This window comes from Dipodomys merriami, unplaced genomic scaffold, assembly GCF_024711535.1.
Source record: "Dipodomys merriami isolate MVZ:Mamm:240054 unplaced genomic scaffold, mDipMer1.0.p SCAF_3, whole genome shotgun sequence".
NCBI lineage: Eukaryota > Metazoa > Chordata > Mammalia > Rodentia > Heteromyidae > Dipodomys > Dipodomys merriami.
Window position 1 is genome coordinate 1,021,758 of NW_027204492.1, and position 121,896 is coordinate 1,143,653.

General features: G+C 50.1%; 7 protein-coding genes, 1 long non-coding RNA gene and 1 pseudogene across 11 annotated transcripts; 5 read left to right on the forward strand and 4 right to left on the reverse strand.

The window, feature by feature from the left end:
- Positions 1-8,430: 8,430 nt before the first annotated feature.
- Positions 8,431-37,233, reverse strand: Ikbkg (inhibitor of nuclear factor kappa B kinase regulatory subunit gamma). Of its 2 annotated transcripts, none has more exons than XM_070039459.1 (10): positions 36,841-37,233; positions 31,418-31,619; positions 29,368-29,579; positions 24,213-24,331; positions 18,582-18,734; positions 17,269-17,344; positions 14,028-14,171; positions 12,836-12,978; positions 12,590-12,651; positions 8,431-12,242 (listed from the first exon to the last, which is right to left on the reverse strand). In XM_070039459.1, the coding sequence occupies exons 2-10, from the start codon at positions 31,602-31,604 to the stop codon at positions 12,106-12,108; spliced, it is 1,233 nt and encodes a 410-aa protein (XP_069895560.1). In that variant the 5' UTR covers positions 31,605-31,619; positions 36,841-37,233; the 3' UTR covers positions 8,431-12,105. The 2 variants fall into 2 exon arrangements, with proteins under 2 accessions (XP_069895560.1, XP_069895559.1); XM_070039458.1 differs by having other exon boundaries at positions 17,248-17,344.
- A 196-nt stretch (positions 37,234-37,429) lies between these two features.
- Positions 37,430-55,730, forward strand: G6pd (glucose-6-phosphate dehydrogenase). Its single transcript, XM_070039457.1, has 13 exons — positions 37,430-37,740; positions 38,418-38,545; positions 50,144-50,181; positions 50,265-50,373; positions 51,160-51,377; positions 53,162-53,320; positions 53,412-53,537; positions 53,757-53,850; positions 53,948-54,134; positions 54,262-54,497; positions 54,608-54,684; positions 54,813-54,905; positions 55,008-55,730. The coding sequence occupies exons 1-13, from the start codon at positions 37,659-37,661 to the stop codon at positions 55,096-55,098; spliced, it is 1,638 nt and encodes a 545-aa protein (XP_069895558.1). The 5' UTR covers positions 37,430-37,658; the 3' UTR covers positions 55,099-55,730.
- On the reverse strand, positions 54,395-67,425 carry LOC138839959 (uncharacterized). The gene is made up of 4 exons (XR_011376024.1): positions 67,361-67,425; positions 58,186-58,312; positions 56,560-56,651; positions 54,395-54,478 (listed from the first exon to the last, which is right to left on the reverse strand). It is a non-coding gene; the product is annotated as an uncharacterized lncRNA (long non-coding RNA).
- Positions 67,426-67,981: 556 nt separating this feature from the next.
- Positions 67,982-77,653, forward strand: Fam3a (FAM3 metabolism regulating signaling molecule A). The gene is made up of 9 exons (XM_070039460.1): positions 67,982-68,086; positions 69,934-70,047; positions 70,577-70,600; positions 74,876-74,999; positions 75,091-75,149; positions 75,238-75,288; positions 75,643-75,727; positions 75,811-75,937; positions 76,749-77,653. The coding sequence occupies exons 1-9, from the start codon at positions 68,074-68,076 to the stop codon at positions 76,842-76,844; spliced, it is 693 nt and encodes a 230-aa protein (XP_069895561.1). The 5' UTR covers positions 67,982-68,073; the 3' UTR covers positions 76,845-77,653.
- A 5,285-nt stretch (positions 77,654-82,938) lies between these two features.
- Slc10a3 (solute carrier family 10 member 3) lies at positions 82,939-86,499 on the forward strand. The gene is made up of 2 exons (XM_070038858.1): positions 82,939-83,019; positions 84,725-86,499. Exon 2 carries the CDS (start codon positions 84,869-84,871, stop codon positions 86,270-86,272), a length of 1,404 nt encoding a protein of 467 aa, XP_069894959.1. The 5' UTR covers positions 82,939-83,019; positions 84,725-84,868; the 3' UTR covers positions 86,273-86,499.
- Positions 86,500-87,256: 757 nt separating this feature from the next.
- Ubl4a (ubiquitin like 4A) lies at positions 87,257-88,473 on the forward strand. Its single transcript, XM_070039462.1, has 4 exons — positions 87,257-87,475; positions 87,608-87,713; positions 87,958-88,166; positions 88,288-88,473. Exons 1-4 carry the CDS (start codon positions 87,428-87,430, stop codon positions 88,396-88,398), a joined length of 474 nt encoding a protein of 157 aa, XP_069895563.1. The 5' UTR covers positions 87,257-87,427; the 3' UTR covers positions 88,399-88,473.
- An 8,059-nt stretch (positions 88,474-96,532) lies between these two features.
- On the forward strand, positions 96,533-98,488 carry Lage3 (L antigen family member 3). Its single transcript, XM_070038859.1, has 3 exons — positions 96,533-96,787; positions 97,058-97,186; positions 97,352-98,488. The coding sequence occupies exons 1-3, from the start codon at positions 96,579-96,581 to the stop codon at positions 97,464-97,466; spliced, it is 453 nt and encodes a 150-aa protein (XP_069894960.1). The 5' UTR covers positions 96,533-96,578; the 3' UTR covers positions 97,467-98,488.
- Positions 98,489-102,138: 3,650 nt separating this feature from the next.
- On the reverse strand, positions 102,139-102,258 carry LOC138840599 (5S ribosomal RNA; annotated as a pseudogene).
- A 95-nt stretch (positions 102,259-102,353) lies between these two features.
- Plxna3 (plexin A3) lies at positions 102,354-119,013 on the reverse strand. Of its 3 annotated transcripts, XM_070039464.1 has the most exons (33): positions 118,391-119,013; positions 117,469-118,008; positions 116,517-116,699; positions 116,054-116,182; positions 115,883-115,983; positions 115,408-115,531; positions 115,171-115,327; positions 114,990-115,089; positions 114,147-114,261; positions 113,810-114,010; positions 112,346-112,442; positions 112,015-112,205; positions 111,780-111,925; positions 111,583-111,703; positions 111,348-111,484; positions 111,083-111,253; positions 110,391-110,484; positions 110,069-110,308; positions 109,838-109,981; positions 109,518-109,752; positions 109,296-109,438; positions 108,942-109,198; positions 108,770-108,836; positions 108,530-108,676; positions 108,281-108,440; positions 108,035-108,138; positions 107,709-107,805; positions 107,306-107,496; positions 106,943-107,112; positions 106,351-106,563; positions 106,043-106,193; positions 103,288-103,397; positions 102,354-102,870 (listed from the first exon to the last, which is right to left on the reverse strand). In XM_070039464.1, the coding sequence occupies exons 1-32, from the start codon at positions 118,985-118,987 to the stop codon at positions 103,302-103,304; spliced, it is 5,619 nt and encodes a 1,872-aa protein (XP_069895565.1). In that variant the 5' UTR covers positions 118,988-119,013; the 3' UTR covers positions 102,354-102,870; positions 103,288-103,301. The 3 variants fall into 3 exon arrangements, with proteins under 3 accessions (XP_069895565.1, XP_069895564.1, XP_069895566.1); XM_070039463.1 differs by having other exon boundaries at positions 102,354-103,397; XM_070039465.1 differs by having other exon boundaries at positions 102,354-103,397; positions 118,387-118,478.
- Positions 119,014-121,896: the final 2,883 nt, after the last annotated feature.

Sequence of the window (121,896 nt, forward strand, 5' to 3'; positions counted from 1 at the left end):
TTATGTTCCTTTGTCCTTGTGTCAGAGGGAAGGGTCTGAAATTCAAATGCTGGAGTAGTATCCAAGAAGAGAAATCAGTATTTGTGTATATTTACAGTTTTATTCTTGAAACTGAAGCTGAAACTCAGCCTGAGGCTGGAACTCAGGGCTTGGGTGGTTATCCCTGAACTCTTTTTTTTTCCCCTGAACTTTTTTTGTTCAAGGCTAGTACTCTACCACTTGAGCCACAGTTGTATTTCTGATTTTTTGATGGTTAACTGGAGATAAGAGTCTCACAGACTTTCCTGCCAATCTGGCTTTGAACCATGATCCTCAGATCTCAGCTTCCTCAGCAGCCAGAATTACAGATGTGACCACTGGAACCCAGCTCTTAATTGTTTTTAATTAACAAATGGGCTACTTTTTTAAAGATTGTTAAAAAATGGAAACTCAATAAATGTGGACATTAATTATAATGTAATTGTTCAACAGTTTCCCTATTATAAGTCAGAGTTCATGGAATTCTGTGTCTTTGGTTCCCTAGTTACTTCATCAAACTAGATTGTACAAAATATAACTAGTGAGTTCAATATTTACTTTTCTATTCATTTTTTGTGCTTGTCTTGGGGCTTGAACTCAGGGCGTGGGCACTGTCCCTGAGGTATTTTGATCAAGGTTAGCACACTACCACTTGGGTAATAGTTTCAGCATTTTTTGTGGTTCTTAATTGGATATAAGAGTCTCAGGGCCAGGTGCCAGTGGCTCAAGCCTGTAATTCTAGGATGCTGAGATCTGAGGATCATGGTTCAAAGCTGTCCCTGGCAAGAAATCCATAAGACTCTTATATTCAATTAATTACCAGAAAAAGCCAGAAGCAGAGGTGTGGCTCAAGTCGTTGAGCACTAGCCTTGAGCATGAAAGCTCGGGGACAGTGCCCAAGTTCTTAGTTCAAGCCCCAGGACCAGCACAAAAATAAAAGAGAGAATCTCATGGACTCCCCTGCCAGGACTGGCTTCAAACTGCAATCCTCAGAACTCACCCTCCTGACTAGCTAAGATTACAAGTGTGCTGCACCAGTGCTCAGCTTTTCTATTCATTTTAAAGCTGTAATACAACAGCATACAATTGCTGTTCAAAAAGTGTGCCCTCCCCAAAAGTGTCATTTTTCTACATCCTGTGTGCAAAATCCCTGGATCATCAGACAAGAGACCAGGGACCAAGCCAGACATTTGGTTGGAAAACAAAAGCAAAAGACAGAATCAGAGACCATGGGAAAACTGAACTTAAAGGACAGTATGTAAAGAAGAAAGGGTTGCCTGTCTGCCAGTGGCTCACGCCTGTAATCTGAGCTACTCAGGAGGCTAAGATCTGAGGATCACAATTCCAAGCCAGCCAGGGCAGAAAACTCTCTGAGACTCTTACCTCCAATAAACTACTCAGAAAAAAAGCCAAGAGCAGAGAGCTAGTCGTGAGCACAAAGAAGCTCTGGGACAGCACCTAGATCCTGAGTCCAAGCTGTACGACTAGGGGGGAAAAAGAAGAAAAACAAGGGGTTGCCGGTTACCATTGCTCATGCCTGTAACCCTAGCTATGAGGAGGCTGATAACAGAAGGATAACAGTTTTGTTTTGTTTTGTTTTTAGTCCAGTCATGGGGCCTGAACTCTGGGCCTGGGCGCTGTCCCTCAGCTCTTCAGCTCAAGGCTAGCGCTCTACCACTTGAGCCACAGTGCCACTTCCGGCTTTTTTCTTTTTGCTTATGTGGTGCTGAGGAATCGAACCCAGGGCCTCATGCATGCAAGGCAAACGCTCTACCACTGAGCCACCTTCCCAGCCCAGGATAACAGTTTTTAAGGCCAATCTAGGATGAAAAGTTCAAGAAACTCTTAAACATAATCACTTAAAAAAAAAATCAATGGGGCTGGGAAGGTGGCTCAGTGGTAGAGCACTTGCCTTGCATGCTCGAGGCCCTGGGTTCAATTCTTCAGCACCACATAAGAAAAAAGCCGGAAGTGGCGCTGTGGCTCAGGTGGTGGAGTGCTAGCCTTGAGCTGAAGAGCTGAGGGACAGCGCCCAGGCCCAGAGTTCAGGCCCCATGACTGGACCCAAAAAAAAAAAAAAAAATCAATGCCAAAGCCATGGTTCAAGTAAGTGACAGAGCACCAAGATACCAAATGCAAGGCCCTGGGTTCAATCTGCAGTAAAAATAATTTTTTTAAGTTTGAATGAAAATAAAGCAGAAACTCCCCCTTGTTTTGACAGCACAATAAAGGTTTAAATGGGAAATGAGAGCATAAAATTAAATAGCTTATTGTTAAAAACAGGAAATATGGCTGTGAAATCAGGCCTCTCTGACTGTCTCACCGAGATGCCAACATTTGAAAAGGTTGGATTGCCTTCAGGAGTTCTATTCATGCATTACATGTGTATCTATAACACAGAACACATAATTTTTGAAGGACTAATATTACATTTGGGCTTAACATGCTCTTTGCCCATTCTAACAATTGTTCAAAAACATGTTATCATACTATATGATTGTTTCTTGTGTACATTCTTCCTCCTATGACATATCCCCTGTTGTTACTGCATCTGATTTTGGTACCCTGGTATTGTCTATACATTTATTTGAGTTAGGGAAGGGAAGGGGAACAACAGAATGGTGAGACAAAGGACAAGAAGGGAACCAATGAAACAGAGATTGGTACAATTTGGGGGGGATTGGGGAGGAGGGAAAGTAGGAGAAAATTGAGGGAAGGGGCAACACATTTGAAACCCCTCTGTACATCACTTTGACAAAAAAAATGTTATTGAGCAGAGCAATGGTGGCTTGCACCTGTAATCTTGTGCAGAGGATAGAGATCTGAGAATGAAAGCGAGCCTGGGCAGGAAAGTCCATGAGACTGTTATCTCCAATTGACCACCCAAAATCTGGAAGTAGAAGTATGGCTCAAGTGGAAAGCACTAACCCTGGGCAAAATGCTCAGGGATAGCACACAGCCTGTGAGTTCGAGCATCATGACCAACACATACACACACACACACACACACACACACACACACGCACACGCACACACACACACACACACACAGTGGTAGCAAAAAGATACACACAAATCACACTCTTTTAAAGGCTTTTTGTTTGGTTGGACTTTTTTTTTTTTTTTGTCGGTCATGGGGCTTGCACTCTGGGCCTGGATGCTGTCCCTCAGTTCTTCAGCTCAAGGCTAGCGCTCTACCACTTGAGCTACAGCGCCACTTCCAGTTTTCTAGTGCTTTATTGGAGATAGGAGTCTCACGGTCTTTTCTGCCTGGGCTGGCTTCAAACTGTGATCCTCAGATCTCAGCCTCCTGAGTAGCTAGGATTATAGGCGTGAGCCACCGGCACCCGGCTTGATTGGACTTTTTTAACTTTTTTTTTCTTTTCTTTTTAGGGGATCCAACCCATAACACTGTACTTGCTAGGCTAGTGTCTGAGTTACATCCCAGCCCCAAATCACACTTTGCAATGCACTTTGTTGAACATTTATTTTCCCATTCTAAAAACCCATAGGGTAGATGGGATTCTTGTATATACTTGCTTTGCAGAAAATGAGCCCAACTACCTGAATGCTGGTTTTCCTTAGCACTGCTGAGTATTTGCTACTGAAACCAAATAACAGCAAGAAAAACTCATGCATACACAACAGGGCTTTTTGTATATGAGAACAAGCTACCCAGAAACACCAAGATAAAGGTTCGGTAGCTTACTTGCCTTGTGAGGGAAAGTGCCGGGGGAACCAGGGAAAATGTTTAGGGAAGGAGTTAGCTCTCTAAGATAAAGTACAGTGCACAGCGTTTTGCAGCTTTGCTCTGTGCAGTCTAGAAACATTTGTTTAGATGCCATGGGATTTCCTCTAAGTATGATAGTGTTTTCTCAGAGTAAAGGCAGGCGTGACTCTTCCACTCAATGTCTTCCCGTGATTGCTTTCTCTCCCCAATATGGGTTGTATTTTCCTCCTTGCTTGTATCCATAGTACTGCACAGGAAGGACATTAGACTCTGCAAGTTCCAGTCAAGCACTCTTCCATTGAGATGAGTTTCATGGCCTTTCCTGCCCAGGCTGGCTTTAAACATTGATCCTCAGATCCCAGACTCCTGAGGATTATAGTTATGAGCCGTCAGTGCCCAGCTAAGAAATGTAATCTTGTTTTGTATTTTATTTTATTGTAAGGGTGATTTCAGTGGGGCTACAGTTACATAAGTAAGGTAATGAGTATTCTTTATCTGGCCTATGTAACTGTAACCTCTCCGTACATGGCCTTTACAATAACAATTTTAAAATGCCAAAAAGAAAAAGAAGGGGAGGACAGCCAGTATGCCCTCCCCCCCAACCCCCGCGCCCCATAGCCAGGCAACCCCTGGAGGCGTGCATGGGGCAGCCCCGAGCCCAGTAGCCACGTGGGGGAAAGCGCGGTGGGCGTGCTCGCCATCCCCAGTCCGCGGGGCGAGCGGGCACCCCCTGCTCCAGCCGCCAGTGGAGATGCCGCCACCTCGTTCCTAAGGCCTGGAAGCCGACTCCTGGAGTTGTATCCTTCCCACAGGGCGCGAGGCGGGGGAGGGCTCGAGGCTGGGCAGAGAAGGCCAGGGAAGGCTGCTGCGGGTGCGCAGAGGAAGTTGAGCACAGCCCGAGAAGGAACCGAGGGCAGTGGCGGGTGAAGCCCGTGGGCAAAGGCACGACCAGAGCGGGCATCGCGGAAGGCAGGGGTGGTCTGTGGCTGACACGACTGCAGGGCGCTGGAGAAGGCCTGGAGCCCTGGGGAGGTGGCTGGGGGGCTCAGGGTGGCCGCAGGGCGGTGCGTTCCAGGCCAGGCCTCTGAAAGGGAAGGGGTCGAGGGCAGGAGCAGAGTGAGCAGTGCGTGGTGCCTTAAGTCTGTCTTCCTCCAGCTCTCTCACCGTGCCCTTTGGATCCCCTCTGGAGGCAGACATGGCCCGCAGGTCCCTGGTCACCTATGCCCAACGTCAGCAAGAGATGGTCCACAAGGAGCTCACAGTGACTGGCAGTGTCTTGACTGTGTCAGTTCTAGGAGCAGCTGGAGTGGGGTGGCCGGGGTAGTGGGAGGCAGTCTGCACTCTCGTTGTAATGGGGTGCTGGTTGGGTTCGGTGTTAGCAGATTGGGGTGAGATGCCCTGCATCTCCAGGCTTCTCATCTTTTATCCAATGGTTTCTCCTTGTTTTTAGTAGGTGGACGACTGAAGACCCAATTCTCTTCAGAAATTCAGTCAACAGTTTTCTTGACCAGCTTTCCGTGGTGATGAGGAACTTTTAGTCCCTGAAACCCTGAGCTTTAGTACCCAAGGCTAGTATTCTACTACTTGAGCCACAGCTCCACTTCCAGGTTTTTGGTAGTTAACTGGAGATAAGAATCTATGGACTTTCTTGCTCAAGCTGTCTTTGACCCATGAGTCACAGATCTCAGCCTCCTCATTAGCTAGAATTAAAGGCATGAGCTACTGGTGCCTAGCTCCATTGTGACATTTTCATAGATACATAGAATATATTTATCTTTACTATTATCCTTACCACCCATTTGTTTCCTGAGAGACCCCCATCTATTTTAAATACCTTTTTTTAAGTATATTGTATGCTTGATCAATACTGTTTCTGATGCTATATTGGAAATATTTTTGTCTTAATTTAATTTTCAGATTTTCATTGCTGGTATATAGAAAACCAACTGAGGCTTGAGGGTTTGTTTTGGTTTTGGTGGTAATGGGAGGTTTGAACTCAGGGCCTTGTACTTCCTGGGCAGGCACTACCACTGGAGCCATGCCCCTAGTCCTTTCTGTGTTTGTTGCTTTTCAAATAGGTTCTTACTTTTTCTCCAGGCTAGCTTGCATCACCACTTCCAGCTTTTGTTTTGAATTGGTACAGGAGTCTGGAGAACGTTTTGCCTGGGCTGGTCTTGAATCATGATCCTCCTTGATCTTTGCCTCCCAAGTAACTAGGGTAGCAGGCATGAGTCACTATACCTGGCCAGGGCTCCTGATTTCTTACCCAGTGGCAATTTCACTCGGTAGCTGTATCTTACTAACAGACCTCTATGGTCTTTGATAATTCACCTATTTTTATGTTGTGTACCTCCTGCCTCATAGCTGAAATAAGCCATTCTCCAGGGAGCTGATCCTTTCAATGGCACATTTCAAGGGCACATCTTAGTGCACTTGTTACTAGGTTGTCAGTACTTCCAGGCCATTTCAGGAGAAGAGAAAGGAAATATGGATTTTTTAAGAGATTCAATCAAGTTCATACTGATATTTCCAATTCATATTTACAGATCTTCTATTCTCTCTCCTCTCCCCCCCCCCCCTTTGAGAGAGTGCACGGGAAGAAGTAACATTCTCAAAAAAGAAATGTACTCTTTGCCTGACTTATATAATTATAATCCCTCTGCACATCACCTTTATAATCAAAATTAATTTTAAAGTCACTTTCTAATGTCACATTCCTTGCAAATAGATGTTCCAAACTTTTTTTTTTGCTTTACACATTTTTAAGGTAAACAGATTATGTTTATTTGAAAAGTGAAAGAAAGTGTTTAAGGAAAGTAGTGAAGCTCTCCCTCAGGCAAGAGCTCCAAAGAGAAATTCCTGTTTTAAATATTTTAAGTTCAGTTGTCCAGCCTTCAATGTCTTATAGCTCTAGCATCTCAAGTCTTTGTCTCACGGATCCTTTCCTGCTATGGGCACCTTGCTCTTTCTGTGCTTAGTGCTTCATTCACTTGGTTGGTTTTTCTATGTATGACTTGTTCAGTGATGCTTTTTACCCTGCCTATCACTTGCTGGTGGGTACAAGAAGCTTATTTGCAAGTATAGCAGATATTTGGCTACTTACCATGGCTCTGTCAGACTGATTTCTCAGATCCATGCCCTTCCGCCGGCCAGAACACTCAGAACCAAGGGAATTATAGGAAAGTCACTATCTCTGAGTCTCCTTGCTTCCACACTGGTCAGCACCCACCACGCTCACCCACCTATCCTTTGGAGATGCAGTGGTACCCACAAGTCACCCACCCACTTCCAGCACATGCACACTCCCTTCAAAGGCTTGGTTGTATAATGACAGAGAAAGCAGCCTCAGTCCAGTAAAAGAGCCACTGCTAGTCTTCTGGTTTGTTCCAACCCTGGGTCTCTGGGAAAAGGACAAAATAGGAGCACTCTGCTTCATCAGAAAAAAAAAACAAAAAACCTCACCCACTCTTCGCTTCAAAGCTTCTGCCCTTCTAGTTAATGAAACAACATCAAGAGCCTATTAATAGGCCATCTATCAAACCAGGCTTGGGAGAAGATATAAATGTTCATCATTTTTATGTATTCATTTACATTTTCACAAAGGCTTACAGAAAGCTACACAGGATGTAGATAACTTTTTTTTTTCCAATTCTAAGGTACTGGGGTTTGAACTCAAGGCCTTGTGCTTACTAGGTAGGTGTTCTATCATCACTTGAGCCATACTACCAGCTCTGGATAAAAAAATTTTGTCAGTCGTGGGTCTTGAACTCTGGGCCTGGGCACTGTCCCTCAGCTCTTCAGCTCAAGGCTAGCACTCTACCACTTGAGCCACAACGCCACTTCTGACTTTTTCTGCTTATGTGGTGCTGAGGAATCGAACCCAGGGCCTCATGCATGCAAGGCACCTGAGCCACCTTCCCAGCCCCCTGGATAATATTTTTAATACAAGCTTTACTGAGGTTTAATCCACATATTATACAAATATACCCATCTAAAGTATATCATGCAATGGCTGTGACACACTTATAGATGTGTGTGACTGTCACCATGACTAATTCAAAAACATTCTCATTACCCCAGGAAACCCAGTACCCATTAGCAGGTACTCCCTTCCCGCCAACTCTAGCCCTAGGCCATTACCAGTTGACAGCCTTCAGTCTCACATGAAACCAGTAAGGAAGTCACCAAAAAAAACGGGCTAAAGGTGTGGCCCAAGGGATACGCCATCTGCCTGGGAAACACAAAGCCCAGAGTCCAAACCCCAGTACCACCAAAAACAAAATAATGAAACTCAAGAAACGATAAAGGCTCTAGCTGGGTGCTGGGGGCTCATGCCTGTAATCCTAGCTACTCAGGAGGCTGAGATCGTGGTTCAAAGCCAACAAGGGCAGGAAAAGCCGTGAAACTCTTATCTCCACCAGAAAACCAAAAATGGCGCTGTGGCTCAAGTGGTAGAGCTCTTGCCTTGCACTGAAGAGCTGAGGGACAGCACCCAGGCCCAGAGTTCAACCCCCACAACCAAAAAAAAAAAAATTGAGTTCTCCTGTGCCACTGGCAGAGAATCCTCACAGCTACATGGAACAACAGGCCAACTTTGTAGTGACACATTTTGTATCAAAGTAATGCTTTCAAATTATAGGCATAGAGAAGATACCTAAATACAAAAGAAAAACTTTTCATTACTGACAATTCCATCACATCAATCCAAATGAAAGTAGAGTGTGCACTTGCAGCTTTTATTTCACACTTTACACACAAGTTTTTCCCCTGGCTTTTTCATACCAACATGCTACAAAGCCATGTTCCTTATAAAAGGATGTCCAAATGGTGAGTGGACAGGTCCATGTTATCAACTACACAGCCTCTTATTTAATTTACCACAGCCTTCTGACAGTGATACATGACAATGTCACTGTGTACCCAATTAAAGGGAAGAGAGCAGAGGACGTCCCCAAGTGTTTGCCATATCTCTCCAAATAGCCCCTTACATCCAAAGGGGTGACTCTAGGTCAAGCCTATGTCAGCACCCTGCCAGCAAGGCACCATACACAGGGATGCATTTGTTGCTATTGGTTTTTGTGGTAGTTGTTACCAGTGCAGGTGAACTCTTCGGGTACTGTGCCAGCTGAATTCTCCTTGGGTGATCACTGGCAGGAGGGGTGCATAAAAGCACAACAGGAAACAGGATCAGCAGTGGATGTTTTTCTAGCTGTCTGTATCCAGGAACCACAACTAACAAGGCAGATAGGCTGATTTTCACATGAGTGGAACTCAAGCACTTGTTCCAGAAGCTTGGCTTAAGTAAATCCAGAAAAGAAAGCAGAATACCCCATGTCTGAGAAAATGGTAAGACATTAAAATCCTTGGGGGGCTGGGAAGGTGGCTCAGTGGTAGAGCACTTGCCTTGCATGCATGAGGCCCTGGGTTCAATTACTCAGCACCACACAAGCAGAAAAAAGCCAGAAGTGGTGCTGTGGCTCAAGTGGTAGAGCGCTAGCCTTGAGCTGAAGAGCTGAGGGACAGCGCCCAGGCCCAGAGTTCAGCCCCCACAACTGACAAAAAATAATAATAATAATACTAAAATAAAATCCTTGGTGTCTAATGTGTGGTTATCCCTACACAGTGCTATGGAGGAAGCAGGTCAGCAAGGGTGCCCAGCTACTCCAGAGGGTAGTTGCTTTCAACCAATGCCTTGGCCTACCACCAGATTCTCACTCAACTGGTGCAAGGGGCCTAGGCCAGAGCATTTTCCAAAATCCCAATAATTCAGCTGTGTAACCCCCATGGAAAACAACTGTCTCTTGCATGGTCCTGGGCTGCACCCTCTTGCTTTCTAAGCTCCTTTCAGAAGAGGGTGCTGGTCAGAGAGGGACACTTACCAATGGTCATCCTCTTAAGAAGCACAAAATCCATCTTTACACAGCCAGAGGCTGCCACCTAGGGCACAGAGAGCCTAACAGCTCTCTCCTACTGCAGCCTACTGACCTCTTCCACCCATAGCCACTCACCCCAGCAGCAGACCATCTATAGACAAGATTTCCGACACCAAACTCTATAGCCGAACGGGCATCATCAACCTGTAGATCAAATGCCTTTAGCAGAGCTTCAGGTCCTGAAAAGCCCAGGTCTTCAGCCTGCATTTGCCCTCTACGGGCTCTCAAAACATTCCCATACTAGGCTGAACGGTGGTATCAAAATAAAAATACATGCAGGTCTGAACTCCCCAGAACTTGTGAACATGACCTTGATATGTGAAGATCATTCTAGATTATCCAGTTGGACCCCACAATCAATATCTGATGTCCTTGTAAAAGACAAAAGAGAAGGCACAGAGGAAGAGACCATGTGACCACCTAAGCCAAGGGACACCAAGGACTCCAGAAACCACAAAAAGCAAGGAAGCAGACAGAGATTCTCAGAGCCTCCAGAAGCAGCAACTTGACTTCAGCCATCTGGTTTCCAAAACGTGAAAGAATTCAGTGTGTTCTTTTCAACTGCACCAAATTTACTGTAAGTTTTCACAGCCACCACGGGCAAATCACGTACCATCACAAAGCAAAACAGTGCTCATGTAGACAAATTACACAAGATTGAAATTCAGTACTTGAGAGCAGAGAACTTGTCTGTGTCTTTAACATTTCCCTCCAAAGTACTGTGTGGTGGACACCTGGACTTTAGGATATGGAAAATCTACTCCCCACCCTGCAGATGCTGAGGTAGCCCCTGCTCAGGCTTGGGGTATTTTTGTTTGTTTGTTTGTTTGTTTTTGGTCGGTCGTGGGGCTTGAACTCTGGGCTTGGGTGCTGTCCCTGTGCTCTTCAGCTCAAGGTGAGCGCTCTACCGCTTGAGCCACAGTGCCACTTCCAGTTTTCTAGTGGTTTATTGGAGATAAGAGTCTCATGGACTCTCCTGCCCGGGCTGGCTTTGAACCGTGATCCTCAGAGCTCAGCCTCCTGAGTAGCTAGGATTACAGGCATAAGCCATCGGCGCCTGGCTTCAGGCTTTTTTTTTTTTAAGACTTTATATTCTAACTGTAGTCAAAGGGAAAAAACCAGAGACATATTCACAGCATTCCATTTGTTATCAGGGAAGCGTGGAGGGGGAAGGACAGGCCTGAGGAGTCAAGTTGTCTATGTGTGTTGTAGTTTCTCAACTTCAGCTTTCTTTCTGTTACTACAATTGCAGGGTTGAAACCCACGGCTGTGATATACAAGAAAATATCCAGAACCTTGCAAAACTAGTGAAAACTCTCCTTGTTCCTAATGTGCCGGTCATTGTCAACTGGCTTTCGTTTACAAGGCCAGAGCATTTGGGACTGGGTAGGATATGGCATTGCACACCTGTGAAATGCGAGAAACCATGGCCATCACCATTCACCCTGGAGAGTAACACACTTAGCTAAGACAAGAGACTACTTCAGTGTTAGGGAAAAAAAAAGAGTATACATGTATGAAGCATCCTGTCAGAGAACAAAGCGTTTGTAACACAAACGTTTGTAACCCAAAGCAGTGAAAAGAAAAAAATGGATAAATGTGACTACCTAAAGAGAAAAAGATAATAAAACCAAAATTGGACACCATATGTGCTAATCATAATAATGACTAAAGAGCTCCTAAAAACCCAGAAACAAAAGATAATGGCTAGAGAGAGAAATTGGTAAGAAATATCAACAGCCTGCACATGGCAGGGAACTGAGTAGCCCAGTTCCCTCAGAATGATGCTCAAGGTCACTTCATACCTAGTGGACGGCAGAAACCCAGAAATCTATCTGCCCACCTCCTCCTGGAAAGACTGCAGTACCACTTCTAAGCATTCCAAAGACACACATGATGGGTGTGAAAGCATCTTCACCAAATCATTAATGGTAGCAAAAATACTAGGGGAGAAAAAGCAAATGGCCATTAATGGCACTGGTTAAACATACCATGGTATGGCAACAAAGTAGCGTGTCATGTGGCCCAGGTGGAAAGACTGCAGCTCAAGGGCTCAGGGTAGGCAAATCAACAGCCAGAGAGAAGTCAAGCTACACCCAGGTGTGATTAGGGAAGTGGTTTTCCTTGAGTGCCCCTGGCCTCCATTCTAGAGGGGCAGAGACAAGATTTGCCACCAGAAGTGTATAGTTGAGGCAGACAGAACAGAAGGAAAAGAGAAAAACATGAGACCTTACTGGAGCTCCAGTTACCCCAAAAGAAGTGGACTAGCAGACAAAAACACTGAAGGAAGGGCCCTGCAGTTACTTCCTGGGGTCGGCTTTTTGGCACTAAGTCCTTAGTTCTGGTCTAAGCAGGCAGGAGAGGCAAGCATAGATTGCTTTGTCCTGAGCATAGCATATGCTGGTGTCGTTGGAGCAGCCAGCCCTACTCAATGCACTCCATCACATGGATTTGTAGAGTGTCCATATCAGGAGCCTGATACTGGCACTTGGGACAACAGAAGTCGGGTGGCTCCTCAGGGGGGCTTCTCCTCTGGTTGGGCGGGTGAAAGGAGTGATGAACTGAGAAGAGAAAACAGACACTAGATGGGTGGGCTGCATGCACAACCCGGGTAGAAACTGAAGGGAAGGGGAGGATGGCAATGTGTTAAGACCTGATGGTACTTCCATATCTGACCACAAGTGTCACCACCCACATGTGACCAGGAGCCAGGACAACCACCCAGGACTACCAGGGGCTCTCAAGGAGAACCTCTTCCCCACACCTCAGGGGTAGGGGTGGGGCTACAGATGGGGGGGGCAGCCAACATATGTTGCTCACTCTTAGGGAGGCCAACACATCCCTCTGCATGCAACCCTGCCTCTCTGCCCACCCTACTTGTAGCCCATGTGGATGCTCACCCACTCACCTGGGGCAGGGGGCAAAGGGGGCTGGGAGGTCTCTACATGCCGCTTCCTCATATCCTCAATCCTTTGAAAATAGAAACCATCTGATCAAAACATGCATTTCAGTGAAACTCCTGGCTGGACCAGTGTGGAAGGTCACTAGGACAGGTCAAGGGCAAAAGATGCCTAACCCAAAAGCCAGTAGCTATCAGTCTCCTGAACTTACTAGTCACCACCCAGTTTCATACCACTCTTAATAAAGGGCCCACCTGGCTGACTCCTGGCAACTGGCCTTCAGCTTGCTGTATTCCCGCTGTAGCTGCTCCAGCTGCTCCTGCAGAAGCTCCTTCTTCTCAGCCAGCTTCTCACGGGCCTGCCTCTCAGCCTGGAAGTCTGCCTTGTAAATATCCGCCTAGCAAATCCAAGAGAGGGATATGCCTACCACCTATCACCTGCCCATCACCCACTCATGCCATACCCCAGGGGAATAAAGCCCTCTGGGATCCTGGCCCAACATAGGAAAACAGATATGGCATCAAGAGATCCTATGGCACTGAGAGATCAAGGAACAGAGCATGACACGCAGAAAGCCTAAGAGAGGCCGGGCACCAGTGGCTCATACCTGTAATCCTAGCTACTCAGGAGGCTGAGATTTGAGAATCTCAGTTCAAAGCCAGCCTAGGCAGGAAAGTCCGGGAGACTCTTATCTCCAATTGACCACCAGAAAACCGGAAGTGGTGCTGTGGCTCAAGTGACAGAGTGCTCACCTTGAGCTCAACAGCTGAGGGACAGTGCCCAGGCCCAGAGTTCAAGCCCCATGACCGACAAAAACAAGAAAGAAAGCCTAAGAGAGGACACCATAAAATGACACCAAAGAGCTGGGCATTGGTGGTTCAAGCCTGTAATCTTAGCTACTCAGGATACTGAGATCTGAGGATTGTGATTCAAAGCCAGCCCAGGCAAGAAAATTCCTGAGACTCTTTTTTTTTTTTTTTTTTTTTGTCAGTCATGGGGCTTGAACTCTGGGCCTGGGCGCTGTCCCTCAGCTCTTCAGCTCAAGGCGAGCGCTCTACCACTTGAGCTACAGCGCCACTTCCGGTTTTCTGGTGGTTTATTGGAGATAGGAGTCTCACGGATTCTCCTGCCCGGGCTGGCTTTGAACCGCGATCCTCAGATCTCAGCCTCCTGAGTAGCTAGGATTACAGGCGTGAGCCACCAGCGCCCGGCCCTGAGACTCTTATCTCCAATTAATCTCAGAAAAAGCTGGAAATGGTGCTGTGGCTCAAAGTGATAAGAGTGTTAGACTGGAGCAAAAGGAGCCCAGGGACAGTGCCAAGGGCCAGAGTTCAAGCCTCAGGACTGGCAAAAAAAAAAAAAAGAGAGACTAAAGAAACATGGTGGGACCAAGTTCTAGAGTAAGCCACGGTGCTCACAGAATACAGGCCAGAGGAGATACCTCACCTGGGCCTTGAGAACTGGCACCGTCTCCATCACAGTCTTGTGCTGCTCAGCCTCCTCCTTCAGCTTGTCAATCACTTCCTGCTTAGCCACCAGGGCCTCCTCAGCCTGCTGGAGCTGCTGCCTGAGGTCTTCCAGTTGCATTCCCTAGAGATAGGCAAAGAGCACTGGTAGAGCCTCCCAAACCAAAGCAAGCCCAAGCACCTCCCAAGCAGACCACTACTCAGAGTGAGAGCTAACAGAGACAAAAGAAGCCCCCTAGCTCACCAAAATCTGTGACAATGCTGGCCTCATCCCATGAACTTCAGGACACATGACAAGATCTTAGCACATATAGAATAAAGGCTACATCCTGTCACAGCCCCAGGGGGGACAGAAAAAATGGTGAAGATGTAAGGCTATCAGGAGTTATGGGCTCTCTGTGATCATCTAGCACTGCCTCCCACCTGGGAGCTGATCCATTCCCAAATCCTCAGCTCAACAGCCCTTCTCTGACTGTCCCACTTGATCTGTCTACACCAAAGGAAGTAGGTCCCAAGCACTAACATGCCACTGACCACAGGCCCTTCCCACACCACTAAGCTCCAATAGATGGGGTTTTCCACTCTTCCACCTGGTCTGCCAACACACACACACACACACACACACCACTCTTAACACACACACACACACACACACACACACACACACACACACACACACACACACACACACACACACACACACACACACACACACACACACACACACACACACACACACACACACACACACACACACACACACACACACACACACACACACACACACACACACTACTCTTCTCACCAAGACTTCTCTCCAGAGATGTGGCCATTTTTTTTTCAGTCGGTCGTGGGGCCTGAACTCTGGGCCTAGGCACTGTCCCTCAGCTCTTCAGCTCAAGGCTAGTGCTCTACCACTTGAGCCAAGTACCACTTCTGGCTTTTTTCTGCTTATGTGGTGCTGAGGAATAGAACTCAGGGCCTCATGCATGCGAGGCAAGTGCTCTACCATTGAGCCAACTTCCCAGCCCAGATGTGGCCATTTTTAATAAGTAACTCTTCCTCAGGTCACGTGAAAAGAGTTAGTTACAAAAGAAACTCATAAAAATTATATAATACTTATAAATCTCCTCTGGGGACGATCATGGCTGACAATATCCTTCTTAAAACATGAATACAACAGAAATGGAGGGACAAAGGTAAACAAATGCAGCAATGGTACTCACTAGACATTATATTGAAAATGAACTATACAACTTGTAGGGGGAATGGGAGGGAAAAACTAGGAGTAAGAGAAGGGAAGAAATTGTCTAAAAAGATATACCTATGCCAGGTGCTAGTGGCTCACACCTATAATTCTAGCTACTCAAGAGGCTGAGACCTGAGGATCATGGTTCCAAGCCAGTCTGGACACAAAAGTCCCCATGAGACTCTGACCTCCAATTAACCACTCAAAATCCAGAAGTAGAGCTGTGATAGAAGGATAGCTTTGAGAATAAGAGCTCTGGGAAAGCACCCACGTCCTGAGTACAAGCCCCATGACTTACAAAAAAAAAAAAAAAAAAAAAGAAATTCACTTGTTACCTGAGTTATCTAACTGTAACCTCTATGTACATCACCTTTAAAATAACAATAAGCCGGGCACTGGTGGCTCACACCTGTAATTCTAGCTACTCAGAAGGCTGAGATCTGAGGATCATGGCTCAAATCCAGCCTGGGCAGGAAAATCCATGAGACTCTCATCTCCAAATAACCACCAGAAAACCGGAAGTGGCGCTGTGACTCAAGTGGTAGAGCGCTCACCTTAAACTGAAAAGCTCAGGGACAGCAACTAGGGCCAGAGTTCAAGCCCCAGGACTGACAAAAATAAATAAATAAAATAATTTAAAAAATTTAAATGTGAGTGCAAGCCAACTTATTGCTTTCACAAGTAGTCACATACACAACCCAGGCATGTTGATTAATCCTTTAAAAATGAAGATTTAGCCAGGTCGTGTGGCTCACTCCTGTAATCCTAGCTACTTAGGAGGCTAGAACTGAGGATCATGGCTCAAAGCCAGCCTAGGCAGCAAAGTCTGTGAGACTCTTATCTCCAATTAACCACAAGAAAACCGGAAGTGGCACTGTGGCTCAAAGTGGTAGAGCACTAGCTTTGAGCACAAAAGCTCAAGGACAGCACCAAGGCCCTGAGTTCAAGCCCCACAACTGAAAAAAAATGAAGATATTCAGGCAGGCACCACTGGCTCATGCCTGTAATCCTAACTACTGAGGAGGCTGAGATTTGATGATCATAGTTTGAAGCTAGCCCAGGCAGGAAAGTCCGTAAGACTCATCTCCAATTCACCAGTAAAAAGCTGGAAGTAGAACTGTGGCTCAAGTGGGACTGTACCCAGGCCCTAGTTCAAGCCCTTGTACTGGTACCAATTTTTTTTTTAAGAGAAGACGTTGGCCAAGCATTGGTGCCTCACACCTATAATCCTAGCTACTCAAGAGGCTGAGATCTGAGGATCATGGTTCAAAGCCAGCCCCGGCAGGAAAGGCAGGAAAGTCCGTGAGACTCTATCTCCAATAAACCACTCAGAAAACCGGAAGTGGCACAGTGGCTCAAGTGGTACAGCACTCGCCTTGAGCTGAAGAGCTGAGGGACAGCGCCCAGGCCCAGAGTTCAAGCCCCATGACCAACAAAAAGAAAAAGAAAAAAAGTATGAGACAGCAGCAAGGCTCTGATAAGAGTTCAAGCCCCATATCTGCACAAAAAAAAGTGATTGCTAGAAACTGCACTCAGTTTAGGTCTGATGAGGACAAACTAGAAAAAAGTTCCCATCTGCCTTTCCAGTGGGCATAGAATGTTAATGGATCTTATTCTAGCTCTGGGCTACAAGCTGCACTGTTAATGGCTACCAGGAGGACATGACCACATAGACAATTGTGCCTCAGCCCCACAATGAGCATGTCAAGGTCCCAGCCCAGCCTTAGGGCACCAAGAGGTGCCCTACTGATGTGCTCCCTCTCCTTGAGGGCTTTCCCTGAATGGATGTAGCTGCAACCTTGATACAGATCTAGAGTAAGTTGAGTATACGGCCAAAAAGCCAATTCTGTCAGGTCTCAAGGGTCATGTTCATCTCTGTCCCTAGGAACAAAGGGAGAGGCAGAGGAAGAGAAGGAAGAAGAGGGGGCTGCTCCAGCCTGGTCATACTCACTCGCTTACGTTCACTGCTCACCATGCTACTCTTGATGTGGTTGTCGTAGTCTTGGAAGAGCTGGTGATAAGCCATCTGCAACTGGGCCAGCTTCCGCCTATAAAAAAAAGAGATGTCTCTGGAGAGACCACCTTGTCCTAGCCTACCTAGAGCTTGCCTAGACAAGCTCTACCTTCTGGCTTCTTGTTCCATAACAGAACTAGAATAGGGGCCTCTAGGGGTACCGAAATTATGAGACAGGCTTTGAATTACTGCAACTGACTAGGTTGCTAAATTGTTCCTGTCGTTTTTTCCTTAACCCTAACCTTTTAAAATGTTTAGAAGGGCTGAGGTATAACTCAGTAGTAGAATATTTGCCTAGAGCATGCACAAGGCATGCACAAAGCCCTGGGCCCACGTATATAATCATGTGGAAGTATCCTGTACTCTTCAAAAATGTCAACTACAGCTGAAGGCATGGCTCCACAGGAGATCCCCTTCCTTGCAAGCATGAGGACCAGAACTCAAACCCCAAATACCGCCAAAAAGAAAAGCACAAAGGCAAGAAAATTGTTCTGGATTAAAGGAAACTCAAAAGACATGCCAAGAAAAGAAATTTGGACTGCTGGTAGCTCACACCTGTAATCTTAACTACTAAGAAGGCTGTGATCTTCGGATCCTGGTTTAAAAAACAGCACAGGAAGGAAAGTTCATGAGACTCTTTTTTTGTTTTTTTAATTTTATTTTATTTTATTTGAGAACATACTGTACAGAGGGGCTACAATTACATGGGCAGGATAATGCATACATTTCTTACCAAGCATTGCAGCCTCCTCCTTTGTTTACCCTTCACCTCCCTTCCCAGCCTCCCCCCTCCCCCCAAGTTCATGAGACTCTTATCTCCTATTAACCACTTAAAAGCTGGAAGTGGAGCTGTGGCTCAAGTTTTAAAGCACAAGACTTGCACACAAAATCTCAGCGACAGAGCCCAGGTCCTGAATTCAATCCCCGTAAGCATGTGACTTCTAACATGTTACTTAACCTCAATGTAAATTAAGCACTTACACAGTGAATAAGGACATAATGGGCCAAAAGCTTGGTGCTCTATGACCTGCTTTGAAAATAAAGTATCTTGAAATAGGGCAGAAAAGAATATGTGCAGGATATCTAGTGAGCTGTGAAGGTAGACTAGATCATAAATAGTACTCTCATCTCAAAGATAAACGGTTTGAATACAATAACAGTCAACTCTATCATTAGCAACACTAAAGCCCTCACCCACAGCCAGTCCCTACAAGGATTTGAAAAACCATGGGCCCTTTGGTATCTCCCAGTCACCCTTCCCATAGACTCACTTCTCCTCTGAGGCAGCCTGGCGCTCCATTCGCAGGGCAGCCTCCATGCTCTGGCTCTGCATCCGCAGCTGGTCCACCTGTACGCTGTGCTGCTGCTGCAGAGCCTCCCGCTCGCTCTCCAGCTGCCTGGCCTGCTCGCTGGCTGCCCGCGCCCTGGTACGGGAGGAAGAACACACTGAGGGGACTACAAGCAGGGTAGCACAGGCTAAGGGGTCAGGTTATGAACATCTGTGACTACAAGCTGAGCTCAGGTGACAGAGCGGAGGCAGGGAGCCAGCTGGAAGACGGCAGATAAGGAGTTCCACCTAAAATGTTTTTGCTTCAGTGGGGCTCATCAGGCAATGGAAGATAGACAGTAAGAAAACCTGAAAATCATGGGGAAAAAGAGCCAAGAAGAGGGTGAGGAGCCTGCCCTCTGAGCTGCTTGCTGGAATTAGGTGAAAAGAGACACAGGGAATGCCGAAGCCGGAAGCAAGAACAGTCTCAGTGGAGGGATGAGGAGAGAGACTTGTAGGAGCAGGCTTGTAGAACGGGGCTAGTACTGAGTTCAAGGGTGGACTAAGGTTTGACCCCAGCTCACAGCTCAGCTGGAGTCCTTGGCACTTTTGTGGAAGCCCACTTTGCACGGTTGGGTAATAGGGACTTGAGGGGCAGGACATGCCTTGGCAGGGAATACTGTCACTGTAAAAGCACAAGTTATTTCACCATGATCACCCCCTCCCGCCAAAATCTCCTGACTAGCCCATTGCTCCCTATGGCTCCCTTAGTCTCCAATTTCCAGAATCTGGCCACATCATCTTGCTGCTCTGACATGTTCCACAACCCTGCTGCAGGAGCAATGAATTTCCAAGTGGTTCTGGGGTGGTCTGTGAGGACAGGTCATCCCCACTCTGCAAAGGCAGGCTTGGGCTCTTGGGTTAGGGTTAGGGCCCTCCCCACTTCTGCTTTTGCTCACATTGCTCCCCTACCCACTGAGCCCAACCACACTCCCCTCCTTTATGCCAGAAAGCAACCCTGATAACAGTCCCACATACCTATAGCCTCTGACCACCTACTGCTCTACAAGGGGCTTCCCTCATCTGTGTGAATGGCAGCAGCAGGGCACTATGAAAGTCACAGCGGCATAGAATTCCACCAGAAGGAATGACACTGCCCCATTTGTTAGGAAAAGGAAAGACTTGGAAAAAAAATTATATTAAGTGAAGTAAGCCAGGCCCAAAGAAGCATAGGTCCCATGGCTTCCCTTATTTGCAATAACTAGTATATATCTAGGACAAGCAGAAAAGGATAAAAGCTATGTACATATGACCATATAAGATGATGCTAAGCAAAAAGAACCCTAAGATAGGGACACAAGAGGTTTTCTCTTTCTTGATGTTGCTTTTAATATAATGTACTATGTGATGTTTTTGTTTCTTTTGTACATTCTTCCCCCCTGGTATAACCCCTGTTGTCACTGTATTTGATTCTAGTGCCCTGAATCTTTTTTTTTTTTTTTTTGATCTGTCGTGGGGCTTGAACTCTGGGCTTGGGTGCTGTCCCTGCGCTCTTCAGCTCACGGCGAGCACTCTACCATTTGAGCCACAGCGCCACTTCCAGTTTTCTAGTGGTTTACTGGAGTTAAGAGTCTCATGGACTTTCCTGCCCAGGCTGGCTTTGAATCAGGATCCTCAGATCTCAGCCTCCTGAGTAGCTAGGATTACAGGCATGAGCCACCAGTGCCCAGTTTGCCATGCATCTTGTATATACATTTTTCTAATTTGGGGAAGGTAAGGGAAATAACAAAATGCTGAAATAAGGATACAGGTTGACCCACTGTAACGATGAGATGTACAAGACACTATGTTGAAAATGAACTTTACAACTTGGGGCGGGGGAAGAGTTGGAGAGGTGGGCAGGGAAAGGATGGTAGGGGAAAACCAAAGGAGGAGGTAACAATGCTTGATAGGAAATGTACTCATTACCTTACTCATGTAACTGTAACCCCTCTGTACAGTATCTTTACAATTTAAAATATATATTGAATAAAAAATTAATTTAAAAAAAAGAAAAGAAAATCACAATGGCGCCGGATGCCAGTGGCTCACACCTGTAATCCTAGCTACTCAGGAGGCTGAGATCTGAGGATCACAGTTCAAAGCCAGCCCAGGCAGGAAAGTCCAGGAGACTCTTATCTCCAATTAATCACCAGAAAACCAGAAGTGGTGCTGTGGCTCAAGTGGTAGAGCACTTGCCTTGAGTTGAAGAGCTCAGGGACAGTGCCATGGCCCAGAGTTTAAGCCCCATGACTGACAAAAAGAAAAAAAAAATCACAACGGCATCCCTGACCTTTAACCCAATGATCCCACTTATGGCAACCAAAACTGCTTTGCAAAAGAGTAAGTAGCAGGCCTTAAGCCACACATCTGCAAAGTAGGCCCTGGGCTGCCATAAGTTCCCCGTGCTGCTTGTGACACTCTCCCTGTCTGAATTGTTCGTACAGTGAAGCCTACACAGAGAACCTGCTTGTTTTCCTAGAAGTCAGGAATGTTGGTATGTGCCTGGCAGAAGGCACTAATGAGCATTCCCAACAGAAATGCAAGGTGCTGAGTCTTAGTAGATAAGGTATCCTTAATGCAGAAACAGTCTGTGTGGACAAGTACACAACAAAAAAAAAGAATTATAGAGCAATCTCTTTGATAAACATAGACCCAAAAGTTCTCAATAAAATACTTGCAAACCAAATTTAATAAAACATTAAAAAGGTCAGCCAGAACCAAGCACAGGTGGCTCATATCTATAATTCTAGCTACTATGGAGGCTATGATCTGAGAAAGGAGATTAAGAGCTATCCCAAGCTGGCAAATCCCTGAGACTCTCATCCTTGATTAGGCAACAAAAAGCCAGAGTGGAAATATGTCTCAAGTGGTAGAGCACTAGTGTCAAGCAAACAAGCCAATTGAGAGCAAGAGGCTTGAAGTTCAAGACCCCCTACCAGCACACATGCATGCATAAATTAATTAATTAACATAAAAGGATTAGCTGGGAAGAGTTGCTTAAAAGTCTGTAATACTAGCTATCTGGAGGTAGAGTTCATGAGACTGAAGTTAAGGCCAACTAGGAAAAAACAGTTCAAGAGACAGTATCTTGGTCAATGGCTGGGAGTAGTGGCACCCAACTGTCATCCCAACCAATTCCGTGTGACACAGGAAGCACAAATAGGAGGATCAAAGCCAAGAGCTTCTCAGGCATAAAGCAAGATTCTACTTCAAAAATAATGTAGGCTGAGAATGTGGCTTAGTGGTAGAGTGCTTACCTAGCATCCATGAAATGCTGGGTTCCATTCCTCAGTACCACATAAACAGAAAAAGCCAGAAGTGGCACTGTGGCTCAAGTGGTAGAGTGCTAGCCTTGAGCAAAAGAGGCTCAGAGACAGTGCCCAGGCCCTGAGTTCATGCCCCAGGATTGGCAAAATAAATAAATGAAAATAAAAAATAATTAAAATAGTCAGGCACTGGTGGCTCACACCTGTAATTTTAGCTACTCAGGAGGCTGCAATCTTGAGGATTGTGGTTTGAAGCCAGCCCAGGCAAGAAAGTCTGACACTCTTATCTCCAATTAACTACAAAAAAGCTAAGAGGTGAGTTGTGGCTCAAGTGGAAGAGCACTAGCCTTGAGCCAAAAAGATCAGGGACAACACCCAGGCCCTGAGTTCAAGTCCCAGTACTAGCACCAAAAAATAATAATGTCAAAAGAGGTTGGAGGCATGGTTCAAGTGGGAGAGCACCTTCCTAACAAGCACAAGGCCACAGTTTCAGTTCCTATTACTGCCAAAAACAACAACATATACCATGATCAAGTTGGTTGTAAGCGAGGTCAGTTCAATATATGTAAATCAATAAACATAATACATCAACACAATCAAAAATCACATGATCATCTCAGCTGCCAGAGAAAGACCTTTGACAAAATTCAACACCCTTTTATGATTAAAAACTCTGAAGAAACTAGGAATAAAAGGAATGTACATGAACATAATAAAGGTATATATGACAAATTTATAAACAACATCATATTGAACAAGGAAAAACTTTAATCAGCCAGGTGCCAGTGGCTCACACCTATAATCCCAGCTACTCAGGAGGCTGAGATCTGACGATCACAGTTCAAATCCAGCCTGAGCAGGAAAGTCTGTGAGACATCTCCAATTAACCACCAGAAAACTGGAAGTAGTGCTATGGCTCAAAGTAGTAGAATGCTAGCCTTTTGTGAAAAAGCTCAGGGGCAGCACCTAGGCCCCAAGACCAAAAAAAAAAAAAAAATCATTTCCTCTGAAGTCAGAAACAAGACAATGGTGTCTAATCCTCCACTCATATTCAATAAAGTACTATAATTCCTAGCCAGAGTAATAAAGCAAAGAAAGAAACAAGGATTCAAATGGAGGAGTTAAATTATCCCTATTTGCAAATTATAGGGTCCAATATTTAAAAGGCCTCATGCTTTCGCTGGGCTTTTTCAGACAAGATATCCAACAACCCATGAACTGATAAAATATGGTGAACATATACATACAGATCATGGAATATTACCCATAAAGAAAAATAACACTGGCACCACTGGCTAAGGTCTATAATCCTAGCTACTCAGGAGGCTGAGATCCTGAGATCTGTGGATCGTATTTCAAAGCCATCCCAGGCAGGAAAGTCCACGAGACTCTTATCTCAAAGTAACCACCAGAAAACTAGAAGAGATGCTGTGGCTCAAAGTGGTAGAGCACTAGCCTTGAGTGGAAAAGCTCAGGGACAGTGCCTAAGCCCTGAGTTCAAGCCCCATGGCCAACAAAAAAAAAAAAAATGTCATAGCACTTTCAAGAAAGTAGAACTGGAGATCATCATATTCAATGAAACAAGCTAAGCTATGTATATGTAGACACATGTATGTGTGCACACGCATGCGCACGCATCAAATTGTATAGAATTTGATTGTAACTATAGCATTGTTTTCGAGGGGGATGAGCAGGAAGAGGGTGGAAAACAGAATAATGGAGAATGAATAATATCTATGTATGAAAAAATGGCTTGGGGCTGGGAAGGTGGCTCAGTGGTAGAGCGCTTGCCTTGCATGCCTGAGGCCCTGGGTTCGATTCCTTAGCACCACATAAGCAAAAAGAAAAAAGCCGGAAGTGGCACTGTGGCTCAAGTGGTAGAGCACTAGCCTTGAGCTGAAGAGCTGAGGGACAGCACCCAGGCCCAGAGTTCAGGCCCCACGACCAGACCCAAAAAAAAAAGAAAAAGAAAAAGAAAAAACGGCTTAAGTGGGAGATATTGTTCTCTGTGCTCCTTAACAGGCAAGACAACCTTCTCCAGTCTTTCCTAGGGTGGATCCTACCAAGTACCCATTGGACAAAACCTAAGTCTTACATGTGGCTTTAGGGTTCCCTAAAATGTCTCCTAACGAAATAACCCAATTTCCAGCAGAGTCAGAGAACCTGGTGACAAGAGCTGGGACCCAGGTCCTCAATGATTAGGTTAGAACTCTTCCAACCAACCCTGAAAGCACCAGTGTACATGCAGTAACTGCTTCCATCCTCTCAGAGAAAAATCCATGGAGCCTTCTTGGAGCCTCCATGGCAGGCATTCCTTCCCCACTCACCTGCCCTCCAAAGCCTGGAGTTCTTTAGTAGCAGCCTCCAGGCGACTCTGGCTCTCCTGGAGCTCCCCCAGTAATGATGTCACCTGGGCTTTCACAGAAGCCTTGTCGTCAGCCATCTGCTGCAGAAGGAAAGGTCACTTCCTGTCAGTGCTGCTTTCTCCCCAGCTGCCCATTTCTAGCCTGCAAGCAACTGGGACAGATGTACCCTGAGGGTTTCTTGTCTGCATTCATCAACCCCAAACCCAAGTACCCCAGGGCCTCGTGAGCCCAATGGCCACTTGACCTTCCCCAGTCACCTACCTCAACTGTCACTGCTGGCTGAGATGCATTTCCTAGTCTCCACTCACTGCCTCCACTCCCAAGGCTGCTGCCTGATCCAGCAGGACAATTTGAGCAATGGAAGAAGACTGAGTCCCAATTACCCATACCCCTAGGCTCCCTCCTCATCTTTTTGTTGTTGTTGGTAGTGGGGCTTGAACTCTGGGCCTGGGCACTGTCCCTCAGCTCTTCAGCTCAAGGCTAGAGCTCTACCACTTCAGCCATGGCACCACTTCTGGCTTTTTCTGCTCATGTGGTGCTCAAAAATTGAACCCAGGGCCTCGTGCATGCAAGGCAAGCACTCTACCACTGAGCCACCTTCCCAGCCCCTCCTTCCTCATCTTTGTGGATAGGGGAACACAAGGCCCCTAAGAAACCCAGGAGCAGGGGCTGGGAAGGTGGCTCAGTGGTAGAGCGCTTGCCTTGCATGCATGAGGCCCTGGGTTCGATTCCTCAGCACCACATAAGCAGAAAAAAAAGCCAGAAGTGGTGCTATGGATCAAGAGGTAGCGTGCTAGCCTTGAGCTGAAGAGCTGAGGGACAGTGCCCAGGCCCATAGTTCAGGCCCCACAACTGGATCCCCCCCAAAAAAGAAACCCAGGAGCATAGAGATGCCTAAGGACTTCTGCAGTGGCTGACAGCTCAGCCATTGACTGGTCACTAAACCTAAAAAAGCGGAACTAACATATCATGTAGCAGGGGCACCATCACTGTATACCTCTTAGCCTCTAAACTCAGTGAAGAGGTAGTGGCACTGTGGCTCAGGTGGCAGAACACTAACCTTGAGCTGAAGAGCTGAGGGACAGTGCCCAGGCCCAGAGTTCAAGCCCCATGACCAACAAAAAATACTCAGTGAAGAAAAATACAGGCCTAGTGTACACACCTAGGGACAAGGGAAACAGGTTTCTCAGAGCAAGAATGAATACTAAATCTTTTCCTTTTGCATATGCTGGTCCTGAGACTTGAACTCAGGGCCTGGGTTCTGTCCCTAAGCTTTGTTTGCTAAAAGCTAGTGCTCTATCACTTGAGCCACAGCTCTACTTCCAGCTTTTTTTTTAGTAGTTTATTGAAGATAAGAGTCTCACAGATTTTTTGCCTGGTCTGGCTTAGAACTGCAATCCTCAGATCTCAGCTTCCTGAGTAGCCAGGATTAATGAGCCACTGGCACCCAGCCTAAATCTTTTAATTTCTGAGAATTGCAAAATGTTCTATTCAACCCTAAACTAAGAGATCGGATCAAACTTTAACATGGCTACAAGAAGCCTAAGTACATTCCTCAAAAGTTCTAGGCCCCCAGCCCAATTCCTATTTGTAAATGCTCAAATGCTTTAAAAAATGCTCAGGCCTATTAAGACATAGACCTGCTGACCTGCTAGGCACCAGTGGCTCACGTCTGTAATCCTAGCTGCTCAGGAAGCTGAGATCTGAGGATAGCAGTTCAAAGGCAGCCCAGGCAAGAAAGTCCATGAAACTCTTATCTCCAATTAACCCTCAGAAAACCAGAAGTGGTGCTGTGGTTCAAGTGGTAGAGTGCTCACCTTGAGCTGAAGAACACAGGGACAGTACCCAGGCCCAGAGTTCAAGCCCCACAGCCGACAAAAAAAAAGGCATAGACCTGAGACCTCACATAGGCCCTTGACCTTTCCTGAAGCATTTATTGAGAAGACTGTCAGTTGTGAACCCTTCCTGTCTGCATTTCTCCTACACTCCAATTGCCTCTGTCTCAAGGACCTGAGAGTTATTCCTTTGAAATGGAAATCATCAAGAAGGATCCCTTAGTCTTAAGAGGATACAGTCCTGCCAGGCATAAGTGGCTCACACCTAAAATCCTAGCTACTCAGGAGGCTGAAATCTGAGGATCAAAATTCAAAAGCCAGTCCAGGCAGAAAAATCTTATCTCCAGTTAACCACCCAAAAAGGCTAAAGTGGGCATGACATTGTCCAAAAAGAAATACATTCATTACCTCACTTAAATAACTAACCCCTCTGTACATCACCTTTATAATAGCAATAAAAAATAGTAAATACAAGGAAAAAAGTAAAAAATTATATATATTTTAAAGGCTGGAGTTGTGACTCAAGTAGTAGAACCCTAGCACAAAAGCTCAGGGGCAGTGCCCAGGTCATGAGTTCAAGCTACAGAACAGGCACGAAAAGGGGATAGAATTCTGCCAGGCTCTGGTGGCTCATACTTATAATCCTAGCTACTCAGGAGACTGAAAATCTGAGGATTTGATTTGAAGCCAGCCTAGGCAGGAAAGTCTGTGAGACTCTTACCTCAAATTAACTAGCAAAATGCTGGAAGTGGAGCTGTGGCTCAAGTAATAGCCAGTCTTGAGTGAAAAAGCCAAGTAAGAGTGTGAGGTCCTAGCTGGGCGCTGATGGCTCACAGCTGTAATCCTAGCTACTCAGGAGGCTGAGAACTGGCTCAAAGCCAGCCCAGGCAGGAAAGTCTATGAGACTCTCTTCTCCAATAAACCTCCAGAAAACCAGAAGTGGCGCTGTAGTTCAAGTGGTAGAGCACTTGCCTTGAGCTATAGAGCTCAGGGACAGTACCAGGCCCAGAGTTCAAAAGCCCCACAACCAACAACAAAAAAAAAGAGCATGAGGCTCTGAGATCAAGCCCCAGTATCAGCACAAAAAAAGAAGATAGAATCCTAACTTTGATTCATGCTACCTGGGAGACATAGTAGCCTCATCATATTGATAGTGACACCCTTTGTCACCTTTCACTTGAGCTCCTGCCCCTGCTCCACTCCCTCTCTCCTTCTATGTATTTACTTTGTTTTGGGGGTACTAGAGATTAAACTCAGGGCCTCATGATTGAGAGGCAAGTACTTTACCATCTCAGCCATGCCACCTAGTGCTTTTGCTTTTAGTTTGCTTTTCAGACAGGGTGTCACACTTTTGCTCAAGCTGACCTTAGACCACGCTGTTCCTACCTCCATCTCTGGAGAAGCTAGGACCATGGGAGTGTACCAACATACAGTTTGTCCCATATAGTTGGAGCTCTACCACTTAAGCCATACCTCCACTTCCACAGCTTATTTTGAGTAACTTCTGCCCAGACTGGACTCAAACCAAGATTCTTCTATCTCCACTTCTGAGTAGTTCAGATTCTAGGTATATGCCACCACACCCAACTTATTTTTTATTTTTGGTGGTACTCCAGGCCTCATGAATGCTGAGCACATGTTCTATTACTGAGCTGTACCCAGGCACCCGTTGTCCCTTCAAAACTTCAAGTCACCTCTGTAGATCAGTATAGAGTTTCATTACAGGCACTGGTGGCTCATGCCTGTAATCCTAACTACTTGGGAGGCTGAGATCCGAGGATCATGGTTGGAAACCAACCCAGGCAGAAAGTCTGTGAGACTCTTATCTCCAATTAAGCACCCTTAAAAAAAGACAAAAGTGGAGCTGCACCTCAAATGTTAAGAGTACTAGCCCTTGAGCATAAAAGCTCAGAGATAGGGAGGGAAAAACTAGGAGAGCAAGGAAAGAGGTACCATTATACTGACTTATGTAACTGTAACCCCTCTGTACATCACCTTTATAATAACATTTTTTAATTTTTTGAGCTCAGGAGCAGCACTTCGCCCTGAGTTTAAGCCCTAGAACTGGAACACATACACACAGAAGTACAGCTTCAGTTCTTTTTCTACTGTCACATTCATTAGTTACTGAACAAAATCTGTTTTTGCAGTTTTTAACAAATATCCACCTTTGTTTACATTTGACACTAGTGTCCTTATAAAAACAGGCGAAGAATCACCTAGGTAGAAAACCACATGACAACAGAGGCTGAGACTGGAGAGATGCAATTACTAGCCAATGAGTGCCAAGAACTGCTGGGAGCCACCAGACATTGGGAAGAGAGTCTTGAATAGTTTCTTTATCACGTCCCACAGAAGGAACTTACCCTAATCGCACCTTGATCTTGGCTCTCTAGCCTTAAGAAAAGGGGGACAATACATCTGTTGTTTAAGCACCCCAGTATGTGGTACTTTGTTTTGGCAGCCCTAACAAACTCATGCACCTAACCAAATGGCAAACAAACATTAAACAAGGCACTCCCAGCAGTCAGGCACATTGGCCCCTCAGCCCCACAGTGCACATCTTGACTCCAGGGCCAAGAACCCAACTGTGTCAAGTCGTCTCCACTCCTCCCTACTTCATCCTCCCAGACAGCACAAGCCCTGCTCAATTACTGTTGCCGAGGTCCTGAGACCAGCTGAACCACAAAGGCCCTGAAACATGTCCTCAGCACACTCTAGGTATGCCATCCTTTGGGAACAGTATAGCACAGGGACAACTCACAGGCCTTGAGGCCACATCCTCCAGCCCTCAAGGCAGATCTGGGTCCTCGCCTGGTTCCCTGAAAATCCTCGTCAAATCCTGCCTGAGGAGAGTGTTGTGTTCATGTTTACCTGGGGCCTGGAGCCCTGCCAGGTACTGTACTGGTGTTATGATACAGGTGGGGGCCTTGGAGCACATGGTATCCCGGACTCCAGAGCCCTGGTGAGTTTCCAGACTTATGGTACTATACACACTGCCCCACACCACTGATAGCACAAGCACCACTTCCTGGGAGGCACCGGAATCTCGCGCGCCTCTCCTCGCCTCTGCCCTAAGGAGCTGGTACTTTGGCTGATCTTAACCTGCATCCTTTCACTGTCATGAACTGAATGGTGATCCTCTGTGGGTGAGTCTCCCAGAGAAGCAAGCCTGAGGATGCTCTGAGAGACCTGTGACCTCAGGCTTTGTGGGAATAATAGTTTCCCTGTGGTTTTCCAACCACACATGGGTGAAAGCCCCTGCCCGACCCACCAGCTACCTGTTGGCATCTCTTCAGCTGTTCAACTTCCTGCATGGCCTGCTCCCTCTGTCTCCGTAGGTTATGCTTCTCCAGGCTCAGTTTCTCCACCAGCTTCCTGGCTTCCTGAAATTTGCACATGAGGAACTCCTTCTCCTCCCTCTGGCTGACCTGGAAATGGAGCAGCTGATCACAGCGCTCCCGCAGCATCTGGTTGCTCTGACGGATGGCATCTGGGGACACAGGAGACAACAAAGAGGTAAGTCCTGGCAGCCAGGAAGCCTGGCCCACTAGCTACTGCATAGGTCCATCCAAGCCTAAGGCTCATGAGGTCCAAAGCCCAAAGCCCAAAGCTGGCCCACCATCATAAAACTTGGGTCCTCTCCCCAAGATAAATGGCTTCTCAACACTCTTTATTTCTTTTTTTTTTTGGTCCAGTCGTGGGGCCTGAACTCTGGGCCTGGGCGCTGTCCCTCAGCTCTTCAGCTCAAGGCTAGCACTCTACCACTTGAGCCACAGTGCCACTTCCGGCTTTTTTCTTATGTGGTGCTGAGGAATCAAACCCAGGGCCTTGAGCATGCAAGGCAAGTGCTCTACCACTGAGCCACCTTCCCAGCCCCCCAACACTCTTTATTTCTTTAACACTTTCAAATCAATGACAGTAATGAAATAGCCTTCAATTTCGATAATGTAGTACTAAACAAATTAATTAGCCTCACTGCAAAGGATTTGTCAAGCTGGGTGTTGGTGGCACATGACTGTAATCCTAAATACTCAGGAGGCTGAGATCTAGGGATTGCAGTTCTAAGCCAGACCAGGCAGAAAAGTCTGTGAGACAATAAACTACTAAGAAAAAGCCAGTGGTGCTGTGGCTCAAGTGGTAGAGTGCTAGCCTCAAGCAAAAAAAGCTCATGGACAGCACCCAGCCACTGAGTTCAAGCCCCAGGATTGGCACCAGAAAAAAAAAATGTGTCAAATACCACTTGTTTTGTTAAGTGACTAGATTTCATTCAAGTTCTGGTCAGTCCAAGGAATGCCCACCCTGGGGAACTCAGTCCCAGTTTTACCAGGTTTGTATCTCTGCAGGTTCAGAAACATGCCTGCAGATGGGGGCGAGGGGGAGCAGGTGGGGCAGCATTATGGGAAATCCAGAAGGGTGCTGACAGAGCAAATTAGCAGCTGCTCTGAAGTTTAACACTCTCAGTTACATATTCAACTGGGACTATAACATCCATCTTTCAAGATGAAGAGTGGCATGAGAAATAGAAAGGACGCCCAACACCAAAGACAAACCCAAAGAATAGCTGGTCCTCCTCTCAACAGACTAGTCAATGAGCATGTACCAATGTCACAGATGACAGTTGAGGAAAGAACCCAGTCCCCAGCTTCCATAGGACAAATCTTTCAGCTGAAGCCTCTGCCAGGACTGTCCTTGAGCCAGCTGACCCCTTTCCAGGAGCTACACCCTTTCCCAAGGAAGACTTAAGCTTTTCCAAGAAAAGACCACGCCTCTTCTCAAAGAAGATTATGTCTTCTCCCATGATCCATCCCTGCTCCTTTCTACCCTTCTCATTCTTCTCTTCCCAAAACTGGTCCTGAGAGCACTCTAAATGTATTTCCTGCAGGCTACTGTGTACCAGAGTCTACTTGGAGGAAACAACCTGAAACCAAGTGAGAAGGCAGCTAAGTTTGAAATGCTATATGCTTCTAGGCATGTGCCCACCAGAGACCCAACAAACACAGAGGTGCAATTAGGAGGGTAAGCTCTCCCTCCAGCAAGAATGGACTTCCTGACAGGTACTGGTGGCTCATGCTGTAATTCTATGTACTGAGGAGGATCAGGATTTGAAGGCAGCCTAGGCAGAAGAGTCTGTGAGCTTCCATGTCCAAAATAAGCAGCAAGAAGCAGGTATGGTGGCATGGCTCAAGTGGTAGAGTACCAACTAAGCATGCAAGTAAGCAAGGTAAGAGAGAATGAGGCCCTGAGTTTAAACCCCATACCACACAACAAAAAAGTAGACCTTCTGACTTTTTACTGCACCTCCTCTTACACACAGATCTATATACTTACCTCGGAGATCTTGATTCTCCTCCAGACAGCGTTGGAGGCTTTCAGGGGTGCCCTGCTCTGAAGGCAGATGTAGCATGGCTGGCTTCCCCAGAGAAGACTCTTCACCTAGCATGTCCTGGTCCCCTACAGGACCACCACTAGGTTGCACCATCTCACACAACTGATTCTTCCAGAGGTGCCTGCTCATCCAATAAGTCAGTGTCTAGAAGAGAAAGGCAATAGGGACATCACATGATACCACACAGAATTTTCTTACCTGCCTGGAGGAATTACTCTGTGCAGACATGCTAGGCTTGCATTCTGAGTGGAATACGAACCAGTGGACCAGTTTGTCTAGTGTAATCAGGTGCTAAAATGGGATTTTGGATTAAAAGATGGCAAACACTAACATTTTAAAAGGAGAAGACCAGTACATCAGTGTACTGGGAATCCTATGTCCTACACACATCCAAGAAAGAGAAATGGAAGGTCCTGGCTTCTTAACCTAGTGTAATAGGATGAACAATAGCCCCCAAAAGATATATCAAGTCCTAGCACCTGGAAATAATGAATGTGACTTTATTTGGCAAAACTGTCTTTGAAGATGTAAATTAAGGAGTTTTTTTTTTTTGGGGGGGGGTCCGGTTGTGGGGCCTGAACTCTAGTCCTGGGCGCTGTCCCTCAGCTCTTCAGCTCAAGGCTAGCACTCTACCACTTGAGCCACAGTGCCACTTCAGCTTTTTTCTTTTTGCTTATGTGGTGCTGAGGAATCGAACCCAGGGCCTCATGCATGCAAGGCAAGCGCTCTACCACTGAGCCATCTTCCCAGCCCCAAGGATCTTAAGATGATAACATGTAACCCTATCTCCTAAGCATGAAGAGAGTTGAATGTGGTGGAGTATACATGTAACCTCAGCATCTGGGAGGCTGAGGCAGGAGGATCAAAAGTTTAAGCCTAGGGCTGGGAAGGTGGCTCAGTGGTAGAGCACTTGCCTTGCATGCCTGAGGCCCTGGGTTCGATTCCTCAGCACCACATAAGCAAAAAGAAAAAAGCCGGAAGTGGCACTGTGGCTCAAGTGGTAGAGCTCTAGCCTTGAGCTCAAGAGCTGAGGGACAGCGCCCAGGCCCAGAGTTCAGGCCCCATGACCGGACCCAAAAAAAAAAAAAAAGAGTTTAAGCCTAAATAACTAGTATATGTCTAGGACAAGCATAAAAGTTCAAAAGCTCTGTACATATGACCATATAAGATGATGCTAAGCAAAATGAACCCCAAGATAGGGACACAAGAGGTTTTATCTTTCTTGCTGTTGTTTTTAATGCAATTATAATGTACTATGTGATTTTTTTTGTTTCTTTGTATGTTCTTCCCCCATGGTATAACCCCTGTTGTCACTGTATTTGATTCTGGTGCCCTGCATCTTGTTTATACATTTTTCTAAATTGGGAAGGGGAAGGGAAATAACCAAATGATGAAATAAGGATACAGGTTGACCTATTGTAACAATGAAATGTTCAAGACACTATGTTATGCTGAAAATGAACTTTGCAACTGGGGTGAGGGAGGAGTTTGGGAGGTGGGGAGGGAAGTGATGTTAGGGGAAAAACAAAGGAGGGAGTAACAATGCTCGATAGGAAGTGTACTCATTACTCGTATAACCATAACCCTTCTGTACAGTATCTTTACAATAAAAAGTATATATTAAAAAAAAGATATATACTAAAAAACCTGTATCCTTGTTTCAGCATTTTGTGATTTTGCCTGAGCTTCTTTTGCTCAAGGGTAGCACTCTACCACTAGAGCTATAGTGCCACTTCCGGCTTTTTCTGTGTATATGTGATACTAAGGAGTTGAAGCCAGGACTTTATGCAAGCTAGGCAAACACTTTACCACTAAGCAAGCCCTGTTGGGGATTTTTTTTTTTTGCCTGCGCTGGTTTCAACCCTCAACCCTCAGATGAGAGAGAGAGAGAGAGAGAGAGAGAGAGAGAGAGAGAGAGAGAGAGAGAGAGAGAGAGAGAGAGAGAGAGAGAGAGAGAGAGAGAGAGAGAGAACAGAAGGAAATATACAGCCGAAGAGATCCTATGAAGAAGAAATGTGGCCTTGTTATACTGATTTTATTAGACTTCCAACCTCCAGAATTGTGAGAGATTAAATTTCCATTTGTTTAAGCTACCAAACTTGTAGTCATTCCTTACAGCAAGCACAAACTCATACACTTAGAAAGAAGGCTTCAAGAAGACGACACTGCGTCTGAAGTATGTTCTCTTGGGACGGGGGTGTTCTCGTGTCCAACACGTGTGAAGGAATGTGAAAGTAGGAGCTGAGCTGTCAGTCTGGGAAAGCAGAGCAGGGACAAGCTGAGCTGTTTATGTTCACTTGTGATCTAGATGCAGACTGCACAGGTCAGTGGCAGCCCAAGAGAAAGGCTGATCCAAACGTAAACTTCCAGAATCAGGCCTGGAGTAAATGAGACTAATTTACAATTGAGTGAACTAAACTTGGCCATTTTGCCTATTAGCCCTGATAGTGTCCCACTGAATCCCCCATAGACCCATCTGCAGCCCCTGATCCAGCTGATCCTTCTCACTCCCTTCATGCACTTCTTTCCTTTGGCTTCCACAACAACCCAGTCCCCTGATGTCCCTCCTATCTCACAGACTGATTCTACTCAGGCCCTTTTCCTGGGTCCATTTCTCCCCTAATTATATTTACTCCTATAGTTTTATCCAGTGTGATGGCTTGAGCTCCAATCTTAATACTCATCCTGCCCCAAAACAGACTTCTTTCCTGAATTTCAGACTTACATATCAAACTCAATGCCTACTTAGATAACTAGTAGTCTGAGACCTTCTTAGGGCTGGGGGGGGGGGGGTGGAACTCAGTGGTAGAGTATTTGCCAAGCATAGATCAGCACTGAAAAAAGCTATTCTAAAACTAACAGTCCCCCAAATCCAGCTCCACCAAGTCTCCTTTATTATCAGCTGAAAACAAAACCATTCTCCAGTTACAAGGACAAAATACTTGGGAGGTCTTCTTCACCTCCTTCCCTCCATCTCTCAATCTCTCCCTCCTTCCCTCTTTCCCTCTCTCTCTTCCTCTTGCTTTCTCTCTCTCCCTCCCTCTCTCCCTTCCCTTTCTCACTCCTCCTCTTCCTCCTTCCCTCTCTCCCACCCCCCACCCCTCTCTCCATCAGCAAATGCTGTAGCATTAACTATTTCGGTACTGCATTTGAGAGAGACGTATACAGAAATAGCGTGAAAATAAGAGAAGAACTCTAATGCAGTATACTTTAAGAGAAATGAAAATATGAATGCTCAAAGCAGCATTACTGTCAAGGCAGCCAAAGAATGGAAACACCTAAAATGTCCAAAAACTGATGAATAAAATCTAGTACAACCACATACAACATGAACATATCTTCCAGACACTATGCTGAGAAAGAAACAAGTCACAAAGGGCCACATATTGTATGATCACACTTCTAAGAAATGTACAAAATAGCCAGGCACTGATGGCTCACACAGGTAATCCTAGCTAATCAGGAGGCTGAGAATGGAGGGTCACTATTCAAATATAACACAGTCAGGAAAGTCTTTCCTCTAATAAACCACTAAAAAGCTGGAAGTGGAGATGTGGCTCAAGTGGCAGTCCTGTGCAAAAAAAAGGAACGGGAAGGGGAAGGGAGAAAGAAAGGAAAGGTAAGGAAAAGAAAGAAATCCAGTTGAGGAAGGAAGGAAGGACATTTAGAGGGATGATAACTTAAATGATACAAGAGTTTTGGAGGCATGATGAAAATGTTCTAGCATTGGTCGTGATAGTTGCATCTCCCTGTGAATGTACTAAAAATAATTTATTTGTATACTTAAAACAGGTGAATTGTGTGATATATAAATTGAAAAAGCTATCAAAAAACTATTTTGAAGACAATGAGAAGAGTATCAGGGGTATAAATTAAACAAAATTAGTCATCAGTTGATAACTGTTAAAGGCAGGAAAGTGATACATGGTATTTACTTATACTAACCTTTCTATTTTTGTGCATTTTTGTAGTAGTAGAAATTGAATCTAGAATGCTCAACAAGTGCTCAACTACATAAGCCACATCCCCAGCCCATATTTTGTGCAATTTTAATTTTTTAATACTAAAATGCTCTTGGGCCTGGCACCGGGGATCATGCCTGTAATCCCAGCTACTTGGGAAATTGAGATCAAAAGGATCACATTTCTTGGCCAGCATAGGATAAAAATTAGCAGGAACCCATCAGAACAAATAATCCAAGCATGGTGTTATTTACCTATGGTCTCAGCTACCTGGGAGTGTGTAAGTAGGAAGACTGAGGTCTAAGGACAACCCAGAAAACTGTTTCCAAAAAATAACAAAGCAAAAAATGGCTGGAGGTGTAACTCCAATGGCAAAGCAGAGCATCCGAATAGCAAACATCTGATAAAGCTTACAACACTATCATCTTCTACATGGATTCCTGTGTAAGTTCCTAACAGGTCACCCTGCTGCTACCGTTTTGCCTTAGTCAGTTGTCCCACTGCAGCCAAAATATCAACCTAATTCAGATTGTATACATTTTCACCCACAAATCCTATCATAGCTCCCCACTTCTCAAAAGCTACAGTCCGTAGAACAGCCAAAAGGGCTCTATACCATCCGGTCCCCTATTCCTTCCTCTTCAACCATTCTGCCCTCACTCCAACCATAGTGTTCTGCTGTCAGTTTCTAGAATGTGCCAGAATGATCCATTCCTTCTCAGGTCGCAAATAAATGATGTGAGGGAAGGCAGATAATAATTGTTTAACAAAATAAGGTGAGGGACATGGTTTAAGCTATGCATCTGTTATTAACTGGCATGTTGGTTGCTACCCTCTTTTTACAAGTCCTTAAAGATAATTTTAAAAAGACGCTTAGCTTTTGAGGCCTTTGAAGACCTCAAGAGCACTCAAAGGTGATGAAAAGCCAGGCACGATCATTCATTCGTTAGCACACCTGCACTCAGGAGACTAAAGCAGAAAAATCTTGAGTTTGAGGCCAGCCTGAGCTACATAGCGAGACCCTGTCTCGAAAGAAGGAAGAAGAGAGAGAGAGGAAAAGAAAAGAAACTGGAGGTGTGACTGAAATGGTAGAGCGCCAACCTTGATGGAAAAAAGCCAAGCAAGAGCGGGAGGCCCCGAGTTTTATACAGACACGAGTAGATGGGGACGGGAGAAGAGGAGGCAGAAGAAGAGGAGGAGTTTGATGAGTGGAAAATCTAAGAGTTCTAGAAGAGTTCACGCGCCGGGGGTACGGTGACAAGCTAAAGCGGTAGCGGCGAAATCAGTGCCCACTCGCTGGGTCCCGACGCCGTCCGCTTGAGCCGGTGCTCAAGAAGTATGCGGCAGAAATTGGCTGGACTTGGGACCCGCCGGTAGAACCCTGTCTTGGGAGAAGACCACACCTGTCGGCAGCGTCGGTCGAACGTGAAGAGGGTAGGAGCGGCGGCCTTTCAGCTCCTAGGGCCCCTGAGCTCCGAGAGAGTCCAAACGCGGAGGTCGCCCTTCCCTTCTCCGCTGTGGAAACCCCCGCTTCCGGATTCCGGTGTCGTAATCGTGGGATCCGGAAGTAAAACATGCACGCCCTGACCCCTGAAGCACAGACTAGCGGCGAGAGCTCCAAGACTACTACGATGCCGCACCCTCCTCCAGAGGGAAGTCCGGGGCAGCCAGTCTCGGCTGGCCAGCAGGGCGCTCTCCACTGATAAACACCACCCTCCACCTCTTAGGACGTCTCCACCTACGTAGTCCCTAGCGTCAGGCAGCAGCATCCCGCCACTGCGTGATCCGTCCCGGCCAAGGAGCCAAACCAGGTTGCAGAAGGCACCGCCCACAAGCCACGGGGGAGGCGTGGCCAAATGTCGGCGGAAGTGGGGCCCTCCGAGAGGGGCGCGCGCTCGGCCGCTAGGGGGCTGGCGGGAATACTGGACCCTAGGGTGAGGCCAGGGTGTCAATGGTTACTCGAGAAACTGCCCGCTGCTGAGCTCTCTCCCTCAACCCGTCGTAATCGCGGGGCAGCAGAAGGCGGGACAGTAGGCGGCGGGAGGGCTAGCGGGCGGCGCAGGTGCCGGTGGGGCTGCGCATATTGTGCAAGAGGCTGTTCTGGGATGCGCGCGCACCTGCCCCAGTCCCGCCCACTTTCGTGGTGTGGACCGAGGACCCGCCCCACGCGCCTCTCCTGAGGCGGGTCAGCTCAGTCTAAGCGCCCGCCCTCGCGCATTAAATGAGCCGGCGGGCCGGAGCCCCCGGAAACAGCCGTGTACTCCAGGGTGGTGAGCGACGCGATCAGCAGCAACCAGTCGCAGGTAACGGGGCATCGCACCGGCGGAGGAGCGTGCTGCGGCCTGGTGCACTGCACGTTTCTCTGACAACAGGCTATTTTGCCGTGGTTGGGAATGGAGCAGAATCGAAAGGGTCTTAACCCATCCCTTTGTACCTCACACCTTTCCCATGGGGCCCATGAGGATTAGATCCTGAAAAGAGAGATGTGCTAGGATTCCCACCCACTCCACCACCACCACCACCCCCCCTTGCTAGCTAGGCAGGAGTAGCGCTAAAGCTGAACTTCATCATCTGCTCCTATCCTAAATGCTGCAATTCATTGTGGAGTTTCCGGCAGAGTCCAGAGTTAGATGGTCCTGGGCATGAAGTGCGATGCCCTTGCAGGATTTTGTCCAGCCATCCACAATGGACACTTTACCAGACACGCACTTAATACTTTTAAGTAATTCTGTAATGTGCGCCCCGAACGAAGGCAGCGTGGAGAGTGTGGCTGGAGCCCAAGAAGCCACAGTTTCTAATCCACCAACCCTCCTCCCCCACCCCCACCCCCACCCCCACCCCATTCCTGGCGATCCCCAGCGAGTGATTTCCGAGATCAATCATCTGCCAGTTGAGAGCCCCAAGGACTTCCTCGACGAGGCCGACTTCCCAGTGATCTTCTGTGTTCCTCTGCCTTGTCAACGAGCCTTTCTTCCACCAGAGAGCACCATGGAGAAGCAGGTGGCCCTGAGCCGGACCCAGGTGTGTGGAATCCTGCGGGAAGAGCTGTACCAGGGCAATGCATTCCACCAGACTGATACACACATATTTATCATCATGGGTGCATCGGTGAGTCTCCCCCAGGCCCTAAATCTGAAAAGTCTGGCTTTGAATGTAGCACTATGCAAGAGACTTCCCACTCAGTACCTCAGCCTTCCCAGCTGATTTTGTGCAGTTATTACCCCAGCACTGCCTGGGATGTGGGTAGGTGGGAAGCATTTCTGAAATCTGTGCCCAATCTATTGACTATAGACCAGACTCCTAGAGCTGCCGGTCCTAAGGGAACTAAGGGACTTTTTCCTGGTCAATGGGGAAAACTGAGAGGTAAAAGAGATTGCTGTTCATTCCGTATTGTCTCCAAACCTGCTTTTACCTTGACAAATGGCACCATCAGTTTCACAGGCAGGCAGGACCTGAGCTCTGTTCTCTGCCTGTCTATCTTTAACTGTATGAAGTTCCCTGGGGATGAACACTGAAACTTTCTTCAAACACCTCCCCTTTGCCACATCTTCTGAAATCTCCTGAGGAGCTTCACTCAATCCACCTCTTCACAATTGTTGAGCTGACACAATTGCCATTTTGTTCTGATAAGAAAGACCAAAAAGACCATCTCTGCAAAGGCAGAAATGTAGCAGTTGATGGTACATGACAAAGCCAGGAGGGTGACATTAGTAGAGTTTGGGACCCAGACTAGATCACCCTCCTTTGTGTGCTTGAGGTAGAAACACAAGTGCAGAGTCTGATGAGACTGGGCAGTCTCAATCACGTACTTTCCTTTTTTGAATGTGTGCCGTTACTCAGGCTGGATTAGGGCGTTGGGCTCTCACTTGGCTTTTTCACTCAAGGCTGCTTCTCTGCCATTGAGCCACATCTCCACTTCTTGATTTTTACTGGTTAATTGGAGATAAAAGTCTCACAGACTTTTCTACCCCGGGCTGTCTTTGATCCACAATCCTCAGATCTTAGCCTCCTAAGTTTCTAGGATTAGGCATGGGCTACCAGGACCCAGCTTGCTCGCTTTCCTTTTTAACTTGGGAAGTGCCCAAGAATTTGCTAATCTGTCTTCACAATTAACTAATTGTGATTTTTTTGAGGTGCAGGGCTTTGAACTCATGGCCTTATACTTGTAAGCAAATGAATCACACTCTCAGCCTTTTTTGCTTTATTTTTCAGATAGGTTCTCACCTGGGTCCAGCCTTGGACCATGGTCCTCCCACCTCTGCCTCCCACTAGCTAGAATTACAGGAGCATAAGAGTATGCCTGGCTTAGGGTTTTCTTTTCAGGGGGAAGGGGTGGGAGGGTTTTGTGTATGCTAGTACTAGGGCTTGAACTCAGGACGTAGACACTGCCCGTTAACTGTTTTTGCTCAAGGCTCAAATTCTACCAGTTGAGCCACTGTTGCACTTCTGGCTTTTTACTGATTAGTTGGAGGTAAGATTCTCATGGACTTTTCTGCCCAGGCTGGCTTCAAAGCATGATCCTCAGATCTCCCCTCCTTCGTGGCTAGGATTACAAGCAGGACCCACCCGTGCCTGGCTCAGCTTGTTTTTTGAGATAAGATCTTGCTAACATTTTTTTCCCAGGCTGGCCTCAAACCTCTGTTCACTCATCTCTGCCTCTTTTGTATATGGGATTACAGACATGCACTACCAACCCAGCCTGATTATATAATCTTGAGCTTTTGCTCAAGAGCTAGAGAGCTCTTAAAAACCTGTGGCTTGGCACCTTCCACATTCTGACCCCCTCAATTCTTAAGAAACGGTATTTTTTATTAATATAGAATATGTCGCTCCTTTTACCAATCCTGCTCCCTGCCACCTTTGTATTCTGATCAGAACTGGGAAAAGAGAACTTAACCAAAGGAATGAGGAAGCAAGCAAGGAAGAAGGGCTCTGCTGCTATAAGGGTGCTTCCTTTAAATCTTTAAAACTCTAAGACCCAAGGGAGGTACCCAGTCACAACACATAGCAGGGGCAAGCTTGGCCTCATTCCTGATTGCTGCCTGGTCCCCTTTAAGGAGCTATAACTGTAGCAGCCACAAACTTTAGGACCTAGGAGTCTAACCTTCTGTCTAGGGAGGATAAAATAATGGAACAGCTCCAAGCCCTCAACTCTTAGACTCCTCATTGAGAGTATCCCAGCTTGTTGTGTGACCTGGAACAAATACTCTGACTTTATGTGAAGGGCAGTCTTTCACCTAGCAAACTAGGCTTTGCCCCAGGCTGATTGTGTGAGCTCTCACTGGCCTGGGTTTGGGTAACTATATCATTGTAATCAGTAGGGTTCCCTTCCCCTTTGCTTTCCTCTGCTCTGGAAGTAAGAAACAGAGGGTTCCAGAGCAGAGATATGGGAAGTGCTCTGCTCTGGCCGAGGGGAGTGGGGGAAGGATGAGGATCTTCTGAAGAGCTCCATTGTTTGTTTCTCCCTCTCCCCCCACCCCCGCCAGAGGGGGCTGGACCAGAATGGATTCCTACTGCACAGGCAGCTCCCAGAGTTGCTCTGGCCTGATACCTCACTCAGTGCAGGAGGTAGGCAGAATACAGCTCTTCTGTAAAGCCAGTGAGTTCTCCAGTTGTTCATTCATTCAACATGTAGTGATCAAGTTTCAGTGACCTGTTTCTTTGTTGTTTTATAGTGTGCCAGTAGTGAGGCTTAAAATCAGGGCCTCATGCTCTTTATTTTTTATTTATTTTGTTGGTGGTGGTGGTGGTCATGGGGCTTGAACTCTGGGCTTGGGCGCTGTCCCTCAGCTCTTCAGCTCAAGGCTGGATCTCTACCAGTTGTGCCACACTTCTACTCCCAGCTTTTTGGTGTTTAACTGGAGAAGACAGTGTTACAGGCTTTCCTGTCCAGGCTGGTTTCAAACTATGATCCTCAAATCTCAGCCTTCTGAGTAGCTAGGATTGCAGGTATAAGCCACGAGTCCCTGACTCAAATACCCCTTTCTGACTGTAGCAGCCACAATCCTCGTCCTCCTCATGGGGCCACTGGGTAGTCAGGGACCAAAGGGGAGTAAGTAGACAATAAGAGATCAAAGGAGCACCTGGGCCCAGCCACAAATGGCCCCCTGTGTCCCCAGCTCCTAGAATACACAGACTGCAAGAAGAGAGCGTGGAGATCAAAGCTACAGTTGAAGGCTGAGAGGGCAAGTGCCCAAAGCCCTAAGTCGAGAACGAGCTCACTGTGGCCTAAACACCAAAAGGAAGCTAGGAGCCAACAGGCCTGGAGCCTGAGCAAGCAGAACATCCTAGGGGCAAGCTGAACCCAAATGGCCATCCTTTGCCCCAGCTTCCTCCCTAGCTGCCTTGCCCAACCCTCACCCACACACCCAGCTTCCTTCCTGGGAACACCTGACCATGCTTCATGAAGTTACTCAATGAGCTTTGAGCCCCTTCAGGTTACCCCTGCTGTAGCTTCCCACCCTCACAGGAAGCGAGAAGAGGCATTTCCTGGCCCACCATGAAAGCTCTGGCTTTACAGACTGGTGTGGGGAAGGACCCAATCATAGCACCTAGCAAGGCTAGAGGGCAGCTCATCTGTGCCCCGGGCACAGGAGGTACTCGGGGTCCATCCCGATGCTGGGGCGGTATGCAGAGTGACCTGAAAACCCCAGGCTTTCCATTTTTTTAGCTCATTTCAGGGCTGACTTCCATCTTATCCTGATAAGGTTCTTTGCTGTGTCATGATGATGTTGGCATTCTCCCAAAAGTATGGTGACTCACAGAGCCCCAGGGTGGAAGAGGAAGGGCCTTTTGAGTTAGTTTCTCATCCTCAGCTTGCTTCAGAAGCCACTAGGTCCTTTTGTCCCAGGAGCCATAAGTCAGCTAGCTGGCCTCCGCTAACTATAGGTGCTCCAACCTTGGAGAGTTAACGTGGATCTGCAACCCACAACAACCATTGGGGGACAGGGTAGCCCACCCCTGCCAAGACTCGATCCAAAATCACTTCCACCCAGATGAAAGGCAGCAGTGATTTAGGTTTAGGAAGTAAGAGGCTAAGGGAGCTGCCAGGGACCACAGGTAGGTGGTAGCCTTTGTCCTGGCCTCACTGGGCACTGGTGACAGCAGATCTTAATCCTGCCCCCTCTTTCTCCTAATCACCACATGTCCTTGGGTAGATCCCATCCCTACCTTGAGCAATGTGAGGGGGTGGCAAAGATGAAAGGCTTTCCACCAGTACTCTCCTTGGCCCTACTCCCACACATGGCATGGGTACATTTTACTTGTGCCCATATCCCTCACTCCAGAGGACTGTAATAAGAGTCTTGCAGGCCAGCCTGGATGGCTGGGCCACCCCAACCTGAGGAGAGTAGCTGTTGCCCCCCTTCCCCTCCATCCTTGGTCCTACCTCGCCTCTCCCTTGGGTGACTTGGAGCCCAGCAGACTGTCGGTTGCAGGAACTGAGCTGAAACAAGGCAAGCAGGTTCTCTTGTTAATCCCAAAGGGAATGAGAACAAACAGCAACTGTGACTCAGCACACCAGTCCCTTGCTACCGGGCTGCCTGGAGTCTGCCCTGATTCCTCCCAATCTGCTGGAATTTGATCATATGCAAACATTGCCTGCCTAGAGGTTTGGCCCCGCCGGGATTCCCATTGTTTTTTCTGGGTCTGGTTCCCAGCAAGCTGCCCCTTCTGGAGTGTGTGAGGCCAGTACTGAGCCATGGGAGCATGCGCACTGAGAAGGTGACAGCCCTGTTGGGGGACTCCTAACACAGGGCTGGGGACTGTGTGAACTGGACCTTGACAGAAGCAAGGGAAACCATGTGATGGAAGAGAGCGCCAAAGAAGCTGCTCAGAGGGCTTGGCTGGGCATGCTGGGATGTGCGCATGGAGGAGGAGGCCAACAGTGCATCTGCACCATCTTCCTAAAGATAATCCCCCAAGGTGGGAGTACAGAGAGGCCATTGGGCCCAAGTTCCCATCAGTTCACATAGGAGGGAGCGGTTAACATAAGAGGCCACTCCAGAGTGCTCTGGAGATTTCCCACGATGGAGCTCTTTAATAGCTCCCTCACCCGCCTTCCTCCAGCTGATCCGGTTATGTGATGTCTGGGTTGGTTGGTTGATTTGTTTGTTTATGGGTTGTGGTGGGGCAGGAACCCAGGGCCTTGCACATGCTAATCACACACCCTACCACTAAGCTGTCCCCAGGCCATCGCTTTCATGTCTTCATTGCTGTTAGAAGTGGGCTTTGCAAGCCGGGCACTGCTGGCTCACACCTATAATCATAGCTCCCCAAGAGGCTGAGATGTACGGATTGAGGTTCAAAGCCAGCCCCGGCAAAAAAGTTCCTGAGACTCTTATCTTCAGTTAATCAGCAAGTGGAGGCGTGGAGTGGACTTGTGGCTCAAGTGGTAGAATGCCAGCTGTGAACACAAAAGCCAAGTAAGAGCACGGGGCCCTGAGTTCAAGTGAAAATGCTGGCACAAAAATAAATAAAAACAAGTTTGAAAAAGAAAGAAGAAATGGACTCATCAGTGTAGCCCCATTACGTCAGCATTTCTGTTGGTGGTACTGGGGATGTGACCCAGCACTTTATTTTATGTCAAGACAGGCTTTTATGAAGCAGTCTAGCCCCAAACTTTAAATCATCCTGCCTCAGCCTCCCAAGAAGCTGGGGTTACTGCATGTATTACCAGGCTTAGCTCGAACATTTTTGTAGTTTATATTTAAGACAATGTTACATCTTTGTCTTTGCCACCCGCCCCCCCTTTTGCTGGTACTCTACCACTTAAGCCAGTTTTACTTAGAGATTTTTTTTAGGTGGGGGGGAGTGGTTAGTTGGAAATGAGTCTCACAAACATTCCTGCCTGCACTGGCTTCAAACCACAGTCCTCAGATCTCAGCCTCCTCATTATGGGCCTGAGCTACCAGCGCCTGGCCAATGTCTTCATTTTTAAAGGGCCAAACAGCATGGCTGGGTTGTGTATGCGACCACTTGAGATGGCAGTAAGTTGCCTTTGAGGCATTATGTCAAATGGGACAGCAGGTCACTTCACTTTCTGGGTGGCCTAGCACCTCCACATGGAACATTGGTTGGAGGCAGGAAGTGTCCTTTGGGCTCCCTTCTGAATTTGTTTGAGCTCAGCAAAGTTCACACTGCCCAAACAGGCTCCATCTGAAAAGTTATCCCAAACATCTGGGAAAACAGGTTGGAAATACCTGTTAAATGTGTTGTTTTGCATTTTTTTGCCTGTCCTGGGGCTTGAACTCAGGCACGGTCCCTGATCCTCTTTTGCTGAAAGCTAGCACTCTACTACTTGAGCCACAGCGCCACTTCCAGCTTTTTCTGTGTATGTGGTGCTGAGGAATCGAACCTGGTGCTTCATGCATGCTAGGCAAGCAGTCTACCACTGAGACACCTTCCCATGCCCCTGGATTTTTTAAAATCAGATACAGGTGAAGGAAATATTTCTACAAATTACTTTTGTATGAATATTCAGGTCCTTAATTCCAGGAGTTGGTTTTCCAGTAATCCAGATTGGGCCACCGCCCTCATGTCTGCACCACTCCCCTCCCCTTCTGGAGGGGCCCTGCTCTGGGGAGCGTAGGCTCACGCGCCCTGGCCCATCCCATCCCACGCTCTTAATTATAGGATCTAACATCAAAAGACAGACACCCTGCTCCATTTTCCTTCAAGAGTGTGCTGGCGTTTCTGCCCCTTTTCCTTGTGATTTCTTGAGTTACTAACAAAAAGCATGTTAGGCCCTTGCTACTCAATTGAATGTACAGATTGGCTTGGAGCAAGGAGAGGGGTATTGTGATTCTTCTTGGAGGTCTTTAATGTATCATTTAATTATACATACACTGCTTTGCATGTATTTCTAAGGACTTAAGAATGTTTGCTCTTTTTTTTTTTGTTAGCCACAGGGTTTGAACTCAGGGCCTGGGTTCTGTCCGTGAGCTCCTTGGCTCAAGGCTAATGCTCTACCACTTGAGCCCTAGCGCCACTTCCTGTTTTCTAGTAGTTAATTGGACATACGTGTCTCAAGGATGCCAGGCACTAGTAGCTCAACGCCTATAATTCTAGCTGCTCAGGAGGCTGAGATCTGAGGATCATGGCTCAAAGCCAGCTAAAGTCCATAAGACTTTTTATCTCCAATTAACCACCAAAAAACCAGAAGGTGAGCTGTGGCTCAAGTGGGAGAGTGCTACCCTTGAGCACAAAAGTTCAGGTACAGTGCCCAGGACCAACACAAAGAAAAAGAGAGTCTCAGGCTTTCCTGCCTGAGCTAGCTTTGAACCATGATCCTCAGATCTCAGCTGCCTCAGTAGCTATTATTATAGGTGTGAGCTACCAGCACCCTGCAGTATTGCTTTAAGTTGCTTTTTTTTCCCCTGACAACTGTTGCTAGTAAGTATGAAGGCAGCAGTGTTGTATCTACATTTTTTTATGTTTTATTGGAATATACATGGAAAGGAACACAGGCCATAAAGTACGGCTTGACAACGTTCACCAACTTTGCACACCCATATAAGCTTCACCCACACCAAGAAACAGAACATTACTGCCTGTAGTCCCAGAATTTAGGAGGCATAGCAAGACCCTGTACATTGTCAGGCACTGGTGGCTCACGCCTGTAATCCTAGCTATTCAGGAGGCTGAGAACTGAGGGCCGAGATTCAAAGCCAGCTGGAGCAGGAAAGTCTGTGAGATTCTTATATCCACCTAACCATCAAAGAACCATAAGTGGAGCTGTGGCTCAAAGTGATAGAGCACTAGCCTTGAGCAAATGAGCTCAGGGACAGCGCCCAGGCCTGAGGTCAAGCCCCAAAACCCACCAAAAAAAAAGAACATTATCTATACCCGAGTGGCACCTCCTTCGTTCAATGTTCCCCAAATGTAATTTCTGACCCCTTCCTCACCCCCCACTCATTCCTTCCACTATCTTTTAGTACTTATGGCATTTCATAAATAATAACTTTGCAATTGATAATCTAGGATATTTATGTCCCCCAGAATGTTCTTCCAATGGCTCCCCTCTGCTACAGGCAACCACTGATTTAATCTCTGTTGTAATTGTTGCCCATTCTAGGCCTTGAAGCAAAATCACCAGTATTTGGCCACTTTGTGTAAATATATTTATGTGATTTGCCCATGTTGGGTGATTTTTATCACATTTCTCCGAGCTAGCCAGTAACCCTTTGTACAGATACACAGTATGTCCATTTACCTACTGACTGATTTAAGCATTTTGCTTCCAGTATGGGAAAGTTTTGAATGAAGTGTGCGTGGGCATGTGTGCGCAGATCTTTGGGAGTCTGGCTGATTATTTCCAAGAGCCATCACATAATGGGGTGGGGGAGAAGTTCCTGGCTTTTTTTTTTTTTTTGGTTGGTCGTGGGGCTTGAACTCTGGGCTTGGGCGCTGTCCCTGCGCTCTTCAGCTCAAGGAGAACACTCTACCACTTGAGCCACAGCACCACTTCCAGTTTTCTAGTGGTTTATTGCAGATCAGAGTCTCATGGACTTTCCTGCCTGGGCTGGCTTTGAACTGCGATTCTCAGATCTCAGCCTCCTGAGTAGCTAGGATGACAGGCGTGAGCCCTGGCTTTTTTTTTTTGGGGGGGGGGGTCCGGTCGTGGGGCCTGAACTCTGTCCCTCAGCTCAAGGCTAGCGCCCTACCACTTGAGCCACAGCACCACTTCCGGCTTTTTTCTTTTTGTTAATGTGGTGCTAAGGAATCAATCCCAGGGCTTCAGGCATGCAAGGCAAGCGCTCTACCACTGAGCCACCTTCCCAGCCCCCCCCCTTTTTTTTTTTAACACAGAGTCTTACTACTGCCACCTAGCCTGACCTGGATCACAAAATCCTCCTGCTTACACTTCCCACATACTCGAATTACAAGTATTCTGTGCCACCACGTCCAGCACGGTCTCTTGGGATGGGCAGAAGTCCTTGTTTAATTTTGGTAAAATCCCTTTTATCAGTTCTTCTAACTACTGATTTCTATATTTATGATTTTTTTTCTTAAGAATATGTCCTGGCTAAGGAATCTTTACCTACTCCTGTTTTGTTTTTTCTCTCTCTCTCTCTCTCTAAATCTAGCAATCTTTTTTTTTTTTTTTTTGGTCGGTCATGGGGCTTGAACTCTGGGCTTGGGCGCTGTCCCTCAGCTCTTCAGCTCAAGGCGAGCACTCTACCACTTGAGCTACAGCGCCATTTCCGGTTTTCTGATGGTTTATTGGAGATAGGAGTCTCACGGTCTCTCTTGCCCGGGCTGGATTTGAACCGCGATTCTCAGATCTCAGCCTCCTGAGTAGCTAGGATTACAGGCGTGAGCCACCAGCGCCCGGCTTAAATCTAGCAATCTTGTGAAATTCTCAATTGTAGTAATTTATCTGTAGATTGGTTTGAAGCAATTTATCTGTAGATTGTTTGGGGGGGGTCCGGTCGTGGGGCCTGAACTCTGGGCCTGGGCGCTGTCCCTCAGCTCTTCAGCTCAAGGCAAGCACTCTACCACTTGAGCCACAGCGCCACTTCCGGCTTTTTTCTTTTTTGCTTATGTGGTGCTGAGGAATCGAACCCAGGGCCTCAGGCATGCAAGGCAAGTACTCTACCACTGAGCCACCTTCCCAGCCCGTGAAGCAGTTTTCTTAATGCCCAGTATCATGTAATACTAGCAGTTTTGTTTCTTCCCTTCCGAACATTATAGCATTTTGTTTTCTTGTCTTGGTGCAATGGCTAGGGCCGTTGGCTTAGCATTGCCTAAGCAGCCAGTCACAGGCATTCTTTTTTTGTTCCTCATTGTTGACAGGAAATTATCTCAACGTTTCCTGTTTATGGTGTTTGTAGGATGTTTCATACATACCCTATTTCAAGTTAAGGAAGTTCCCCTTTTCTACTTTGAAAAGAGTTTTTTTGTCATTTTGGGGGCCTGAACTCTGGGCCTGGGCGCTGTCCCTCAGCTCTTCAGCTCAAGGCTAGCGCTCTACCACTTGAGCCACAGCGCCACTTCCGGCTTTTTCTTTTTGCTTATGTGGTGCTGAGGAATCGAACCCAGGGACTCATGCATGCAAGGCAAGCACTCTACCACTGAGCCACCTTCCCAGCCCCATTCTGTAACATTTTATCTACTTTTTTTGTAGTGCTAGGGCTTGAACTCAAGGCCTCAAGCTTTTGCTTGGCTTTTCACTCAATGCTAATGAAACATAGCTCCACTTTAAGCTTGTTGTTGGTTAGTTGTGGATGAGTCTCACAATTTATCTGCCTAAGCTGGCTTCAAACCTCAAGCCTCAGGGGCTGGGAAGGTAGCTCAGTGGTATAGTGCCAGAAGTGGCACTGTGACTTAAGTGATAGAGCAAAAGCCTTGAACTGAAGAGCTGAGGGACAGCACCAAGGTCCACAGTTCAGGCCCCATGACCAACAACAACAACAAAACTCAAGCCTCAGGGCTGGGAAGGTGGCTCAGTGGTAGAGTGCTTACCTTGCATGCATGAGGCCCTGGGTTCCATTCCTCAGCACCACATAAAGCAGAAAAAGCTAGAAGTGGTGCTGTGGCTCAAGTGGTAGAGCGCTAGCCTTGAGCTGAAGAGCTGAGGGACAGCACCCAGGCCCAGAGTTCAAGCCCCACTATAGACAAAAAAAAAAAAAAAAACTCAAGCCTCAGATCTCACCCTCCTGAGTAGCTAGGATTATAGGCATGAGCCACCAGTGCCCAGCTTCATTGCACGATTTTGCTGGCTACTGTTTTCTACAGGATTTTTGTGTCTGCATGTATGTACATGAATGAGACAGACTGAGCGGTTTTCCCATGTGCCTTCCTCATTGTGTTTTAGTAGCAAGATTCTGCACACCCCTTCCTTGTGTCTGCTTCCAACTGGAATTCTCTCTTCCTTGATTTTTGCATGCTCTCCATGCCAAGGATTGCTTTAGTGGCCATTGCCCCACTCAGGTCCCTTGATCCATTCTTATAGGCTTTTTTTTTAGAGAAATTAATCCAGCCTTTGCCAGTCATAGAGTAAAGATGTTTGTAGAGAGCTCCTCTGCATTTCCAGGGTGTGCTTTGTCCCATTTTATTCCCAGTATCTTCCTGAACTACCCTTGAGCTGAAGAGCTGAGGGGCAGTGCCCAGGCCCAGAGTTCAGGCCCCACAACTGACAGAAAAATAAATAAATAACACCATGTCACAGGTTTGTCTGACTTTATTAGTCTTTTTCAGACACCGACTTCTGGCTTTGTTAGTCTTTTTTTCTCTTTTTAATGTTCCATTCTGTGTACCAGGTAGGCTTCAAATTCCTCCTGTCTAAGCCACCAAGTACTATGATTATAGCCATGTACTGCCATACCTGCCCTGCTGTTCTTTCTTTAACTTCATCCAGTGGATGAGTGGCTTGTTACTTTTGACCCATTCTTTTGCTCGTGTGAGATTTAAGACCAAATCTCACCAGTTTTGATATGTGGTGGTCCTATCATTATTCAGTTCTAATTCATTTAAATTTCCAGGCTTTCTTCTTGAATTCAGGAGACACATGTATACAATATGGATCACGAGTACAGGGATGGGGCAGGCCGGGATCTCAGGGTTCCTCTGGTGATGTATGAGAACCAGGCAGATGTGCTTATAGCTGAGTAGTGACCCTGAATGGATGTGCAGGTCACCAGTGGTAGGAGATGATCTTAGTCATGTGCTAGTTTCTTACCAACACACCTGTTTCCTTTGCCACAGGGTGATCTGGCCAAGAAGAAGATTTACCCTACCATCTGGTAAGTGCATCCTCCCACTGCCCATCTGGTCTCCCTGTGATCTTGTCCTCCCCAGCCTGGCTATAGGTGTATTCTGTCCTCAGGTGGCTGTTTCGAGATGGCCTCCTGCCAGAAGACACCTTCATCGTGGGCTTTGCCCGCTCTTCCCTCACAGTGGATGACATCCGCAAGCAGAGTGAACCCTTCTTCAAAGTACGTGGTTTGGGGATGTCATCCAGCCTTGTTCTGTCTTCTTCCCTAGCCCCTAAGCAGGTGACCCACTAAAGGGTATGCCCTTCCATCCCTCCCTTCTCCCTTGACTCACAGAGGCAGTGCCGCCTGGAGACTCCAGGCCTAGTGCCTCTCTCCTCACCTCCCCAAAGCCACTACTCTGCAGTCACCCAAAAGTCCTCACTGCTTCCTCCATGACAAGAGGACCTCTGGGCAAGGGGAGCTGAAGGGGTCTCTCTTTCCCAAGATCTCCTATTCCAACCCAGACTTCCTAGCCTCATCCTGCTTTGCTCTGGGCCACATTGGAATTGGCCAAGAGCTAAAAAAAGGACAGTCCACAGGGGCTTCTTCCAAGACCATGGGAAATGCTACTAGTTGGCATTTCTTAGCAAGTTTGTGTGGTGATTTTGGAGAGAGTTCTTTCCCATTGTCTTCGTCCAGGTCCATTTTCCCTGAAGCCTGAAATATAGTCGTAGGGCCCTAGAGGTTCAGGGGTGCCCAGGCCCTGCCTGAGGACTTTGCATCACCCGCGTTCATGCCGCCTGCCTCTGTCCTCTCTATGGATGTGCAAAGCTCACAAGATGGAGTGAACCTTCATCCAGTGAGGCCAGGATAGCTGACTTCTAAGGGAGAGACCTCCATGGACCAACAAGAGACAAACGTTCATAAATAAGAACTTTCAGTCCCTGGGGCAGAAAAAAACATGGACTCTGAAGAAGCAGAAGTGAGGTATTGACATATGCCTGTCTGATTATCCGTATCTCCCAGGCCACTCCAGAAGAGAGGCCCAAGCTAGAAGAATTCTTTGCCCGCAACTCCTACGTATCTGGCCAATACAATGACCCAGCCTCCTACCAGGACCTCAATAGCCACATCAATAATCTCCACCCGGGGTCGCAGGCCAATCGCCTCTTCTACCTGGCCTTGCCTCCTACGGTCTATGAAGCTGTCACCAAGAACATCAGTGAGACCTGCATGAGCCAGACGTAAGGCTTGTCCTCCCTTCCTTCCTGCCTCCTCTGTTTGCTCTGCCTTGGTCTGATCTGCCAGGGTAAGGGAGGGCTATCCTTGGCTACTGTGCACACCCTCCAGGGTCAGCCAGTCTAAGCTGTCTGAAAATACAGATAACCCTTGTTTGTACTATAAATTAGTTAACTCTCCAAACAAGAAAATAAGCTGTAACTGGCGATTTTCAAATAGTCTTTACTAAAAATGCTGCTACTACGCATAATTTGGGCTCAAATGCCTCAAACCGAAATCCTTTGGCCACAATTTCTTCCAAGCCCACAAGATGGCAGTGTTGCTCCACCAAACTGCTATTTCCCTACTCTTGACATTTGTATTTTCCCTGTGTCTCCACCACACCCACAAGGTGGCAGTGTTGCTCCATGAGAAACCACTGCTTGCTAGCAGCCATTTCTTGCCTGTTTTCTTTTGTTTCCTGTGGAGATTTTTTTATGGGTTTTTGTTTGTTTGTTTGGGGGCAGATCCTGGGTCTTGAACTCAGGGCCTGGGAGCTGTTCCTGAGCTTTTTTACTCAAGGCCAGCATTCTACCACTTCTAACTTTTTTAGGTAGTTGGTTGAAGATAAGAAACTTTGTGCCTGGGTTGGCTTTGAACTGCAATCCTTACATCTCAGCCTCCTAAGTAGCTAGGATCACAGGCATGAGCCCCTAGCACCAGCCATTTCCAGTGTTTGGGTGGTTAATTGAGGGTAAGAGTCTCATGGACTTTACTGCCCTAGCTGACATTAAAGTTCTATCCTTAGATCTCAGCCTACTGAGTAAATAGGATTATAGGTGTGAGTCACTGGTGCCCAGCCTCTTCTCCTTTTGAAACTAATGAAGGTGCTACAGTCAAATGGTAAAGAGACTGCTTAGCAAGTGATACCCCAAATTCAAACCCCAGTACCACATTTCCCCCCCTCCTCCCCAAAAAAATTGGGAATCGATTGTAGTGACCTGTGCCTATAAATCTCAACACTACTAAAGAGGCTGAAGCAGAGCGTGCACATGGTAGTGCGTTCTTACAATCTAGCATTCAGAGGCTGAGGCAGAAGGATGGTAAGTTCCAAGCAGCCTAGACTACACAGAGAGGCCCTGCCTCAAAAAGAAAAAAAAGGGCAGAGCCGGGCGCTGGTGGCTCACGCCTGTAATCCTAGCTACTCAGGAGGCTGAGATCTGAGGATCGCGGTTCAAAGCCAGCCCGGGCAGGAGAGACCGTGAGACTCCTATCTCAAATAAACCACCAGAAAACCGAAAGTGGCGCTGTAGCTCAAGTGGTAGAGCACTTGCCTTGAGCTGAAGAGCTGAAGGACAGCGCCCAGGCCCAGAATTCAAGCCCCACGACCGACAAAAAGAAAAAAAGAAAAAAAAAGGGGAAGATTCCTTAAGCTTGAGAGTTCCAAGGCAACCTAAGCACCATACTGAGAATTTGTCAAAAAAATAAATAAATAGACCACTGGGGGAGCTAGCTGTTCACTGATTGCTCAGCAGCCCAGTGAGGACCTGACCTGGGGCTGGAGGGACACGGGCCTCTGAGAAAGGTAGCAGTCCATTGTAGCATGCAGGACAGGCAGGCCTTGGAACGGTTCCCCTCCCAAGCAGGTTGGGTCAAGAAGGACTTGGGGGGACAGAAGGTATCCATGGGTGTGAGGGGCTCTGTGGAAAGGCAAGGAGACAATGTTGATGCTCCAGGGGGGAGAGAGCTGGGGTCACGAGGCTGCTGCTGGAGTAGGAGCTTGAAGGAGCTGGCTGGGGGCTCCCCACAGAGGTTGGAACCGCATCATTGTGGAAAAGCCGTTCGGGAGAGACCTGCAGAGCTCTGACCAGCTGTCCAACCACATCTCGTCCCTGTTCCGTGAGGACCAGATCTACCGCATCGACCACTACCTGGGCAAGGAGATGGTGCAGAACCTCATGGTGCTGAGGTACGGGCTGAGCCCCCCCCACGTGGGGCTGGGGTGGGGCTCAAGGGGGAGCCACCTCCCTCGCGCTCACCTCTGTCTGTGCCCCACACAGATTTGCCAACAGAATTTTTGGCCCTATCTGGAACCGGGACAACATTGCCTGCGTGATCCTCACCTTCAAAGAGCCCTTTGGCACTGAGGGCCGGGGGGGCTACTTCGATGAATTTGGAATCATCAGGTGAGAGAGGAGCGTGCGCCCAGCCCCACGCCCCCCCCATTCTGGGCACACTTTGGTGTCCTCCGTGTGAGGGGTGTGGAAGCACTCCTGCCAGCTTGTCACTAGAAGCCTTGTTTGGGGATGTTGGGCCTCCTGGCATGTGGCTAGCGGGAAGGGAGGCAAAGGTGAGCCCCCCCCCCCCCCGTCCTCCTGGCCTGCCTCAGCCTTCTCCTCCACCAGGGATGTGATGCAGAACCACCTGCTGCAGATGCTATGTCTGGTGGCCATGGAGAAGCCCGCTTCCACTGATTCGGATGACGTCCGGGATGAGAAGGTAGGAGGGGGGCAGGCGCTGCCAGCCACGGCCCCCCCCTGCACCCGCCCTGTCACCCAGGCTCCTGCTCTGCCCCCCTGCCCCGGCTTTCCCGCAGGTCAAGGTGTTGAAGTGCATCTCTGAGGTGAAGGCTGACAACGTGGTCCTGGGCCAGTACGTGGGGAATCCCAGCGCAGAAGGAGAAGCCGCCAAAGGCTACCTCGACGACCCCACCGTGCCTCTGGGCTCTACCACCGCCACCTTCGCTGCTGTGGTTCTCTATGTGGAGAATGAGCGGTGGGATGGTAGGTGTGCGTCCTCTTTATATGCCCCCTCCCCACACACACCACATACATCACCACTCAAGCACTTGCACATGGCCCGGGCCTGTGCAAAACCCAAGCCCTGAGGCCAGCCCCTCCTCCCCTGCAGGGGTGCCCTTCATCCTTCGTTGCGGCAAAGCTCTGAATGAGCGCAAGGCAGAGGTGAGGCTGCAGTTCCACGACGTGGCGGGTGACATCTTCCACCAGCAGTGCAAGCGCAACGAGCTGGTCATCCGCGTGCAACCCAACGAGGCCGTGTACACCAAGATGATGACCAAGAAGCCCGGCATGTTCTTCAACCCCGAGGAGTCGGAGCTGGACCTGACCTATGGCAACAGATACAAGGTGCCCACTGAGAGGGCGAGCTGGGGAGGGGGCTGTTGCATGCATGCTGTTGCACATGCAGTGAGGGGCTGTTGCATACCCGAGGTGGCAGCGAGCTCTTCCCCCTGCAGAACGTCAAGCTCCCTGATGCCTATGAGCGCCTCATCCTGGACGTCTTCTGTGGCAGCCAGATGCACTTTGTGCGCAGGTGAGGGTGCCGGGCGATCTTCCCCCAGACATCGGGGGGGGGGGGGGCGGGGGGCAGGCAAGAGAGTGCTCTCCCCTCCCCCGCTATGCACAACACTGCTCCCCACAAGCCACCCCATGTCCCCTCAGCGATGAGCTCCGGGAGGCCTGGAGGATCTTCACTCCCCTACTGCACAAGATTGACAGCGAGAAGCCGCAGCCCATCCCCTATGTATATGGGAGGTAAGGGAAGGATAGGCAGTAGGGGGGGCATTGAAGGGGGGACCCCCACAAGCGAGGATCCCTCATGTTTCCTTCCCTCTGCCTATCTTGTCTTGCTTCCAGCCGCGGCCCCACAGAGGCAGACGACTTGATGAAGAGAGTAGGCTTCCACTATGAGGGTACCTACAAGTGGGTGAACCCCCACAAGCTCTGAGCCCTGGACACCACCCCCACCCCACTGCGCTCCCCTCAGCCACACTGTGTCTGTCCTTCCTGCCACTGACCCCACACTGGGAAGACTTTGGGACCGTTGGCCTGAGCCTCACATTCCTGCCCCGGGCTCCGGCCGCCACTGTGCCCCTCTCTGCTGCTGCTGCCGCGGCAGCCCCCTGCACTCCTCCAGAGCCACGCGCGAGCCTCGCCGGGCCGGGAGGCGTGGCACTCCCGCAAGCCCTAGCTGAGCCACCTACCTCCCAGTCACCCCGGCCCCCCTCATTCCGGCCCCCACAGAAGGCCCCCCGCAGAAGGAAGAGCGGCAGCCTGAGCTGAGGGACTGTGGGGAGGGGGCCGGGGCAAAGCACTCCCCAGTGCCCATTGGCACGTGCCTCACAACGCACAAGTGCACCAGCGGAGCCACGCTGCCCGGTGCACGCAACATTCCTGGCGAGCAGCTGGACGGGATGCCGTGCTGCCTAACGGTGTCTTAGCCCCAGACAGCTGCTCCCCACAAACTCTACTCCATGGCCTCCCTCACTCCACCCACGGGCAGCCTCCCTTCCGCACACAACGCAGAAGCAGTAGCTATGACCCCTACCTCAACCCTCGCCATTAAATCCTTCAGCAGCCCGCCTGTCCCCTTGTCCTTACCCCCCACCGCCACCCAACACCACGGGCGGCAGGCCCATCACGGCCTGTGCCCCTCCGCTCCCCCTCACTGGACACCCACCACGGTGCTACACCCCACTGACTTGGGCTTGCCCCCCCCCAAGGCTCAAGCCTGTCCCTGCCACTCACTGCTGCACTCCATGGGTGTCCATCAAGACCAGCTTGCTGAGCAAGGACCGAGGTCAGTCTGGCTCATGTTCCACATGAACACCTCAACACTGTTGCTGTCCATGCACACTGGCCAGCCTCGCCCTCCCCCCACCCCACATCCCCGGCTGCTGCCTCCACCACGCCAAGACAGGCAGGAGATGGATGGGCTTGTTGAATGCACACGTTCAAGAGGGACATAGGTCAAAGCAATGCCATGCTCTACGGCCTGAGCAGCAGCTGAGAGCTATTAGGAATGTAGTTAGACGGAATAGCCAAGCACTGGTGGCTCACACCTATAATCCTAGTTACTCAGGAGGCTGAGATCTGAGGATTGTGGTTCAAAGGCAGCCCAAGCAGGAAAGTCCATGAGACTCTTCTCTCCAATGAACCACCAGAAAACCAGAAGTGACACTCTGGCTCAAAGTGGTAGAGCACTCACCTTGAGCTGAAGAGCTGAGGGACAGCGCCCAGGCCCAGAGTTCAAGCCCCATGATCGACCAAAAAAAAAAAGTTGCATGCATGCACCTCAGAACTGTGAAGCCCAAGCCCAGCATCTTGTGGCGCTTGAGGTCAGCAACACAAAATGGAGGTGGGAGCAAGGCTGGCACCCCCAGGTAGGCTCTGAGCAAGGCCTCCTTACCTCTTTGAGCTTTGGGGAACCTCAAGCATTTGTTGGCTTGTAGCTGTGTGGCTCCAACCTCTCTCTGCACATACAGAAGATCTCTCTCCTTCCTGTTGTGTAGGAATGGAGTCCACTTTACCCCATATAATCTAAGTTCAACTACAATTGCACACACCCGTTTCCAAGTAAGGTTATATCTTGAGGCATAAGGTGAATATTAATTTGTTTCCACCTGCTGCCTGGCCCTGCCCTGGCATTGGGCTGTCCTGGGCTGAGCACTGAGAAGGGAATGAGAGGCCCCCCTGTGATCCCTATGCCCGCGGCCTGTGTTCTACACATGATACCCCAACTGGAGACAGCAATCAGGGCAGAATGTTTATGTTGAGTGCCCAGAAAATGGCCTGGTGTAGAGCAGCATGTGCCTGGCAAAGGGGTGGTGTTGGAGGCCAGAGGCTCAGCCCTGTGTCCATCACCCTTGGTAGTTGTGTGCACTGCTCGGTATGGCCCCCAATTCTGGATTCCAGCAGTCCCGTCCCAGCCTCTCACATAGCTAGTATGGAAGGCATGTGGCACCACGCCCAGCTCTGCAGGGCTTTTTCTGTGTCACCCCTTGTCCCCTGCGATCAGGGCCGAGGGCTGGGCCATGGGGCCTTCCATCCAGCCCAGCTCAGCCCTCTCTACTTTCCAAGGGACATCGGGTGGACCCAGCAGGAATGGCCAGAAGTGAGACCATCGGGGTGGAGCCCAGCAAGTGAGGGCGGTCGCCAGTGCTCAGTACCCCTTCCACAGTTGCTCACTGTACACCTCGTGAATGTCACTAGGTCCACCGTGCTAGCCAGCACGCGTCGTCTTTCTCTTTTTTTGAACTTTGCAATGTGGCTGCCAAGTAGCTTCCATGAGCAGACTAGGCTTTGCCCAGGACCAGAGATGACAGAATCAAGCACAGCAGCCCCTGAAAATATGTCCATGCCCTTCCTCCCACCTCCTTGCCGCGGACCACAAGTGTGACCCTGAGGTTTACAAGCATTTTTATATTTTCACACCCTGTTTGGCTGTGCTATGTCCTCAGAGCCTCAGATCTGCACCTGGGGATGGCGTTGAGCCATCAGAAAAGAAAACCAAAGGCCCACCTGGCGCTGGTGGTTCAGACCTGTGATCCTAAGTACTGTGGAGGCTGAAATCAGGATTGTGATTCAAAGCCAGCCTGGGCAAGAAAGTCCATGAGACTTATTTCCAATAAATCACTCAGAAAAAGTCAAGAGTGATGCTGTGGCTCAAGTGATAGAGCGTTGGCCTTGAGCACAAACAGACTCGGGCAGCACCCAGGCTCTGAGTTCAAGCCCCAGAACTGTCAAAGAAAAAAAAAAGAAAAAGACCCAAGGGCCTGTCCTGATTCCCCCCTAACAAAGCCCTTAGGAACACACCAACTTTCACAAACTACAAAGGATGTAGCAGAGCTGCACGCTGGGCATCTGCCAGTGTAGCATTGCTGAGGTGCGGGCTCCTAAGCACGGGGACCTGAAAGTGGAAAAGGGATGCCTACATGATACCCCAACACACTAGGCAGGAGGGATGGCGGGGCCACCTTTTGATGTGATCCAGCACAGAGGGAGGAGAGCTCTAGTGAGAACACCCAATTGTCACCTTGTTTCTGGGAGTCCATGACAGTCCTGCCAACAACAGTGAACATTCATATCAGCTCAGCTGCCAACAGTGAACAAAGACTTGGAGGCCTAGTTGAGGACCAACAATTCCTCTTGGTTGTGGGTGCCTGTATTGGGACCAGGAAAGCAAAGTCAACTGAAAAGCACCATTATTAATGTTTATATTAGAAAGGACAATGAGGATACCAGGTATACTAATGTATACTTTAACCTCAGGCACTTAGGTAGAGAGAGTGAGAGGAATATGGTTGGTGACTAGGCTGACCCCACTAAGCAAGACCCCACCAAGCTGGACATACACAACTATATTCCCAATAGTTTATTTGGGAGGCACAGCTGGGAGGATGATTTTTGGAGGCTGGTACCACTTGAGAATGCTAGACCCTATCTACAAAATAACTGAAAAGCCAAGCACTGGTGGCTCATTCCTGTAATCCTAGCTACCCAGGAGGTGGTTCAGAGCCAACCCAGGAAGAAAAGTTCATGAGGCTCTTATCTCCAATAAACCACCAAAAAAAAGTGGAACTGGCTCAAGGTGGTACAGCACTAGCCTGGAGCAAAAGAGCTGAGGACCAGCACCCAGGCCCTGAGCTCAAGCCCCATGACCAATAAAAACAATTGAAAAGTTGCACATGACACACCATTTAGTCACTTTGACTGTCACCTCATCACTGGATCATTAAACTTAGACATGTAAAGTACCAGGTGGGTGGAATCAACTGGCCTCTCAGCTCTGAGTTTTTCCAGTATGACAGGTGAGGCCACTCAACTGTTACCTCAGCTCAGTGCCTACATGAAGGCAGAAAAAGGAGAGTCACAGGCCCCAACCTTTCCACTCCAGGTATACACTAGCTGGGCAAAATCCAAACATGTCTCCATGCAAAAACACACTTATAACAGCATTATTCATAATGCTCAAATATATAAACAACTTTTCATCAAAATGGGTGGGTAAATGGAGTTCTGAGAAAGTGGTTCACAGTACACTGCTTGCCTGGATTCCCTCCCCAGCACACACACACACAAAAGAATGATAAACTAACTTGAAGTAACAAACAGCTGGTCCAGGCTACATGGATTAACCTTGAAAATATTATGCCAAGTGAAAGAATCTGAGTACAAAAGGCCCCATAGTATATGATTCCTTTTATCTGAAATATTCAGAATAGCAACAGAGTTTTTTTTGGTTTTTTTTGCTGGTCGTGGTGCCTGAACTCTGGGCCTGGGCGCTGTCCCTCAGCTCTTCAGCTCAAGGCTAGCACTCTACCACTTGATTCACAGCACCACTTCTGGCTTTTTCTACATATGTGGTAATGAGGAATCAAACCTCAGAGCTTCATGCATGCAAGGCAAGCACTCTACCACTGAGCCACCTTCCCAGCACCCCCGCCCCAACTTATTTAGGATATTATTCTGTTTATTCTGTGCCACTCCTGGGGCTTGAACTCAGGGCTTGGGTACTGTTCTTTTTTTTTGGGGGGGGGGGTCCGGTTGTGGGGCCTGAACTCTGGGCCTGGGCACTGTCCGTCAGCTCTTCAGCTCAAGGCTAGTGCTCTACCCCTGAGCCACAGCGCCACTTCTGGCTTTTTTCTTTTTGCTTATGTGGTGCTGAGGAATCGAACCCAGGGCCTCATGCATGCAAGGCAAGCGCTCTACCACTGAGCCACCTTCCCAGCCTCATTCTTTTCTTAATATCATTTCATTGTAATTATTAAGGTGTTGTACAGAGGGGTTACCATTTCACAATTCAGGTAATGTGTATGAAGACTGCTTTGTTGATTTGTGAGGTAGAAACTTGCTATGTAGCCCAAACTAGCCTTAAACTCAAGATCCTTGCTGGGATCTTGAGCTGGTGGCTCATGCCTATAATCATAGCTACTCAGGAGGCTGAGGTCTACAGGACTGTGTTTTGAAGCCAACCTGAGCAAGAAAGTCCATGAGACTCTTACCTCCAATTAACTACCAGAAAACCAGTGGAGCTGGCTCAAAGTGGTAGAACACTAGCTTTGAGCAGAAAAAGCTCAGGGACAGGGTGCAGGCCCTGAGTTTAAGCCCCATGACAGTCAAGAAAAAAAAAGTACTTCAAGATCTTCCTGCCTCACTCCACCCCTCCCCCACCCTCCGCCAGTACTAGGATTACCAGCTCCCACCATACCCAGCCAAAAATGAATTTTATAGTGGGTGATACCAAATTCTCACCAAAACTTGGTTCTTTCTTCCTCTTAGAATCTTGGACTCAATAACAAAACTGAGAGCCAAGCCAGGCTCACACCTGTAATCCTAGCTAATCCAGACACTGAGCTCTGAGGATCACGGTTCAAAACCAGCATTGACAGACAAAACCAAGAGATTCTTACCTTGAACTAAACTAACAGAATGCAGAAAGTAGTGGTATGGTTCAAGTGGTAGAGTCCCAGCATTGAACTAAAAAGCTAAGTAAGACTTCACACTGTCCGAGTTCAAGCACTAATTCTGACAAGAAGGGAGGGAGGAAGGCCAGGCGCTGGTGGCTCACGCCTGTAAACCTAGCTACTCAGGAGGCTGAGATCTGAGGATCTCGGTTCAAAGCCAGCCCGGGCAAGAAAGACCATGAGACTCCTATCTCCAATAAACCACCAGAAAACCGGAAGTGGTGCTGTAGCTCAAGTGGTAGAGCGCTCGCCTTAAGCTGAAGAGCTGAGGGACAGTGCCCAGGCCCAGAGTTCAAGCCCCACGACTGACAAAAAAAAAAAAAAAAAAAAAGAAGGGAGGGAGGAAGGGAAGGAAGACGGAAGGAAGACAAAGAAAGGAAGAAGGAAAAGAAAAGAAAACCACACATTGAAAGCCAGTGTGGGGGCTGGGAAGTTGGCTCAGTGGTAGAGCACTACTTGCCTTGCATGCCTGAGGCCCTGGGTTCAATTCCTGAGCACCACATAAGCAAAAAGAAAAAACCCGGAAGTGGCGCTGTGGCTCAAGAGGTAGAGCGCTCGCCTTGAGTTGAAGAGCTGAGGGACAGCGCCCAGGCCCAGAGTTCAGGCCCCACGACCGGACCCCCCCCCCAAAAAAAAGAAAGCCAGTGTGGTAGTGCATGCCAGCACTGTGGGGGCCGGGGCTGGGTTAAGCGGTTCAAGACTTCTGGCCAACCTGGGCTACAAAGCAATGAATGTTTGCATACAAGATAGTTCACACTGCTGTTATCTCTTATTTTTGTCAATCCTGGGGCTTGAACTCAGGGCCTGGCACTGTCCTGAGCCTGTTTGTGCTCAAGGCTAGAGCTGTATACTTGAGCTACAGCACCACTTCTGACTTTTTCTGAATACTCTATTGTAGATAAGAGTCTCACAGACTTTCCTGCCTGGGCTGGCTTTGAACCACAATCCTCAGATCTCAGCCTCCTGGTTAGCTAGGATTATAGGCATGAACCAGTGACACCCAGCTTGTTCAGGGACTTTTTTTGTCTGTAACAGTCCTGGGACTTGAACTCAAGGCCTGGGCAATTTCTCTAAGCTTTTGTGTTCAAGGCTAGTGCTCCAGCTCCACAGCTCCACTTCCAGCATTTTTGGTGGTTAATAGAGATGAAAATCTCACAGAATTTCCTGCTCAGGCTGCCTTTGAACTACAATGCTCAGCTCTCAGCCTACTGACTAGCTAGGATCACATGTGTGAGCCACCAGCACCTGGCTCATTTAACTTTATTGTCATGTCTGGTACTCTACAACTTGCACCACACCTCCAGTGCAGCATTTTGCTAGTTAATTGGAGATGAAGTCTGCCTAGGCTGGCTTTAAACTGTGATCCTCATATCTCAGCCTCCTGAGTAGCTAGGGTTACAGGTGTGAGCCACCAGCGCCAGGTGGGTCATACAATTTTTCTTAGGCTGGCCTCAAACCTCATTCCTCCTATCTGTGCTCCCAAGTAGATGAGATTATACACATGAGCGACCACAGCTTTCCCCTGCATCTGGTTGTATAGCAGCAGAGGTCCCAGATATCTGTGTAGCCGGGCAAATGTCTTATCTGAAACACGACACTGGCTAGCAAAAAGGATTGTGTTTCGGTGTGAGAGTGTATTTCCTGGTAACACTGGGTCTTTGGGTCTTCACTGTGAAGGCTTCCATGGCTTATAAAAGTATAACAACACAAACTGGTTATGCTTTTCCCGTACTAACCTGCCTTTAATAGTTTACTGATACTAGGATTAGAACTCAGGTCCTCAAGATTGTGCTACTTATTTTCACTCAACCCCTTCAGCCACACTTCCAAGCTCAGCTTTTTTTTTTTTTTTCTGGTTGTTTTGGAGATGGTATCTCTCCAACTTTTTTTTTTTTTTTGTCGGCCGTGGGGCTTGAACTCTGGGCCTGGGCACTGTCCCTCAGCTCTTCAGCTCAAGGCGAGTGCTCTACCACTTGAGCCACAGCGCCACTTCCGGTTTTCTGGTGGTTTATTGGAGATAGGAGTCTCACAGTCTTTCCTGCCCGGGCTGGCTTTGAACCGTGATCCTCAGATCTCAGGATTACAGGCGTGAGCCACCAGCGCCCGGCTTATCTCTCCAACTTTTATGCCCAGGCTGGATTGAAACCATGATGCTCTGATCCTCAGCCTTCTGAGTTACTACAGTTACAGGCATGAGCCACCTTATCTGGCTAACATGTTTTAGTAAAGGGGTTTCTATCATGACCATTTATGATCGCAGTTAGAGGCCACGGGGTGGGGGAGGGGGGGGGAGAGGGGAACAATAGCAACAACAAAAAGCTGGGTGTGGTAGTGCAAACTTGCCAGCCCAGTAGGAAAGTCACAGTCCAGGGCAAAAAACACAAAACCCTACCTGAAAAATTAGTAAAGGAAAAACAAAATGATTAAAGATCCTTAAACCAAGTTGTTGTAATTTTATCCTTAGGCACAGAAGACAACTAACTCGGAGCAAAAATAATAAAAAGGAATCAATATCTAGCAATATAATAGTAGAAAGCACAGAAAACCAAGGACAAAAAATGTTCAAAGCAGCCAGAGGGGGAATAAAGACAGACTAGCTCCAAAAAGTGAGCAATGAAGTCTGCAGCAACAGTCAACAGACATTGAAAAAGAATCTTTGACACCCTGGAAGGAAATAACTTCCAATCTATAATCCTACTCTTCAATGAAAATGAAAACAAAACATTTTTGGTGGTGGCGCTGCATCCTCAGCCCTGAAAATCTTTCAAGCATGAACACGAAGTACATACACAAGCAAAGAATTTGCCACTCTCTTTGTTTTTTGTCTTCTTTTAGGTCTGTGACCAGGACAGAAATTTAGTAACTGACACTTTTGTTCATTGGCTAGTGCTCTACCAACTGAGCCATGCCTCCAACCCAAAATTTGCTACTCTCACTAAAAAAAATGCAACAAGCACAGAAGAAAGCTGTGAGCTGCTACTGGATGGATAAAACAAATATGGGAAGGAACAAAAAGCAAATCTGTGGGTACATATAAATGAACATTGGACAACACTGTATTGTAAATAAGGTTTAATGGAAACTGATTGTTACTCTGTGCATGCATGGGGGAGGTGGATGTGTGTGTGTGTGTGTGTGTGTGTGTGTGTGTGTCTGTGTCTGTGTCTGTGTGTGTGTTTGTGTGTGTGTGCTGGGACTTGACCTCGGGGCCTCACTTTTTCACTCAAAGCTGGTGATCTAGAGACAGCAAGAGAAGGAGTGATAGTGTCCAAAAAGAAATGGACTCATGGGCTGGGAAGGTGGCTCAGTGGTAGAGCGCTTGCCTTGCATGCATGAGGCCCTGGGTTCGGTTCCTCAGCACCACGTAAGGAAAAAGGAAAAAGCCAGAAGTGGCGCTGTGGCTCAAGTGGTAAAGTGCTAGCCTTGAGCTGAAGAGCTGAGGGACAGCGCCCAGGCCCAGAGTTCAGGCCCCATGACCGGACCCCCCCCCCAAAAAAAGAAATGGAGTCATTACCTGGCCTGTGGAACTGCAACCCCTCTGTATATCATCTTGATAATAACAATTTAAAAGAGCTGGTGATTTACCGCTTGAGTCACACCTCCACTTTCGGCTTTTTGAGGGATTGCAAAGCATCCCTGAAACTATTAAAGCACAATTATGAATGGATGTGTATGTGAGGTGTTTCCAGCAATGACTGAGTTAGGGGGGAATAATTGCTCCACATATGAGTGACACCATCAGCAGGACACTAGAATAGAATAAAAGGGGGTTCTCATTCCCAGCACCACATACCATGGTGAAAATTGGTTAAGGTTTATGTCGTGGTGAACAGTAACGTGTCGGTGTATGGTTCCTAGTTGTAAGTCAGTGCGGGTATATGCAATGCCACTTGTGGGCAGAGGAAACAGGACTGTCGGTACTACTTTTGCATCGTTTTATTGGTTTTGTTATTTCTTTACAGTAGGGCTGGGCTGCCATTCTAGCGCTTGAGCCACAGCTCCAGCTGCTTGTTGTTGTTGTTGTAGTTGGTTATTTTTCAGATAGTCTTGACTTTTTTTTTGCTTTGTCTGGCCTCAAACCTTGAATTTTCAGCTCTCAGACTCCGGAATAGCTGGGATTACAGATGTGAGCCACTGGTGCCTGACCACTACTTACTTCTTTCCTTCCTTCTTCCTTCCTTCTTTCCTTCCTTCTTCCTTCCTTCTTTCCTTCCTTCCTTTCTTTTTTTGTCAGTCATGGGGCTTGAACTCTAGGCACTCTACCACTTGAGCCACATTGCCACTTGGTGTTTTCTAGTGGTTAACTGGAGATAAGAGTCTCATAGACTTCCCTGCCTGGGCTGGCTTTGAACCACGATCCTCAGATCTCAGCCTCCTGAGTATCAAGGATTGCAGGCATGAGCCACTGATGCCCAGCTCATTACTTCTTTTCTACTGTTGCTTTAAGACAGTATCTCTACATGCTAGCCACAAATTCTCCACCTGCTTGCTTCAGCCTCCTGAGTACCATGGTTACAAGTATACATCATGATTCCTATCTTAAAAAAAAAAAAAAAAAAAAAAAACAACTGGGCTGGGAAGGTGGCTCAGTGGTAGAGTGCTTGCCTTGCATGCATGAGGCCCTGGGTTCGATTCCTCAGCACCACCTAAGCAGAAAAAACTGGATGTGGTGCTGTGGCTTAAGAGATAGAGCGCTAGCCTTGAGCTGAAGAGCTGCGGGACAGCACCCAGGCCCAGAGTTCAGGCCCCACAACAGACAAAAATAAATAACTCTTGTTTTCACATAATTACAACTTTTTAAGAACTTTGTAGGCTTAAACAGGAAAACCACAAGGTAGACATTCTCTAATAAAATTGTTTCAAGTAATTGGGACATTGCAGGTAAATCTAAAAATACCTTTGGTCCCTATTACTGATTTCACTCATTCCTCTGTGCCTCTCTCTACAAGTTACTGTTGCTACGAGGTTAGTGTATATCATTGCAGAACTGCTTATAGTCTATGGAGGCACACACAGAGGGGGATGGCAGTTGGATATAGTATTCAAGTATGAACATATTTTGAAACACATTATAATAAAGAAAGAAAAAGAAAAGGACATGATGGCAGTGAGGGTAATACACAGCCTGTCTAGGCCCTGGGTTCAAGTGCACACACTTGTACATTCCAGAGAAAAGTCAGAGATGGACTCATAAGATACAGAAGACCTTGAGCCGAATCCCAGGCTTCTAGCGTAGCCCGTCACAGGTGCGATGACCCTGGGGAGGAGGAGTTGCCTCTGGCCCTCAGGAGAATTCATTAAATCAACCTTTCTTGTGTGCTCTGAGCACAGTGTAAACATTGTCATGTGAGAACCACCAGTCTTATGTGTGTGTGTTTTTTTAATTTTTTTTTTTTTGGGTCCGGTCGTGAGGCCTGAACTCTGGGCCTGGGCGCTGTCCCTCAGCTCTTCAGCTCAAGGCTAGCGCTCTACCACTTGAGCCACAGCGCCACTTCTGGCTTTTTTCTTTTTGCTTATGTGGTGCTGAGGAATCGAACCCAGGGCCTCAGGCATGCAAGGCAAGCGCTCTACCACTGAGCCACCTTCCCAGCCCCTTTTATTAAAATTTTGTATGCTCTTTCCCCACGCTATAACCCCTGTTTTCACTGTATTTGATTCTGGTGCCCTGCATCTTGTATAAACATTTTTCTAATTTGGGGAGGGGAAGGGAAATAACAAAATGCTGAAACAAGGATACAGGTTGACCCATTGTTACAATGAGATGTACAAGACACTATGTTGAAAATGAACTTTACAACTTGGGAATGGTGAAGAGTTGGGGAGGTGGGGAGGGAAAAGATGGTTGGGGAAAAACAAAGGAGGAGATAACAGTGCTCGATAGGAAATGTACTCATTACCTTACTCACGTAACTGCAACCCCTCTGTACAGTATTTCTACAATAAAAATCATAAAAAAAAGAACCCTCAGTCTTGCAGGTGCCTGGGGCCTGGCTGCTAGTCCAAGGGTGTAAGTAAGTGAGAGGCTGCCTATTTAACAAAAGCCATTGACAAAAGCTCTGGGTCGGAGGAGGGAAGGGATCCTGGAAAAACAAGAAGGGAAGGGACAATAATGCTCGACAAGAAATGTACTCATCGTCTTACTCCTGTAATTGTAACCCGTCTGTACAGCATCTTTATAATAAAATAAATTTTAAAAGGGGGAATAATCAAACAGCCTGGCGCCGGTAGCTCACGCCTGTAATCCTAGCCACTGAGGAGGCTGAGATCTGAGGATCAAGGTTCAAGGCCAGCCTATACAGGAAACTCCGTGAGTCTGTTATCTCCAATAAACCACTCAAAAAGCCGGAAGTGGTGCTGTGGCTCAAGTGGTAGAGCGCTAGCCTTGAGATGAAGAGCTGAGGGACAGCGCCCAGGCCCAGAGTTCAGGCCCCATAACCCGCCAAATTAGTTAAAATCTCTGCGTCCAGTAGAAGGCTGCTCAGACAGATTACTCCATCATGCCGGGGAAAAGTGACTCCGGTAGAAGCAGAGCTGGGTGTGCATAGCACCTCATCTTACTGAGTGCTTCACAAAACAAGACACTTGATTATGAACAGGGCAGACAGGAAGCAGAGGCAGCCAGAGGCACGCCCCCGGTTGCCTTGGCTCTGTCAGGCTCTGCTGTTTTTCCCACGTATGGTTGTGGCGCTTCCTTGTTCCTAAACGGCGCAAATACCAACTTTAGACTCACTTCCACCTACGTACCCATGCCCTTCCACGGCTTCCCCGACTTTGGCAAAAGCTGAGCTTGTTCAAGCGGTTCACTGGCCTGATGGCAGAATAGGAGCGAGCAGCGGAGGCGGGGCCTGATAAGACTCCACCCACCGATTGGCTGGAGCAGACGGTGAGGCGGGTCTAGAGGCGGAGCCTGCGTGGCGCCTGCCAGCCTAGGCGCGCGGCCGAAGGCGGGGCGGGGCCGGTAGACTGTGGGCCCCCCCCCCCCCAAGGCCGCCATTGTCGGGCCTGCCAGGCTGCTTCTACGCAACTGTCTTAACTCGCTCCGTCCGACTGAACGAGACCGGCAGCCCGACAGGCCCGCCTCCTTACCGAGCCCACGTCTCCCTACCGCCTTGGTGAGCCTGGTCTCCTGGACCACCCACTGGAGTGGCAGAAGTCCGGGAGAACCACTTGGACAACCCGGTCACGGAGGTGACTGTGAGCCCGACCGTGATCCGATTCGTTCCCAAGGCCCCTCCTGGTCAGGCAGGTACTGCCCTGGCGTTCCCGAGGAGCCTAGCCCGGCCGGATGTTTGGAGGACCAAGTCGTAACACCGATCGCGCTTGCCTCCCACTGGGGCCCAGCACAGACTTGTCCCGGCACGCACCCAGACCTGCTCTTCTGCTTTATACCCCCTACACAGCTCACGGTCCCCAAACAGTGCACCTGCCGGCGGTCCCAACCAGCGGGGGATCTGGACATGAGGTTGGCAGGTTGGTGGCTTCCACAGACAACGGGAGGGAGGCCCTAGCGTTCTGACGTCTGCTAGGAGGGGCCGGGGTGGCCACTGGTATTGGTGCTGAAAATGGAGAACCGTACACAAACACGCATTCTCTGACCTTAAGCGAATCCTTCCACGGCTGAGGACTTCCGTGTCCCAAACTATAAGATGTGCGTTACTGTTGTTCCCCTAACTGAGATAACAGGCAGCTGCTTTTTGAAAAATAAGTTGTGACAGAGTCTCCAGGGACCATGGCGGCCAGGTGGGGAGGGTAACAGCAGGGACACGCATGGTCTTGGAGAGGAACTGACAAAGGTGCTTCTAGAGTTGGATTTGAAGCAATAACAGAGGGACAACTAAGACGAACATGCCTTCTTAGGAAGGAGCTCACATTTGTAATCTTAGCTACTTGATCTGAGGATCCAAGTGATCCCCGTTCAAGGCCAGCCTTCGCGGGGCACAGTGACACACACCTGTCATCTCCAGCGACATAGGGAAGCACAATTAAGAGGATCACAGTCCAAGCATAAAGCAAGACCAGACCTCAAAAGTAACCAATGCAAAAAGAGTCTGCACTCATGCTTGAAGTGCTAGTGCACCTACCTGGCACATCACATAGAGATGCCTTGTGGGAAAGGAAAGGAGTCCTAGTGGAGGGAGACACTGGGGTGAGATGGAGAGAAGAACTTGAGAACTGAAGTTCAAACCTACTAAAATAGCCACTAGATAGACCTAAGTGGAACTGTGCAGTGAGGAACGTTTTGGACGGGGGTGATTGGCTGCAGCTAGAAACTAAGGTATTATTGCTATGTGCTGCTTAGTTTAAGATCTGGAGTACACAGAAGTGGAGAGGTGGCTCAAGTGGTAGAGCAGTAAAAATGCTCAGGAACCGTGCTCATACCCTGAGTTCAAGCCCCAGGATGAGCACACACACACAAGATCTGGAATAGATGAAATTTTACCTATAAACAGAGTCTAGAGATAAGAAGGCACACTGGAATAGAAGCCCAGAACAATCCAGCTTTAAAGAGGAAGGTAGGACTGTAAATGTGGCTCAGTGGTAGAGTGCTTACCTAACATGCATGAAGCCCTGGGTTCCATTCCTCAGTACCACATAAACACAAAAAGCTGGAAGTTGCACTGTGGCTCAAGTGGAAGAGCACTAGTCTTGAGCAAAAGAAGCTCAAGGACAGTGCAGTCCCTGAGTTCAAACCCCAGGACTGGCAAACAAAGTGGGGGGGGCAAGTAGAAGAAGACCATGTGGCCAAAGAGAAGGCGGGTAGAGGAAGACCATGTGGCCAAGGAGAAGGCAGGCTACTCAGAGGTGAAATGTTTCCATCAGGCAAGCATGGAAAGCCAGACTGAGAGCCTTGACTGAGGTCAAGGAATATGAGAGCCAACAGGACACTGTAGGTATGACATTATAGCCACCATGAGGAATGGAGGGAGAGAGAGAGAAGGGTCCTCATTACAAGAAATCTGACAAGGGAGGGGAAGTCAGGATCAAACTTTCTGAACAAGAGGAGAGGAGGTGCAAATAGATGACACGCAATATATTGCCGGTTGCGAGAGGAGTTCTAGGGATGTGCTTGTGGAGTAGTGGGTTATACAAATCCCCTGGAAACCTTCCAGGGAGAACAAAATGGCAGCCTTGGGGTTAGAACTCAGTTTCCTCCCTCTATTTGCCAAGGGACTATCGTCGGGCCTGCTGAGTGGCTATGGGTCCCCACCAGCCCATCCTCCCATCAGTTCTTCCCAAGTGGAAGGGCCATGGGGTCATTCTTGAGTTCGATGACAGGCATCTGAGGTGGGCCTGCCCTGTGTCTGTCCTGCCTACAGGCCCACTCCGCATCGTGGCCCTCGTCATCACTGTGGGGCTCACCTGGATCGTAGTCGCCATTCTCCTGGGTGGGCCTGGTGGTGGCTTCCCTCGCATCCAGCAACTCTTCACCAGTGAGTGTGGGGCTCTCTGTTGCCTGGCTGCAGAGTTCCCCGTGTTGACTGTGGGACTGCTACCCACAGTGGCGTGGGGGTGGCTCGGTTTTCCATAGCCTTCCTGTGGCAGGCTACCTCTGGCTTCCCTTAGCCTATTTCCTGGCACCAACTGTAGCCATCTCCTACCATCCAGCTGCTCTGGCTGGGAAGCAACAATCCCTAATTTCACTCCTCTACTGGATGGAAGTCAGTAGGGTCAGAGAAAGAGGTGGGGGCCCCCTCTGAATGCTGGAAACAGTGCCCTGTGAGCTTGCTGCTGGGCTCTGGGATGGGGAGGGGATTCTATGCCCTGTGACAGGCAATGGGTCATGGAGGTCATGGTTATGAATCCAATGCACCCCTTTCCTTGAGCAAGCAGTTTGGATCTAAACTCCAGATAGACAAGCAGAGAGGCACTCTTCCTTAGCTCCTTGACCCCAGAACCTGACTGCCTTGTTGCAGGCTCCATGGGGCATCCACACTAACACAAACAACTCTGTGTCCACAGGCCCAGAGAACTCAGTGACTGCAGGTAAGCTCGGGTCACTTCCCTGCCTCTCCTCTGTGCCCACCCCTCATGCTGCCTTTGTGGCACCTGCCGGCCTGCAGTCCCTCAGGATTTCTGTTCTTCACCCATACTTCCCTATACTAGCCATCTTAGCTTGCTTGGCTGTGAGCCTTGTGAATGAGTTACCTTTTGTCAGAATGCAGTGAGGAAACAGGTAAAGGGTCAATATTCTCATTCCAAAAGGGAGGAAAATAGAGCCAGGAGCCAGTGACTCACGCTGGTAATCTCAACTTCTCTGGAGACTGAGATCTGAGGATTATAGTTCAAAGCCCCTGCCCTTGTAGAAAAGCTTATGGCTTTTTGTTTGTTTGTTTGTTTGTTTTGTCGATCTGAGGGCCCTGGGCAATGTCCTTGAGCTTCTTTAGCTTAAGGCTAGCACTCTACCACTTGAGTCACAGCATCACTTCTGGATTTTTCTGTTTATGTGGTACTGAGGAACTGAACTCAGGGCTTCGTGCATGCTAGGCAAGCACTCTACCACTAAGCCACATTCCCAGCCTGGCAGGAAAGTTTACGAGACTCTTAACTAATCACCAAAAATCTGGAAGTGGAACTATGGCTCAAATGATATAATGATAGCCTTGAATAAAAAATTTAAGCAAAGCTGGGTGCCAGTGGCTCATGCTTGTAATCCTACTATTCTTCTCAGGAGGCTGAGATCTGAGGATCATAGTTCAAAACCATCCCGGGCAGAAAAATCCGTGAGACTCTGATCTCCAATAAATCACTAGAAAACCAGAAGTGGCGCTGTGGCTCAAGAGGTAGAGTGCTGACCTTGAGCTGAAGAGCTGAGGGACAGTGCCCAGGCCCAGAGTTCAAGTCCCAAGACGGACAAAAAAAAAGTTGAGCAAGATATGTCCTGAGTTCAAATCCCAGTACTGGCACACACAAAAAGGGAGGACAGAAAACAAGAAAGTCACAAACAAGTCCAAAACCCATCAGTGACATCAGTTTCAGAGCCTGAGAATAATTCTTTGTGGCCTGATTCTCTTCTCTGGGCCCACTGAGGGGACCCCAGCCTCTACCGTAAGAGGCGTTCTCACTCTCTGGCTTCTACTCCCTTATTCTACCTTCAGAACCACCCTGCTTCCTTGAGCTCATCTCTGTCCCTTCCAGTACAAGCTGACCATGTCTCTTTTCCTTTTCGTGTGTGTGTGTGTGTGTGTGTGTGTGTGTGTGTGTGTGTGTGTGTGTGTGTGTGTGTGTGTGTGCTGTAGCTTCAGGGCTGGGCACTGTCCTTGAGCTTTTTTGCTCAAGTCTACCACTCTACCATTTGAGCCATAGCTCCACTTTTGACTTTTTGGTAGTTAATTGGAGATGAGTCTCATAGACTTTTCTGCCTAGGCTGGCTTCAAACCACTATCCTCAGATCTCAGCCTCCTGAGTAGCTAGGATTACAGTGTGAACCACTGGCTCCCAGCCCTGACTTGGGGGGATTCTTGTTTCCTTGATAAAGGCCCAAGCTACAAGGCAAGAAAGTCCTCTTCAGATCCTGCCTGTTTAACCCCATCTCAGGTCCAAGCTTCTGAGAGGGTGGAATGCACTCAGAAATCACATACTTCCTCTCTAGCCAGCCACACCCACTGTGTTCTCTCTAGAGAGCACTCTAGTTTTTTGCATTATGATTAGCGTGAGATTTTCTAAATCATCACATTCTGCTCCCTTCATCCTGATGGTTCTTTGCTCAATTTCTCTCTCTGTTCTCATGTCCTACCATAGCAGCAACGAGAAGCCAGGCCATGCCTTTAACATTGGGCTCAGAAATCTCTTCAAATTCAATGTGTGTGGGTGTGTGCGTGTGCGTGTGCATGTGTGTGTGCCTAGGTGCATGCCAGGTGCAGGATTTGAATTCAGGACCTCATACTCCCACTTGGCTTTTTTGCTCAGGGCTAGCACTCTACCACTTGAGCCACAGCTCCACCTTTGGCTTTTTGGTGGTTTAATTGGCTGAGTCTCATGGACTTTTCTGCACAGTCTGGCTTTGAACCATGATCCTTAGATCTTAACCTCTGGAGTAGCTAGGATGATAGGCATGAGCCACCGGCGCCTACTTCCTCATTTGTTTTCTTTTTGCTTATGTGGTGCTGAGGAATTGAACCTAGGGCCTCAGGCATGCAAGGCAAGCACTCTACCACTGAGCCACCTTCCCAGCCCCTCTTCCTCATTTCTGAGACCTCATCTAAGGACCTTTAGCATTCCTGTTCCTAGCAGCATTCTGCCTGTTGTTGTCTTCTTTCTAGCCCTCAGCATAATCCGGCTTTACTAGCCATGGTTTAAATTCAGGGCCTTGTACTTGCCAGAGAGGTGCTCTAACCACTTGAGACATACCTCCAGGCCTTTTAGTTTTACTTTTGCAGATAGGATCTTGCTTCTGTGTAGAACTGCCCTCGGACCACAGTCCTTCTATCTGTACCTCACACATACCTGGGACTCCAGGTTGTTTATTGAGATAGAGACTCCTGAACTTTGCCCCTGTTGGCCCTCAAAGTCTGATCTTCCCATCTCTACCTACCTGGTATTATAGGCATTATCCACCATGCCCTGTCCCTCTGAAAAAAAAATTTTTTTGAGGGCTGGGAAGGAGTCAAAGTGGTAGAGTGCTTGCCTTGCATGCATAAGGCCCTGGGTTCGATTCCTCAGTACCACATAAGCAGAAAAAGCCAGAAGTGGCATTTTGGCTCAAGTGGTAGAGCGCTAGCCTTGAGCTGAAGAGCTGAGGGACAGTGCCCAGGCCCAGAGTTCAGGCCCCATGACCGACAAAAAAAAAAAAAAAAAAATATATATATATATATATATATATATATATATATATATATGGCCTCACTATGTAGTCCAGCCTAGTCTCAAGCTCAACAACCTTGCTATACCCTTCTGAGTACTAGATTACAGGCATGTGCTACCATAACCAGCTACTATCAATATCTCTACCAATGATTTCTCTCTCTCTCTCTCTCTCTCTCTCTCTCTCTCTCTCTCTCTCTCTCTCTCTCTCTCTCTCTCTCTCTCTCTCTCTCTCTCTCTCTTTCTCTCTTTTTGCCTGTCCTGGGGCTTGAACTCAGTCCTGGGTTCTGACCCTGAGTTTCTTTTGCCCAAGGCTAGTACTTGAGCCATAGTATCACTTCCCCCTTTTTCTGCATAGTTTATTAGAGATTTGCGTCTCATGGACATTTCTGCCTGGGCTGCCTTTGACCCATGATCCTCAGATTTCAGCCTCCTGAGTAGCTAGAATTAAAAGGCATGAGCCACTGGCCCCTGGCCCTGATTTCTTAAGAACACTGTAGGCTTTTGTTTCTACCATACATCTTGCAAGTCTACAGCCTTTTCCTGTTAGGCAGTTTCACATTCATTTCTACATTTTTAACTATTTGTTATATAAACACCTCAATTCCCAGGGCCAAAAGCATTATCAATTTCTGGAGCTTCTATATCAGAGCATCACAAAGCAGGCCTTAATGACAGAAATTTCTTTTCTCACAATTCTGGAAGCAAGAAATGTGAGGCACCAGCAGGGCTGTTCTCCCTCAGAGAGAGTTGAGGACTCTGCTTTGCCTGGGCCACACCTAGTAGCCTTAGGTCTCCGGGGCTGAAGCTGCACAATCTCTGCCTCCATTGTCTTTTTCCTCCCCCATGCCCTTGTCTCTTTTTTCCTTATAAGGGCACCAGTCATGTTGCTTTAGCACTCAACCTACTCCGGCGTGACCTCATCTTAACCAATTTGTCCACAAGAAGCCTTATTTCCAAACAAGGCCACATTCTGAAGTTTTGGGATTACGACTCCAGCATATATTTTTGTGGGGATCCAGTTCATCTCATTGCAGAGTCATCTTCCTCCTGTCCTCCTGTCTTTCCTTTGGGTGAGCCCAAGGAAATTGGGGCACTAGGAGAGCCCCATTTCTCACCTGGCTCAGTTCCTCCGCTGTGGCCTGGCTGGACGCCGTATATCACAGGGCCTCCACTCTGGCCGTCTCCACTTCTGCAGGTCTCCTGGTTCTGTTAGGCCAGCCCTCAGCCTGTTCTCTCTTCTCCTACACACAGCAGCACAGCAGAAAAGCCTCCCTGGGGTCCCTGTCACCTTGCCAGCAAGATAAGAGTATCCATGGACATGTGCTCAGCCTCGCCCTACCACACTTCCCTGCTTGTGCTCACTTAATCTACCCTGGCTGGCCCTGACCTCCCCCTCTCAGATCTCAGGTGACCCCAGGGCCAGGCCCATGGGTCACACTTGCTGTCCCTGCTCAGAACCACGGGCCAGGAAGTACAAGTGTGGCCTTCCCCAGCCGTGTCCTGAGGAGCACCTGGCCTTTCGCATGGTCAGCGGGGCCGCCAACGTGATCGGGCCCAAGATCTGCCTGGAAGATAAGATGTGAGCTCCCTGGGGTCCATGGGGGCTGGGCAGTGGGCCGGGGAGTCCAGGCTGGGTCTGCAGGGGCTGAGGGCTCTGTGTCCCCTGCCAGGCTCATGAGCAGTGTCAAGGACAACGTGGGTCGTGGGCTCAACATCGCCCTGGTAAATGGTGAGTCCCCCATGCTGCCAGATGGGACTCCATCCACCGAAGGGGTTGGCGTGCCCTGCAGGGTATGGACTTTCTTCTCTTGATGCAGGGGTCAATGGTGAGCTCATCGAGGCCCGGGCCTTCGACATGTGGGCGGGAGGTAAGCAGTAGCCATGCCTCCAGCTGGTGGCTTTCCCTTTGGCGCCCTGCTTTGTGTGCTTGTACCCACTCAGGCTTCTCAAGTACTTCCCTGGATTCCCATAAAGCAGCAGGGGAGGGGGAGGAGACCCCAACCTCCATTTAGAGGATGTGTTCCAGGACAGGACAGCCCTGGTTTCCTTACCAGTTTGTCTAGTGCCATCCTGGTGGCTTTTTCCTTCCTGGTGGTCTTTTATGCGTGTCCATCGCCCAAGCCCTACTTCCGGGGTCTCCCTCATTGGGAGAGCAGTGGCTGGGGGGAGGTACAGGGTGGAGCGGGAAGTTTCCCATCCACAGGCCCTCCCCCCACCTCCAGATGTTAACGATCTGTTGAAGTTCATTCGGCCACTGCATGAAGGCACCCTGGTGTTTGTGGCATCCTATGACGACCCAGCCACCAAGTAAGTGATCACCAAAGCCAGCCTCCACTGCGCTCCTATACAGTGGCAGCTTCCAGCTCCTCTTTCCTCCTTCTGCATGACAGGATGAACGAAGAGACCAGGAAGCTTTTTAGTGAGCTGGGCAGCAGGAATGCCAAGGAGCTCGCCTTCCGGGACAGCTGGGTGTTTGTAGGAGCCAAAGGCGTACAGAACAAGAGTCCCTTTGAACAGGTACAGCAGCCAAATGGGCACCTCCACCTCCCAGCCCTGGCAGCCTGACCATGCACCTTAAATGGTCTCTCTTTTAATGGCAAAATTGGTACACTGGCGAAACTCACACCTAAGAAACTTTCTTCCCAAATGTCTGAAAGAATGCTCAACCTTTGGGAAGGTTCTAGCAAAAGCCATGGTGACTACAAGCGCTGCTCCCCACAACACATAGTTTCTGAAAGGCTATGGCTCACTAAAAAAAAAAAGAAAAAGAAAAAGAAAGGAAGAAAGAAAGAAAAATGGCTCAAGCCTATCATCCTAACTACTCAGAAGGCTGAGACCTGAAGGACCAAGGTTCAAAGCCAGCCTGGACAGAAAAGTCCACAAAACTCCATTGTCAAGATAACCAGCAAAAAGCCACACTAGGGCATGAGTCAAGTGGTATAACACCAGATGAATAAATGTAAGGCCCTGAGTTCAAAGCCTGGTACTAGTGAAAGTTAAAAAAAGAAAAGCAGCTCAAGCTCCCCTAGCCCTAGAAAATTCCTCCATGTCTTTCTCTCCCTGCTACCTCCCACAGCTGGGGACACATATACTCCCTCCCCTCTGCAGAGCCTACCTTCCTGGGCCACCAAGCCTAGCAAAGTGCATAGTCCGTCCCCTGGTGCACTTCAGCAATCTCCATTTTGCCCTGGGGTGGGGCAGAGGGTGAGCGCCTGGAGAGCCTGCAGGTGGTTAGCACAGCAAAAAAAGGTCGAAAGCCTGGGCCTTGGGCTGCCTCTGTCCCCTGTCCCAAAGGGCCAGGCGGTGACTTCCTCCCCCACCCCCACAGCACATGAAGAACAGTAAACACACCAACAAGTATGAGGGCTGGCCAGAGGCGCTGGAGATGGAAGGCTGTATCCCGCGAAGGAGCACGGCCAGCTAGCACAGCTGAGCTCCCGGACCAGGCTGAGGGGTCGGCGCAGCACCAGTGTAAAGTGGAGGCCTTACTCCATGTCCCAGAAGGAGGCTCTCTAGCCCCAACACATCTGAGCTCTGAGGCGGCGGGGACCTTGAGGGATGGGAGCTGTGGTGCTGGCCTGTGACACTTTGGCAGGGGAGCCCAAATATCCATCTTCTTTTCCTGAAGCTGGCCATGCCCGTCAGCCGACAGCCCCATTCTCCACTCCTAATGTCAGCTCCTTCCAATTCCTGGGCATCCCTGGCACCGAGGATCCTGGGTGCTTTTCTCTCTCTTTGCGGCAGCCACCTAGCAGGTCGGGTCCACACACACTCACTGCACCACAGGCCACCCCTTTCTCCAGTGGGATTCCTTCCAGTGAGCCAAACCTGCTGGCTTGGCTGCAAGCCTGCCTGCCTCCTGCCTCAACGCTTGACAGGAGCTTGCTGGCCTCAGTACCAAGGTCCCGGGGCCTGATCAAAGTCCCTAATGAAGCATCAGCAGCACGGTTTGTCAGAGTCCCCACTACCCACCTTCTAGATGACCTCTTAATAAATCGATGGGCCCAGTGGAATGAATGCATTCAGATGTTGTCCTCGCTGAAGTCAGGTGGTGGGGTGCTGTGTGTGTGCACAGCCGTGGCCATCGACAAGATGGGCAGTAGCTCACATGGGACTCCAGTGGCTCCCCAGCTGTCCTCCCCCATAGCGCTGAACAACAGCGATGGCTCTTCTCCAGGGACCCAAGGAAGCTCACCAACTGCTCCTAACCCAGTATGACACTCTAGGGAAAATCAGCCTTGGGCTGGGCGCCAGTGGCTCACACCTATAATCCTAGCTACTCAGGAAGCTGAGATCTAAAAAACACAGTTCAAAGCCAGCCCAGACAGGAAAGTCTGTGGCTTTTTTTTTTTTTTTTTTTTGATTAGTTGGGCTTGAACTCTGGGCCTGGGCGCTGTCCCTGAGCTCTTCAGCTCAAGGCTAGCTTTCTACCACTTGAGCCACAGCACCACTTCTGGTTTTCTAGTGGTTTATTGGAGATAAGAATCTCATGGACTTTTGTGCCTGGGCTGGCTTTGAACCAGGATGCTCAGATCTCAGCCTCCACAGTAGTTAGGATTGCAGGCATGAGCCACTGGTACCCGGCTGTCTGTGAGACTCTTATCTCCAGTTAACCACCAGAAAGCTAGAAGTGGCACAGTGGCTCAAAGTGGTAGAGCACTCATTTGGAGCAAAAGAGCTCAAGGACAGCACTTAAACCCAGTATTCAAGCCCTACAACACACACACACACACACACACACACACACACACACACACACAGAGGTGACAGTCAAGCCCTACAACACACACACACACACACACATACACACACACACACAGATGTGACAGTCAATGTGAGGACTCAGCAAGAAGGTTTTTCCCTTACCAGCTGCCACATTGAGCTTGGAGCTCCTGCCAAGCCCTACAACACACACACACACACACACACACACACACACACACACACACACACACACACACACATACACACACACACACACACACACAGAGGTGACAGTCAATGTGAGGACTCAGCAAGAAGGTTTTTCCCTGACCAACTGCCACATTGAGCTTGGAGCTCCTGGCTTCTATAACTATGAGATTATAATTTTCTGATATTTGTAATTTTTTTAAAAGCTGCAAGTGGAACTGTAGCTCAAGTGGTGGCATATAATGCTGGAGCACAAAAGCTTAGGGACGGCGCCCAGGCTCTGAACTGAAGCCCCAGGATGAGCACATGCACAAAACAAATCTAGCCTGGGTACTGGAATAGCAAATCCTGGGGTACAGAAGTGGTCTGGTCAAAATGAGGGGCCGTGTCAGGTGATAAACTTAGAAGGCCTGTGGTTAAGCACTGCCAGTCCCAGGGAAAGTGCTGTGTGCACATCAACCCTTAAGAAGTGAAGGTCAGGCAAGTTTGAGGAGGAGAGGACAGGCCGGCCTGGGAAAGAAAACACTTATGATGCCAGGGCTGCAAAGATCAAGATGAGCTTGTTCTGGCTGTAGATAATGACAGATGCCACGACCCAGCCTTGAGTCAGTGCCAAACTGTTTAGACTGTGTTCCCGTGGACTTGGGGGAATGCTCACAAGTACATATTCCTAAGTTCCAGCCCAGGAGTTGTTTTTTATACTGCAATTTTTTTTTGTCTGTTGTGGAGCTTGAACTCTGGGACTAGGTGCTGTCCCTCAGCTCTTCAGCTCAAGACGAGCATTCTACCACTTCAGCCACAATGCCACTTCCAGTTTTCTGGTGGTTCATTGGAGAAGAGATTCTCACGGACTTTCCTGCATGGCTGGCTTTGAACTGAGAACCTCAGATCTCAATCTCCTGAGTAGCTAGGATTACAGGTGTGAACCACCAGTGCCTGACCTATAGACTTTTTTTTTTTTTGCACCAGTCCTGGGGCTTGAACTCAGGGCCTGGGCAATGTCCCTGAGCTGCTTTTGCTCAAGTCTAGCACTCTACCACTTGTGCCACAGCACCACTTCTGGCTTTTTCTGTGTATGTGGTACTAAGAAGTGGAACCCAGGGCTTCGTGCATACTAGGCAAGCACTCTACCCCTAAGCTACCTTCCCAGTCCCAGACTTTTTTTGAACCATGTTAAGCTCACAGCAACATTGAATGAAATATATAAGCAGTGCCTTAAATATCCCTTACCCCCAGCTCCCAATTTGTTACAATCAGTGAACCTCCACTGATTTATTCTTGGTGTTGCACATTCTTTGGGTTTTGACAAAATTGTATAATGCAGTGTCTCCACAATTATAGTATCAAATGTATATTCATTTCTTTAATCGTTTGTTATGGAAAAATTCTCTGATTTCTGAAATAGAAAGGATAGTATAATATAATTAATGTTAACATAATAGTATCATTAATTCCAGTGCAACCTTCAGCTGTTTCCACAGTGATTGACAGTGCCAACATTGTCTTGCCTGCACTTCCCCTGTCCTCCATATACTAAAGCACATCTCAGCTTAGTTACACAGCAGTCTTTCAGTTATGTACTGGTTGAGCCATTATCCCCATTGTACAGAAAAGTTAACGGATCCTAGTAAGCTCAGGAAAGTTCATAGGTCCCGCAGGCTAGAAGGCAGATGAGTACAACTGCAGTTAGTAGCTCGTCCCCAGATGAAACTGGACCTCACTGTGTGTACCCTGAGGCTGGGAAGAGCATAGACCGTACTGTGCCCTTCAAACAATCGCTGTGACCCACCAATCTTTCTCCATTTGCCCATTCATTGGGCCAGTCACTGTGCTGCATGCTAGGATGATGTGAAGAACGTCACAGTGATGACTTTTTTCTCCCCAGGGGCTTCCCTGTGCTGGGAGCTGCAATATCCCACGTGAGCCACAGGTGCTAAGAATGCAGATGGGCCTGAGTGGCTCATCTAGAGACCTGTTCTGAGATGTGACCTGGTGTTAGACAGGCAAAGTCAGCTATATTTCCCCACAAGTACCACGTGTACCCCAAACTTGTATATAACTTCCATGCCTGCATATTTACCACAAATTTCTGGCAGCCCCTAAGTACAGAGCAGGATGTAGTCTTACCTCTCAGGGTCACCCTAGTGGCAGGTTTCCATGGAAGTGCATTTATGTTACTATAGCTGTTTTTTTCCTAATATTAGTATTTTGTTATGTCTTTTATCAAAAGTTCTGGCTGTTATTATCACTTATTCTGCTTTCTTGGTCCAGATGACTCCTTTTTTTCCCCCTGAATTAGTCACCAAATTCTTCAGGTCAGATATTCCATCACTTCACTCTGGATTTTCAGGGAATGCTGACATGATTGGCAATAATACAAGCAGTCTTCCATTCTCCTTCACCTCTGGCACACAACAGGAATTGTTGGTGCTCAAGTAGCCAGGTCCAGGTGAACTTAATTGAGCAGCATCAGAAAGTCCCAAGAGCACAGGCAATTAGAATATGAATATCCCGAACTTTTTCTTTCTCTGGCCCTTTCAGTTGACCCATCCCTTCTAGCTACTGCCAATTTCATTTCATCCTCAGACATCCCTATGTCAACTGCCCTTTTCTAGTCCAGAGTCTTCAGCTGCACGAAACAAACCCAGCCTCTCATGTTCTCTCAGGACTGCCTGCTTGCATCAGTACCTCTCAACCCCAATTGAGATACCAAGTACGTGCACACAAGTGTATACTTAGTAATCCTCTGAGGCTAAAAATCACCCCAGAACTATGGTCACAAATATATTTGATCACATATCAACCCTTTTATTTTTCCTGCTGGTGGGACTTGAATGCTAGGGCCCTGGTGCTTTTTTGCTCAAGGCTAGTGCTCTACAGCTTGATCCACAGCTCCGTTTCTGACTTTTTAGTAGTTAATTGGGGTTGAGAATCTCATGGACTTTTCCTGCAAAGGGAATCCTCAAAGCTGAGCTTCTTGAGTAGCTATGATTATAGAGGTGAGCCTCTGGCTTATATCAAGCCCTTTTATCACGTACCCAACATATGTACTTTTGCTTACCTGTTATATGCAGGTAATAATTTCAACTCTATAAAGCGTAATTTTCAAGTAAATATTACAAATTTGAATGCTAATAAATTTGTTCAAAGTTATTATTTGAGCTGGGTGCTTGTGGCTTATGCCTATAATCCAACCTGTTCAGGAGGCTGAGATCTGAGAATTGCTGTTCAAAGACAGCGAGAGCAGAAAAATCTGGGACTCTTATCTCCAATGAACCACCAGAAAACAGAAAGTGGAGCTGGCTTCAAGTGGTTGAGGCTAGCCTGGAGCAAAAAAGGTCAGGGACAGTGCTTAGGCCCTGAGTCTAAGGCCAATGACCAACAAAACAAACAGTGTGATTTGAAAAACTAGACATATACATGGCTTTTTTTTTTTGTCAGTCTTGGGGCCTGAATTCTGGGCCTGGGCACTGTCCTTCAGCTCTTCAGCTCAAGGCTAGCAGTCTACCACTTGAGCCACAGAGCCACTTCCAGCGTTTCCTGCTTATGTGGTGTTCAGAAATTGAACCCAGGGCCTCAGGCATGCAAGGCAAGCACTCTACCACTGAGCCACCTTCCCAGCCCGGCTTTGTTTTTTAACCATCCCCAACCATGACTTTTGGGACCACTCCTCTCTATCATAGCAGCCATGACTAAGAGTTTATTTACCCAGGCTCTCAAGCAATATGCTATCTGCCCCAGCCTCAGGAGGTTGGTGGGCATTTTTTGGGGGGGGGAGGGGCTGATATTGCAATTCAAGGGCCTCGAGTTCTCAGCTTGCTTGCTGAGGATTGGTGCTCTGTCACTTGGAGCCATACCTTCAGCCTACCACCAGTCTAGCATTTTGCTAGTTTATTGGATGGAGTCTCGCAGACTTTTCTGCTTGGGTTGGCGTTGAACATCGTTCTCACAGGTGTCAGAAGTCAGCTATCGGCGCCCGGCTCTGCACTTGTCTAATGTCTTTTTTTTGTTTGGTTGGTTGGTTGGTCATGGGGCTTGAATTGAACTCTGGGCCTGGGAGCTGACCCTCAGCTCAAGACTAACGCTCTAGCGCTTGAGCCACAGCGCTACTTCCGATTTTCTGGTGGTTCATTGGAGCTAAGAGTCTCATGGACTTTCCTTTCTGGGCTGGCTTGGAACCTTGATCCTCAGGTCTCAGCCTCCTGAATAGCTAGGATTACAGGCGTGAGCCACCAACACCAGGCTTCCGTCTTGTGACATCCTTTGTAAACTTTCTCATTATCCCATCTTTCTGCCATGTTTCCTTTCCCTTTCAGCAAGCCCTCGGGACCTTGCTGGTGACAGAATGACTTGCCCAGGCCGTCATTACAGAATGTTGAATTCTTTGTGCCCGGAGCCAATCAGCAGTGAGACAGGAAGCTGGCGGTCGCGAGGCGGCTTGTTACCTTGAGACGCGTTACGTCACATCCGCCAGAAACCCGTCTCAACGGCCAGCGTTCAGAGGGCCGCTGTTTGAGGGCGGGATCTGGACGCGAAGGCGGAGTTTCTGTGGGGCGGAGAGAGGCGGAGTGAGGCGGAGTTTGAGGCAGGGAGGGACTTTAGGGCGGGGCGGAGCCCGAGAGGGCCGCCTCGCGGGCTTGTGCCGGCTCGGCCGGCGCCGGTGCCGAGCTCCGCGGCAGCGGAGGCAGGTGAGAGCCTTCGGCCGGGAAGGGGCGGGCGGGGGGGTGGCTTCTGGCCCCGTCCCCGCTCCACGGTCGTTCATTTGGACATCCCGGCTTGGCCAGACCCAGCTGGGAAGGGCCGAAGTGTGTTCTTTAGGCCTGGCTGGCCCTGGAATGACGTGAGAGCTCCCTTGACCGAGATCTTTCGGTCAGGTTGAGCGACCTTCCTTCAGTCCCACCCCACTTTGTGCTCGCGCTCTGCTAATGCCCCACCCGACAACTTCCACACTCCCAAGAGGAGTCCCAGTTAACACTGCCAGTTACCCTCCTCCCCGAAAACTGCACTTCTGTAGAAAACGCATCCATCAAGACCAGTTTGCCTTCCCTGTCCTGGGACTGCATCTGCTCAAAGTCTTTCAGCCCCTCAAGCAGAAACCGTGTCAGATTAGTATCAAACTCCTCCCCTAGTGACCCCAGGCTTCCAGGCTGCACGAGGAATAGGGCGTGGGGTGGATGGCTGTTAGCCTCTCCCTAAACTCCTTACCACCACCCTGCTGCTCCTCTCCACTTGACTTCTACTCCACTCTGGCTTTCCTGCCCACCCCCCACCCCCCATCCAGTGAAAATCAAAGACTGCACCAAGACCCTCAGCTGTCAAGGACCATGCTATCGTGTCATGCTGTGGTGGGAATGGGAGGCTTTCACAGAGAGGAGTGTTTTCATGAATCTGCCCTCTGCTCCCAATTTCCCCTCTCCTCAGTCTGAGATGAAGGAATCAGGCCAAATAGGGATTTGGATCCAGAGAGGCAGGGTCTCTGCGACACTGCAGGGCTCGAAGCAACAGACAGCAGTGATGAAAAACTGTGCCCTTGCCCTGCTTGCCCCACTTCTACCAGAGGACATGATGGGTGGTGGTTGCCCAGTTGGAAAGTAGAAAGAGACATACCCTCCTCCTTTCGCCACAAGCACCCCACCCCCTAAACACGCAAGTTCCACAGGGAGTTCAGGGCCCGAACAGGAGCACATTTCCAGGAAGGCTCTGGAACGCTGAGCACAGCCCCTTAGATGTGATACAGCAGCTCTAGGAGCTCAGATTCCAAGAGTGCCACAGAAGTGGGAGCTGACAAGGAGAAATCCCCCTGTGGACGTCTGACCCCCGTTGTGCTGCCCCATAGGCAACATCCCTAGGGAGAAAGGGACCTGCTTCTTCATAGCCCCTGCCCTACCCGTGTCTTGTCACGGCAGGGTGGGCCATACAGACACAGAAGTAGTGTTCCCTACCGTGTGTCCATGGCAGACATTATTCCCTAGAGCTATGGTCACCTACTGCCCTTGCCACTCTGCCACCACTTTATGCCTGACAAATGACATAGATTCCCCAGTCTGTACTCTTATGATCTCCTGGATCTGGCACCAGCCAGGGGGAAGCAGGGTAGTGGTGACAAAACTAGAGGTGGATCTCCTGAGTCCCTGGTATCAGAACATCTCAACAAGCCACTGTGGGGCAAGTGCAGGGAAAGGAGTAGGAATCGGCAGGATGTAGGTGGTTCCGGTGGGTGGGGGGTGAGATGCCTGAGGCGCTTGTGCAGGGGAAGGGACCAGCGCTGAGGTTGCATTTCCACTCCTGAGCTTTGGTGAGGCTCTGCTGAGCCAGCAGTGGGCTTCCAGATATCCAAGCTCCTGAACTCACACCTGGGCACCAGCTACCTGTCTATGCCCCTTCTGTTTTCAGGGAGAAACCTGCCATCAAGGAAGGCAGCACAAGACCAGGACTTGCCGATGGACCATTCTCAGGATAACCCAACAGCACCAGCAGGGGTTCCCTTCTAAGCCCAAGAGGTGAAGAGGTCCCGAGCAGTTTTCTTCAGGAAGAGCCATGGTGTTGAGGGGCAGGGGCAGCTGCCAGTGGTGGTGTGGGCCCCTAGTCAGGTTCACAGCTGCCTTGCTGCTCATCAGCCTGCCATGGGGGGCCAAAGCCATGGCCATGGCCAGCCTTGGCACCGTCCTGGGCCCCACTGGATCACTGGTGAAGGGCCACTACTTGAGCATTGGGGATGGTTCTGTGATGGAGTTTGACTTTCCTGAGAAGAGTGAGGGTATTATTGTGATCTCAAGCCAGTACCCAGCACAGGCCAATAGGACAGGGCTCAAACCCACACTGAGAGTAACATCTCTCGACCCAGAAGTGCTGTCCATCAAGAACGTAAGTGCCATAACATGGGGCAGTGGAGGTGGCTTCGTGGTGAGCATCCACTCAGGCCTAGCTGGGCTAGCCCCACTCCACATCCAGCTTCTGGACTTCCACAAGGCCGCACCTATGCTGGTGGAGGAGCGGAGAGATTTCTGCATCAGAGTCTCACCCGCTGAAGACACCCATGCCACCCTCAGCACCAACTTGGCCCACTTCTCAGAGAATCCAATACTCTACCTGCTTCTGCCTCTTATTTTTGTCAACAAGTGTTCATTTGGATGCAAAGTAGAACTTGAGGTTCTGAAGGGTCTCCTGCATAGCCCGCAGCCCATGCTTCTCGGCCTTTTGGGCCAATTTCTGGTCATGCCTTTTTATGCTTTCCTGATGGCCAAAGTCTTCATGCTGCCCAAGGCCTTGGCTCTCGGCCTCATCATTACCTGCTCGTCGCCTGGTGGTGGAGGAAGCTACCTCTTCAGCCTGCTTCTTGGAGGAGATGTGACGCTGGCCATTTCTATGACTTTCATCTCAACAGTAGCGGCCACTGGCTTCCTGCCATTATCCTCCATCATCTACAGCCACCTGCTCAGCGTCCACGAAACACTCCACGTGCCCATCTCCAAGATCCTGGGAACCCTGCTGTTCATCTCCATCCCCATAGCAGCAGGTGTGGTCATCAAGTTCAAGCTCCCCAGGTTCTCGCAGCTGCTGGTACTGGTCATCAAGCCCTTCAGCTTTGTGCTCATCCTAGGCGGCCTCATCTTGGCCTACCGCATGGGGGTCTTCATCCTGGCAGGTGTCCGGCTACCCATTGTACTGGTAGGCTTCACGGTGCCCCTCGTTGGCCTGTTGGTGGGCTACTGCCTAGCCACGTGCCTGAAGCTGCCAGTGGCCCAGAGACGGACTGTGAGCATCGAGGTGGGGGTGCAGAACAGCTTGTTAGCCTTGGCCATGCTGCAGCTGTCTCTCCGCAGCCTTCAAGCAGACTATGCCTCCCAGGCCCCATTCGTTGTGGCGCTAACTGGGACCTCCGAGATGCTGGCTTTGGTCGTCGGCCACTTCATCTACAGAAGCCTGTTCGGGGTCTCATGAAGCCCCTGGGTCAAGCTTCCTTCACCTCGGCCTCTCGGGTCACCACTGCCGCTGCGATTCCTGTATACCAAAGGCCTTTCGTTCTCATGCACTATGCATTCAAACAAATTCAGGCTTATTGGGTTTTTTTACTGTTATTTTTTTTATTCTCCAGCTTCCAGTGCCAAAGAGGCTATGCTAAGTTTAGGTGTGTGCACTGCCCAGAAAGTATATTTCAATAAAACAAAAAAAGCAAGCCCGGGTCCCTTTCAGTCTTTGACCCTTGGGGTCTCGCGATTGGGGGAAGAGCATGCGTGGGAAGCGTGGGAAGTGTGGGCAGCTGTGGGCCGGATGGGTGATGGACTGAAGTGGCACGTCGACCCCTCCACACGCTTTCTGTGTCGCCCCTGTCAGGTGCTGGAGATGAAACCCAGCGCACATGGTGGACAAGTGCTGTCTGGCTGCCTCCCCACCCCTGCACGAGTCATGGCTCATCTGCCCCTTCTCCACGCATCCCTCCTCACCGGGTGGAAACCCAGTAGTTTGGTTTGGTTTCTGCTCCCTTTTCGTGTTTTGTTTTTCCAGGCAGACGAGAAAGAAGGGAGCGGAAAGGCATCAGGCTGTGGGACGAGTGTGGCAGGCTGAGCGATTGCTGTGGATGAGAGACAATCGGGGCCTGGGGGCGGGGGGGGGGGGGGCTCGGCACTGGCGTGCCCTACCCGCGCTGGCAGGGCGGGACAGGCCGAAGCCGGTCCCAGGCAGCGTCCTGGCCTTCATTCTCCCGACTGCAGGCTCCCCGATGAATCAAGCATCGCCCCACATGTTCCCTGCCCTGTGCGGGCAGCCAGGAGAAGCCACGTTCCCCAGCCGCCGCTGAGCGCGACGCGCAGTCCGGCGATGCCCCCGCCCCCGCCTCGGCAAGGGCGGTCCCAGAGGCAGCGACTGGGGCTGGGGCGCGGAGCAGGGGCGGGACCTGAGGACGTGGGCCCGCCGCGAGGGTGACGGCGGCGGCGGCAGCGGCAGCGGAGGCAGCGGCGGCAGTGGAGGCGGCGGGCGCGCCCCTCTCGCGGCTTCCGGCGCCGACGAACGGTTCCGGCGCGCGCCTGGGGCGGCGGCGCGAGGCCGGGGAACAGTTGGGGCCGGGTAGGAATCGTAGTGAACGCCGCCGCAGCCGCCATGCAGCTGACGGTGAAGGCCCTTCAGGGCCGCGAGTGCAGCCTGCAGGTACGATCGCCGGGCCCGCACCGAGACGGGCGTACCCGGGAGGCCGGAGAGCCGAACCTCGGGACGGGACGAGGGTTTCCCCGCCCAGGAGCTGTGGGCTGATCCTCTGCCTCCCACCCTTGGCCCGATCAGGTGGCAGAGGACGAGCTGGTGTCCACGCTGAAGCAGCTGGTCTCCGAGAAGCTGAATGTCCCGGTGCGCCAGCAGCGTCTACTTTTCAAGGGCAAGGCCCTAGCAGGTAACCAGGGGACCCCACAGGCAGTGGGTGGATGAGGGGCCCGGGCGGCCGGGCCCAGGCAGCAGTGTGATGGATCCGGACTCTGGCTCCGCTACCAGGTGCCAAAGGACCCTGGGGAAGGTGGCAGAAGCCACCAGAGCCAGACACCACCGCACTGCTGTTCCTCTGGCTGCCCGAGGCAGCATCGCTTCTGTGGTTGCCACACGGATGTGTGGAAGAAACCCCACGAATCTCTCTTTGGCAGATGACAAACGACTGTCAGATTACAGCATTGGACCCAATTCCAAGCTCAACCTAGTGGTTAAACCTCTGGACAAGGTGTTACTGGAAGCAGGCACTGCCCGCAGACTGGCTGACTCTGCACCGACGCCTGTCTGGCAGCTGATCTCTAAAGTCCTTGCCCGCCACTTCACTGTGGCAGATGCCAGCAGGGTCCTGGAACAGCTACAGAGGGTGAGGGCACCACCCAGTCCTAGCTGCTCCCGCGACTCCCACTCCCTGCATCCATTACAACTGACACCCTTTTCGTGTCTCCACCGACACCCCCTGAATTCTCCTGGCTTTCTCTCCTTAGGATTATGAGAGATCTCTAAGCCGCCTGACATTGGATGACATCGAACGCTTAGCCGGTCGCTTCCTGCACCCTGAGCTCTCTGAAGCTATGGAGAAGGGTTTCCCCAAATAGCGTCCTCTGAATAAGGGGAGGAGCCCAAGCCCAGGCCACAGCTGCATGTTGCATTAAATGTGTTCTCATGTTGCAGTTTGGCTCATAGTAATAATAATAGCTGGTGTGTACCCCAGCTCTTGGTAGCCACTACTCACAGCATTTGACCAGGGCTCTCTTCCAAACCTTCTGCAGAACAGGTGAGACAGTACAGTGGAGGCACCTGGCATGCTGTGGGCCAGGTAGATCTGAGTCCAGCCACCTTATACAGGAGTGCCTCAGTGTGCTGGGGAAAGGTGCTCTTTGGGGGATAGGCTTTGACATTTCATTTAGCCACCCAGACTAAATCCTTGGGTGACTCCCTCACAAGACTAACAAAGAAAGCAGCTGCCCTGCTGCCGAGCGCTATCACTTGACCTCTAACACAGCTGGCAGAACCCTCCACAGTGTTCCAAAGAAGGCCAAGTGATAGCCCTGGGCCCCTGAGCTTCTGGAGCCAGACCCTGGAGCCGCAGGGTCACCCCAGCTCTGCAGGATGGCTTGGGCCAAGTTTCGGTGCCACTTGCGTTCGCAGTCCTGGAGTCTGTAACAGCGAGGGCCACTCTTCAACCTGACCAATTTCCTGCCCCTTATCCACGTCAGGGTAGGGAGTTGCTGTCCTCTGCAGTTCTACATGGTGTTCCCTAAACAAACTCAAGCCAGAAATGAAGCAGTAGCCAAACATGAGCCAGAGATGGCGTTTCCTGGGCCTTGGTGGCACAGCTTTTCTCTGGGGCACCCTGCCTGCTAAGCTCCTCCTCTAAGTGGGTAGTTTGTACCCATTACAGTAGACAGATGATTCAGCCAAGGTAGTGTCACAGCTGCCTTGGCCTCGGCCTCTACACCCACACATCTCCCACCGATGGAAGATGGATGCTTCCTATGTACAGAGGCTTCTACTTTGCACACTCCTCATTGCCCAAGAGGAGCCTCAGGATGCTGAGGTGGATACAGAAGTATGGGCTCAGTAGCACTGTGCCCTGTTGATGGTGCTAGACATCATACAAGTACCTGCTCCTTTGAGCTGGGAGTAGTTCAGGCTGCAAGACAAGCACACGCAGGAGCATACTGCTCTTGTCCCTCTGTTCTCTCCAAGGGCGCCCCTCAGTGTGGTCAGTGCTATGCCTGCCCTTCCTGGCCGGGCCAGATGGGTGAACACTGAGTTCCCATGGCGGGAAGATGAACAAAGGAGGGTGAAAAGCAGATGATAGCCCCCTGGGCCTCCCTGAGAGCTGGGGATAGCATACAGCAGAAACCTGCTTAGAAGCATGTGTGGTGTGACAGCTCAGATGACAGGCTTATTTTAAGTCAGGGAATGTATTTTTTTTAATTAAATAACACTAAAGGTGCATGTGAGACTTTTACCCAAGAGGAATTCTTATTAAACTGGGCTGCTTTGGGTTTCCAATCACTGGTTTAGCAATAACGGAAACTTACTGGTTTACAAAACTGCAAAGGCCAGGAGTTCTGGCAGTGGGTGAACAATTTCACCAAATATCCAGTTTCTTCCTGCATCCCTCTGCATTTTCCAGTATCTTCATCCTCCACCACCACCTACAAGGAGCAAAAGGTAGCTGCCTGCTGCTTCGATGGATCCTGCCTGCTTTTCACTGCCAGTGGGAAACACTCTGCAGTGTAGCTTCTGTCTCAGATGCCCCAGCTAATAAATGTTGCTATTTCATTGGCCAGAACTGTGTCTGATTATTTTGGCTGTGGGAATGAGAGGGAGTTGCTCACTGCCCATGTCAACTGCCCCCTCAAGGTGTGCAGAGACTGCTTCCTGTGGACAGAGCTGGGTTTCACAAGGGACTGGGGTAAATCCTAGAGGGAGGCGCAACGGAGATGACAATCACCTTAAGGTAATGAAGGAGGAAAGGCTGCTCAAATAAGAAGGAGCTTTTCTATTGTTCAAAGACATAAGTAAGCCCATGTGGGCTTGTGGAAATATAACTATAACTATATAAGAGGCTAATACATCTTTTTCTTTAACTCTTAATAAAGTAAATGTAAGCACCTCAAAAAAAGCAAAACAAAAAAAAAAATCCTGTGTGGGCTTATTGAACCCACTATAGAGGCAAAGAAACCCTAGACATAGTTATTGATCCCTATGCCAATGCTTCCCATTTAGGTGCCAGAGACTGGAGGCCTCGTGGCTGAAGGCTCATCTTGGCCAGAGATAGAGGGCAGTGTTCCAGGTAAATATTTTTTTTTTTTTGGTCCGGTCATGGGGCCTGAACTCTGGGCCTGGGCGCTGTCCCTCAGCTCTTCAGCTCAAGGCTAGCGCTCTACCACTTGAGCCACAGTGCCACTTCCGGCTTTTTTCTTTTTGCTTATGTGGTGCTGAGGAATCGAACCCAGGGCCTCAGGCATGCAAGGCAAGTGCTCTACCACTGAGCCACCTTCCCAGCCCCCTCCAGGTAAATTTTTTAAATTTTTTATATATTTTTTGCTGTTAGTGCTGGGCCTTAAAATCAGGGCCTGAGCACTGTCCCTTTGCTTTTTTGCACAGGGATGGTGCCCTACCACTTAAGCCACAGCTCCACGTCCAGCTTTTTGGTAGTTTATTTGGAGATAAAAGTATCTCAGCCGCGGGGCTGGGAAAGTGGCTCAGTGGTAGAGTGCTTGCCTTGCATGCATGAGGCCCTGAGTTCGATTCCTCAGCACCACATAAGCAAAAAGAAAAAAGCCGAAAGTGGTGCTGTGGCTCAAGTGGTAGAGCGCTAGCCTTGAGCTGAAGAGCTGAGGGACAGCACCCAGGCCCAGAGCTCAGCCCCCATGACCGACAAAAAAAAAAAAAGGTATCTCAGCCGGGTGCTGGTGGCTCATGCCTGTAATCCTAACTAATCAGGAGGGTGAGATCTGAGGATCGTAGTTCAAAGCCAGCCAGGGCAGGAAAGAACAAGACACTATTTATCCTCCATGAACCACCAGAAAACTGGAAGTGGTGCTGTGGCTCAAGTGGTAGAATGCTGGCCTTGAGCTGAAGATCTGAGGGACAGCGCCAAGGCCCAGAGTTCAAGCCCCATGACCAAAAAAAAAAAAAGTCTCTCTCAGATTATTACCATATGTATATAAATGTAACTCCACTGTGTATCACATCTAAAATATCAATTTGAAAAAAAAAAAAGATTAAAAAGAGTTGCTCAGATTTATCTAGCCAGGCTACTTTCCAGCCTTGATCTTCAGATGTCAGCTTCCCGAATAGCTAGCATTACAGGTGTGAGCCACCCACATGTTGGCAGCACTACAGAACCTCTATCTGAAAACTCACTCTTGACTCCCTGTTACCTTCTGAAAAGCTAAGCAAGAGTTCAAGGCAACCCTTCTGCCCCCACAAAACCTCTAAGGTGGGCTGGGAAGGTGGCTCAGTGGTAGAGCGCTTGCCTTGCATGCCTGAGGCCCTGGGTTCGATTCCTCAGCACCACATAAGCAAAAAGAAAAAAGCCGGAAGTGGCGCTGTGGCTCAAGTGGTAGAGCGCTAGCCTTGAGCTGAAGAGCTGAGGGACAGCGCCCAGGCCCAGAGTTCAGGCCCCTCGACCGGACCCCCCCCCTAAAAAAATAAATGCATTCAAAATGTGAGTATTTTAAAAAAAAAAAAAAAAACCTCTAAGGTCTGTGTGACTGATTTGCTCATTGCTACTGTTGCCATTGTTTTTAAACCATTTGTTTTTTTTTTCCTGTGTGAACTCAAGCCAGTCCCTGAACTTTTTTTGCTCAAGGCTAGTGCTCTACCACTTGAGCTGCAGTGCCACTTTTTTGGGGGTGAGGGGTATTTTATTGAAGAGTCACAAACATTTGTGCTTAGACTGGCTTTGAACAGCAACCCTCAGATCTCAGACTCCTGAGTAGGTAGGATTACAGGCATGAGCCACCGGTGCCTGGCTTTCTAGACCATTTTGATGAACAGATATTGGAATATATACATACCCTAGAAATCACAAGTTCATACTGAAACCTTCAGCAACAGTCCAGCATCACAGTTCTTTCACACCTTCTCTCCACAGTAAGAATTCTGGATTCTAACATCGATATATTTACTCATTTGTTAACAGAAAGAGTGGAAAAGAACACCCAAAATAGGTGCACACACACCTCATCCCTATCATTATCAACAACAAATATGCTAAGAGTGAAGCCAATTATTTTTGTCCTTATAATATAACCCAGAAAAGGAGTATAGAAACAGAAGTGGATGTAAAGCACATTGATTTACCTAGGTATGGTGGCAACACCTGTAGTTCCTGCTGAGGTGGAGGGGTCACTTAAGCTCAGGAGTTCAAGACCAGTGTGGCTGACATAGTGATAGTGAGACCCTATCTTCACACAAAAAAATAAAAATAAAGCACTCAGGCCAAGCACTGGTGGCTTATGCCTGTAACCCTAGCTACCTAGAAGGCTGAGATCTGAGGATTGAAGTTTGAAGTGTGGGGAAATCTGTGGGGAACACAAGTAGCAAAGATGGCCCTGAGAGGAAGTTGAGTGGGCAGAGCTGGATTTGTTCAGGTTCAGTGTGTAAACAACTCATGGAAGCTTGGGTGCATGATAAGGTATGGCCTTTCAGTGATTGGTTGGTTCCATTTCCTCCCCTCCCACGCAGTCTTTTGCTTTAAAAGGGGATGCTCCCTGTTAATAAATGAGTTCCTGCTTGACTTGACTCCCCGCTGGCTGCGTCTGATTGTCTCCTGGGCTAAGGGAGGCTGGGGAACGGGCGAGCGGCCGCACTTACCCCTCCTCGGACCCCGTCCGTCCGTCCGTCCAAAGACGGACGAAGACCCAACATTGAAGCCAGCCTGGACAGGAAAGGCCATGACATTTTTTTCCAATAAACTACTCAAAAAAAGTCGGAAGTGGCACTGTGGCTCAAAGTAAAGAAAAAAAATACTGAATTATTGTCTCTGTTATTTTTGTCATATTCATTTAAATTTGTTCTTTCTCAATTATAACATTTTTACTCTCTTTTTTGTGTGTGCTGGTCCTGTAATAGGAACGTAGAGACAAGGCACTGCCCTTGAGCTTTTTTGCTCAAGGCTAGAGTTCTACATCTTGAACCATTGCTCCAGCTTTTTGGTGACAAATTGGAGATGAGTCTCATGGGTTGGCTTTGAACCTTGATCCTCAGATCTCAGCCTCCTTCAGTAGCTAGGATTACAGGTGTGAGCTATAGGCACCTGGCGATTTTTACTCTGTGTGTGTGTGTGTGTGTGTGTGTGTGTGTGTGTGTGTGTGTGTGTGTGTCCTATGGCTTGAACTCAGGGCCTAGGCACTATCCCTGAGCTTTTCTGCTCAAAGCTAGTGCTCTACCACATGAACTACAGTTCCACTTCCAGTCTTTTTGGTGTTTCACTGGAAATGAGTCTCACGGGTTTTCCTGCTTGGGCTGGCTTTGAACAGAGATCCTCAGATTTTGGCCTTTTGAGTAGCTGCAAACCTTCTAATTGTAAATATAACTTTAGTCCCCTTAAAAAAACACAAAAAGGAAATTCTAGCATGCAGAGATCCTGCACATTTATTAATCGGGGTATTGTTCTAGAGTTCTGTGGATATACTGTATAACTTATTAAATTGGTATTTCAGGATTATCACAAATCTAATTATACCTATTCACACTGCTAGTGAAGGAGACTGTGCTTCCTCTAGCTAATTGGCCCTTGATTTCCCCTGATTGTTTCCCTAGATGGTTTGCTTTTCTATTAGGTTTAAGTGTCCTCATCTGGTTCCGCTTGCTCATGTATAACACTTTTGTTTGATTCCTCACATCTTATGTGGTTTAGGCCTATATAAGCTTGGTGCTAGCGGCATTCTGAGTTGTTGGTCTGTGAGACATGAGTCCACCAGCAGTTTGGATATCCAGTAAGACTCATAATTTGGCCTCTTTTTTTTGTCAGTTGTGGAGCTTGAACTCTGGGCCTGGGCACTGCCCTTGTGCTCTTCAGCTCAAGGCGAGCACTCTACTGCTTGAGCCACAGTGCCTACTTCCAGTTTTCTGTTTGTTAATTGGAGCTAAGAGTCTCACGGACTTTCCTGCCCAGGCTGGCTTTGAACCACAATCCTCAGATCTCAGCGTCCTGAGTAGCTCAGCTTACAGGCATGAGCCACCTGCACCCAGCTAATTTGGCCCCTTAAGTGGTGGCTTCTCTGTTTCTTGGGACTGAGTTCCCTTACAACACTAGTACTTTGGTTGAGGTTCCTGTGATTTCTCACCTTCATTGTTGGCAGGTTTCATCTCCAAACAGCCACTCCAAAACATGTGTAAGATGCAAATCAAACAGCTTTGGCCCCTATAAAGTCCACTCTAGCCAGCTAGTGCTAGTGCTATATAAAGTGATATCTCTAGGAGGGGTCCACTCCTGCAGATTCCTGCATGGATGTTGTGCCACATGTCTTGGAGAATACTGGGCCTAGAAAAAGGGCTGGAGAGGCCAGACACTGGTGGCTCACACCTGTAGTCCTAGCTACTCAGGAGGCTGAGATCTGAGAATTGAAGTTCAAATCCAGCCTGGGCAGGAAAATCCGTGAGACACTTTTTTTTTTTTTGGTCGGTCATGGGGCTTGAATTCTGGGCCTGGGTGCTGTCTCAGCTCTTCAGCTCAAGGCTAGCGCTCTACTGCTTGAGCCACAGCGCCACCTCCAGTTTTCTGGTGGTTTATTGGAGATAAGAGTTTCATGGACTTTCCAGCCCGGGCCGGCTTTGAACTGAGATCCTCAGATCTCAGCCTCCTGAGTAGCTAGGATTATAGGCGTGAGCCACCAGCACCTGGCCCATGAGACTCTTATCTCCAATTAATTACCAAAAAAAAAAAAAAAAAAAACAGAAGTGGCGCTGTGGCTCAAGTGGTAGAGCACTCGCTTTGAGTTGAAGAGCTCAGGGGTAGCACCCAGGCCCAGAGTTCAAGCCCCACAACTGACAGGAAGAAAGGAAGGAAGGAAGGAAGGAAGGAAGGAAGGAAGGAAGGAAGGAAGGAAGGAAGGAAGACAGACAAAGTTCTGGAGAGAAGAAGGAAATGCAGTTATTGTAGCCAATTACATGAGGTAAGAACTGAAGTACATAGCTTGACGGAAGGGATGAGGGGGAAAAGGGAGAATGATGGGTGACATTGAGCAAGAAGCATTGTACTCATAACCTGACTTAAGGAAATGTAACCTCTTTGTGAAACTACTTAGTGATAAAAAGTAAAAATCAACAATCAGGCAGAATAGTTAGCATGGAAAGAAAAAGAGATTTAATACTGAAAAATGAAGGAGCTTGTATCTATTTTGCATTCGTACTTTTATTATGTAATCTAGGAAATATAATTGTTTTGAAGGTCAGAATAAATTAACGGCATTTTGTACTGTGAAAAATAATAATAAAGAAAAAAGATGGTGGGGATGCATGTGATGGAGGCTGTATCTGTTCGTGCAAGTGCCCGGAAGCTCCATTGGGATTCGGTGTTCTAAGAGTCTGAGCTGCTTCCTTCTTCACCCCCTCCCCTTTTTTGGTGCCAGTCCTGGGACTTGAGCTCGGGGCCTGGGCACTGCCCCTGTGCTCCTTTTGCTCAAGGCTAGCACCGGAGTAAAATCTAGTGCTGTAGCCAGGGCCTCATTTCCGTCTTTTGGGGGTGATTAATGGCAGATAGGGTCTCACGGAGTTTCCTGGCAAAGCTAGGATTGCAGGTGTGAGAGACACTGGCGTCTGAGATTAAGCGAACACTAATTGCCCAGACAGCCAAAGAAAGGGTCTCAGGGAACTTCCAGCAGGACGGGAAGGTAAGAAGCGATCACAAACTCAGCCAGTCATTTGAGTGAGGCTTGTTTATCCACTCTGGAAAGCCCAATTCGCTTCCTGCTGTAATGGCTGGAGCTTCGGTGAAGGAACCTTAGTTTCCCAAGGGCTTGAGAGCAACGTGGTCGGCTGAAGACTACGCACCTGGCAGCTGGCTAGGGGTGTATTTGTACAGGTGCGTGGATCATTTCGTGTCAGAATGTGGTGGAGCAGAGGAATCCAGGTGAGAACTGACCAGCTTGCCCCTAAAGCCCCGCCAGCTGCCGGATTGCGCCTGCGCGCGTGGAGCGCCGGGGGGGGGGGGGAGGAGGTGGAGCTTCAGGGGGTGGAGATTCAGCGCTGCGTCGGCCGTCACTGGCGAGGGCGGGCCGTTGGTGTGGAAGGCGGAGCGGTAGCCAACATGCAGGCAGCAGACGCGGGCTCCGGAGACGCAGCCCTTGGCGCCGACGGCCAGCGTAGCCGGGGTAGCTGCTGCTGTCCTGGCGATCCAGGTTTAGTACAGGTTACAACCGGCGGAGCGCACCATATTGCACGTGTGTTACAAGACCAGGATTCAGGCAGAGACGCTACGTCCTGCGCCGAAAGGCCTGGAGTCCGACCACACATGTTGTATCCTACGGGAGCGGCAAAGGAACGGACCGGGGTGGCGGTGGTGCCTGGGTCTGGGGAAGGGGAAGTCGCGAAGCAGGGGAGCCAGCGGGAAGCGGAGGCCAGGAGGTGTGGGCGTTGGGGGTGTGCCGAGGGCACTTGGGGAGCGGGGTGGGGGCAGGGTGGCCTGGGAGTGTATACGCAGGGCTGAAGGGGAGGCGGCCTCGTGGGGGAGGGGGTGGCCCTTGAGGACCAAGTCCCCATGATACTCCTTCACGGAACCTGCGACAGCGCCCTCAGCGTGCCTTTCCCGACCCCTTTGGAAGCCGAAATCGCCCGTGGGGCCCTGGCCCCAGATGCTGAGCCCCACCAGGGAGCACTGGGGAAGGAGCTCACAGTGAGCGGGAGCACCTTGGCCGTGTGAGTTGAGCAGGGGCCGGCGTGGTGGGCAGGCGGCCGGCATTCGGCTGGGCAGCATGGAGGCGCCCAGCCACTCTGCTCAGTAATAACAGGGCTGTCAGAAGTTGGGTGTCACAGGGGAGGACTTACCACGACAGTTTGCTTTTCTCTTTTCCTCACTCTTAGACACTGGACAGCTGGAGACGCTCGCCTGCTCCGGGTTTCCATCATCAGCTTCCTTGAACAGGTTGCCCTGGTCATGCGGACCATGCAGCGCTTTGGACCCCCTGTTGCCCGCTAAAGGTGGACTGGGCAACAGACCCAAGGTTGCAACTTTAGGTCTCCTTCGAAGCAAAAATGCATCCTTACCTAGCACAGAGAGTCTAGAAATACTTGTTGCTTAAGGGTGACGACCTAATGGCTTCTCTTCATTGGCCCTTGGGTGCTAGGGGCCACTTGTTTTGTTTGGGGTTTTAATGGTTGTTAGCACAGGAAATAAAACTGAGTTACTGATCACATCTAAATTTTTTTCCACCTCACATTTTCTTGCCTTTTTCATCTGTTGGAGAAGAGGTTCTGATTGTAACATAGCAATGTTGAGGTACCTGAAAACAGTTTCAGAAACAGCAAGACAAAAACTCATCCTTTACACTATTAAGATATTTTGGTCAAGGCTGGCACTCTACTACTTCAGCCATACCTCCACTTCCAGGTTTTTGCTGCTTAATTGGAGATAAGAATCTCTGGCAATTGTCTGCCTTGGCTGGCTTCATACCTTGATCTTCAGGTCTCAGCTTCCTGATTATTTATGATTATTATTATGAGCTACCCCATAAGTACCCAAATAGTATTACATTTCTTCCCAGTTTTTTATTTTTTTTTCAATCCTAGATCTTGTGCTAGTACTGCGGCTTGAACACAGACAGGACCTTGTGCTCATAGCTGATGATCTACCTCTTCACCACACCTGCACTCTTGTATTTTCCTAGTGACACAGAGGTAGACATTTATGGAGTTTTCCACCCCAGTTGTCTTTGAACCTTGTTCCTCAGACCTCAGTCTCCTGAATAGCTAGGTTTATAAGCATGAGCCACAAACACCTGGCTTCTTTCTGCTCTCCAAATTTTCAAAAACACATTACAAAAGTCATATTTTTGCAAGTGGTGCTGTGGCTCAAGGGGGTAAAATGCTCACCTTGAGCTGAAGAGCCTGAAGTGCCCAGGACCAGAGTTCAAGCCCCGTGACTGACAAAAAAAAGTCATACATTTTAACATACTTTGTTTCACACTTAAATCCTTCCCATTTTTCTATTCTAATGAGCCAAGGTTTTGATGAGATTCATATATATATATATATATATATATATATGTATGTATATACACATATACATATATATGCTTCAATGTATGGTTCTTCTCTCTGAATAGGTTTCCAAGGAGTAGAATTACTGAGTTTAAGATTTGTTGGGCACTGGTGGCTCACACCTGTAATCCTTGCTACTCAGGAGGCTGAGATCTGAGGATCTCAGTTCAAAGCCAGCCAGGGCAAGAAAATCTGTGAGACTCTTATCTCCAATTAACCACCAGAAAACCCCAAACAAACAAAAAAAAAAAACAAGCCTTTGGGCTGGGATGTAGCTCAGTGGCAAAGTGCTTGCCTAGCAAGTGCAACGTCCTGGGTTCAATCCCCAGTACCAAAAAAGAAAAGACAAAAAAACAATACAGTTTAAAAAAAAAACCCAGCTGGGCGCAGGTGGCTCACACCTGTAATCCTAGCTACTCAGGAGGCTGAGATCTGAGAATCGCGGTTCAAAGCCAGTCCGGGCAGGAAAGTCCATGAGACTCTTATCTCCAATAAACCACTCGAAAACTGGAAGTGGCTCTGTGGCTCAAGTGGTAGACCACTAGCCTTGAGCTGAAGAGCTGAGGGACAGCGCCCAGGCTCAGAGTTCAAGTCCCATTGCTGACAAAAAAAAAATTGTGGCCAGGTGTTAGTGGCCCATGGAGGCTGAGATCTGAGATCAAAGCCAGCCCAGGCAGGAAAGTCCATGAAACTCCAATGAAACACCAGAAAACCAGAAGTGGAGCTGTGGTTCACAGTGGAAGAGTGCCAGTCCTGAGTTCAAGCCCCACGACCAACAACAAAAAATAATGCATGCATGCACAACAGGGCTTTTTGTATATGAGAACAAGCTACCCAGAAAACACCAAGATAAGGGTTCGGTGGCTTATTTGCCTTGTGAGGCAAAGTGCTGGGGGAACCAGGGAAAATGTTTAGGGAAGGAGTTAGCACTCTAAGATAAAGTACAGTGCACAGCATTTTGCAGCTTTGCTCTGTGCAGTCTAGAAACATTTGTTTAGATGCCATGGGATTTCCTCTAAGTATGATAGTGTTTTCTCAGAATAAAGGCAGGCGTGACTCTTCCACTCAATGTCTTCCCGTGATTGCTTTCTCTCCCCAATATGGGTTGTATTTTCCTCCTTGCATGTATCCATAGGACTTTGTATCCATAAGATACTTGGTTGTATCTATAAGTTGTAAATTGTATCCATAGGACATCAGACTGTACACCTGTCAGGCCAAGCACTCTCCCACTGAGCCATATCCCCAGCCCCAGTCGGTGTTTTGTTTTTGTACCAGTATGGGGGCTTGAAATCATGACCTGGGTGCTGTCCATTAGCTTTTTCCAAAGCCCAAGGCCAGTGCTCTACCATCAAAACCACAACTCCACTTTTGGAACTTTCCTGCCCTTACTTACTTTAAACTACAGTGCTCAGATCTCAGCTTCGTGATTAGCTAGGATTACAGGTGTGACCCACCAGCACCATGCAAGTGCAGTATTTTAAACCTTTTCTCTTTATTTTTTTAATTTTAGTTTATTTATGTTGGTTGTGGGGCTTGCACTCTGGGCCTGGCTGCTGTCCCTGAGCTCTTCAGCTCAAGGCAAGCACTCTACCACTTGAGCCACAGCGCCACTCCTGGTTTTCTGGTGGTTTATTGGAAATAAGAGTCTCACAGACTTTCCTGCCAGTGCTGGCTTTGAACTGCTATTCTCAGATCTCAGCCTCTTGAGTAGCTAGGATGACAGGTGTGAGCCACTAGCACGCAGCTTCTCTTTATTTTATTTATTTATTTGTTTGTTTGTTTGTTTTTTAGTCGGTCGTGGGGCTTGAACTCTGGGCTTGGGCGCTGTCCCTCAGCTCTTCAGCTCAAGGCGAGCGCTCTACCACTTGAGCCACAATGCCATTTTCTCTTTATTTTTTATTATTTTTATTTTGTTGTGCTGAGGGAAGAACCTAGGGCCTCATGCATGCTAGGCAGACATTCCACTACTGAGCTACAGTCTCAGACCAAGGGCTATATATATATATATATATATATATATATATATATGTATTTGGTAGTAAGGTTTCAACTCAGGGCATGGGTGTTGTCCCTGAGCTTTTTCACTCAAGGCTACCACCCTCTGCCACTTTGAACCACAGCACCACTTCTGGTTTTCTGGTGGTTAAAATTGGAGGTAAGTCTCACGGGACTTTTCTGTCCAGGCTGGCTTCAAACTTCAATCCTCAGATCTCAGCCTCTTGAGTAGCTAGGATTATAGGCATGAGCCAACAGCAACCAGCCTCTAAGGGCAATATTTTAAACCATACCTCTTATCTTCTGTCTTTTGTCATTTTGATTCATTGTAAGGTGACTCCAAAAATGACATCCTATTGACTTCCTTTTGTCCTGAGCTGGAACCATAATCCTTTGATTATCTGTGGATTAACTCGTGTGTATTCACACTTACATATTAAATAATTCAGGCCCCTTTAGTGTGCTGTCAAGAAGTTCAGCAGATGCGTGCAGTTCTACACCACCACCACAATCTCTGGGCCCCATGAATTGACTTCTAATGGTGCCACATGACTTTTCACTCCAAGTCCTGTCTCTGCACTGTTCTGTTCTGAACCCTCCTCCAAGGGACTTCCCTCTTACTGTGTCAAAGCCAAAATCCTGGTCCTGCTGTGGAGCTTGAATAGTCAAAGGTTTGCTTCACATGCCTGAGAACTGGCAACACACACACACACACACACACAAACGTGTGTGTATATATACACACTGAGTTCAAGCCCTTCAGCCTGTGGTGTGCAGGCCTCCTTCCCTTTACTCTCATTATTATTCTGAGAACTCCATGTTTGGCTCCTTACCCTTTCTGAAGCCCACCAGGCCCACTGCTTAGGGCCTTTGCACTGTCCTTTCCCTGTCTGGAGCTCTCTGTTCCCTAGCTTTCCCCTTGACTCACTGAGTCAAGGCTTTCTGGGCCACCCTATTTTAAATCACAGCAGCATTAATTAATGAGTGTGGGGCCAAGATATAGGCAGGTGCGCCCCAGTGGGAGCTACAGACCATAGTCAGGGAATATCAGGGTACTCTTTAGAAGTGTGGACAGAGCTGAAGATACAAGAGGGTCTGGAACACAGTGGGGCTATGCTATATTTTTTTTTTGGTGGGGGACCTGAACTCTGAGCCTCGGTGCTGGGTGCTGTCCCTCAGCTCTTCAGCTCAAGGCTAGCGCTCTACAACTTGAGCCACAGCACCACTTCCAGCTTTTGTTTTTATTTTTGCTTATGTGGTGCTGAGGAATCGAACCCAGGGCCTCAGGCATGCAAGGCAAGCGCTCTACCACTGAGCCACCTTCCCAGTCCCCGCTATGCTATGTTTTATATCTTCACAGCACCTCTCCTCCTTCCACAGTAAGTATGGATGGAAGGGGGCCAGAGCAGAAGCAGAGAAACACATCTGGGCAAAGGCAGTGGTACTTTACATCTGGGTAGGGGCCATGGGGAAAGACAAAGCAGCAGATTCTGAACCCATCCTGAAGCAAGACACACATTTTGCTGATGGTGTGGCTTTGGCCTTCCTGAAATGCCCAAAAGCCCCGCAGAGTCTCCTTTTCTTTTTTCTTTTTTCTTTTTTTTTCCAATATTTTCCTACAGCACCCGGTATTCCCAGGCGGTCTTCCGATCCAAGTACTAACCAGGCCCGACCCTGCTTAGCTTCCGAGATCAGACGAGATCAGGAGCATTCAGGGTGGTATGGCCATAGACTAGAGTCTCCTTTTCTCCCATGGTTGAGGTCCAGCTCATCAGGAGCCCAACAGGTCTGCCCACCCATCCCAAAGACAGTCACACACAGACCCCATTTCCCACATTTAATTTGGAGAGAACACGAGAGGGATGAAGAGGAACTCATGCAACAAAAGAAGAGGCAGTTGGAGGTCAGAGACATGGAGACGAGACGGGCCGGATTACTCAGAGGAGGCAGAAGACACAAGGCAGTAAGTAAGGCACTGCCCCTTTGGCCCCTCGGGGCAGGTGCCCAATAGGGCAGCTGAGGCTGAGGGGCTGCAGGCAAGTGCAGAGAACACTGAGAAGTTTGGCAGTAGGGCTGGAAGCAGGAGCCTCCCCAAGCCTAGAGGCCCAGGTGAGGGTCCAGCACGAGTCTGGTTATAGTTGCCTGGGTGTTCAGACAGGAGGGTCTCCATGAGAACATGGACTCCTCTGGTGTTTGGAGGTTGGCATTGTCTGGCTTATCACAGCCAGCCTGAGGGCAGCTTTAGATGCAGTGTCCCACCCTAGGTGATGCTGGTACTGTGGCCCCCTTCTTGGGATGGGTGGAGACAGACACAGCAAAGTGAGGTGCTGCAGCACTCATCAAAGCTGGCAATGTCATACAGGAACCAGGACAGGTGGCAGGGCCGAAGAGGAAGGTGAAGTGAGGTTGGCAAGATCCCGTGGGGACACATATTTACAGATGGAGGCTGAGGTGGACTCAACTTTAATAAATAGGAGGTTGGGGTATAAACAGCAGGGATGATACGGGCCCTCCCAACTGGTGGGCACAAGGGCAGGAGGGTGGGGGTATTGCTGCTGCTGAGGGGCTGGGTTCTGCCACCTGCTCCCCCTGCAGGGCCCAAAGGAAGGCACTAGTGATGGGGCCTATGTTTGCTGGGGCGTTTTGGTCTGCTGACCTCTCCCACAACACTTGATCTGGGGCTCAACCCTGGGGTCCCAGGCTGCAACCAGCCGTTCCTCTTGATAGGAAGATGGCTCAGGAATGAGTAGCCCCCTCCTCACCAATTCAGCCACCTTCAGCTGTTGCTAGACACCAGGCTGATGATCTGTTCCAGCTTCTGACGCAACTTGTGTTTCCGACAAGAAGCATCTCGGTCCAGGGCAGTGAGGATCTAGGGTAAAGGGTCCCTTAGTGCTACCTCTGGAGCACAGACCTCACTTCCCCCACACACACACACATCTTTCAACCCCTAAGTACTATAGATCTTTGTCCAAATATCTTTCCTCTGACTCATTCCCCCACTTCTTGACCCGACCTCTTCCAAGTGTAGAACCTGCATCTCTGTGACTAGCATGCAAGGGATTGGGTCCACACTGGATGTCCCAAGTGCCCCCTTCCTGTTCCCTCCTAGCCCCCATCTCTTTTACCCAAACCTTTCTTGTTCAGGGCTCCTTGATCTCCTTGCCAGATCTGATGAGCACAATCTTCCAAACCAGCAGCAGCTCTTTGCAGACCTGACCACTCCCTCTTCCTTAGCCCATGATGATGCTCATTCAGGTGCTGAACCTCAGTGTGCACCGCACCTCTCTTCCAGAACCTCTTCACCTCTCTTAACTCAGAGGGACCTAGAGCTAAGTCTCCATGCTCAAGCCATGTCTCCCTGTATATCCACTTGGTCTCCTGTTGAGCTCATCCAAGCTAGAGCTTTAATTTTCCACCTATGGCTCACAAAAGTATATATGCAGTCAGGTGCTTGCGGTTCACACATGTAATCCTAACTACTCAGGAGACTAGGATCTAAGGATCATCCAATTAACCAACAGAAAGCTGGAAGTAACAGTATGGCTCAAGTGGTAAGAGTACCAGCTTTCAACTAAAAAGCTAATTTAGGAGGGAAAAATGGGGAGAGAACAAGTGAAAGGGTGACATTGTCTAAAAAGAAATGCACTCTTTACCTGACTTATGTAGCTGGAAGCTCTCTGTATCTCACCTTTTTTTTTTTTTTTTGGGGGGGGGGGGTCTGGTCGCGGGGCCTGAACTCTGGGCCTGGGCACTGTCCCTCAGCTCTTCAGCTCAAGGCTAGCGCTCTACCACTTGAGCCACAGTGCCACTTCCGGCTTTTTTCTTTTTGCTTCTGTGGTGCTGAGGAATCGAACCCAGGGCCTTGAGCATGCAAGGCAAGCGCTCTACCACTGAGCCACCTTCCCAGCCCAGCAATATATCACCTTTATAGTAACAATTTTTTTTGGTTGGCCGTGGGGCTTGAACTCTGGGCATGGGCACTGTCACTCAGCAATTCAGCTCAAGGCTAGCTTTCTACTACTTGAGCAACAGCACCACTTCCAGATTTCTGGTGATTCATTGGAGATAAGAGTCTCACGGACTTTCCTGCCTGGGCTGGCTTTGAACTGCAATCCTCAGATCTCAGCCTCCTGAATAGCTAGGATTATAGGCGTGAGCCACCGGCGCCCGGCTATAGTAGCAATTTTTATTGTTTTTCTATGCTAGGCAAGCATATAGTAATAATTTTTTTAAAAGCTAAGACAGACCTCAAACGCCCCTGAGTTCAACGGCTAATACTGGCACAAAGAAAGAGAGGGAGGGGGGCTGGGAAGGTGGCTCCGTGGTAGAGCGCTTGCCTTGCATGCATGAGACCCTGGGTTCGATTCCTCAGCACCACATAAGCAAAAAGAAAAAAGCCGGAAGTGGTGCTGTGGCTCAAGTGGGTAGAGCACTAGACTTGAGCTGAAGAGCTGAGCGACAGCGCCCAGGCCCAGAGTTCAGGCCCCATGACCGGACCCAAGAAAAAGAAAGAAAGAAAGAGAGGGAGGGCTGGGAATGTGGCTTAGTGATAGAGTGGTTGCCTAGCATGCATGAAGTCCTGGGTTTGATTCCTCAGTACCACATAAAGAGAAAAAACCGGAAGAGGCACTTGGTTCAAGTGGTATAGTGTTAGCCTTGAGCAAAAGAAGCTCAGTGACAGTGCCCAGGGCCTGAGTTCAAGCCCCAGGACTGGCAAAAAAAAGTGGGGAGGGAAGGAGGAAGGGAGAAAGGGAGGAAGAAAGATGGAAGGAAAGAAAGAAAAAGGTGTATATCCATCCCAGACTTGCATCCAAACTCCAGCCTCCTATATCTAGCTGCTTTTCTCCATTTTCCCCAGGGCTTTGCCCCTCTTTCTCTTTCTCTCTCTCTCTCTCTCTCTCTCTCTTTCTTTCTGTCTCTCTGTCTCTCTCTCTTTGATTTTTGGCTAGTACAATGCTTTTAGCTCATACCTGTTAGGTGAGTACTCTACCACTTGAACCATACCTCCAGTCCAGGTTTTTTGTGTGCCAGTCTTGGGGCTTGAACTCAGAGCATAGGTGCTGTCCCTGAGCTTTTGTGCTCAAGTCTGCCGCTCTACCACTTGAGTCACAGCTCCACTTCCAGCTTTTTGGTGGCTAATTGGAGATATCACAGTCTCACAGGCTTTCCTGTCTGGGCTGGCTTTGAACTGTGATCCTCAGACCTCAGCCTCCTGAGTAGCTAGGATTACAGGTGTGAGCCACCAGTGCCTGGCTTGCCCCCTTAACTTTTGCTCAGTAGAACTCTGTGCTCCATTGAGTAGTTTTCCTCCTATATCCCTCAAATCCCAGCATACAAAAAGAGCATTGCCTGTGCTAGCCGCATGGCACAGACAGAAACTATGTAATCTAAGAGATTGGCTCTGTGTCTCCTGCCTTTGTGGGAACTCCCTGCATCCTACCAATGTCTACCCTCTGCCCCTAGCTTATACTCTCAGGTTCAAGCAAGTCAGGCCCTTTGGGTGCATGGACATACCTCCTGGCGGTACTTGGTGACATAGAAGTAGAGTTCACTGAGTGCACTTAGGACGTTGAAGTCACTGGCATGAAGGCGAGACTGCTCCACTAGGTAGGCGTCCATGTCCTGGTCACTGATGGATGCCATCTTTGCGATGTCTCGGTAGTACCTGTTAGGGCCCTGAGTAAGTCAATCCAGCAGATGTCATGAAAGTCCAAACCCCTGCCCTTATGCCCAGCTAGCTGCTGGGGCTTTTGCCGAGGGCTTCCCAGGATGGGACAGCTCATGCCTGCTGTCACGCACAGCAGTCTCCACTCAGGGCCCACCTCTCCACCCAGCTCTTGTAGTTGGGGATGTCCTTGGCATAGAGCAGCTTGTTGGAAGGTGAGTCCTTGCCCAAGCGGTGCTCAGAGGTAGAGCACGAGTCCATGAAGGTTTGGGCCACCACCGACAGGCAGGCGTCCGTGATGCTGTTCTTGTGGATGTCGAACACGAACTGCGGGTTCTTGATCACATTCACCCAGAAGCGCAGAGGCAGGCTGAGCAGAAGAACACACACTGAACACTCCCTGGTGGCCCCGCGCACCCCTCCCACCTCTGCCTTCCTTCACACCTTGTTCCTGGCTAGTCATGTGTTATCCCAAGATGGCAAGAGAGATATATTTAGTGTCAGGGCTGAAGTTCAGGCAGCAAGAGCGGAGCAAATGGCCCTTCTGTTCTCAATAAGTCCACTTCCCACCTGTCCAAATATCCAGGAGCATCCCCCTGCACTCTCAGTCAGAAACAGGCTCTGCCACCGTCCATTCCTGCCTGGATAACTATTTCCGTCCCTGCCAATCTCCCCACAGGCAAAGCCACCAGCTGCGTCTCTCCACCCATCCCAAGAGGAACCAGCAGAAGCTGGGCACAGAGTGGTACCAGTTGCTTTTCCAGGTATGGCGCACATCAGGGTCACTGATCTGGTGCTGGTCAGCTTGCTCATCCAGGAAGTCGAACATGTACTTGATGGCCAGGGGCAGGGCTGAGCCCCGGTGGGCTGTGCTAAATACAGTTTCAAAGAGGTCATCCACAAACTTCTGCAGTGTGCCCTGCAGGGGACAGTGAGGGCACAAGCTATGAGGAAACTAGCGGGGCCAGCGCCCCTAAGGTGGACCCAGCCTCCATGTTGACCCCACACTTCCCTGAGAATGTAGCCCCTGGCTAGCAAGGCCTGGGCTGGTCCTTCAGAGCCAGAGCTGGGCCTCGGCGCAGAGACCAAGATAGCACAGAGCACGTGCATACCTTGGTGGCCAACAGCCTTGTCAGATAGATCTCGGAGACCATCTTGCTGCCCCGGTCCCCTTCTCGGTGATCAGCGTGGTCATGATTCTTCACCAGGTGCCACAGTTTGGTGCCAGTCTCCTGGTCAGGTGTGATCATGGGTGCCCGTGAGCGGAGGCTATCGGGGCTGCTGGCAGTGCGGAGCAAGCTCTCTGGGGCACAGAACAAGCACATCTCTTAGGCCACCGGGGTTGCTGGCCACTGCCAGGCATCTCAGTCCAGTCTTTTCCAGGAACCCAGCAGCCTGCGCAGGACCCATCTTCTCTGACCCACCCTACTTGTAGATGCTGGAGAGCTGGAGACCTCCCCATGCACAAGGCAGGATGGGTCATGCAGCTGAGGTCACCATGCTGAGGACACCTACCGTAGCGGCTGAGGGAGCGGGTGAAGGTGAAGGAGTTGGCCATGTTATAGGCAGATACTTGTTTGGGCACCAGTGCCACTATGGAACCATCTGTCACCTGGAGGTCCCAGAGACAGAGAAGAGGATGTGCAGGAGACCACGAGACCACCACCCTCCCAGCCCCTTCAGTGTGCACATGGGTGGCACCCAAGGTCCTGTGAAGGAGGGCTTGTGAGGTCAGGGACTCCATACTGGCTGGAAGGAGCCAACACCACTGATCCAGTGTCCTGCTGGGGCTCAGGACAGGGCCCCGGCTCTCATGTGGCCCTGGGAGTGAATGAGCTTACCTGGTAATGGGCCAGTGAGTTGACCCTCTTCCAGTCGCACTCGATCTTGGTAGTGACATCCTCATCCTGGAGGATGATGCGGGCCATGCGGCCCTGACGCCATTCTGTGGGCCACAGGCAGCCCTTAAGGGCATCCCCCCAAGACTTCAGGCCCACCTCTCTTAGGGAACACAGCTTGGGGGTGGGGGTGCATGAGGGCAGCCTTGCACTGGGTGGGGGCCAGAGGGAGAGGGAGGGGGCCCTCACCCAAGTCCATGTCCTCAGCTTTGGGGCGCTGGGAGTATGGGATGCCTTTGTACACGGTGTCCAGCAGCTTGTCTTTAGCCTGGGTGATGCTGTCACAGTTGAGGACCTTCACTGGCACCTGCGTGCTTCCCTCACTTTCTGGGCACACACAGTGCAGGGTCTAGGGGCAGGGGGAAGAGCCCCAGCATCAGTCCCAGGCAGGGCATCTGCCTACCTCCCGCAGCTGCTGCCCACCTGGCCTGTGCTCACCAGGGTTTTATAGTCGATCTGCTGCCGGATGAGTTTGTCCTCGCTCAGCGAGTAGCGGGCCTCCCCTGTGATGGCGTCAATGGGGCCTTTCTCCATTTGTTGCTTGATGGCACAATAGAGCAGGAAGAGGGGCTCCCCAGCACATTCCTGTAGCCGGAACCAGGGGCACTACTGGCTACCTGTCTGACAGCCAGCGGTGCCCCAGTATCAAGGCCCCCGGCACCCACCCACCAAGCACACCTTCAGAAATTTATGCAGAAGGAAGGTGAACCAGTTGGTAAGCATCTTCTCCGCCACTGACTCTGTCCTAGGGCAGGAAAGAGACACTGAGGCCTGGCAAGGATGGGGCTGTGAGTGTGGGTGGGGAGGGGTGTGTGGCTTGGCCAGGGACAGGCCAAGAGGGAGCATGTACCTGCGCAATAGCAGCTTTGGGTGGTTCTTGCTCTCGAGGTTTTTCTCTATGAGATCAGCCAGCAGCTGCTTGAGCAGCCCCGTGGCATAGTCAAGCCGGCTCTGCAGGGCCACCATGGTGAGTGAAGCCACGGTGCCTCGGTCACGCATGGAGAAGCTGCTCTGAGCCTCCAGGGTGTGGATGAAGGTAAGCACGAAGGCGCGGCTGTGTAGCAGCTGCCCAAACAGGCGAAGGGCCTTTTCCACATTGGGAGGAATCTGTGGGAGAGTAGGGGGATGGGGGGAGAATCTTGGAGGGTGAGGAGGGGGTGGTCCTGAGGGAAACAGGGAGTGGGCAGGCTCGGGGAAGACTCACATCCAGCTCCTTGAGCACAGGGTGGGCCTCGATGCCAGGGAAGAGCACGCGCACAGCGTATGTCCGATAATCCAGGAAAGGGATCTGCACCCCATCCATGTGGTTTGTGAGCTCATTGATGTCCGTTTGCAGCTCTGCGAAAGCTGGGTAAGGCGGAGGATGAGTGAGACCAGGGCTCTCACCTGCTGCCCGCCACCCTCCGCACCACCGCGCCTTAGTCACCTTCTTTGCACTCCAGGGCCACACGAGACTCCAGGTTGTCCATCTGCAGCTGGAGCCGCTTGAGCGTGCGGTCGGCATCCTGAGTCTTACGCTTGTAAGCAACCAGCACGGCAGTGATGGCCAACAGCAAGAGCCCCCCGCCTACTGCCAGCCCCACCATGGCTGGCAGGGTCAGTGCCCGTTCCGCTGTGATGTGCAGGGTGCCCAGCCAGAACTCCAAGCCTCCCACCAGCACCTGCAAGGACAATCCTAAGGTTAGCCAATTCTCATGCCCCCCCCACCCCAGGCTGCCCTGGTGGCCTCCCGTTCCCCGCACCCACCATGACAGGCTGCCGGCCTGTCTGGCTGGGCGAGTCGCACAGGAGTTGTGTGTCTGAGACTGTGAGCGCGCATGGCTGACCTCCGATCAGCACTGTGTAGTTAAGGCGGGAGCTGCCGGCTGCTGCAGGGATCAGGTTCTTGCCCTGCAGATGGGGGACACACGGTCAGCCCGGTGTTGTCTGCCTTGCAGACTCCATGCCTCCCTGTGCTCTCTCCCACCCCATCGGCACCTTCAGCACTACATGGGAGCCAGGCTTGACATCCAGCACACCGGAGGGCCCAAGTGGCTCAAAGCTGGGGTCAGGGTAGTAAGTAAAGGACGACCGGTTGAGAGAGCGGGCCGTCTGCACGTGGTCCAGCAGGAAGCCAAACTCATCAGGGTGTTCGCCTTGGGCCCTTGGCTGAGGCCGCCCAAGGAAGATGCCAGGAGCCTTGCACAGCATTGCAGTGTCATTGATCACCTGGCATGTCTGTGGGGACAAGGTTGGACATCCCAGTATGTGAAGCCATGGGAAGCGGGGGTGCCGTGGGGGAAGGGAGGCTGATACTCACATTGGTGGTCTCGATACCTCGGTATTTGGCCCGAACCCGGGGCTCCTGCACAGTCAGTAGGTGAGTCCCGCTCACAGTGATGGCAGTGCTTCCGCTATAGAGAAGAGTAAGTGGCCTGAGACTCCCACCTCCGTGCGGACTTCGCAAGGCTGTCATGATAGTGCCGAGCTTCTCTGATGGGTACCTGGTCCTGTGTGGCCAGGACAGCTCTGTCCCCTCTACCGGTGAGAGTTCAGGCCCAAAGGACTCAAGCATCACTTGATACCCACAGTCCTACTTACCAAAGCGGAAGGACCTTACTCAGCCCCTAGCTTTGTTTCCTCCATGTTTGCATGTGTGTGTGCACACGCACGCGTGCACGCGATTCCTACAGTTTGAACTGCAGACCTGGGCACTGTCCCTGAGCTGTTTTGTTCATGGTCGGCACTCTAGCACTTGAGCCACAGCTCCAGTTGTTGCCTTTTTGGGTGACTAATTGGAAATAAGTCTCCCAGACTTTCCTGCACAGGCTGGTTTGCATGGTGAGCCTCAAGTCTCAGGCTCTTAAGCAGCTAGGATTACAGGCGTGAACCACTGGTGCCCAGCTTCTCCAGGTCTTTCTATTTGCTGTGCTGTGCTGCGGACCCAGAGCCTCACAGATGCTAGGTAAAAGCTCTACTGCTGCACCACATCCCCAGAGGCCAGGATCTTACTTGATGATGCTCCAGGTGGGCTCAAGGTGCGTGACTGTGGGGTCCTGAGTGTAGGTGTAGATGACTCCTGGGCTGGAGATGTTGGCATGGTCAATGGTCAGCATGATGGGGGCCTGGCTGGGCCCCAGGGTGGAGACAGGTGAGATGCACACAATCGCCTCAGCGTCTCTTCTACATGGGCAGGCAGAGAACTTGAAGCAGGCAGCCTGGGGCCTCTACCCACCCTGGCCCCATGCCACCCTACTCAATCTCAGCCCTGGCCCACCTCACAAACTGGCACTCTCCATCTCTCATGGTCACTGTGACCCGGCTGCCCGCATCCAGAGAGCTACCAGAGATGGTGAGCCGCGTGCCTCCTGAAGCCGGGCCCCGAGTAGGACTCACACGGTCAAATGTCGGAGTCTGGGGAAGAAGCAGCATTGAAGGGAGGCAGGGCAGGGGCCGCCCCAGCATTCCCCACAGGGGGATGGGGGAGAGGAAGGTGCCGGAGGGCCACGCACCACAAAGCTGTAGAGCTGCTGAGACTGGGTGCGGAAGTCAGCGGAACAGTCACCTACGCACAGCTCGGCGGGCCCTGGCGGTGGGCTAGGCACCAGTGACTCCTCCATCTCACACACAATCCTAGGGGGACCCAGAAGGTCAGGGCCACCATGGCAGAAAGGGACAGGGTGCCCCCCCCCCCCAGGACCATACTCACCTCTCAGCACTGACATACTCGGTAGGAATGGAGTTGCAGCGCACACCAGCTACTCGCAGGCCTACCTCTCGGGAGGCAAGGCCCAGGTTCTCCCCGACGATGGTGACCCGGGTGCCTCCCTCCTTGGGCCCCATGAGGGGATGGATCTGCAAGGCAGGAGAGAAGGCATGGCGAGGGAGTTGTCTCAGACCCATGGGTGCACAGCAGGCAGGCAGGGGTGGTGGGCGGGGCTCACCTGTGTGATTCGGGGATGGCTACAGCGGGCCCCTTTCTGGCTTGTATGCACCCAGTTTGTCTTGGGAGATGGGCAGTGGGCCCGCAGCTGGCACTTGTGCTCTGAGATGCACCAGCCGCAGTTGAAGCGGGGATCCGCCTTGAGGCAGAGGCCACAGCTGGGCCGTTGTGCCCAGCACTTGTATAAGAGGGCTGCGGGCACAGGGGACCATGACTGATGGAGCAGGCAATGGCAGGGAGACAGTGAATATTAGGGCCCCCAGACCTGCCCCCAACCGTGCTAACCCTGCCTGGGAGGCACAGTCCCTGACCCCATGACAAGCACCCCTCACCTCGGAAGCTGGGAGGCTTATCGATGGGGAAATCCCCATCCCAGACGACAGAAAAGTCCAGCTCAGTATCCCCAAGCGCGTCGCCTTCATAGGAGTACTAGAGAAAATGGAAGCAAACACGTGAGCACAGAGAAGAGAAGCAAAAGCCAGGCACCAGTGGCTCATGCCTGAAATCGTAGTGACTCAGGAGACTGAGATCTGAGGATCATGGTTCAAAGCCAGCCTGGGGGGGGGCTGGGAAGGTGGCTCAGTGGTAGAGCGCTTGCCTTGCATGCCTGAGGCCCTGGGTTCGATTCCTCAGCACCATATAAGCAAAAAGAAAAAAGCCGGAAGTGGCACTGTGGCTCAAGTGGTAGAGCACTAGCCTTGAGCTGAAGAGCTGAGGGACAGCGCCCAGGCCCAGAGTTCAGGCCCCACGAGGGACAAAAACAAAAGCATAATCTTGCCACCTTGCCAACCACCTCCCTCCCCTCGCTCAGAAACCTGCAGCAAGAGACTCAGCTTTCCCTGCCAGGGCCACCTGAGGCTTCAAGACCAGCAAGCTGGGCATAGATAAGAACCACACAGCCAGGCACTGGTGGCTCAGGCCTAGCAACTCAGGAGGCTGAGATCTGAGGATCGCTATCCAAAGCCAGCTTGGGCAGGAAAGTCTATGAGACTCATCTCCAAGTAACTACCAGAAAACTGTAAGTGGAGCTGTGGCTCAACTGGTAAAGTGCTAGTCTTCAGCAAAAGAGCTCAGGGACAGTGCCCACAGAGCAAGTTCAAGCATCTCACAACTGACAGAAAGAAGAGGAGAAGGAAGAGGAGAAAGAAGAGGAAGAGGAGGAGGAAGAGGAGGAGGGCTGGGAAGGTGGCTCAGTGGTAGAGCGCTTGCCTTGTGTCCCGACCCGCAGGACTTCAACGAGGGCAATGAACCTAAGCGAGAAGGAATGAAGGGACAAGAGACACGAAGAATGACAGCAAGACAGGGATTCTGCTCAAGCTGCTCAAGCTGCTGCTGCTGCTGCTAAATTTTATTTTTCACACAGCTGTATTTATAAGGAAGCTTTTTCATTGGCCGTCATTGGCCGAAGCAGCTGTAGGATGTTTGCTTAGGGCAAGGTGAAAAAGGTGGTCGGTCTTTAGCAGCTGCAGGGTGTTTACTTAGGGCGTGGTGAAAAGGTGGGATTCTGTAAACTCAGCCTCTAGACGTTCCAGTGAGATAGTTAAGCCTATTATGTTGAGAGACTCAACTTTTGGCTCTCAACAGCCTTGCATGCATGAGGCCCTGGGTTCGATTCCTCAGCACCACATAAGCAGAAAAAGCTGGAAGTGGTGCTGTGGCTCAAATGGTGAGTGCTAGCCTTGAGCTGAAGAGCTGAGGGACAGTGCCCTCAGAGTTCAGGCCCCATGACTGACAAAAAGAAGGAGGAGAAAACACCCATCATGTCCCAACCTGGAGCTGAAAGGGCAGAACCTCACCGAGGCATTCTGACACTGCACACTGCTGCTGTTAAAACGCACGGCAGGCACCCGCTGTTGCCGCCCCTGCACCCGGACCACACACTCGTAGTTCTTCTGGCCTGACTGAGGCTGTGGCAGGTTCTTAGCCCGCAGGGTTAGAGGCTGCATGACGCCCACGGGAATCAAGAGGTCTCCTCGAGGCAGGATCTCGGGGCAGCCCTGGGGGTGGGGGCAGAGAGCCTGTCAGAGTCACACGAAGCCCCTCCCTTCTCTAGGCCCAAAGAAACTAAAGAGCTCAAATGCAGAAAAGTGTGGAGCCCAGCCCCCCCGACGTAGCACGCCGCACCCGCCTCACCTCAGGGCTGTGGACCCTGCCCTCCTGGAAGGAGCACTCGTGGGGGTGGCTGGTACACACATGGCGATACTTACACCAGTGGCAGGGATAAGGACTGCCAACGCAGGACATGCACCTGTGGGCGGGGGGGGGGGGGGAGTGGCTTCAGAAATAATGGAGAAAGACAGGCACCAGTGGTCCAAGCCTGTAATCCTAGCTACTCAGGAGGCTGAGATCTGAGGATCACAGTTCAAAGCCAGCCCCAGACAGGAAAGTTTCCATGAGATTGAGATTTTTTTTTGGGGGGGTCCGGTTGTGGGGCGTGAACTCTCGTCCTGGGCGCTGTCCCTCAGCTCTTCAGCTCAAGGCTAGCACTCTACCACTTGAGCCATAGCGACACTTCCAGCTTTTTTCTTTTTGCTTATGTGGTGCTGAGGAATGGAACCCAGGGCCTCAGGCATGCAAGGCAAGCGCTCTATCACTGAGCCACCTTCCCAGCTCCTCCATGAGACTCTTATCTCCAATTAACCACCAGAAAACGGGAAATGGTGCTGTGGCCCAAGTGGTAGAGCACTTGCCTTGAGCTGAAGAGCTTGGGAACAGCACCCAGGCCCAGAGTTGAAGCCCCATGATGGACAAAAATAAAAAAGAAATAGCAGAGAAGGCCACACTACCCTGCAGTGCCCTCCCACAGGACACACAGGGAAACAAAGGCAAAGGTAGCAGATCCTACTCAAGGGCAAAGAGAAGTGGGACTAGGGATCAGGGAGGCCCAGCAGCTGACTTCTGAAGCCCTGGGGCCTCGCTTATCCCACAGCAGCCCTGTCTCCCCACGCAGAGTCAAGAGCTGGGCCAGGTACTCACGACGGGAGGGCGCTGCAGTTGTACAGGACAAAGTCAGCCCCAGCGAACCTCATGCCCGTCTCCCTGGAGAGCAGCTGCAGCCGCACCGTGTGCATGGCCCCTGCAGCAAGCACCAGGGTGGTCAAGGGTTGACCAAAAAGAAGAAACTGCCCCCCCAGACAGATGCTCCTAACCCACTGACCATGTCCCCTGGTAAGTGTCTGCAGCTCCTGGAGTGAGGGTGAGGAGCAGAGCAGCTCGCCGGAGGGCAGCAGGACAGCCTCATTCTCCGTCACCTCCTCAAAGGCACAGCTCACTCCCATACTGAGGTCTGGCACGTTGCGCATGGCTACAGTCAGCTGAGAGAGGCAGAGGGCTCAGAGCAGGGTGCACCCTCCACACAGTGCTCCTGGCCCCACGCCCCCTCCATGCCACGTACCTGCACCGCGGGGGATGTCACTGACACGTTGTTGGGCCGGACCCGCACCTGTACGCATTTGCTTAGTTCCTCCGCAAAGCCATGGGGGGCAGAGGCACCTGGACAGGCTCCTTCACGGCAGCACCTGCCCCAGGAGGACACAGGAAGGGGTGCAGTGAGAAGCTGGAGCCGGGGGGAGGGGAGAACCAGGGACAGACTACCCAGCCCACAATGCCAAGCAACAGAGTGCCTGGGCCCCATCCCCTGGGGTCCAAGGGACGTCACTCAGGGTGGAGGTTCCGCTCATTAGCTGCAGAGAGTGCTGGAGGGAGGGAGAGGAAGACTCAAGGGCACGACTGGGGAGAAGAGGAACCACAGGTGAAGGCGGGCATGGCAGAGGCGGCTGCTTCTTGGCCCGCTGGCAGAGCTCTCCTCGGCTCAGCCCTGTCTCCCAGTGAACCCATCCCCACCCCCATCCGGCACCCAGCGCCCTCACCTATGCTGCAGCACACACCAACCACAGTGCGGGTCCCCCGAGCCCAGGCAGGCCGCACAGCTCACATACTGCTCACACGTCTCCACTGGGAGTTGGCTCACCTGGGGACAGCCATATCAGCACCCAGCCCCTGACCGCCCCCCCACCCCCCACCACCCACCTCGGGCCCACCTGCTTCTCACTGAGGAGGTAGATATGTTGGTGATCAGGGCTGAAGAGCAGGTCTCGGAGTATGGGGCTGCCATCCACCACCGGGACTGTCTCGTACAGATGAGCATCCTGAGAGCCATCAACCCGCACCTGAGTTCCAACAGCAGGGCAGAGCGATGCCAGAGCAGCCTCGTCACAGCACAGCCCCCTGCACCCCAGGCCTGGCCTTCTTCAGCCAGGGACTTTGTAGGTTGTGGCTGAGCTGAAGTTAGAACCTACTCGGGTCAAAAGCTCTCACATCCACAGTGCCAGGCAGGGGAAACAGGGTACAAAGGCCGCCCCTGCAGTCCAACAATTCATACTGGTAGGATGGCTGGCTGAGTTGGGCTGGACTCTTGGAGCCTAGCCTATGAAGTCATCATGCTCTGTCCAGGGCCTCCCAGCCCTCTCTGTACAGAGCAACGCCAAGGGTGCCAGGGCCTACCTTCTTCAGATTGCCACTGCGTGTGCCAATGAAGACCACGGAGTGTTGGTGGTAGGTGTAGGCAGCCACACTGGCCATGCCGTCCGTGCTGTCAGCCAGCAGCGGTAACCCCTCGATCACATGCAGGCCACCCAAAGGCTGGTTCAACACCAGCCCACAGAAGTTGCCATTGATCTGCATGGGCTGGAGAAACAGGAGAGGTAAGTGAGAATCCAGGCTGGATAGAAGCTGGAAGATCCGTCCCATGTTCCACAAGAGTGCGGGACCTGAAAGCCATTACCCGTCAGCCACCCAATAGCCTGACTTGACCCAATTCCACAGGAAACGGAGGGCTGGGATGGAGAAAGCCTGGCCCTGTTACCGCTTGGAATGGAGGAGGGAGGACCATGCTGGGAATGAGAGAGGGGGCAGGGAGAGGAAGGTGGCAGTAGACAAAAAGAAGACATTGGCAAAAGACATTAAGAAGAGAGCCAGGCACCGGTGACTCACACCATAATCCTAGCTGCCCAGGAGGCTGAGATCTGAGGACCACAGTTCAAAGCCAGCCCAGGCTGGAAAGTCTGAGACTTATCTTCAATAAACCACTCAGAACACCAGAAGTGGCATTATGGCTCAAGTGGTAGAGTGTTCACCTTGAGCTGAAGAGCTCAGGGACAGCGCCCAGGCCCAGAGTTCCAGCCCCAAAACTGACACACACACACACACACACACACACACACCCCGCCAAAAAAAAAAAAAAAAAAAAAAAAAAAAAACACAAGACATTAAGAAGACAGGGAAAGAGTGTGGAAGTCCTGAGAAGAGGAAAACGAGCATTAGGATGGACTTGCCACTCTCATGGCCTTGCTAAGCCCCAAATTAGAAGTCCACCTGAGGAAGGGGCATAGGGCCAGCAGAGCTGGCAAGCTGTAGCGGGGGGCAGGGGAGAGTGTGGGGTGGGCAAGGGGCTCACGGTGTTGATGCACGGCAGCTCCTTGTTCAGCAGCCAGGGCAGGGCCAGCGTGCCCTCCCCACGATAGCAGGACTGGATGCGGCGGCGGATATGGGCATTGATGTTGCTGAGGGTAAAGAGGCAGAGGATGGTCTGCCGAGGTGGGCTAGCCCGGTTCTTCTGACCCTGGGAGAAGATGGTGAAAAGGACATCTTCGTCGGCAGGCACACCCAGGGCCTGGGCCAGCAGCAGGCCAGGCTTGGCCAGATGGGCGCTTTGTACTAAGCGGTACTCCACGCCACGCCAGGAGCAGCCAATGGGGAACTCTACATATGAGTAGAACTCTGAGTCCCCTGCGCACATGCGCACAATCTTGGATGTGAAGAATTTCTCGCCTGCTGTGTCTAGGAGGGTCTGCTGGGTGTCCAGCTGCAGCGTCAGGAAGTACACAAAGGAGGCGCTGACAAAGCCATATATGTAGTAGATGTCAAAAGCAGGGTACAAGGACAGTGTGTCTGAGGGGATCTTGATCTGAGAGGACACGAACTCATCTTGGTACACCTAGGGGAGCAGGGTGAGGTACAAAGGGGATGAAGCCAGGGGTCCCCTCCCCACCCATCTTCACCACCCAACCCTGCTGCAACAAGCTGCTGCAGTAGGAGCTTCCCGCTGGGCCCCTGCCCTGCCTGGACAAGCGAGGCCAGCAAGGCCACGAGCAAGGTGACCGGCTTCCCTGCAGCCAGGGCTCCCCTCAGCTAGACTCTACCCAACCCAGCCTCTACCCAATGTGAGCATCTGGCTCACATCTCCCTAACAGTCAAGGGCCAAAAGTGAGCTTCACACCAGGGGTCTCCTGAGATGTGGATCCAGGAGCGAGGGACTGAGCAGGGGCTGGGCTGGGCGGCAGGGAGAAGGACTGAACGGATGGGCATGGCTCACCCACCAGACTGAACATGTCTGCACTATCCTCATCGCCGATGAGCTTGCGGGAGCTCAGGGTGGGGAAGTACTCGGACTTGCCATCCACGGCAGTACCGACAAACAGCTTGCTGGGTCCCTGGCTCTGCTCCACAATGACACCAGCCATAGAGTCAGACTCCTGGGCCCCAGACAGGTAGTGCTCCTTGCGGTGGTGGGGTTCGCCCAACTTAAAGAGATCATCTAGACGGAGGAACTGACAAATGCCCTGCCAGATGCTGCCACAGGCCACCAGGCGACGGGCTGCGTAGTCTATGAGCAGCAGCTTGTTGACGTTGTCCACGGGCACCAGGTGGTGGGCGCACACACGCATGCTGGGGGGCGGGTAGCAGCGAGCGTTGTCCTCAACAGGTCCCGTGACATGGGCCCGCAGCTCAGTCAAATTCGGTGCCAGCTTGAAGACCCGGTTCACGGCACCCACAAACACCTCCCCAGTCACTCGGTGCACAGCCAGGTGGGTGAGCGTAGTATCTGTCACCACAAAGGCACGGAAGGGCCTGCTGCTGCCCAGCCCCCCACCCACAGTGAGGAAGAGCAGCGGGAGGAGGCAGACAGCGGGCATGGCCAGCAGCTGAGCCAGGGACAGGCCTGAGGAGAGACAGCAACTGGGAGTTAGAGGCCCCAGGCTCGAGCTGTCTGCCCTCCTCCCACCCTCCTTGGCCTACAGCCCCTGGCAGGCTGGGCTTCATGCCACAGGGGGCCAGGGCCATTCACCCAACGCCACAACAGAGCCGCAGATGGTGACCGGAGCTAGGGGGGAGGAGAGGCCTCTGGCAAGCTCAGGCAGGCTTGGGGGCTATCAATCATCTCCCCAGCCCTTAGCACTGGAGAGGGGCCACACCCAAGGGGGCAGCAGAGTCAGATGCTTGGAGAGACAGGGCGAGAGGCCCTCCCAGAACTAAGACCTGAATGCCCCATCCCAGAGCTGAGGGCCGCCAGTCCTCCAGGGGAGCAGCCAGAGGGAAGCCCCAGGCCGCACTCGGCCCATGCCCGAGCTGGAGAAAGGGAAAGGGAAAGGCAGGGAGAACAATCACCAGCCAGGGGAGAGAGTGAGGATGTTTTCCCCCAGTGCTACCACCACCAGGAACCCTGTGCTGGGGAATCAAGGCCTGAGACTGGCTTTAATGCCACCACAGTTCCCAATCCTGGTCTGAGGCGCTTCCTTCCTCCGAGAGTCTTGGGTCTGTCCAGGGCTGCTGTCTGACCATCCCAGCTGCAACACAAAGCTGAAACGCACCTTCCACCACCCCCCACCACCCCCATCTCTGCTCCAGACAGACATAAGTCAAGCTTCGCACAGGCAGACAGATGCCCAGGCTGGCCTACGGAGCTCTCCCTGCAGATTCAGAGGCTGTTAGGGAAGGAGAGGGGAATGGGGGGAGGGCACTCCACCATGGAGAGTCTGAAGAACTGGTGTTCGGGAAGCAACACTCCCAAATACAGTGGAAACCTTGGGGATACCGGGTAGGTATTGAGCCAGGGCTGGCACTTTGCCCCCAGGCCACACCCAGGCAGCCTCGGGCTGCAAAGACAGCGGAGCACGGTTGCGGCAACCAATGGGATGGAGCTCAGTGCCACCCTCTTGGTGTCCAAGCCCCAAGGAAAACAGGAGGTACTCAGCGTGGGGTGTGGGGGCATGTGGGAAACCAAAGGAGGAAGCAAAGAGAAAGGAAAACAAGCGTTCGCTAGGACAGGGAGCCAGCCCAGCTGGAAAGCAAAGTTTCCGATCAGATTGATCATGTCTCTGGGGCTCTTTTGTCAGTCTGCATCCTTGGCCCCTTAATGCAACAGCCAGAGAAGAAAGGAAGGCCAAAGAAACGAGCGCGGCATCCTGCTCTCACCTCCTTCACCGCCTGCTGGAGCACACATCAAGGAAGGGGCCAGGGAAAGGTTCCGAGGGAGACCTGGAGAGGCAGGGTTTGCACCCCCAAAGTCCAACCCAGCCCCCACTACCAAGTGGGGACCTCGGACATCAGAGGCACACCCAGCCCCGGTGCTCCATCCCTGCCAGCAGAGAGCGAGCACGTCGGTGGAGAAAGCCCCACAGAGCCACGTACGTCCAAAGCCCACTCCTCAATGCTGGCCCCCAATGCGGGCCCAGCTCGCCCTGCCCCCCACCTGGGGCACCCCCTTAGCAGACCCCAGAGACATTAGTGGATGGAGGTGTTCCAGCAATGCTGGTAGGCGCTGCTGCTCCTCTACAAAGGGTCCTATCCGGCGAGGGTCCTGGCTCCGCTCGGCCGTCCCTACTCGCTCAGGGCACAGAGGGTCTGGGAGGCCGGCGCTGAAGGGGCAGCGACGGGGCCTGACCCCTGAAAGGCAGAACTGGACCCCCAGGCTGCCTGAGCCCCGGCCATCGCCGAGCAGGTTGCCCCTGCCCGGGCAGCAGGAGTGGCAGCCACCTACCTGTCCCTCCGCCACGGCCGGCTCCCGGGTGACCGTCCCGCCGGCCACGTGGACGCGCCCCCGTGCCCCACACTGGCCCCACTCGCGCGCCCCCGTTGCCTTGCCCCGCGTGCCGCGCGCCCCGCAGCCGCCACCGCCCACACACTGGGCTGGCCCGCGACCATCGGGCCTTTTAAACCCGGACCGTACCACCGCGCCCGGCGGGGGCGCCCAGGGAAGGCCGGCTGGGGGCGTCCGAGCAGCAGGGCGCGTGGAGGAGCGAGCCATTCTTCCCAGGGTTGGGAAGCCCAGTACACAGCGCTGGTCCGCCATGGGCCGCCAAGGAGCCCGCCCTGCAAACTGACCCCCTTCGCTCAATGGCTGCGTCCGCGGTGGCGCGCCTCCCCGACACCCCGCAGCTCCCGCCCGCTGCCTCGGGCCACACCGGGAACCCGCACTCGTCTGCGCCACACCTCCAGGCGACCCGGGGCGTGCGCCCGCTCTGCCCCGGCTCTTGGAGGCGCGCTCGGGGCCACCTGCTGCGGGTGCGCGGTCTCCCTTGTCCAGGGCTGTGCACACCCACGCCAGCGAAGGACGCCCCATCCTCGTTCTCCAGTCTACCCGGACAAAACACGCAGGGCCTGAGGCTAATAATAAGTAAATACCTCGCGATTCACACCCAGATCCTTCCCCTGAGGGCCAGCCACTGAACCCTGACTCCCGAGGAGTTTATTCCTTTGCTGTCTTTTTTCTCTTTAAGCAGCTTCACTGAGATAGAAATCACCCATTATACGTTACTCATTTAGTGTTACATACAAATCAGTGCCTTGTAGTATATATATAATGGCACAACCATTCCTACTACTTAATCCCAGAACATTTTTTTTTATCATCCCCAAAAGAAACCCAGTACCAGTTAGTGAATCACTCTCCATTCCCCCTCCTGCTCCTCCGGGAGCCCAGATCAACACTTCTTTCTATGGAGTTACCTATGTGAACATCTCAAATAAATGGAACTGTTCTGTGTGTGTGTGTGTGTGTGTGTGTGTGTGTGTGTGTGTGTGTGTGTGTGTGTGTGTGTGTGTG

Excerpts from the sequence above, each read along its gene's own strand:
- Fam3a (XM_070039460.1), top strand. Across the intron at positions 70,048-70,576 it reads CATCCAGCAACTCTTCACCA|GCCCAGAGAACTCAGTGACT; the intron begins GTGAGTGTGGGG and ends CTGTGTCCACAG. Across the intron at positions 75,938-76,748 it reads ACAAGAGTCCCTTTGAACAG|CACATGAAGAACAGTAAACA; the intron begins GTACAGCAGCCA and ends CCACCCCCACAG.
- G6pd (XM_070039457.1), top strand. The coding sequence starts at position 37,659 with ATGAGCCGGCGGGCCGGAGCCCCCGGAAACAGCCGTGTACTCCAGGGT. Across the intron at positions 37,741-38,417 it reads TCAGCAGCAACCAGTCGCAG|AGAGCACCATGGAGAAGCAG; the intron begins GTAACGGGGCAT and ends TTCTTCCACCAG. Across the intron at positions 53,321-53,411 it reads CAGAACCTCATGGTGCTGAG|ATTTGCCAACAGAATTTTTG; the intron begins GTACGGGCTGAG and ends TGCCCCACACAG.
- Ikbkg (XM_070039458.1), bottom strand. The coding sequence starts at position 31,604 with ATGAGCAGGCACCTCTGGAAGAATCAGTTGTGTGAGATGGTGCAACCT. Across the intron at positions 17,345-18,581 it reads CAGGCTGCCTCAGAGGAGAA|GCGGAAGCTGGCCCAGTTGC; the intron begins GTGAGTCTATGG and ends TTTTTTTTATAG. Across the intron at positions 12,979-14,027 it reads TGCCAGTTCTCAAGGCCCAG|GCGGATATTTACAAGGCAGA; the intron begins GTGAGGTATCTC and ends TGGATTTGCTAG.
- Plxna3 (XM_070039464.1), bottom strand. The coding sequence starts at position 118,987 with ATGCCCGCTGTCTGCCTCCTCCCGCTGCTCTTCCTCACTGTGGGTGGG. Across the intron at positions 108,139-108,280 it reads AGCTGAGGACATGGACTTGG|AATGGCGTCAGGGCCGCATG; the intron begins GTGAGGGCCCCC and ends TGTGGCCCACAG. Across the intron at positions 106,194-106,350 it reads TACAAGAGCTGGGTGGAGAG|GTACTACCGAGACATCGCAA; the intron begins GTGGGCCCTGAG and ends GGGCCCTAACAG.
- Slc10a3 (XM_070038858.1), top strand. The coding sequence starts at position 84,869 with ATGGTGTTGAGGGGCAGGGGCAGCTGCCAGTGGTGGTGTGGGCCCCTA.
- Lage3 (XM_070038859.1), top strand. The coding sequence starts at position 96,579 with ATGCAGGCAGCAGACGCGGGCTCCGGAGACGCAGCCCTTGGCGCCGAC. Across the intron at positions 96,788-97,057 it reads GGAGTCCGACCACACATGTT|CGCCCTCAGCGTGCCTTTCC; the intron begins GTATCCTACGGG and ends AACCTGCGACAG. Across the intron at positions 97,187-97,351 it reads AGCGGGAGCACCTTGGCCGT|ACACTGGACAGCTGGAGACG; the intron begins GTGAGTTGAGCA and ends CCTCACTCTTAG.
- Ubl4a (XM_070039462.1), top strand. The coding sequence starts at position 87,428 with ATGCAGCTGACGGTGAAGGCCCTTCAGGGCCGCGAGTGCAGCCTGCAG. Across the intron at positions 87,476-87,607 it reads GCCGCGAGTGCAGCCTGCAG|GTGGCAGAGGACGAGCTGGT; the intron begins GTACGATCGCCG and ends TGGCCCGATCAG. Across the intron at positions 88,167-88,287 it reads TCCTGGAACAGCTACAGAGG|GATTATGAGAGATCTCTAAG; the intron begins GTGAGGGCACCA and ends TTCTCTCCTTAG.